A 144,179-nucleotide genomic window follows, 5' to 3' on the forward strand; every position below is an offset into this window, starting at 1 on the left:
TATTTATTTAATACATGTTTATTCAGCACCTACTGTATGCCAGACATTTTTCTAGGCACTGCAGATAGATTAGGAGATAAGATCCGAGAAATGACAAGGTGCTGGATGGTGCAGACCCTTGTAGACCTTTTCAGAGAACTTTGGCTTTTTCTCTACATAAAATAGAAAGCCCCTGCAGAAGATTGAGCAGATTATTGCATTATCTGCTTGGATACAGAGCCTGATCAATCTAGCTGCCGCGTGAAAAACAGACTATATAGATTGGCCAATGTTGAAGCCGACAGACCAGTCTAGAAAAGCAATACAGGTGGGACTGATGCTTTAAATGTAGCTGCGGGGATGGTGAGAAGATTGCATTCTGGATTTCTGATAGATTAGATCTGAGGTGTGGGAGAAAGGGAGAAGTTAAGGATGATTTCAACTTTAATGTCCTGAACAACTGGGGTGATAAAACTATACAATGCATACATACACATGTTCCTGTCTTCTATTTTTTTTTTTCTTTTTAAAGCTTCAGTGCATAGTCCTGTATCCTAGTTGTTAGTTTAGTTCTCTATGTGAGTTGCCGCCAGAGTATGACAACTGACAGACGGACGGTGTATTTCCATGACCTGGAAACGAACCCGGGGCATGGTTGTGAGACCACTCAATCTTAACCACTAGACCACCAGGGCCAGCTCACTCTTCCGTGTTTTTTTAAATATTAAATAGGGAGTGTGATAGTGGCCTAAAGTATTAAAATGATAACTGAACAATGTGTAAGTGAATCTCCAGTGCATAATTTGTAGTCAAAACTAAAAATAAAGAATATATTATTTTATTTAATTATGAAAGGAAAGATTAGCCTCATATAGATACATAGACATCCCCCTTTACAATTTTAGCCATTTTTCTTTTTATGTTTTCATTGAAAATAACATCCCAGAATATTTTCCTGTAATATCTCTTTGAATCAGTGGCAATATACTTTGTATTATTTTTAGTTGTTTCTTGACCAGATTTATAGTTCTCAGAGTACTTGGAGTCTTTTTCACTAACCTCTCTTTTCAGATTGTTTATAATTTTACATTGCTCATGCTAAGATTATTTGAATTTGCCATAATTTAGTGTTGTGGTAAATGTGATGTGTAGTACTGATTTTCTACATAATTTCAATGATTTCCCAATGACATAAAAGGTGTCAAAATGTTAAAATAAGGTTTACTTCCTTTTCTGTATGCTATAAAATCACTCTCTATCTTTTCCAATCTCATAGACAACTTGCTATCTATTCCCTATATGCAGTGAAAAATATCTGATATATATATACATATATTTAAAATATGACACAAATCTTTATCATAGGCAGCACTTATAAAAACTTTGGTTATGTAATAGCTAATTTTAAATACATCTTGTATATCATAATATGTAGGTTTGAAGATTAGTGCATCCAGAATTCAGAGATAATGAAAATTCTATCAATTCTTTTCTTTCCTTGGAATTTCTGATACTAGTGGTCATATTAACAAGCAGAGAAAAAAGGAGAAAGCAAGAAATAATTCGAGCGCTGGTAAAATAATCTTCATTGCAGCAATTCACAATAGCATGTTATATATAGAAATAAGATCAGTCATTGTTTTCAAGCCTGCTAAATAAAACCGAACTCTTGGAATGGCATGCCACTTGACCTTTCTGGGTTTCACCAGCAGTATTTAACTGGTGCAAAGGGAACACACTTGCAAGTGTCTCCTGTTGACATGAGAGATTCTCCTGGTAGTTCACACAATGTTCAAAAGGCACAAGTCCCTTGCTTCAGAACGCAAGAAAGAATTATCTTCCCATGGAGCCACACGGTCCACACTGAAGAATGATATGAGAAATTTTCACTTTTTGTCGCAACTTATACTCTCAGCAGGGCCTCTCAAATCAATTCCAGCAGTTAAACATTCAAAGACTGCTCACTTTGAGGTTGAAATACTTGATGCTCACACAAGAAAGCAGATATGTATTGTGGATAAGGTGAGTTTCATTTATTTCTTTCAATTTCTCTTATCTGACCCAAAGATCATTGATCACTTCATTAAATGTTGGCAAACCTTTACTAAAAGATCTTCCAGTGTTTATTGCTAATTTTACGATGAGTAGAATAAATACTTTATACTTCATTTCAGTAGTAAATATTCACTGCATCTTTCATACTCAATTTAAATGGTAGCTAATAATTATTAGCTTCTGGATATCCTGCTGACATTTACCATGGTCAGGAGGTAAAATTTCCGGGGCTCAGCTTCTCAGCCTACATGACAAAAGGTCTCTAGGTTTTTCTCTTCATGCACTTCATTGCATGTTCAAATTATCATAAAGTTTTAATAGTGTTTGTAGAAAATAGTAAGCAAAAGCCACTGTTATGAAAAATGATACTTAGTGTATATGATAAAACTTAGTCATTTACAAATTATTTAGAATTGATTAAATTATCTTAAAAAATGCACATCTCACTTTCTATGAAAAGTTTACTTATTTCAAAACCACGGTGTTCAAGGTCCTAAAAAGAGTGTCTTGCTTAATATGTTACCCATGTGTATTCATATCACAGATGTTTCACTAAGAAAAGATAAAATATATACTTCCTAGGCTAGAAAATTAACACACAAATATATGTGTACACTGTAGATATACATATGTATGTACAACATTCCAAACATTTTCAGTTTCTCAAAAGTTTAAAAATACACCAGTGGTTAATTTGTTATCAGAAAGATTGATATTTTTAATAAAAATAAACCTTGATTTATTTTACTTTACAGACTAGTTAAATAAGTTTTTTGCTGTTGTTCTAAAACTAAAATTTAACCACCGATTTTATTTAACTATACTTTCACTGTGATTCTAGATAAGAAGGAAAGAGAAGAAATTGTTTCCTGCTTTTAATTGCCAAGGTCATATATACTTTCTTATTTAGTAATTATAATGCTATGACCAGCCTATTGGTTGGGTGATATTAACTTTTATTTACAGATGAAAAATGAAAGATAGAAAAACTTTAAGAAGTTTGTACAGGTCAAGGTGAAGTATAAGAGATTCAAAATCATTTCCATGCGACTCTAAATCATATTCTTTTTCTATAGCATCACTTGGGCCATATATAAATGATGAATATTTATTACATATAATAGAATTTTAGCTTATGAATTTCATGCGTATTATAACTTACCTCTATTTTAGTGTCTCAATAAAGTTTTTCTATTTTTTATATCAGACAAGAATAAGACAAATCTAAAAAAAAAGATAAAGTTATTCAGAAGTTACTGATGTTTGCAGTATCTCAATATCAAAAACTCAAAACTTATAAGAAAAATATAATTAAATCAAGGGGAGAAAGGCAATGGAGGGAATGGATATTAAATTGGTCAAGGACTTCTAAAGACCAAGATACCAAAATGAGACTGGTTATTGTGTTCTTTTTTATATGTGTCTAAACCTTGACACAAAATCCACCTTAAAGTAATGAGGAACTGGTGGGCTCCTAATTATTTTCCTCATACATTTAAATTTTCTGTTATTAAGATTTTATGTGAAGCTAAGACATGGAGCTTTATATTTCCATGTTTACATTTCTAGCTAAATGGTGAAAAGTTTAAGCATGCAGAAAGCCAACATTATTTAGAGATAAGAATTTTGTTTAGGAATCTCATATTTGAACTCTAAGAGTCCTGGTGTTTGCATCTCCAGTGGCAAACCCTTAGGGAAACTCAAAGGCTCAGTAGGGGATTAAGTCGGATTCCTCGCCAGCCTTCATTGCACAATCCACACCCTGTGGTGTGCAGCTTACTACATCCAAATGTTTGACTTGTCATTGAAACTGAATTTTGTTTTGTCTTGTTTCAGTTTTGTAATTTGAGAAATTGTCTCATAATGATGGCAAGATTTCTAAAAGAACAAAACACCAATTACTTTACATTTTTTTTGTTTCACGATTCCTAGCTGTGCAAATTTGTAAACATGAAAAAATTGCTTTTGTTTCTTGTTGAAGATATTGTTTTTCTTAGACAAATTAACAGCTATATTAGCAGTAAGGTCATGTTAAGTGCCTTTCACTGCACTTGGCTACACCTGGTCTACAAAAGCAGTGTTGCTTATGACTTCGTCCCTGTCTTTCAGTAAGTACTGTGTTGTTAAGTAGTAAAAGTTAAAGGGCATGTACTTTGGAACCAAGCATATCTGGATCAAACCCCTGCCACATCAATCATATCTATCAAGGCACAGGAAAGTCACTGAGCTGCTGATCCCCAGGACCTTTATTTAGAATTTAGGTTACTAAAATCTATTTTGTGAGCTTGTGGTAGAAGTAGAAATAATATGTGTAACATGCTTTGTAGAGTATCTTAAACATAATAGGGACAAAATAATCTTTTTAGTTTTAATAATCTTTCAGAGAGATAAATTTAATGTGCATAAACATTCAAAAAAAAATGTGACGAACTTTGTGATATCCACACAGAATTTAAATTTGACTTCTTGATAACTATCCATTGACATGATTTGTTATAATGCTTAAGTTAGATGTAAATTTTCAAATACCTAGAGTGGGATGTACGTATTTTAGTAATATATGCTAAGCTCTGGTAGAAATTGAGTTTGCGTCTAGATATATCTAATTTAGTTCATATAGTTTAAATATAAATTACAATTACATTTAATTTAAAATTAAATTTAAAAATAATTTAAATTCACAGTGGACAAAGTACGTACTCAAGAGATTCATGAGACCAAAACATTGAGAAAATTCCTCGGATTAAAGAAAATATACTGAATCATGTTCTCCAGCTTCTGTCCCATTTCTCTCATTACTTTCATCATGTTCATATCATCTGTCCACGCTTCTCTTTTCTCATTCTATCCTAAACCCTCTCCATCCAGGCATTTGCCTCCATCACTTCTCAGAATACGAACTTGCCGAGGTCACCAGTGAGGCAGTGGTAAATACCCTGCTAAATCCAAAGGTCAATTCTCATGCTTTATCATACTCAGTGTATCAGCAATATTTGCACTGTTAAGCACATCCTCTTCCTTAAAATACTTTCGTTATTTGAGCTCCAGGATTATACACACATTTTTTTTTAAACCTTCTTTATTGGCTTCCCCCTTTTCTCTTACTTCTTCTTTATCATCTGACTTATTATGTGTGGATTGTCAACAACTCTGTCATCAGAACTTCTCCCCACCTTTACTCATTTACCTTACTGAGTCTTGTAGCCTTAAGTATCATATGCCTATCGATGACTCATAAACATGTAACTGCAGCTTATCGTTTTCCTCTGAAATTGCAAATCCCTTTATCTATTTATCTATATATGTATCTATCTACATCTATGTATGTATGTATGTATCTATCTATCTAACTAACTAACTGTCTAGCTATCTCTCTGGCTATCTATCTATGTATGTATCTATCCATCTACCTATCTATTTGGATGTTTACTAGACATCTCAAACTTAGTATATCTAAAACTGAGCACTTGGTCTTCCCTCCAAATTTTTTCACAGAGTTTTCCAAGTCACTAAGTGGCAAATATATCTTTCCAATAGCTCAAGCCAAACAGCCGCATCATGACTCATCTTTTAATCTCACACGCCACATACAATCCATCTTCACAGTGATGTCTTCAAATATATCCATACTTTGACACTTTTTCAACACCTCTACTGCTAGCACTCCTCAATCTTTCCTGCTCTTGTCCTTAGCACCTTCAATATGTTCCCTAGATAGCAACCAGAACTCACCTCTTAAATCATGTCAGATAATATCATTCCCCACTCACAACCAGTCAACATTTTCCTTTAGGTCTTTACTTAACTGTCATGTTTTCCTTGGGACTTTTCCTGACTACCTATTTAAAATTGCCAAGTCTGTCAATTTTCTCTAATAACCTTCCTTGTGCTATTTCTTCACTAGTACTTATTACCTTTTTCATTTTGTTTATTATTTGGCCTACCCCTAGAATACCAGTTTCACAAAATCAGGGATTTGGGACTTTTTTCACTCCCATATTTTCAACATTTAGAATAGTGCCTGGCCCAAAGAAAGTGCTTACTAATATGTATTGAATAATTTGATGCTTGTTTAAGAGGTATCTGGATTTGACAATGCACTCATGTTTAGGAGTGCTAGTTTTGGGGTGGAGGAGTATGATATTTGAAAATACTTTTTATTTTTTTCTAAATCAAATTATCATTGGAATAAATGTAAATGTGTTTACAGAAAAAGACATTTAATTAAACCATTTCACCGAATGCCCAAATTCCTCCTGGCTTGCTCCCAGCAACGATGTACAGAATTTAACTTCATATTCATGTATAATTTATTAACAGATAGTGATATTCTGATTACAAAAGCTAACAAACTTTTCATAAAGAAGACAATGAAAATGGAAGAGTATTTATTTAACTAATTTACTTATTTCCTATGAATGATTGAAATAATGCTACTAAAAGAATGATAAGATGGAGAGCAGATTTAAAATATATTGTTAAATATCATTCTTAAGTATTTATTGGAACATCAAAAATATATAGGAAAAATAAATTTAAAAATTTAACAATGAATTATTTCTAGTTGCTAACTGTCCTTGTCTCACTTCTATTTTACAAAATGTCAGAAGCTTATCTTGTGATAAGTAGATGATTCAAGAGCATGGCCAGAACTCTTAAAGCTAGAGTTGATAAATGTTTCCAATATCATCCCATTCTTTTTTCTTTAGACTTTTCTCCAAGGAGCTTGACCTCAAGAGCCCTCTTTCTCCTATTGTTTTACTTACTCTACGTCAAAACTCTCAAAAGCTTTCAAAAGACTTCCTACAAATAAAAGAAAGCACTCAATAATTCTCCAATCCTTCTAGTGGTAAAAATACCAGTTTTCACCAGAAAGCAGTAGAGAGAATTATACAGGATTATATAACTGCATAAAAATTGTACTTTTAATACTTCAGTGAGAAATTTTGAGAACTGTTAATTTCTGACGTTGCTACTTTTAATATTTTATCTTGAGGATGCTACTTAGCATATTTATGCCTCAGTCTCTTCATCTGTAAAATGAGAATGGTTCTGCTTTAAAATGGCTTCCTGGTAGTTTTCAGAATTTCATGCATATGCAAATGGAAATATCTTCCTTTCGTTCCATTACTCTTCTTCTTCCTCCTCTTTCTTTTCTTTTTTTTATTTTATCTTTTCCTCCTATGTCCCTCACCTCTTTCTCCCATCCCTGTCCCTTTTTTCTTTCCCTCCTCCTGAGCCCTCTTCTTCCTATTTCTTATTATGTAACATGATATAATAGAAAACTTAGAACTTTGGATTCAGAAAGCCCAGAATTTCAGTATAAATCTGACTGATTTTCTTCTCCATAGACAAAGTCCAAGAGCTCTCCTCCTTATTGTCCTTTTCTGTAAAAGGATTTAGCAGTCATTATCCTTCCCCTTTACAGAGGAAGAAATGGTGGCACAGAGTTGAAATAAAGAACTTAGTGGATGTTAGAACCAAGGTTTGAATCTAGCCAATATACGTTCTGTGTCTTGCTCTTAACTATTATACACTACCACTTGACGGATATTAATGACTTCTATTAGCCAAAATTCTCATGTTCTGTTTAATTTCATGGTTGGGATGTCTGATTTCCCATACAGACAATGTATTTCAGAACAGAAGTGCTATTTTTGTGCATGTGTGTGTAAGGAAGATTGGCCTTGAGCTAACATCTGTTGGCAATCTTCCTCTTTTGGCTTGAGGAAGATTGTCACTGAGTAAACATCTGTGCCAATCTACCTCTACTTTATATGCAGGATGCTGTCACAGCATGGCCTTATGAGTGGTGTGTAGATCTGCACCTGGTATCCGAACTCGTGAAACTTGGGCTGCCTAAGCGAAGTGCACGAACTTGATCACTACACCACTGGGCTGGCCCAGAGAAGTGCTGTTTTTGAAGGATGTCTACATGCCCTTCCATTTGAGACAAAGGAAAGCTCTTTAACACTCTTTCCATGTTGTATATCTAGACATACAATATCGTTAGTTAACACTCAAACGTAGAAATTAAAAATATTTTTAAAGTCCCTTTAACAAATTAAGAACAAAATGTGTTCAAAATGTTTACATCATTAAAAACTACAAAATTGAGATGAAAGGTTCCTTCCAAAAGAGGTAATTAATATGATCATTTTTAGTGAACACAGAGGAGCCCCAAAGCCCACCCCTATTCTTTGGATGTACTTGGGAATTCCTTAGCACAGCATGCAGTTATAATTCCGAAACAATCAGTGTACTTTGTTTAATATTATCTCCCCTGACTTAGATTTCTTTCAGAAAAGGTATACCTATTGTCTTAAACCAATATACAATGTCATGAGAGGCAAAGTGGTGCAATGGTTTATGCTCTGAAGTCTGACATATTTGTGTATGCAGTTGAGATTTGCGAATTATTAATGCTTTGTCATCTTAATATGTTACTTAACTACTCCGATTCTTGGTTTCCCAAGAAGGATAAATACAAATCAAAGTAGAGTAAATATCTACCTCTAAGGAGTATCTAAAGATTTTATATTTTTTCTATGTAGAAGGTAGCACCACATTTGCGACATGGCTAGTTTTCTGTAAATGAATGTTATATTTTAGGTAGTGGCAAAACATTAAAAATATTATTCTGCTGAAGTGGGAAAATAATTGAATTAATACTTTTCTACTATGATTGCAAAAATTTAGGCATTTTTGGTGATAGTCATTATTATCCTTTTCTAAAATGATTAGGAAGAATTAGAATTAGAAAGCATAGTCACAGGAATCATCTTTGTAGCATCAGTTTCTAGCATTCTATATTCAACTCATACTCCAAATAATATACACTGGTTACTCATACCACGATATACCATAAAAGATGCCAGTGGATATATAAGCATTGCATTAGTGTAATAGTAGAGAAAAAATTATACTCTAGAAAACTATTCACGAATACCATTTACAAAACAAATATAGAACTTTTGTCTATATTTTTCCATTTTCCAAATATATCACCATGTAAGAAAACTGTTTTTGTTTATGGTTAAGCTATAAAGAAGTTATTCTATCTCCTAATATATGAGAAGCAATTATACTCCATTTAGAAGGTCAACATAGATGAATAAGTTTTAAAGGATGCGTCTAGAAAGAGAAGAGTTTAAATTTACCAGATTCAGTGGTTCTCCAACTCTCTATTTTGACATTTTATAGTGTCACAATCAAGTATTTATTAATTCAATAGATATTTGTCCAGTGCCCCATTAGGTGTTTGAGATAATGCATGAACTCAAACAGATGCAATTTTGATCTTCATAGATTTTATCCTCTCCTGTGGAAGACGGTGTAGAAGTAATTTTAGGTGCAAAGATATCTACATAGTGAGAGGTAAAAGAGGGTAATTTGGAGTGGCAAACAAAGGGAGATATCTTAATCTGTGGAAAAAGAAAGCTTCCTAGAGAAATGATCTTTATATGTGGCCTGGATAGTGAGTAGGATGAAGTTAAGTAGAGGGATATGATAGACAATTAGGAGACAGAAACAACAAGACATGTTTGGTTGTCAGAGTTGAGGGAAAGGGAGAACACAAGCATGATGTCAAATTGTTGAAACAACTCCAGATCTTGAGGATGGTACAATTTACTGAATCATTTTTGTGGCGTTTTTGTTTGCCTTCTTATTTTTGGTGAAGACAAGGAGAGAGGCAGGTTGGAAGAAGCACTTTTCATTCATTTTAAATTAGATATATTTGTGAGATATCCAAATAGAGATAACCAGTAGGCATCTGGGTGTGAAGACATAGAGCTGAGGAGAGTCACCATGGCTGAGTATTTTGATATGGGAATTGAAAACATATAGGAGTTCCTTGAACTCTCAGAGTAGGAAAGATAAAATTTGGAAATAATAATATGATGCATAAGAAGAAAAAAGAACCAACTACAGAAGGCTGAGAAATTCCAACATGTAAAGGTCTTACAGAAAGGGAGATAGAAAAGGAAAATAAGGAGAAGTTTCCAGAGAGCTAGAAGAAATATGAGAAATGTTACACCACAGAAGTCAAAGAAAGAACATTGAGGAAGAGATCAGTAGCAAGGTTTCTGGGCTAGTGTGATCAAGTCTAGGGAGTGACATTGCGCAATGGAGCAAACAGAATAGGTGGTATGGTTGGGACCCATGATAGAGGGCCTAGGTGCCTTGCTAAGGCATCTGGACCTTTTCTTTTCTTTCAAATTAGGGGGGTAATATTTCCTGATCTGCCTTTCCAAAAATTAAATTTGCATCCATGTGGAAGATGGAATGGATAGTAGAAAGACTGAAGACAGAGAATTCAGTAAAACTGAGAAGTGAATCTTTTGTCAGCCCGTTCAAGACCGCCATATTTGGGAGGCAACCTGATATCATGGATCTGCTCAGGCTTTGAAGATACTCAGCTACCTCTCACACTTAACCAGCTTGTGACACTGGGCAATGTCCTTGTGTTCTTTTCCCTTATATTTTATTGGTACAAGTTATCTCATTGTAGGCACCTGAATAAATGTGATGTTCCATAAGGAATTTCTGTAAGGAAATGACTATGGCCCAGAGCCTTGATTAAGCAAGATAGAGCTAACAAATTAAAATTTACAAATTATTAATAGCATGGAAATTCTCAAATCAATTAAATATATTAAAGAACTATAAAACGAAGGCACCTGGGGCACATGTCTCTGTCAGGGTCCATGGATAGAGTGTGGTGGGTTTCCCAGTCTAAGGCCTGATTCGTCAGTTTAAACCAAAAGAGAGGGGTTTGGTAAGCCCCACGTGGTTCTTACTGAAGGTGCACATAAGGAGAAGGCACTGGGAGGCAAGGGAGACTGTTGATCACAAGGGCTGTTGGGGAAGTCATATCAGGAACGTGCATTTACTTGTGACTGTTGATGCTATTTACGGCATGTGCTGCATGAGGGGCTAGTGTCAGTTTAGGGTTACTGCAGGCCACCTGGTCAAACAAAACTGATGTTTGATTCCAGGCAAAAAGCAATACCATGGTGTAACTTAGCCAAACTCTTGACAAAACCTACAGATGTGCATGCTGTACTAATGGTTTTAAAAAGTTCACGATGTAGGAATTCTTAGTTCTTTCATGATCTAACAGTTCAAACAAAAAAGATAGAGTGTGCTTACATAATATATTTCTGGGAAAAAGTTTCCATTCACCCTTTTCGTGCTTTTGTTTGATTCTTTTTTCTAGAAATTAAAGGAGAATTGTATTATTGGCTTATATTTTGTCGTTATCAACATTTTATTGCTGTTTTTTGGTAATCTGACAAAGAACTGTCAAAATCATTACCTGACTTGCTGCTGTGATCTTAGCGTGTACTTACATATAATGCAAGTTTTTTGTCATTGTTCCTTTTACTGACCTGAGTGCTCAAAGTTTTCTAGTGACAACTTTCTTTCCTGAGCCTATTCCTCATAAAATTAGGATTTAACACGAGCGGTAATTTAAGTCAATGTTAAGAAATAAACATTCTGTTATTTTATATTTTGAATTATGTAAAAGCTTCAGGGAAAGAGGTCTGAAGGAGCAATACTGCAGCAAGTGGAAACTGATATTTATATCTACATTAAGGCTCTTAATATCCTCATACCATATGTTTGTGGGTACAAATTTGTGCTCCCTGAGGTCTTAAGTTAGCATTATTAGAAGTAGAGTAGTGGTAAAATTTATACTTTTGCTAGAATTTGTGCAATGATATGGCATCTAAGCTCCATACAGTCCTAAATTATGCATGGATTTACATATATTTATATTACATCTTACTTTCTGCTGTGAAAACTATGCTTTTTTCTTGGCTACCTGAGAAGAGCTCAAAGGCTTAGCAGCAATCATCGTTTGAAGGTGATATTTCCCTTAAAAAGCTTTGCAGTGATTCTTATCAAGTACCTATGAGAATATCTTGCAGGGGCACAATCCTAGAAGATCAGCTGCCTTCCTTTTCCCTCCCTCCTTCCTTCCTTCTTTCCTTCTCTCCAGCTTGTTTTTTCATTGAAGAATACCAATCTTCCAGTTGTTGGCACGGTTATAGACAATGGGAACACCAGCATGAAAACCAGACAAAACCAAACAAAATATGCTCCCTCCTCTTCAAATGTTCACAGCATTGTGATGAATAATCACATATAAATAGCCCAACGCAGATAATATAATACAAGCTTGAAGAAGTCATGAACGAGGTGCCAACTGAGCCCAAGTGGATTATTTTCTTTTCTGCTGAAGAAATTGAGAGCAGCTTTAGAAATCTCTTCCAGTTACAAACAGTCCCAGCACACTGAAGGATCATCAAGGGGGATCTCTAACAGGAAAGGGCAATCTCCTAAAGTAGAAATTATTTCCTCTGAATGTCTTACATCCTCGGCCTTCCAGGTTTTGAGTGAAGGCATTTTGCTCTGGAAGCCCCTCTGGAGAATTTAGGAAGGAAGGTAAAGATGAATTCCCTTCCCACTTAAGAGTTTCAAATGTGCAAACTTTTCAGGCTCTGTACCATTCGTATATTATATTTTATTAGTTGATTTTTAAACTGCCAGTCATCAAGTAATTTTCAATCCCTGTTGATCTGCTGGGATTCAACTGAGTAACCTGAGCCCACGAGTCTGTCACCATATAAAGCCTGTGAATGCCGCCCTCATGTATTTTCCTATGAGAAGTGAGTTCTCTTTTAGATAGATTTATTAGGAACTACCTACTACGTCTAGATAACAGATATTTTATTTGAGAATTGATCTTACTCTTTTTGTTTTTTTTTTTTAAAGATTGGCACCTGGGCTAACAACTGTTGCCAATCTTCCTTTTTTTTTTTTTCTGCTTTATTTCCCAAACCCCGCCCCAGTACATAGCTGTATATCTTAGTTGCAGGTCCTTCTAGTTGTGGGATGTTTGATGCTGCCTCAACGTGGTCCATGTCCGCGCCCAGGATCCGAACCCTGGGCCGCTGCAGCGGAGCACGCGAACTTAACCACTTGGCCATGGAGCCAGCCCCCGATCTTACTCTTAAATCAAAGAATGCTGTACCTCTGCCTTCTTATAAACTCAACATTCTTAGAAAATTTTGGGAAAAGAATGAATAATTACCTGTCCTTTTTCTTATAGAGTTTAAGTTTTCTCGTTACACATTTTTACTGTCTCCAAAATAAACATTTAATATTACTTCATGTTTGAATGTTTCTAACTTTGTAATTACTGTTATATGATTTTTTAAAAATCAAACTGTAATCAGCGATTTCTTTTGGCAAACATTTGGTGAATTACTGGCTGTCTGAGTCCTTTATTTGTCAATAGTGGTCTGTGCGCCACTGAAAATTGATGTATTATCTTCTTTTCATAAATTTCATTCAATAAAATTCTGTTATAATCTGAATTTAATTTAATCAGGACTTTAACACAGAATCCTGAGGCAATCTTTCAGAGGATATGCTACTCTTTTTTTACAGATGGGAAAATTTCAAAAATCTGTCATTCTAAAATTTCTGAGAAATCACCTGTATGTTAAGAGCTATTTTATGTAGAGTTCTTTTAACTCTTGATATGGTAAGAAAAACATAAACAGCAGAAACAGCTACAACCCTGAGCAGCTGATTGCTAAAATCAAATCTGCTTCATTTCAAAGTGGGAAGAAAAAATGAAATAGGTTTTTTTATAATTATAAAAAATAGATCCAGAAATTTTCTTATTCACTTTTACTTTTCAATCAGCATTTCTGGCATTGTATACACATGATCTTTTCTTAGGCCTTTGTTGGTAATAGAATCCTTCTAATGTAAGTTATTGGTCCATGTATGTCATAGCTTAAGTATGTAAGTACAATTTGGCTAGAATAACTCATTTTCAAACTAACTGTTCTTGACACTATCCTGTGCTATACTAGAGAAAAATCTGGAGTCCAAGTTTAGCTTTGTTTCCCTACACAAAGACACCCATTTCCCTTCTGTCTGATTAGATGTCTTCTAATTTCTTGCACCACTCGCCATCTCGTCGGTCCTAAAAGGAGGGGCCAATGTGTGGAGTTCTATAACACATAATGTATCTGTGATAGAATGTGCAAGTTTTTTCAGGTCTGCCCATGCTATTGCCTCACAGTTACTCATTTGGGAGGTTGAAAAGGCCAAGACTCAGTAGGTGATTGCAAGAGGTCAAAGTGTCCCATCAGTAGAGAATTCACCTGTGGAGCTAATTCTTTAGTCAGTCACCTTAGATAGTTCATCAAGCTGCTGGCTTTCCAGAATCTCGTTCTTTTTGTACTACATCCAATCAATCAATAAATCATTTTATTCTAGACTCAGTATATCTCTGCACTGAACTATTACCATCCTCGTTTAAAGCACCATCACTTCTAACATACCGACTGATCTACGAGCCTTCCCTGAACACCCACAGTATATGTAGCAAAACAGAATAAACATACTATAGTTCCTCTCAGATGTAGGTACAAGCACATATAAGTTCCACAATATCACCAGGTGAAATAGAATTCAAAATTTGTTATTACAGGTGAAATGGTTTTGTTATGGCATTATCATTTTAATTGTTACCTGCAGTCTGTTCAATTTACAGAAGCCAGATTGATTCTTTTAAAACCTGAACTATATCATGTCACTCCTCTGATCAAAACCCTCCAAAAGCTATACACCTTACTCAGGAGAAAATCCTAGCTTCTCTTCCACATTCTAAAAGTTTATGTGTTATTTCCACACCCTCATCGCTCTGGTCATGTCTTTAACCCCTCTGTCTCCAACTCACTCTGCTCCAAGCACACTGGCCTGCTTGCTGTTTCCCAGACACTCTTGATGTGGTGATCCCTCAGGGTCTCCATCCCTGATGGTACTTCTGTCTAGAAGAATCTTCTTCAAGATATCTGCATAGTTAGGTCCCTAGCTGAGGCCTGTGCTCATATATCTTTACCTTCCTATCAGAATCATACTTCTCTCCATCATTCTGATCTCTTCCTTCCTTTATATTTTCTTCTTTGAACTTACCCTCAGATATAGAATATATATATTTCTTTATTGTCTGTCTCATTTCTTCTAGAATATCAATTCAGTGTGTGCTTTAGTATTTTAGAAAGTGGGATTCAGGTAGAAGACTGCTCGTATTTAACTCAGCTCTGCTGCCTATTGTCTGTGTGACAGAGCACAGATCCCAACAGCTAAGCGCATCAGTTTCCACGTTGTCAGCTGGGGATGATAACAATACTTAACTCTGGGTTGTTGGGAGTATTAAACGAATTAACCGTTTAGAAGAGCACTTGGTACATAGAAGACATTATATAAGTGCTGGCTATTATTTTAAAACAGAGTAAAATTTTGTGCATGCGCGTGTGTGTGTGTGTTCCCACTCCTTTATGCATGGTACATAGAACAGTTACTGGTGCATAGTTGGAGCTCACTTAATATTTTTGAATCAAACAACAAACTCTCATACTTATTTATCATATCATATTTGTTTAGCTTGGATCCTTTACGTAATGATTGATTTGTATTTTATTACAATGATCAAGTTTGTGTTAAGATCTAAGATATAATGCTTGGAATAGATATTATGAGCCGCAAGACATATCCAGACAGTGAAGACTTTGTAAACATTTTTTATCCATTTAGTTAACACCAGTTGTGTACCTTTAGAGAGACATTTGTATTTCATGGATGCAATTTCCTCTTTTAAAGAGGCTCACTGATACGTACTTCATAAGATTGTTTATAATGGTCAAGTGACTCTTTGTATAGATTCTAAAGTATTTCCTGCTATATGGTAAATACTCAACAAATTTTCCTCTACCTCCCATCTCCCCTTTTTTCTCCCTCCCACTATATGATGTAGCTTGGCTGTTGTATAAGGTTTGAACCAGGCTATTTGCGTTCAAAGTCCATCCTTGTAGCTTATTAGCTGTGTGACTTGGGTAAATTACTTAAGCAGGCTGAGTCAGAGTTTTCTCTTCCATAAAATGAAGATAATAATATATCTTCAGTATGGTGTGTGAATTAAATTATTTAGTAAAGGTAAAGCTCTTGGAATAGTGCTGGACTCTTAAGCACTCAGTGATGTTAGTTATGACTGCTAGCATTATTCTTAATGGTATCCAATGCTATTTCTATATCATGTATTAACTTAAAATAAAAATGAGACAAATAACTTAATTAAAACGTAAAACCAGCTAGCAAACTCATTTTAGTGATGAAAAATTCTAGTCCATATCAAAGTAATAGATGATAGTATATAGTATATATCAAGCATTGAAACTGATCGAATTTACAGGATATAGTAACATTTAATTTCTTTAGAGGTCCATAGTAGTTATATTAGCACACTTTATGTTCAGAAGAGCAGAGGAGGAACTCCTTATCTGTGTCATGTTTTTATCTCTGTTTCCTGTCACATTTATTGATAACACTTTTTTTCCATTTAAAACTGTCTTAATTGGGACTATCAACTCTATGGTTACCTTTTCTGCATTTAAGGCTGTGAGATGAATGCACTCTGGACACTTATGACCTGCACAACTACTAGAGATTAATTTTTCTACTTTTGAAAGAGATCAATAAAAGTTATTTAAAAATGTTACTAGCATAACAATGAGGAGAATGATGCTGTTATCATGCCTGTTTGTTACCATTTCTAAACCACGAGGAACAGAGGCTAGGCTACCTGCCACATGCGGTGGGGAAGGAGGTTTGATTATTATTTGCATTCATTTTATGGAGACTGTACTTAGCAAGTGACATTGCTGTTGGAGGTAACTTTATAATTCATGCAACAAAATAGTTGATCTTACATTTATTTAACATCTGATGAGCTGTCCATTTTTATTTCTCTCATGTGCCCAGGAAACTAATGTCCTTATCAAGGGTGGAAAGCCTATATCTTGTGTGAAGGAGAGAAACTGAATTATATTTTATATCCTATCCCCTCACCCTCAAGGAACCTAAATTTTCCAATTGCTATATATATATGTAATAATGTTTGAAATATATAGTATATGCAACATTATATCTATATATTTATATCTATGTCTATATATGTCAAGAAAGCAAAATAACATGCATGGTATATTCTTACTAAAGATGCAGAGAAAAGATGGGACTAGTGCCTGGCTTTATGGTCTTCTAGAATATTCTAGATAATAAAATAAAATTTTAAACGTTTTGGAGACTCTGAATTTATGAGCCTTAAAATCATTGTTGGTTCCCCAAACATCCATGGGCTGGAGGTGGGCTCTAGGAGAGCAGATAGCTTGTCTTTTAGCTCATAGACCTCTGGGTTAAATAGATACAAAATACCTCACGTCATTCAGTGAACTTGGATTTTGAGACTGATATCATGACTGTTAGGAATTTTGCTTCCATGAAGACACAATGTGTGTATTTTGAAAATGTAAAAGGCAAAGGACCAAATATTTGATGATCAGAAAGGTAGACTCTGGTAAATATTAGTGTTGTTTATTAAGGGGTTTTTGCTGGCTCTCACACAGGAACAGGGTTGTATTAAACTTGCCTACTTGTCTGAAGTAACTAGTTTTGTGCTGTGAAATATGGGTGAAAGGCATGAATTTATTTCCTGAGGGGAGCTGTAAGAACCGAATCTAATTTCACCACATTTTTTTTTTTAACTTCTGCCTTGGAAACAAGAAATGTTCCAAATGATGTCTGCTTTGTGAATATGGGTCCTAGAGTGAGGAAAATGCAAAGCAGGTCCTCCAGCCAATCTGATATATGTGTAATATGTGTGAAAAATAAGCTTGTATTGTTTTAAACTACTGAATTCTGCAGCAAAGCCTAGACTATTCTGACAGGTGCATTCAATGAAACTTGAATTAAAGATGAGTTTCATGATTTGGCAATTCATTATTAAAGATCCTTTCATCATTAGAAAAATTTATAACAGAGAGAGAGGGAGAACAGTTTTCTATATCATTGTCAAATTTTTCCTCTTAAATCTTCACATACATATCAACGTCATATGTCTTTCATTTAAAACTGTAAGGCAGGGCTAAATCAAACTAAAAAGCTTCTGTACAGCAAAGGAAACCATCAACACAATGAAAAGGCAATTTTTGGAATGGGAGAAAATACTTGCAAGCCACATATCCGATAAGGGGTTAATATCCAAAATATACCAGGAACACATACAACTCAATAGCAAAAAAATAAATAGCTCACTTAAAAATGGGCAAAGGACCTGCAGCTGGCCTGGTTGCATAGCAGTGAAGTTTGTGCACTCTGCTTCGGTGGCCCAGAGTTTGCAGGTTCAGATCCTGGCCTCAAACCTACATGCTCCTTATCAAGCCATGCTGTATATGTAGGCATCCTACATATAAAGTGGAGGAAGATGGGCACAGATGTTAGCTCAGGACCTATATTCCTCAAAAAAAAAAAAAGTGGGCAAAGGACCTAAATAGACACTTTTTCAAAGACACAAAAATGGCTGATAGGCATATGAAAGCATTCTCAATGTCACTAATCATCAGGTAAATGCAAATCAAAACCACAATGAGATACAACCTCACACTTTCTGGATGGTTATTATCAAAAAGACAAGAGATGATAAATGCTGGCAAGGACGTGGAGAAAATGGAACCTTTACAAACTGCTGGTGGGAATGTAAATTGGTACAGCCACTATGGAAAACAGTATAGAAATTCTCCAAGAAAATCAAAACAAGAACTGCAAAGAATAGATCCAGCAATCCCACTTCTGGGTATGTATCCAAATGAAGCAAAGTCATTGTCTCAAACAGATGTCTGACTCCCATGTTCACAGCAGCATTATTCACAGGAAACAAGATATGGAAACAACTGAAGTGTCTGTTGAATGGATAAAAAAATGTGGTATATATACAACAGAATATTATTCAGCCTTGAAAATGAATGAAATCTTGTCATTTGCAACAATATTGATGAACATGGAGGGCATTATGCTAAGTGAAATAAGTCAGACAGAGACAAATACTTCATGGCGTCACTTATATAGAGAACCAAAAAAAAGTTGGACTCTTAGAGAGTAGAAAAGTGGTTCCCAGGGACTGGGGATTAGGGAAAATGAGAGGTTGGTAAAAGAGTAAAAACTTTCAGTTATAAGATGAGTAGGGTCAAAGGATCTTTTGCATAACATGTTAACTATAGCTTATAGCACTGCATTATATAATTGAAATGTACTGAAAGAGTAGATCTTAAATGTTCTCACCAAAAACAAAAAAAAGCAAATATGTGAGATAATGAATATGTTAATTAACTCCATAAGGGGAATTCTTTCACAACGTATGTGTATATCAAGTCATCACATTGTACACTTTAAATGTCTTACCAATTTATTTGACAATTATACTTCAACAAAGCAGAAAAAAGAATAAAAATAATTTTAAAATAATTTAACAAACACAGACAAAAAACTGTAAGACAGATTTATAAAGTATTTCATTATTCATATAAGGTAATTCAATAAATTGACTATATTGGGTACTCAATCTATCCACTGGATGTTAATCTCTTCCATGAATTTTTTTTTTTTTGAGGAAGATTAGCCCTGAGCTAACATCTGCCACCAATCCTCCTCTTTTTTGCTGAGGAAGATTGGCCCTGATCTAACATCTGTGCTCATCTTCCTCTACTTTATATGTGGGAAACCTCCCACAGCATGCCTTGACAAGTGGTGTGTAGGTCTGCACCCAGGATCTGAACCGGCAAACCTCAGGCCACCGAAGCAGAATGTGAGAATTTAACCACTGCATCACTGGGCCTGTCCCTTTCAATGAATGTTTAATGATTCTATATACCAGAATTTCTAGTAGATGATATTTAATAAAATAGGCAGCAGAAGTAGGCTGATTCTAAATATACAAGGTTGAATCAATAGGACTCTGAGATTTCTCAGATAATGAAGTTGGGTTATCATGGTTGATATAAAGATTCTGGGTTAAAAAGCTGACTGAATATTGGTGTCATTAATGGAGTACAAGCAGTTCTTGGCTTAACACATACAGCATTCAGTTCTGATCATTTAAATTTGTGATCGCTGGGAGATATATGCAGACATGTTAAACATCCAGTTGTATATGTAAGTTTGCAGCTGTGAAAACAAGTTGGTACTGGAGATATACATTTGAGAGTATGAAAAAAATATGGCATTCAAAAGCATGGGACTGAATGAGATTAGCTCTCTAGATAAATGATGACTTATTTTTACACAAGATCACCAAAGTGTTGTAATGTAGGTGTTGATGCTTCATGGCTCATTTAATCATCAAACATTTTTCAGAATTTCAGACACATTAAATAATAAAATTTTCATTGTCCTAAGATGAAAAATACTCAGAATTGGTTTAATTGTTGAGGATGAATTCTTCCGTGAACACGCAATACACACAGTGACATTTGGAAAGTAATGCAATCACTTTCAGTGGCTGGCACTGTGTAGCAACACTTAAGAGGGCAGTGAGCCAATGGTGCAGAAATAATTGTAGCATCTATTTCTGTGGTTTGTTATCAAACAATTCATTAATAATATAAACTTTCTAAAGTTGATCTTCCTCTCTAATTCTTTTTGCTTGAAACTCATTTCACATTCCTCATATTCTAAAAACTGTAAATTAAATCTTGAAGTAGGTAAAAAGAGACATATGACCATCACTTCAAAACTGAAGTGATTGCTGGTGTTTGGGATGCCATTTGAAATCTTTATCCATCAAGAGATTACAATATGAAGTCTGTTCAGGTCAATAGATTTAATTCAGTTATCTAAAATACACTCCTACTGTTTTTTCAACACAGATAATATACAATAAATAACAGTGCCTTTCAGGCTAGACTAAGTAATGGCTACAAATAATCAAGGATGTACAGTAAAAAAGGCCTAATTCCCGCTTATATGGCATGCCCAATATGGATGAGCTGTGACTTTGCTTTGAGCTCTCCTTATTCTGGAACCAGGTTGATGAAACAGCTCTTGTCATTGTCATTGTCATTGTCCGTTTCCAAATCAAGTGAACAGAGATGTGGTATCCCAGTCAGTTTGGGCTGCTGTAACAAAGTACCATGGACTGGGTAGCTTTCAAACAACAGAAATTTATTTCACACAGTTTTGGAGGCTGGATGTCCAAGATCAGAATGCCAGCATGGTCAAGTTCTGGTTAGGATCCACTTCTGAGTTGCAGACTGCCATCTTCTCATTGTATCTAGAGGGCTAAAGAGCTCTCTGGAGTCTCTTTCATAAGGATGTGAATTGCATCATGAGAGCTTCACCCTCATGACTTAATTACTTCTCAAAGACCTCTACCTCCTAGTATCATCACATTGAGGGTTAGGATTTCAACATATGAATTTTGAGAGACAAAAACATTCAGTCCATGACAGTTGGTGGAGCACACCCTGGCTCTTAAAGCTCCCTCTTGGAAATTAAACATGCTGTTTCCTCTCATATTTCACTGGTCAGTCAAGCAGTGTCATGCCTGAGTCCAACACGGTAGAGATATTCCCTCTGGGGTGCCTGCCAAGGGATGGACAACAAATATTTTGAACAATTATAAATCTACCAGAGTAAGCAAAGACTCTTTGAAACAAACTTATTTACTCCAAAATTTATGTGCTAAAGTTCATTCACTTTAATTGTATACAGAGCCCCAATTTCTCATTCAAATTCTATTAACTGATTTGCTTGGCTAGGACAATCTTAGCTACCTGGTTTCTAAGTCAGAAGGACAAGTGAGACCTATAGCAAGCAAAAGCAGGGACAAGTCCAAGAAATAAGAGCCAGCAGCTTCCGGTACATATACTCATCATGGTAGAAGTCAGTAACTCCCAGACGGATGTGTGAAAACTCAGAATGCTTTTTAAGACCTAAGGCTTGAAAAGGACACACTGCCATTTCTGTCCAAATTCCATTGTCCAAAGTCAGTTAAAGACCCGAAGTTCAACATAACCAGCATCAACTCCTAGAGAAATGGAAATGAGGAATAGAGCAAATATTTGCTAAAATAATCTAATTTGCTCCAGATCTTCAGTTTCTAAGAACAATTTAATTCATCCTTCTCTTAGTATGACAATAAATATATTTTAGGGACAAGAGTATTCAGATTGGATGGATTAAAATATTTGATACCTAATGAGGAAGATAAAATCCTACTTTTTCAGAAAACTGGTTACCCATAATAACTCCTTTCCCAAGAGATACTGTGTATCTCAGAATGGGGATTTCCTGAGTCACCAGTGGAATAAACCTCAGTTTCTAAGATTTAATGCATAGTAAGTTTATGCGGGTTTTTTTTGAAATTCACTGTAACTACATTGTGCATCTTTCAAAAGCAAATATTAAGTATATTGGATATTAACGTGAAATATCTATGTGAGTCATGAATAGTTTCAGATTTATCATAAAACCAAATATATGAAACGTTTTTCATGATATCATGTTAATTTTATTTTTGTATATAGAATTTGAAATTTGAGTGTATTTTTTAAAGTTAGAGTTAATCCATATATCTCTTTAATATCATCAGTAGAAAAAAAGGTAAACACATTAATTATACAACAGACTTAACATCTCAAGTGATTTACAATCTTGATGTAAATTTTTAAAAAGTAAACATCACCATCTGAATTTGTTTGTAATCTGTACAATGAAATGACTGAGCTATATGTTTCTTTTCCTTTCTAAATGATTGCTATTTTTAATACTTCTTTGCTACTTGATAACCAGCTACCCAAATACTTAGTTTCAAACCAAGGCTATTTATTTATCTAATTATTCTGTTATTTGGTGATTTAGCTTACCACTGCTCAGCAGATCTTCTGCTGGGCTCACTCAAGTAATTGCGACCAGCTGCCAGGTAGCTGAGTGACTCTGAGCCAAGAGTGAGCTGGACGAAAGGGGGCAACAAGGCCATGTGTCTGTCATCACTTGGGAAGTTAACTCTGGCTCCTTTACTTGGGGCTGATCAAGGGTATTATCAGAAATAGTAGACATACATGGCCTCCTGAGTCTTAGATTTGCAACTTACCCAGCCTCACTTTCAACACATACTTTTGATTAAAGCAAATCACCATAAATTTAAGGTCTGGGGAAATAAGCTCTACCTCTTTATGGGAGCATCTGCAAAATATTGTGGCTATTTTTGCAATCTCCACAATAGTATAGGATAAAGTACAGTTTTATTACTAATATATAATATACATACCTACATATACATAGATTGATAGATAACACTGTCAAATCAAAGTTACTTTACTATTCCTCCCAAGCCTGCTAATACTGAGCCCATGATTACTCATCACTTTCATTATTATTTTCACCGTATTTGAGCCTTTTTTCAAAATGTATGTTACGGTAATACTAATTAAAGGTATATATAAATGCTATCTTTCCCTTTTACAAGTGAAGACAAAGTGACTTTGGTAATATCCCTGTCATTGTCATTGCAAATCAATGAGTGGAAATCACTTGTGTTTTAATCAACAATTTTTTAACAGACTGTAAATCCATAGTTATTCTAAGAAAGACTTTTTATTCTGATCATCGCTAAGAAATTATATCACCTAAAATGGACCCTGAAATATTTTACACTTTGTAATTAAGAAAACTCAAACTAGATTTAAAACATACTACATGGACATCTTTTTCCCTCCATTTTTATCTGTATTTACATTTTAATGAACTGCATTATTGATGAAGAGTTTTTGTATTTATGGAAAAATCACCTTTTCCAAAGAAGTGAATATAAATTAACTTGGATTATGCATACATACTTAAGTCTTTTCCCTATGATCCTAAAGCTGAATGATTAATCAGTGGGTAATAGAATATCATTCATTTATCAACCGCTTTCTTCACATAGCAGTTAATTTTCATGTTATAATACTTGGGACTATTTGGAAAGGAAAATGACTGCCATTTAATCACTGGTGTTTTTAACAAATTTTTTTAAATGATTATTTATTAGTTTGCTCATAGGTAATATTCTTTTATTTAAAATGGTCCTTCAGTATTTATAGAGAAACCATTTCATTTAAATATGGCTTGGGCTTCCTTATTTAGGTAATATCATATTAAATGAAAACTTTCCTGAGTGTAAGGATTATTTTCTTGGCTTCACAAACTTGCAATAAGAAAGCAAGTAATCATAAATGTTAAGAAGTCTAAGAAGTAATCATAAATGTTAATTTCACCAGGCTCTATTTTATTCTTAAAAATATGCTTTTGGGGCTGGCCCCATGGCCAAGTGATTTAAGTTCCACATGCTCCACTTGAGTGGCCCAGGTTCACAGGTTCAGATCCTGGGTGCAGACCTGCAGCCATGCTGTGGAGGCATCCCACATGCAAAGTGGAGGAAGATGGCACACATGTTAGCTCAGGGCAAAGGTGTTTCCTGGGCAGCCATTGCAGAAATGAGGGCTCCAGATAAGTATATAATCTCCTTTCTGGCAAGTCTCATCAATCTGTAGTGAGGCCACGGTGGGTGTGCAAGAATGGTGTGCCCCTGCTTATGTTCCCTGGGAGCTCCTCCTTAGCTTCCAGGTGTGAGGGAAACCCGAAGCCTCTCTCTCAGGCTGAAGCTCCAGGCTAAGTGAATAGGAAGACTGGGGTTCTGTGTCAGTCTGCTGTCTTTGAAGTGCCCTGGCACTTCAAAGTGCCAGGGAAGTGGAGGTAGGGGTCCTGCCAAGAACTGTCTTTCCTATTGTTACAGACCTGTGGAGCTCATGTATGGCCAGTCAACCTTGGCCACCAGGGTCAGGCGATCAAGGAGCATCCCCTCTGTGGATTATGCACACCCACTCGCTTTAGCAAGGCATCTGGAGAGTATAGGGTATGCAGTAAACTCACTGGCTTCAGGAAGGCAGCAAGAAAATGTCCTGACTGCACCCACCCATGGGCTTCAGCAATGCAGTGCCTTCTTTGTGCAGTGGCTGTAGACTGGGAGTGGGAGAATGCCATGACTACTTGCACTTGCCAACCCCAGTTGGGGATTGGGGGAGTTTCACTACTGACAGGCTTGCAGTCTTTAGCTAGGGAATCGGAGAAAGCCTAACCATTCATGCTTCAGGCCCTCACCAGGAAGTGGAGGAGTACTGCAACCACAGGCACTCTCTGGTTTCAGAAAGACAATGGGATAGTGAGATAGCGGTGGGACTGCTCACCCCTATCTGTCTTAGCTGGGAGGCAAGAAGGAGCCTGTCTGAGCCTGCCCATCTGTGCCAGTAGGCTAGACGGATAGTGCAACAATGGCATCCATCAGTGCCTTGGTTCCTGGGGAGCACCTCAGCAGTCCCCTGGCCCTCCAGCTGAGGCTCCTAGGTCAGTAAACACATCCCCTTGACATACAGTCTCGGCACTTTTCAAACTGCTGCTTTTTCGCGGGGTCTTGGGTGAGCAAGACCACATATGAATGCCCTTTGAGTGAGGTATCTCAGTTTCTTAAAGCACTTGGAGTCCCTTGGATGTGAGCTTTGTTGTTTCTCTAAGCCAGATGTTTCGTGGGCTCATTTCTCTGGTGCGGATCCCAGAAGTCAGGGTGCCTGATGGGGGCCACAAACTCCTTGCTCCTTTGGGAGAAGCACCTGTCTGTGAGATTCCTCCTTATTGTATGTTGCAGTGCTGGTGGTGGGTTTTTTGTGAGGCCCTGTCTCTGCTTCTCCTACCCATCTCAATGTGGTCCTTTTATCTTATGTTGTGGAGAGCAGTTCGTCTAGTTTTCAGATCTTTTTCAGAGAAAAATGATCAATTCCTAGGGAGCAGGTGAGTTCAGGATCTTCCTATGCCACTTTCTTGGAGCCTCTCCCACTTATCTATATTTTAGTTACAATCTAGAATAAACATATTCAACTCCATGTTCTATTTGCTAATGTAAAACCTTATAATAGAACTTCTGAGAGGTATTTTTTACACTTTCCTGAAGTAGTCAATTTTAAAATATGATTCTCTAGGCTAGTGCTCTTCCTTGTATCTCAGAAAACAGGAAGAAAAAGCTCTTGGCAGTTAGGAACCCTGCACTGAATATTTTGTATTTGTTCATGTGAGTGTGTGAATGTGTATTTTCGCACCTCTATATCTAATCATTTCTATCCAATTTGTCTTTTATTCTGTTTCTCTATCTTTACTGGTAAACAAAGTTTACTGAAAATTTTGGTTTGCACATTGTAATTACTCTGTCAAAGAAATTTCAAGTCTTGGTTGTTTTCTTTACCACTTAATTTTTATTTCTCTAAGTAGGATAAACAGTATTCTAGAGACATCTGTTCATTTCAAGGAATTCCTAAAAAAGTGACTTAAATGCAGTGTATAAAAGTAGCAATAGTACAAATTTTTTTTTGTGAAATACTGAAGTATTGTTGGATGCGGCAAATTGAAACAAATCCTAGATTTCACTCGAATGTAAAAAGCTTCTTCTAAGTCCATCAACTTAAATGTTGGATAAAATAGTAATAGTAAAACTATGATCAGTTGAAATTTAGAAGTAAATTTTTGGTTCAACCAATCAACACCATTTACCTTGCTTACTTAACATTTTAAAATTAATTTCCTCTGATGAGAAAGAAAGATTAATGAAGAGAATTTCAGGATTTCAGATGTAGGAATACTTATCTCTCCCATCTGCACAGTTAATTGTGATCCATAAAAGTGAATAAATTATAGTGATGACAATTTGTCCTTTTTAAGAGGTTGTAAAACTGGCTAAAAAGTAGAAGTTATTATGAATAAAATTCCTGATGAAGCTACAGAGACATCGATTTAGTAATCAGAAAGTCTTATATGCTCTGTTAATTATCATCTTTTCTTCTTTTTCTGCTCCGAGTACAACTAAAGGACCGGAAGAGTTGATCGAGCACAGTCTTGTGGCTAATTGAGCAACGCTGTTTGAATCATTTAATGGTTAATTATTTTTTTTCTGTTGTATTTGACTAAAATTGCTCCAGAAAGGGCAGTTCTCAAAGATTTATTCAAAATAAGCACTTTTCTAACATTTGAAAGTCAAATGTAATTTTAAAAAGTAAAAAATAAGTTAAAAACCTTGCTAGAAGCTTGTAATAACAACCGACTTCCGCAAGTAGGTTTGTTTCGGGAGAATATAATCTTAGTCTTGAAAGTTTGCAAATTCAGAGAGAAAAATACATATAGAAGATTGTCATTTAAACTATTCTAGTTTAAAGAAAAGCATACAGCTTTTCCACAGAAGTCAACTTGTGAAAGATTTTTCATATCAGATTAAGGAACTTCATTTGTTGTCACGTGACTTTGTACTCACAACTTTATTTTTGGCTTCAACAAAAGTGACTTCAAACTTTCTAATATGCTATATTGTATGCATGTTGAAATAGGAATTGCAGTAACACTGGGTGATTGCCCTCAAGGACCTCATAGATTGTTGGAACAACCAGCATGTAGACGCAAGATAATATGCCTTCATAAATTGATAGCTGAGCACATAGCAAACCCTAACTGAGCAGTTATTGATCATGAAAATTATTTGTTTTTCCAAATTAGATGGTCCTTGAAATGACTAACTGACAGATATTTCTTACTCTAGAGACTAGCATGTGGATTTTAGGCACCCCGATTAGAGAAACCAACATATGAAACTGTTTTGTGATTAAGTAACAGTGAGATAAAACAATGAACACTGTTAAAACAAACCACTACATTTTAAAAATGGAATTCAAATATCAGAGTTCAATAACCAAAATTAAAATGAAATATATGTTCAAGTTTATATACAGTACTTTCTCTAAAAACTGTTTTTAAAATATTTCTTAACATCTTTCAGAGAAGAGCGATGCTATGAAATAGTTGAAAATTTGATACTCACAGAACACTTTAGGATCCTTTTCTTATTTACAGCACTAATTCTCAATACAAATGGGAATTAGTATCATTCTTCAGTGCTTAAATCTGAGAACTTTCTTATTTAGTAAATCATATGTATATAGAAGAAACAAAAAAAATGTTTGCTTAATGGCATAGCACACTTTTGGTTATAGTTCTATTAAGCAGGGAGTACCATATGGTAAAAAAAAGTATTCATTGTTATATTTTTAATATATAATAAAATTTTAAATATAATGTAATGGTAAGAACCCTCCCGGATATTACCATATGTCATCCCTTTATGCACTTTTTTTTCCATTTCACCCTCTCAAAATAGCTATAAGAAGATTTTAGTGCAGCAATAAAATAAAATAAAACATGTACACAATATTCTATACATGTTTAGAAAAAGGAAATACATTTTTCTTGAGAGACCATGAAAATGTCTTTGGATGTAGACTTCGAAGGATTATCGAGTTTTTCATAAGCCAATGAAAGGGATCAGAAGTGGAGGGGAAATTCAGTTTGCAACTTTGATATGAACAAAGTCAAAAGGTCCAAATGTGTTGTGATGGCTTGAGGTGTTTGAGTAGAACTCTTACCATCATGAATTTTCCAATTTCGATGAAGAGATATTTCTTTTATTCATTTTTCTAACATTAGAAGGGTTAATTTTAGCTGATCAGGAACAAATAATTTGTCTAACCATTATACACTTAGAAAATCCAAATTATATATCTAACATGCATTTTGAGGGAGCTGTAGTTTTTTTGGTTGGGAGTTTTAATAACGTAACTAACTAGAGGGCTTAGATAGGGACCGGCCAGGTGGCACAGCTGTTGAGTGCACACGTTCTGCTTGGGTGGCCTGAGGTTTGCTGGTTCGGATCCCGGGTGCGGACATGGGACTGTTTGGCGAGCCATGCCATGGTAGGTGTCCCACATATAAGGTGGAGGAAGATGGGTACAGATGTTAACTCAGGGCCAGTCTTCCTCAGCAAAAGAAAAAAAAAAAAAAGAGGATTGACAGCAGTAAGCTCAGGGCTAATCTTCCTCTAAAAAAAAATGATAGAGGGCTTAGATAGAATATTTTTTCTCATGATACTCTGAAGTAACATTTTCCTCTTTTGTCCACATAAATCAACCTCACTTACTCAGGCTCCTCTGCTATCCATTGTTTTACCTTCTATCTATCTTGTGAATTTACTCAAACTTTTAATTGATAGTCTCACCGGTTTGAAAACCAGAAATTGAATATTATGGGCAAAGAAAATTCAAAAATATATTTTAGAGATAAAAGGTTGGGCAGACTCACATAATAACACCATTATTGCTACCTATAAATATAAGATTTTAGAAAAAGATATATTGATGTAATGTTTCAATGTTGTTAAAGCAGTAGTGACTGAAAATTAAACTTTAAAGTTTATACTTTAAACATTAAATTACATTTTCTTCTGAAACAAACATATAGCAAACAACTAAACACCTTTTCCTCATAATTTTCTCTATTTTCTTTTCCTTTTCAGGTGACACAAACATCTACTATTCATGATGTTAAACAAAAATTTCACAAAGCATGTAAGTTTTATATGTAATTTAGAATTTATATTATAGTCTTTTTGTTCTTAAATTGGTTCACATTTATCTCTAAGAATAAGTCCAATATTATGATGGAAAGTGTGTATGGAACCGTATTTTTACATGGAATTGAGAAATAATATTATGCTAAATACTTCTTGTCCAGTATTTATACTGGTCAAATCTCTTCCACAAAGGAATTGTTTAAAACACATTGAAATTATGCTACTGAATTTTATCGATAGCTAGATTTACCTCATTGAGAGATCTATTATCATTTTCTTGGAAATAGTTATATAAGGTTTGTTTAAAATAGATTTTTATTTCTACAACTTTTCAGTAAAGTTTACCCACAACTTAAACATAGTGAAAATATCTATAATTACGAGAGATCATTTTTTATAGACTTTAATCTTATAGTAGTTTTAGACTCATAGTAACACTGAACAGAAAATACACAAAGTTTGTGTCCACCTCCATACCCCCACACATGCACAGCCTCCCCAAAAACATTCCAAATCAGAGTGGTACGTTTATTACAACCCATTCACCTACAGTGGCACATTATTATTTCCCAAAGTCCACAGTTTACATAGAGTTCATCTTTGGCATTGTTACATTCTATGGGTGTTCATAGGGAGCATTTTCAATCATTTGGATTCGGTTGAACAATATTTCTTTTCTGAACATATTTTTAAATCTCACAATTTAATACATTAAACTGTTTAATAATATCCAAGAGTAAGATAAGTAGAACTGTCATAATTTTCATCATTTTTTTAGGGAAAAAATAGAATATTGACTGAATACTTTCTGTACATATGAAGTCAAGTGAGGCATAATGACTAATTAAATGAAGGTGGAAGACGTCGTGTCAGTTTTCAAAAAATAGTCTCATGAGGAAGACACAAATGTATATCCAAAGAATATAAAAAGTAAAACCCAAATAGTCAATATACCTAAAATTTATAAATATTTATGGGAAAAGATCCTTTTCAAATTTTTAATAGGAACAGATAGCATAAAGAGGATGGGATAGAATTATCTGAAATATGCTTAACCAGTTAAACATTCTTGAGGAAGGTGAGTTCAAATATTTTACCATAAAGACATGTAGGATGTGGATATGCAGACAGGAATCAGAAAAGGATGACCGTAAGGAAAAAAGAACAAAACAAGAGAAGTGCTGAGATCTGTCATGGATTAATTCTCCAACTTTTAGCATGATAATCTAGTTCTCTGTATATTTATGCCAATATTTTCTAAATTATTGAAATTTTTCAATCTCCAAATTTGTATCATCGCATAGTCTATGTGAATCCTGTTACTCTGGTTATTTACGCAAGTATTTCCAGTTTATTTTCATTCTGCAGGCATTTGTTTTGAGTTAATTCGCATTTTCATATGAAATATGGACCTCGGTAAACTAGTAATTGAATTGCCTTCTTTGGGAAGACTTAGACCAATTTTATCCTATACAGTAGTTTCAGAAAGTTTGGATTGTAGTAATAAGTGAGAAGACATTTGAAAATGACTTTTTTTTTTACTATAAAGTAGAAAGATGAAAGAAAATGATTGCATTTAAATTAATAATGACAATATAATAAATATAGTATTTCTATTATTGTCTGGAAATGTGGAAATGAATCAAAGGCTACGTATGGGTAGAAAGAATGTGCAGTCACCTAGATGTGTGCTTCTATGATTGCTTTTATGATAGTTTGTGTTATATATAGACATACATAACGATTCCTCAGAATCTTAAAATTATAGAGCCCAAAGTTCTATGTTAATGTGGTCCAGAGCCTATTTTTAGGAATTTTGAAAGTGAAATTAAGTAGCTTGTGGAAAATCTTAGAAATGTCCAGTTTCAGAACTGGACAATTGAAAATATGACAATAATAGGTTAGTTTTAATAGCTATATCAAGACTCAAGAATTTCTTGACAACTATTATTTTATTGACTTCCTAAGCACGGTTCTAATTTTTAACAACTTTACATAAATTTGAATCTTTTCTACTTCTTAAAAATTACCTTTACTTTGAAAGTATATTCATCACTTAAAGAAAAATATTTAGGCAGTTTTGCACTTACTATACTATTTTTGAAAAACTAACTGGTCTTCAAGTTTTACAGAGTATAGAAACACAAAAACATTTTTTGCTGCATTACATTACAAAGCAGTACCTAGAAGTCAATTAAATTGGACATTGTTTAACATATTTGCCAAATAGTAAAAGGCAACCAAAAAAACATTGCTAACATTAACAATATGTGACTGTATGTACAATGGTAAAAACTAAAAGTTATGTGTTGATTGCCTCAACATTTTATGTGTTTACCATACTTTAAAACCAGATAACATTGAATACTTTAATCAATTTCATAAACCTATTCAAACAATAATAATCATACGCATATAACTACAATTAGATTTTTCTACAAACTTACTTCTTTATTTTCTGACACTATATCATGTTTTTATTATGACATTTCTAATGCTGTTTGTTTTCAGGCCCTGGAGTTAAAATAGGAATTGTTAATCTTGTAAAGGAAAAAAAACCTCTTATCAGAAGACCAGTTTTCCTGAGGGGACAATTCTCCTTACAAATCTTTTATCTCTATGCTTTGTTCTCTTAGGTGTTCGGACTGATCTTGATTTCTTGTCTCCCTACTATTTCTCTGACTTGTGTCAGCTTTACATTTTTCTTAGTTCTATTTTAGAACTCTCTTTACTGTGATTTTTCTTGTCCTGTACACTGACTATCTTGTGTCCTCCCAAGGTTCATAATTTTTTGGTTCTGCTCTGTCTTAAGAGTTATCTGATAGATTGCCCTGGTAACACCACAGCATCAGACTGGTGAAGAGGCAGAAGGAGGAGGAAACTACAATTACAGTGTTAGTTGTTTAGGTAAAGGGGAAAGAAAGAGCAATGGTTTTCATGAAAAGAGATATCTATAAAACTATAAATTATATATACACACCCACACACACAAATACTTCTGCCTATTTCTCCTCTTCTCATTTAATGTACCAAAATGCATGGCATGGCCTCAGCTACAATATCTCCATCCATTTATTCATTAACATTTGTTATTACTTTTCTTGCTCGTTATCTTAAAGTCTTTCTTGGAGAGCTTCTGATGTCTTCACACTCATGTCTCTATATATCACTCTCATCTTCTCACAAAGCTGGCACAGAGGAATTCAACCTTCTTGTCAAAACCAAGCTGAAAAATTAAGCATTATACAAGTCCAGGAAACATCTGACTAAAACTGTGAGAATATTTTCTAAGATTTCAAGAGACTTTTTTTAAAAAACTTCACGTATGTATACTACTACATATTCCAGCAGAGGAGCATTATCCCTTTCATGTTATTCAATTTAACAACTATTCTTTATTTTAAAGGTAATTTATCCCTCTGTTGGGATACAATAATTTATTAGAATAATAATTGTTATATTTTTGGAAAATAAGAGAACTTACAAAGAGTGACAGCTAACTGTGTATATACTAATTTAAATCTGTAATGATATATTCTATTTTGTGGATTTAATTAATCTATAATCAAAATGTTTGCCAGAACAAATGTTAGTTCAAGGCCAATCTTCCTCACCAAAAAACAAAGAAGAAGCTTGCCAGAATAACAGATAAATTCCAGCGAAAAAATTTTGCCTGAATGTTAAAAGTTTCATTATGCTTTATTATACTCAAAATTCTTTAAATTCCTATAGTCTGGTCCTCCATAGAAGAGGGATGGATGCAATAGTTGGCACTGATGAAATAGAAGATAAATTAATTTAAAAAATTCTCAAAGCAAAAGTCCAATGAATATACTCTTTAGAAACTGTGTCATTACTTGTCACAAGTCAAGGAATCTCTAACCAAAATTAAAAACTACCATTGTTGTCGAGTTGTATAAGGGTAGTATTTCTTCTAAGTAGTTAAAAAAAAAAACACCTTTTTTCTATTTTTTTAAAACTTCTTTTGGTTTTGTAGTTAAAGGTGGTTTGCAATCACGAGATAAGGTGCCCTGAACAGCATTTTAACATCATACATAAACTCTAAAAAGAAACTAGCCACCAACCAGTAATTATGAATGATGACTTCTATGAATATCGAATGGAGGTAAATATTATAATTATAATTATAATCAGGTATAAAATTAACCTTGATATAAAATCCAACCCAGAAGCTCTCTGAAGCCATCCTTTTGAGTTTTTATGGAGGCTTCATTACATAGGCATGATTGATTAAATCATTGGCTGTTGGCAATGGACCCGACCTCTAGCCTCTCTCTCCACCCCTGAGGCCAGAGACTGCTGGTGGGACTGAAAGTTCCAACCCTCTAACTGTATGGTTGGTTCTCCTGGCACCCAGGCCTCATCCTTAGGTAGGGTCCAAAAGTCTCCTCATTAACATCACAAAAGACACCTTTATAGCTCTTATCACTTGGGAAATTCCAAGGGTTTTAGGAGCTGTGTCCAAGTAGTACAAAAGGTGTGAGCAAATACAGAGGAATGGGTAGGAATGTTCTGCCTAAGCGAATTTAAACTTAATGCACAATTTTTTTAAAGTGATTCAAATGTCCAAGAAAAAAAGAATAAAAATAATGCTATAATCATTGGCAGAAAATATGAAATTTCACAAAGAAAGACTCACTTGAAGGAGGAAGATAGATGTTAAGTATCAAGGGACAATTATGTGGAGATAAATCTTCTAAGTTTTGGAAATGGATTCTCCAATAAAATGAATTTCTTGGGGCTGGCTCCGTGGTGCAGCAGTTAAGTGCACACTTTCCACTTTGGTGGCCTGGGGTTCCCTGGTCCAGATCCCAGGGACAGGCATGGCACTGCTTGGCAAGCCATGCTGTGGCAGGTGTCCCACATATAAAGTAGAGGAAGGTGGGCACGGATATTAGCCCAGGGCCAGTCTTCCTCAGCAAAAAGAGGTTTGGAAGCAGATGTTAGCTCAGGGGTAATCTTCCTCAAAATAAAAAAATAAAAAATAAATAAATAAGTTTCTCCAGCCCAATAATACCACCATGAAATTAGAATGATATTCTACGGAATTTTTCTACTCACAGATTTTGTATGGACTAGTAACATATTTCTCAAAATTGGTAAAGTAGGGGCCTGAAATTGGCCACCCCAAGATATGTCTCTTTGGCATGATGATTATTTGGGGCTGGTTACTTTGCAGACAGGAAAGCAACTGAAAAGTAGAATTTACTTACCCTTTGTAAGAGGCATTTACATTGTAAAGGAAATCTCCATCTGTAAAGATATCTCCCTCTCTACCAGGAAGAAGGGGGGATGACATTATCTCTAGAAACTCTTACTCAATGGGGAAGGCAAGGACTTAAATCTGCATTTGTTTATTGTGCTTGTCTGGTAACCTCCTGTAACTGACTCCCCCCCCTCCCCCCCCCCACCCCCAACATCCTTCTTTGTCTTTAGCTGGATATGATATTTAAGGTGGGGGCTTCAGCCATTTTGGCGAGTTGCTCAGCTTGCCTGAGCCTCTCCCATGTATACATGTTATAAAGCTTTGTTTAATTTTCTCTTGCTATTCTGTCTCACGTGAATTCAACTCATTCTCTGGCCAGACGAACCCAGAGAGGGTAGAGGAAATGTCTTCCTCCCCTACAGTAAACATTTCTGTTTAAGAAAATTTGAGAAGGAAGGAAAAATAAAAGAAAATCTCTTTGCTTATGACATTTGTCTTGTTATTATTCTCTCTCTTCTTTCCTTAAATCTAGGTGTGCTTGTGCTCCTTAAACATTATCCCTCAGAAACATAACTCTATTAGGTTTAATTAGCTGTGTCATGAATCTCCTAAGATATTTTCATGTAGCCAATTTTTAAAAATACTCACAAAAACTCTATGATCATCTAGTAGTATTATAATTTTCATTTTACAGGTGAAAGTCTTTAAAAAAATGATTAGACAACTTGCCCAAGGTCACATAGGTAATAAGTGGCAGAGCTGGGAATTTTAATCTCAGGGATTATGACTCTGTACCCTGTACTCTAACCACTAACCTCCATTGCCTCTACTTTACTGAGTCATATTTTTCATTAATTTCTTCAGGCAGAAATCCAAACAATACCTGTTTATTTTACGTGGGAAAGGCTATTATTAGTCCCCATTTGCAAATAGGGAACTAACTCAAAAGTTAATTTTAGAACTTATGTAGTGAATAATAGTGCTATCAGTCTAAGCATAGTTCACAATTGGTTGTAATAACTTAGCACCATAAGGTAAACTATTAAATTAAAAACACCAGTTAATATGAATAGAAGGAAAGAATGCAAATATGGCTTGAAAGAGCTAATGGAATTTTCTTCTGTGAGACTGATCTCAGAATTAGTAGTATATGAACTGCAGTAAAAAATGAATGACAATCACTTGAAGTGTAATTTGTGCACAGACTCTATGTAATAAAAGAAGTTTCTGAAAGAAAAAGCAAAATCGTTTTGCCCCTGACCTGTGTGCTATTAGTTGACAAATACCATAAAAAGTTTCCATGATGTTTCTAATCTCCTGGAGGAGTTGTCTCCGCAGTTCCCAGAAAAGCCCCTGGGAAAAATGCAAGAGAAGGAACAATAGAATTAACACACCAATTGTAGTTTCAGCCACATGAAGGCCCATATAATTGATTGTGACAGTTGAAATGCTTATAAATCTTTGCCAAAAGGCTAGGAGGATATAAACAATGCTAAACTTTGAAAGGTTCAAGGAGAGCAACTCAAAGCAAAGATAACCCAGTGGAAGGATTTATCACATATAGTATAGAATAATGAGTATTCTCTAGACAATCTGAAAAAAGACTCTTGGACAAGACTGTAGAATTCCCTGATCTCTCAACAAAAGAAGCTAAAAAAATGATAAATGCAACCTAGGAAAGAGGTGGCAGAATGCCTTTCTTAAAAAAGCCCTCTGCTGCTAACTCAAGAAGTAGCTAACATTTTTTCTGTAATGGTTTCCTTCACAAAAAGAATTATAAGCCTTGTCAATGATTTAGATGGAGAAATGGAATAATTTGGCAGGTTATTTATTCTTTGGTAACAGTCAAGGTTACATTTTGTGAAATCTATGGGAATTAAGTGACTATTCACCTTCTAGGAATTTAATCATTGAGGTTCAATAAGACCCTTTTACTTGTGGGAAGCAATATCATCATTTTCTTCATATTACATGTAGATTTCAAGATGGAGACAATAAAACCTGTTGGTGTTAATGTTCTAGTTATCGAAGACATTCTAACAAATATGCCCACAAGACACAAAGAAACTAGACTATATGAACCCCTCTCAGCTGGAAATAACAAAAGCGGTCCATCAGTTAGCCGCATCCTTGATAGACTTCAGACAAAATATTTCAGGAAAAGAGTGAAATTTCAGGAATCATATGTCAACCATTTAAAATTTAATAGGATTTTCAAAATATCTGTTCTTCAGCATGCTATTTACATCATTTAACAATTTCATACCACATATTGTTAATTTTTCTTCAGCTTTAGAGAAAGGGTTATTATAATTTTGAAGCCCAATAATATTTGGTAAATTACAAAATTTTATTTCACGGAAAATATTTTATAGGTTTTCACATGATTATCTCACAGCGTGATAGTTTAAATTCTTTGTATTTTCAATTTTATCTTTAAAAAATCTTTTTCTGTTGTTACTTAAGTAGCAAAAATCAATTATTTAATTCAACTTAATTCAACAGATACTTGATCAAGTTTAATGATCAGGTACTATGCTATACTATTAAAAGATGAATATTCTTAGTCTAGCCATCAAGATTTCCTGGCATACAGAAATATGTATACACACACACACACAAATTGAATGATATTTTAGAATTGATTAATGTTGACTCTACTAGTTAAAAATTATGCAAATTTTATTTTACGTTAATGTTAATCAATTTACTCTCTGTGGTCACAGATGCTCTCTTGATTCCTAAAAATAGTTGACAGGATATTTCCAACTTCCTTCTTCTTAAGCATATTTCAAAATAGTTCAACAACTTATATATGTTAGTGGAGAGAAATGTCAAATCTTAAAAAAAATTAATGCTGGAAGAAGATGGCTTCCCTAACCTTGAAATTTCAGGGAAATTGCTGATTCATTTGCTCTTAAAGTGGAAGTTTGAGATAAAAAAATAACCTAAATAATGTATCATCCCTCAACATGATATTAAGAGATGCAAACATATTGAGATAATATTTTGAGAAAAAATTACAATTCGAATCTATCCCATTATGTTATGTATATGTGTACTGTAAGTCACAAATTGTAATAATATATTGCCCATAATATATATATGGTTTCTTGCTATAAATAAAATCTCTGAAATTTCTTTCTTACGCCAGTGTCTTCAGTGAGGTCTCAGTCTAAACCACAATATAAACCACTGGCCCATATTAATGTCACATGTATTGGAAATGGACCTCTTCTCACTGTGACCACTTTAAAATACTTGTCAAATTTACTTTGCTGTATATATTAAATGTCATTGGACACTCACGGAAGTGTTGAGAATTCTATTTACCTATGTGATATATGATTGTTTGCAGAATCTTAGGAGATCCAACTGTTAGGAAGAGATGACCATTTTGCCAGTCAAGGTTCATGTAAGAAGACTGTCATAACTAATAACAATTCCTAAAGTGCATGAGATGTGATCCCGTCTGTAAATTGTTCTGCCTTTCATTACGGTACAGCATTTAAACCTGCGTCTTGCTATGCAATGTCAGGGTTATTTTGATTCATCTTTCACGACCTTCCGATGTTTCCCAAACCTGATATTATAAAATAATTTTGTTTTACAATCTCTAAGCATCAAGATGGTTGGGTTAGCAATATTTAAACCTGAGCAAGTACCTATATTATAGATGCACCAAATACTAGAAATGATTATCTATAGCAAATGACAGATTTCTAATTTATATTTGAATATGAGACTATGTGAGGACCTTTAAATTTCTAAAGGAGATTCATGTCTTGGAAACTGGTTACACTCTTAAAAAGGAATGCTCTCAATAATACAAATCCAGGAAGCAGTAAAGCAATAAAATCACTGGTACAGGTGAAAGATAAGTCTCTCTCAAATTTTAATGAACATGCAATTTTCTTTTTCTTTTTATTTTCTCTGTGTTTTTGTCTTTTTTTAACTTTTTTTGCTTTTTGGCAGCCACTGTTTCTGATTACATTGCCTTCATTAATAGGATTATGAAATAAAGTATGATGAGTAATATAAAAGAGCAAGAGAGCCCATTAAGACATAGCTTGAAGCAGCGTTAGTCTTCTCTCTTCCCTGGGATTGTCTTCCTTAAGGAGCTTCTCAGAAAAACATGAAACGCACCACAGTTGAATTCTATGTAAACAATCTAAAAACAAGCACATGGAATCTTTAAATGCTTTATTAATGATACTTCCTTATTACAAGAAAACGTCATAAAGTGGGTAATTTTTTCTTATACGTTTTCTCTTGTTGGTTAAAAATATCTTTCTTTTTCACATTTCATAAAACAGATCATATTCAAATAGTTGCTCAGATCCTTTTATGAATCTCTTGAAAATGTAAATAATCTCTTTGTTAAATCTAGATGGCCAAATTGTATCATAATGTTTTCTAAAATCCCGTGAGATAATAGTGTGCCAATGTATTATTTTTATGTATGATTTTTTTTTGTTTGATGAGTATATACTTTGTGGGCGAAACATCAGATTTAATACATAAGATTATTTTTGCAAGATCATAATAGCTTCCTTTTTTATTACAATAAAATGATGAGTATACAAGATAAATTTCTAAAACTATAAAAATTTACAAAGAATAAAGCATTATCCAGCTATTATTAACTTTTTCCTTAATGGCTATTGATACCTCTCTATGTCTATATAACAATTTCACATATTTTACACTTTATTCTCTTAGCTTTTCTTAACGTACTTTCTAGATATATTTTTGTGTAAATATATATTGATATATGTGATCAGTATTATGAGAGATATACTTTTGATTGCATGTATAACACATATTCTCTGGATACACATTCTAACTACTTCCATAATGAAACAATATTATGCTTATATATTAACAAAATTTGTTGAATGTTGAACAATATTTACTGAACATTTACCATGTACCATGCATTGAGATAGTCACCAGAATAACTCATGTTCGTGAGCTTCTTTAGTCATATATACATATATATGTTTTTGTTTTTGTTTTTTTGCTTGAGGAAGATTGTTCCTGAGCTAACATCTGTGCCAATCTTCCCCTATTTTGTATGTGGGACACTGGCACAGTATGGCTTGATAAGAGGTGCGTAGGTCCGAGCCTGGGATCTGAACCTGTAAACCCTGGGCCGTCAAAGCAGAGCATGCAAACTTAACCACTACACTACCAGGCCCACCCTCTTTTGCCATATTTTTAAGAATAATGGCAAAAAGAAAATGTTGTTATAGAGAATAAGCTCGTTTGAAAAGGGGCCAGTCCAGTGGTGTAGTGGTTAAGTTCGCGCATTCTGATTCAGCAGCCCAGGGTTCGCCAATTCGGATCCCGGGCGTGGACCTATGCACTACTTATCAAGCCATGCTGTGGCAGGTGTCCCACATATAAAATAGAGGAAGATGGGCATGGATGTTAGCTCAGGGCCAAGCTTCCTCAGCAAAAAGAGGAGGATTGGCGGTGGATGTTAGCTCAGGGCTGATCTTCCTCAAAAAAAAAAAAACAAGAAGAAGAAACTCATTTGAAAATCTAACGTGTATTGCCAAAGTTTCTCTCCTAATTTACAGACTCAAAACAGTACAGTACTTACGAATGTCTTTTTTCTCTTCCTTCAGTAACTGGATATTAACAACTTATTAATTTTTGATAATTGATGAGTGGAAAAATTTTATTTAGTATTAGATTCCATTTATTTGATCACTAGTGAATGAATTTTTCACACTCTTAGTTGCAATTTATATGTACTTTTCTGAAAATTATCTGTTCATGGTCTTTACCCACATCTTTGGCTATGTGGATGTTCTCATTGTATTAATAAAACATAAGGTCTTTAAAAATTAGCATAAAAGTCACAGACACTATTTTTCCGTTTTTGCTGGAGAAAAGAAATTTTATAGATCCAAATTAATCAGTTATTTATTTTATATTTTCTGTTTTGTGTGGCCTATTTAGAAGTATTATTTTCAACCTTTAATCTTTAAAAATTTTGACATTTTATCCTTACACTTGTAAGATATAGTTCTGTTTTTTACATAAAATTTTTTAATATCTCCAATTTATCCCGGCATCAGGATGGAGTATAGGGTTCTCACCATTTAATTGTTACCTTCATTTTTACAATTTTAAATTCTAATCATATGATTATTAATAAATTTATACAGCCATTTTCTTTCTTAGCTATATTTATATTAGTTTGTTTTTTTAAACAATATCTAAATCTTAGAGAATTAATTCTGCTTTTAAAATGTTTTCCTGGTCGTTTATTTTGTATCATGATTTCTCTGTTCTTTTGCTGATTAGGATCAGATAACTTCTTAACATCTCTTCCATTCATTATTTAGGGTTCCATAAATTTGAATTCCAAACATTTTCAGGGATATTATGTTTTTCAAATATTATAATCCAAATATTTTTTAATACCGTCATATTTCATTTTCCAATAGTTACCAAATATGACCCTGTATAGCATTATCTTTGCATCATTTATTTTAATAAGCACTAGTTCTCTCTTAAAATAGATTAGAGTAAAATATTCATAGAATAAATCCACAGTGACAAAACTTTTAGTTATAGAATCATCTAGATTATATAAAGTAGTATTATGTGGACTTATATATGTAATTATGTGCATTTTAATATCCAGACCTCACATCTATGTCTGTGTGTGTGTGTGTGTATGTGTGCAAGTGTGTGTGAGTATATGCTAGGGCATTGTCATAAAATGAATATTTGCTAAACAGTAAAATACTTATCTTTTCTACTATAGAGCCAAGATAGTACAGAGATGATCTAACGTCTGTTTTCAGAAAATTGTCAAATGCATCTATATGAATTAAGAAATTGTCCTTGCTAACTTTCTTTAGTGCAAACAAAACATATTCAGAGACTCCAAACAATGTATATATTAAAAATATTTTATGATTAACAGGTTGAAACTTGTTAAAACTATATGTGCTTAAAAGTAGAATATCTTAATTCCTTCTTACAGCATCTTTTGAGTCTAAAAGCTTATGTCAGTCATTTCCAAGGTGTACCTAGATACTACGAAAAATCAAAAGTAAAAGATTTAACCTAGGAAGAATATTTTAGATAGGCATTTCTGTAGTATCATTTTCAGGTTGACTAAATGTTTATCAAGTGAAATCTATATATTTTGTCACAATCCACAAGAAATCATTTGTCCAGTTTATTTTTAAAATTTAAGGTAAGTTTTCTCTCACGTCGCAACTCCACTGTCTATAAGATTCATGTCATTCTAGTATATTATCTTTCGTTCTTCTTTTTTTTGTACTTATCTATCCAACTTTTCTCTATTTTCTTTGAGGGCTCTAGAATCTGGATTATAGATTTCTCCATTCTATGACCTGGCACTACATTGAAAATTACATCTAAAATGAGCACCATCCAATATGGTAACATCAAAACTGCCTGCTTTTCTGGAATTTTCACCTCCACTTCACTTTAGCTATTTACCCACTTATCCACACCATGAGTTTTTCCATGAGTTATAATTGAATTTTAATATTTGAAACTCTGAACAAAGCCAGTTGAACATCTTTTGTTCTAAATGCCTCACTCTTTTGCTCCAGGACTCCCAGTTTCTGGAACTCACAGAGATGTATAATCTCTAGAACATCACCTTTCTTCTGATCTATCATCTAGGTTAAAACTCTGTTTTGTAATTTATCTAAACTGTTCTTTCACTGGTTGATCCATATCAGCGTCTTAGTTCCACTATGCAATCTTCTCTCCATACCCTTAGAAGATTTACTCACTTGTCTCATTTTTTTCCCTATATCTTCAAATGCTTCCTCGCTAATTATTCTTTTTTTCAAGATTTTCCCAACTTACAAACTACTATAACAATGTCATAATTCCTTCCTCTATCCCTCACTTAGCATACACTTCAGAACACTTTCCTTTGTCAGAATGTCAGAGAACTTTCTAAGGTCCCTGGCAGTTTCTTTTTGGATAAAGCAGTGGACCATTTTTGGTCATATGTAATTTGAACTCTCCAATGCATGTGACGTGGTGCACCTCCCTTCTCTTTGTTTGACTCCTTTTGTTTGTTTGATTTTTGACTCTCTGCCCACTTGATTCTAAGATGTTAAACTTTATCTTCTCTCATCTTTCATTCTCAGACTCTGAGAACTTCTTATCTTATTTTTCGGTCTCTTAAATGTTGGTTCTTCTCAGATTTTATCCTCAACATTCTTCCCTTTTAATTCTACATTTTTTCTCTCTTTTTATGTGCCCTCAACTATTCCCATGGTTTAGAAAATATCACTAATGAATGAATGAAACAAAACTCTGTCCTTCTCAGAACTTTTGGCTCTATACTAAACAGCCGAAGTGGCATTGCAATAGCTTGTATATTTTGCAGATACCTCAGCTTCCACACGATCAAAATTAAACACATCATATGCCTCCTCAGACTTGTTCTTATTTTCCCTAATTCAGTGAATGATAATTCGGTTCAGCTACTCATTCTTGAAATCTGCAGATCATTATAAACACCACTGTCTCCCTTATATTTTGTATCCAATTGTCCACTTGGTTTACGAACTGTATGCCATTGCTATGAAATCTGCACATTACCTTAATTCGTACAATCACAGTTCAGGTCTTTGTAATTTTTAATATAGACACCTATAATAGTCTTCTGTTGGATACATTTTCTCATATATTGACCCGCACAAGTATCTTACTCTTTACTCATGGCAGCATCAAGTTCAAGCTCATTCTGATGTATAAGGCCCTCATAATGTCCTCATTCTTTGTGTGTGTGCATGCGTGTTTACCTTGGTTGCAGCAAAGGAAAATAAATTTAATACATAATTTGAAGGGTGTGGTGAGGAATGTTTCCTTGGTTTGTTCTTGTTGAACAGCAACTATATTTTGACTGTGAGATTATTCCTACTTGATTATGTATTTATTTGCTCTATTTGTTTCTATAACACTAATTAGTTCATATATGGTTGATAAATAGAGGAATGATGTTAGCACAATGTGGAATTTACAACTGTTCATGCGCCTTTTTTTCTGAGCGTGGCATCATTTTGCATTCTCAAGGAATGGTAGCTGAATGTGAAGGACATAACATGAACACATGAATGGGTAGAGAAATAGACACTAGACCACAGTATCTATTTCTAACCTGGGTCAATTTGCCCAAATGCTTTGCCTTAGAAAGATTTATTGTCTATTTTCCCCTTATTTTTGTTAATTTCAGCAGTCACAAATCTTTCTTATGCACATTTCCATCAATTTTTCTTTTACTTTTTTTAAAGAAGGTCAAGCCCTATATTTTCTGTCATATTCATTTATTAAGAATACCTTTTTACGTGTACCAGTATTTTTATTATGGTTATTGCTGTTTCTGTTAGTGATCACAATATACGGTTGTACAAATTTTAAACAAGCTTCTCCAACTCTGTTTTTTTCAGAACTTCTGTAATTTTCAGAGTGTGATTTTGCAGATGAAGTGTTTCAAGAAGGCACATATAGTGTTTTAGCAGAAATTCTTGTGTCTAAACAAAGGACTAAAAGGTTTCATATTGTTTTGTTTTAAAACTAACGTTAATAATACGTATTTAATTAGGTCTTAGTAGCTTTTGGTAGTTTGCATGCATTATCTCATTTAAGTCTTACAACATCCCTAAGGGTTAGATACCTTTGTTATATATCCTTTTTTTAATTAACTATTTTGCTTAACAGATGAGGAAAATAAGATTCAAATAGGTAACTTGCCCAAAATAAATAAGGCAACTAGTAGATTATGGTCCCAGGATTTAAGCTCAGACAGTCAATGTCCACAAACTTTGCAGTTAACTAGCAATAAAACACTGATTCTTTATATAGGGAAAGAATTTATTATAAATAACATCTCACATTTGATTAAAACCATGGTGTATGTATGACTTCTACCAACTCTTCTTCAATAAGAGGCTATTTGTTTATTCAAATCTTAGAAAACCACACATTCCTCTGTGCCATTCCTATCACTGCATATATAGTGATAATAAATATGATCATGACTACCTCTTCTCATGGAGGTTGCTCAACAGTAAGGATGTATGTATACTAAACATCTTAATAGGTGCATAAAATAATTTCAGATAGGAAGATCAAAAACAGGGTAATGGGTTAAAAGCAACTGGAAAGTAATACTGAGATCTGGTGCATCTGATAGTATCAGGGAAATTCTCCCTGTACAGAAGTCGTTCAGAAACAGATTCAGACACAGAGAATGAAATAGTTGAGTATAACAAGGTTTAATATTTGCCAAGTAGTGAGGCAGAGGGAAAATTTTACAAAGTAGTGAAGATCATTGATTAAGGTGTGATAACTGCTTTGGATCCTAGAATTGAGCTTAGAGAAGAATGAAAATGTTGGAGAAATAAGAAACTTAACATTGTGAAAATAGTGGGATAATTGTTGGAAAATCCTTGAAGAATCAAAGAATATTTGAGCCAGAAATACTAGTTTAAGTTAATAGGGAGAAAAGATGTTAGTGATGAGAAAGTAGGATGTTTGAAATTGGTATTTTCAAGGTGGTGCATTTATTGGTGAGCATAAGACTCTGGGAAAAAGTGAGAGAGTAGCTAGAAAATATTTGGATTTGGCTAGATCGTGGAACGAAAGGACACGAAATTAAAATGATATTAAAATCACCAACAATGATAGATGAGTAGTGGTGGAGAGGATTTCTTAGCTAAAATTATCACTGATTTAGGTGGAAAGACCAGTCCACCATAGATGGCAACAAGAACAAATAATATTAGATAGTATAGTCTGGTGATATGCACTCCACAAGGAGAATGGAGAAAAAATGTTTTGGAAGCAGCATCTAATAGCAAGGAGGATTCTTATCACACTTTCATGACCACAGTTGGGTCAATTTGGTGTAAAGAATGAACACCAGTTGAAAAATATGTAGAGAAGTTTTATATTAAAGCAAGAAGCTTGAGGGATTTTTGGTGTGGGAGTTGATGATTTAGAAGTTTTTGCTGATGACAAATTATGAGTGTCCTAAAGTACACTGGGGGAACCTGAGAAGGCATGGAGAGGTAGGCAATCAGGTCTGATTAGAAGTTGTACACAGCAAAACTGGGAGAAGTGACATTGTGATGGTGGACACTCTGGGAGACTTGAACAGCTAAAAGTGTCTAGTGTAAATGGAAATATAGGCATGATCATCAAGCCTGGTAGTTTCTTAGAAGTTCAGTGGGTGATTGGGTGAACAAATTGCTTATAAACTTGAACCAGTGAGGATAAAGGAATTTGATTGTACCTGTGTGCTCTTCTTCCTGGCCCACATTATTCTTGCATTATGCCTTGTATTCAACTGTGAAATTTGCTTGTTGCTTCATGCTTCTTGCTTTCATTCTCATTTTATAATTCTGAAGATTTATTTATGTAACTTTTGAATTTTTTATTTTTGGAACCATGCCTGTTTTCCTACAGAAGCCTTGCTTTGCGATTGCAGATTACACAGTGTTACAGCACTCTGTCTTTCTTACTTGAGCTCTTTGTAACATCGAACTCTCTAACATGCATTTTCTTTTCAAGGTCAGCAAAATTACACACATTGATGGTTGCTGGTTTGCGTGTTAAGACTTTCTGTTGTTGTTGGAGATAAGATTGGAAACGGTTCTCTTATTTTTCAGATGCATAAGGACTATCACGCATGTCATTTCTTACTGGCTTCCTTGATTCCATTTCAGCTTGATCACTTAATTATGTAGGTGGCATTTATAAGACTGCAAAGAAATGTTTTACAGGGAATAAAATGGCTCATTTAGTTCTAGTGAGGTAAAACACTGAATGAGTCATTTAACAATATTAAATCAGCAGCCAGTATTTTTCCATCAAGGAAGATCCTTCATTCTTCCATCAAGGAAGAGTTTTGGATAATAATACTTGATGTTTATTTCTTAGGAAAAAGGAGATAGAATTCATGTGCCTGCTCTTTTTGTTCACATTTGTAGGCTTCTACTGTTTGGAAAGAATATAATGGTACTAACTAATAAAGCAGTATAACCAAAGTGATGATGCAATGTGCACACGAAGGAAACATGTCATCATATGTTCCATTTAGCATTCCATTCCCTGGTTGACATTTCCTATAGTTTTTAGACCCATGGTGTTCAAGCTTTTTTGACTATGATTCAGAATAAGAAATGCATAATAGTCTTATAAAAACACAAGTGTTTTTATACAATTTAAACTATTGAAGCAAAAGTTCAAAGAACAATATCTAGAATTTATTCCAATATATTGTATCCAATCATGACAATCCATTTCTACTCTATTCTATTCAATTTATTTCTATTCTAATCTATCTATTCTAATCTATTCTATCGTATTCCTCTATATATTGCTGAGAATAACACACTAATTCCATTCTTCAACTTACTGATGGGTTACAACCAGCAGTTTGGAAAACACTACCTTATTAAAATAAATCTGATTGAATTACATAAAGACATTAGCTATTTAGAATGTTATTACATAATCATATGAACACTTCCAATTATCAAGGAAAGAATTCTAAGGCATGGTTAGAATATGATAGGAGTTATCCTAATCAAGTTCAACTTCTTAGATAATTTAAGATACTGGCAGATGCCTTAGATCTACTACATAGTCATAATTCAGCTGTGAGCCAGTTGTCCAAATTCAATGTACTCAGCATTATAAATAATCTTCTGGACTACTCATACATGCTAAAAATCCGTATGCAACATATGTTCTTTATCCTTTATTAACTCTTTTTATGTCATTCTTCCAGCCTAATCCACCTCACTCCAACAAGCACAGAGCATTTCAGCAAATGTATGTTTTGTTCTTTGAAGAGATGACTAAAACAAATCTAAAGCCTTATATAGGCAGTAAATAACTCTCTTTCACTAGTACAGTATTCAAAGGTCACAATCTATAGATGCCAAGTTTACTTCATACGTAGATTAATAGTTTATCCATGTGGAGAGAGTTAGAAGGCCATGGATTTCCCTGAAGGTGTTTAGAGCTTCTACCTTCTCTGATTCATCATTGTGAATTCCGCCAGTGTTCACTCATCTAGTTCACAGACACATCTATTTGCTTAAAATGCTAGAGTTAGTTTTATATTGGCATTTCCACCATCAGAGGTACCATAAAGTGCTATTGGAAGTGATGTCTTACATGAATATTATTAAATTTGACCGAATTTGACAGCTTATGCACACTCATTATAGGTCCTCAATAACAATTTGTCAAATACAGATGGATTCTCATAAGGTTTGTATTTCCTCCAATACCCATAATTGGAAATTCAATTAAAACTGTAGAAATCTCTATTGCCTTCATTTGCATCATGTCTTCTTTGGCAACAGATTTTCACTATGAGTAATAAGTGCAGCTATTTTTAAATATTTTTCAACAAATAATGTCAGAATACGTTCCAGACCAACAAATGGCTATGTAAATATAACAATTGTATAAGTAAATACAAAAACAAAACAAAATTAATTGTCTTTACCTGCATATTTCCTAGTTAAAAAAAATAAAATGTCAGAATTAAATATTTGTGCCTTCATCATTTGCCATGCTATTACTAAATTTTGTTTAGAGATAATCTTAAATAGCTTTTAACTTCTGATTACACTTTTTGACTTCTGAGTTATTTGTCCATGAGAACTTGCATGTATAAGTTGTCTTTTTGCAGTAAATTTAGAGACAATTTGTTGCAATAGTCATTATGTCACATTATCATCACTCTTAGTGACACTTTAAAAAGCAATGTTTTGAAAACAAAATAACAATTGTGGAATATTCCTTTGACAATACTCTTCTTTTAATATATTATTTATTAAGTCAATTTGCTTAAAATTGGAACTCAAAGTTAAGAATTAAATTTTCAACAGACTTTAAAGTAAGAACATACGATTCACTTTAAGAGAAAAGAATTATATTCAGGTAATTGTGAACCAACTTTTTTATTATGGCAGTATTTAATAAAGCTGTTTTTCTTTTCCTATTTAGATAGAATTCTTTAGTAACTTTTTATTCTTAACATTAGTATAAGTAGAAGATACTAGTGATGTTTCTGCTATGATCAATACCCCCACAATATTAAAAGTCAATAATACATATTATTCTGAGTGCCTTACTCCTGATACAGAATAACCCACTTTCACATGCCAATATTATAAATTTTAAATGAGATCAAAGTCCTCCAGTTTTAAATGAAGAAGTTTAAGCTTTTTATTGAAGTATAATTACATAAAGTGCACAAGTCATAGGTCACATACCATGGTGTATATCCACAAATTGAACACGTCTGTGTAACCAGTCCCCAGATCAAAAAGCAGAGAATCACGACTCCTAAAGCTCTAGTCACGCTTTCTTTTAAAACTATCCACCATTGCTCATCAGCACTCTGCAGAGGATAACAACTATCTCCTTTTCTGACACGGAATAACCATTTTATCCAGTTCTTAAGGTATAATCTGTCTTACAATAGAAACTACTAGATTTTAAAATGTGTTTATACTTGCGCCGACAATTAAATTTTATTATTTTTCATTGAATAGGTCCAAAGTGGTACCCTTCCCGAATTGGCCTGCAGCTAGAACGTGGTAAGAACCAACTTTCATTGATCCATTTATTTAATTCAGAATCTCTTTTATGTCATCAATAGCTAGTATTCGTTTCTCACTTACTAAATGGCAGGCACTGTAATAAGTGATCTAAGTGTATTATCTCATTTGATTGTCTCCGCAAGCCTGGGCTCCACTCTTATGGATGAGGAATTTTAGTCTTAAAGAGATAAGTTTTACACATTCACTGTCAGTGAGTATTGGAAGCAAGATGTGAACTAACATTTTACTGTCTCTAAAGATTTTACTGCTGTGTTCCTTCTTTCTACTGCCTCCTAATATATTCTCGGGGATACAAGTTAGCTCTTTCTTCCTTTTTTCTTTTTTTGCTGTTCTAAAGCAGAGTAAGTCAGGTAAGGAGAAGCAGAAATGAGTGAATTTTAAGGAGAAGTATTATATTCACTATTAAGCCTCAAGTTTCTCAAAATTTCAAACTATTCTCCATTCAGAAAATTTATAAATAAATACACTTAAAGATGAGTCCTGCTGAGAATCATTGTTTTTGACATTGCATCAACTTCAACTTCAATTTGGACTTGTTAAATAAAAGCTGTGGGTAGAATGTAAACTTTAGAGGAATACTTAGTCAAAGTCCGTAACAGTAAATCTCTAAGAGGCATCTATTAAGGAATTTCAATCTCTGCATTTTTTCTTACAATGGTGAACTGAATTTTTTTTCCTGGTGCTTTTGCTAATGCTTAGGCTGTCATCTCTCAGATATCACATTCACGTAAGGATAAATGATGATTTCCTTGGATCTCTCTAAGATGTTGTGTTTGTTCTCATTGCTATCTTAAACCATCTTTCTTTCTGTCTTTCTTTGAGACTTCTGTGTTGAAACCATAGGCATCCATGGCATTCACAGAAGTCACTCTTTCTTGATGGGCTCAAGTTCTTTCAAGTTCAAATGTTCAAGAAAAATCCCCATGTGGCTAGAGTTTGAAAGAGAAGAATCATGATCTTGTTTATTTTAGCCTCCACAGGGCCTAGTATGTACCAGTACATAAATGCCTTTTCAACACATGGATGCTGAAATAACATAAAATGAAATTGCGGTATTATTTTTGAAGTTGATTCATATAAAGAAAACTCTGAGAATGTCACATGCCTCGATGCCAAATGTAATTTCAATTTGAAAGACACGATAAAGGACTAGGGAATTTCTCTTATTTCCACCTTTCTGGTGAATGTAAATTTTACTTTCCTCTCAAATTTATTTACCTGGTTGAGTGTGCCTGGGTGTGGTCTGAATAAAGTGTAGCCCTGTTGTTGTCCTTGGATAGGCATGTGATGATGTACTTGAAAAAAAGTCAATTAATTTAGTGAGATAAGCAGGGCATGGTGCAAAGAGAGGGTTATTTGGAGTAACTCAGAAGTTTAGACTTGACTCTTCTACTTACCTATCTATAGTGTCTTCTTTTGGAAAGTGGAGTTAATAAAGAACCTAACTCATGGTTTGTTTTTGGGTTTTTGACTTTTTATAAGTGTTAAGATTGTGTTTACAAAGCACTATAATGACTGGTACATGGTAGATGCTTCATCAGTCATAGTTACAACTATTAATATTAAGGAAAAAAGACAATACCAAAAAAATCAAGGCCTGAATATTTACATAGATTTGCTGCCAGAATATATTTGCCAGAATGATTATACTATGAGTAATGACATCATGTGAATTTAGAGTCTTTTATAGTTTCCTCACACAAAAAGACATCACTAAAATGTAAACAAAATAGCGAAAATTGATTTTTACAGGTTAAAAACCATTCATTTAGCTCAGTGATTCTGCTGAGCTGGGCTGGACTTGGGCTTGCTTGGCTAGGCTCACTCACGCAGCTGCAGTCAGCTGGTGGATTGCTGGGGACCAGCTGGTGTAGGATGGCCATAGCTACAGCCACTCCTCTCTGCTCTGTGTGGTCTCCCATGCTGTGGCAGAATATTCTGAGCTTGTTCTTATGGCAGAATCAGGGGTAAACAAATAAGCACAAGGACTCAAAAACTCTTGAGGCCCAGGTTTCGAATTGGCATATGATCCCTTGCTCCACATTCTGTTTGCCAAAGTAGGTCACTAGGCTAGCCCATGTTCAAGGGGTGGGGAAATAGACACCAACTCTTAATGGGAGGAATGAAAATTCATATTGTAAATGGTGTGATATGGGAATGGTGAAGAACTGAAGCCATTACTGCAATAAATCTGCCATACAACCCGGTAACTAAAATGTGTTCTCTCATTCTACCTTGATTAGCATATTTCATAATGTCCTGGAAGTACAGGGTTGAAGTTCTAACTCAGAATCATCGGATTTCTATAATAGAAAGGTGAAGATTGGGCAGTTGGCCCTTCTCTTCCCATCACTGATTCCAACCATCCATTCCTTTTATACAACAGCCTTGACAAACCCCTAGATTTAGAGGTTGCATCCTACTGCCTGGCTCATCCTTGGAAGGAAATAATCAAGGAAGATGTTTTGCATAAGTTAATTTGGGCTAGAAATTCAGGCTCCTTAAATGGCTAGAACAAGATATGAGAAAGAGATGGCATGGGCTCCTGTTAGGCACGTTCTCTTGGCCCTACATATTTCTTTCCCTTTGAAAAAGGCAAGAAGCATGCAAGGCCAACAACAGGGTCCCTGAACTGAGTCTAAAAGTGGTATGATTAATGATATGTCTGGATTCTGTCAGGGTGTTTTATCCAATGTCATATTGATGGGACCACATTTTAAAAGCATAATTGTAATGCTCTCTTCCTTGAAGTCAGCATGGGTGATATAGGAGTAGAAACTAATTCCCTCCCCAAATGTGTCAATAGCTGTATATCGGAAAGATGTTTTCATCACACTTTTAAGTGGTGCAAAGCTATCAGAAATTTTGGTCCTTATTAACATTTCTTGTTGTTATACATGATTGTCACAACGACATTACTGACCATTCAGATATCAAAGTCTTTCCCTTGATCCAGGGTGCATTAGCTTCCATGTTACATTTGCATTAGCTGTGTAACACGTTATCACAGACTTAGTAGGTTAATCCAACACTCATTTGTTAGCTTGAAGACTCAGTATGGCTGGATTCTCTGCTCAGAGTATCACAAGGCTGGAATCATGGTGTGGACCAAGTTGGATTTCTCATCTGAAGAGTCTTGAGAAGATCTCACTTCCATCTTCATTCCTGTTGTTGGCAGAATTCCTCTTGTTGGTTTTCTATGACAGAGCTCCCTATTTCCTTGCTGGATCTCAGTTCCTAGAGGCCACCTGCATTACTACTTGCCATGTGGCCCTCTTCATCTTCAAGCCAGCAATGGTACAGTGAAGCTTTCTAGTACATTGAATCTCTGAATTCCTGTCTGCCTCTCCATGCAGGTTTAAAGAACTCATGATTAGGTCAGACCCACCTGCATAATCTCTCTTTTGAAGCCATATAACACAACCTAATCAAGGAAGTGATAGCCTGTAATATTCATATTGGATTTGTCAAATTACTATCTTCACTATTAATATAAAGCAATTGTTTATTTTCGTCTTATTTTAAAATATCTATAATTATAAAATGATGTATTGGACTCTGAAAATCATCTAATAATCATCACAAATTAACACTTTACTGATTTTTTCAAACAGAGAATGGAATGACACTTTTTCATCATTGGAGATAATATAAATCACAAATAGATTAGCATAAAGTATAATATAAATATAACAACAACAATGACAACAACAATAATAGCATTATACTTGTGAGATTTATCTATGTTGGTACATGTAGCTCTAGTCCACTCATTTTTCTTTCTGTTTGGCATTTGGTATTTGGAATAAAACAAAATATATTTATCCATTATCTGATTTATGCACATTTAAGATTTTTATACAATTTTTGCTATTACAAATAATGCAAAAAGCACATCCTTATACATATCTTCCAGTATGCTTATGCCAGACTTATGTACAGTTCATTTTTTCATTTTTTTATTAAGATTATGATACATTACAACCTTGTGAGATTTCAGTTGTACATTATTGTTAGTAATGTTGTGGACACACCACTTCACCCTTTGTGCCCTCCCCCCACCCCCCCTTTTCCCTGGTAATCACCGATCGGTTCTCCATGTCTATATGTTAACTTCCACCTATAAGTGGGGTCATATAGAGTTCATCTTTCTCTGTCTGGCTTATTTTGCTTAATATAATATCCTCAAGGTCCATCCATGTTGATGCGAATGGAACAATTTGGTCCTTTTTTATGGCTGAGTAGTATTCCATTGTGTATATATACCATATCTTCTTTATCCAGTTGTCAGGTTCTGGGCATTTAGGTTGGTTCCACGTCTTGGCTATTGTAAATAGTGCTGCGATGAACATAGGGGTGCATGGGACTCTTGGGATTGCTGATTTCAGATTCATAGGGTAGATACCCAGTAGTGGGATGGCTGGGTCATAGGGTATTTCTATTTTTAACTTTTTGAGAAATCTCCATACTGTTTTCCATAGTGGCTGCACTAGTTTGCATTCCCACCAACAGTGTATGAGGGTTCCTTTTTCTCCACAACCTCTCCAACATTTGTCACTTTTGGTTTTGGATGTTTTTGCCAATCTAACAGGTGTAAGGTGATATCTTAGTGTAGTTTTGATTTGCATTTCCCTGATGATTAGGGATGATGAACATCTTTTCATGTGTCTCTTGGCCATATCTTCTTTGGAGAAATGTCTGTTCATGTCCTCTGCCCATTTTTTGATCAGGTTGTTTGTTTTTTTGTTGTTAAGCTGTGTGAGTTCTTTGTATATTATGGATATTAATCCTTTGTTGGATAAGTAGCTTGTAAATATTTTTTCCCAATTAGTGGGCTGTTTTTTTGTTTCAATCCTGTTTTCCCTTGCTTTGAAGAAAGTCTTTAGTCTGATGAAGTCTCATTTGTTTATTCTTTCTATTGTTTCCCCCATCTGAGGAGTTATAGTGTCCAAAAAGATTCTTTTGAAACTGATGTCAAAGAGTGTACTGCCTATATTCTCTTCTAGAAGGCTTATTGTGTCAGGCCTAACCTTTAAGTCTTTGATCCATTTTGAGTTTATTTTTGTGAATGGTGAAAAAGAATGATCGATCTTCATTCTTTTACATGTGGCTGTCCAGTTTTCCCAACACCATTTGTTGAAGAGACTTTCTTTTCTCCGTTGTAGGCCCTCAGCTCCTTTGTTGAAGATTAGCTGTCCATAGATGTGTGGTTTTATCTCTGGGCGTTCAATTCTGTTCCATTGATCTGTGCACCTGTTTTTGTACCAGTACCATGCTGTTTTGATCACTGTAGCTTTGTAGTATGTTTTGAAATCTGGGATTGTGATGCCTCCGGCTTTGTTTTTCTTACTCAGGATTGTTTTAGCAATTCGCGGTCTTTTGCTGCCCCATATGAATTTTAGGATTCTTTGTTCAATTTCTGTAAAGAATGCCCTTGGGATTCTGATTGGGATAGCATTGAATCTGTAGATTGCTTTAGGTAGTATGGACATTTTTAACTATGTTTACTCTTCCAATCCATGTGCATGGAATGTCTTTCCATCTCTTTATGTCGTCGTCCATTTCTTTCAAGAAAGTCTTATAGTTTTCATTGTATAAATCTTTCACTTCCTTGGTTAAATTTATCCCAAGGTATTTTATTCTTTTCGTTGCGATTGTGAATGGGATTGAGTTCTTGAGTTCTTTTTCTGGTGGTTCATTGTTTGTGTATAGAAATGCTAATGAATTATGTATGTTGATTTTATACCCTGCAACTTTGCTGTAGATGTTGATTATTTCTAATAGTTTTCCTATGGATTCTTTGGGGTTTTCTACATATAAGATCATGTCGTCTGCAAACAGCGAGAGTTTTACTTCTTCATTGCCTATTTGGATTGCTTTTATTTCTTTCTCCTGCCTAATTGCTCTGGCTAACACCTCCAGTACTATGTTGAATAGGATTGGTGAAAGCGGGCACCCTTGTCTTGTTCCTGTCCTCGGAGGGATGGCTTTCAGTTTTTGTCCATTGAGTATAATGTTGGCTGTGGGTTTGTCATATATGGCCTTTATTATGTTGAGGTACTTTCCTTCTATACCCATTTTATTGAGGGTTTTTATCATAAATGGATGTTGGATCTTGTCTAATGCTTTCTCTGCGTCTATTGAGATGATCCTGTGGTTTTTGTTTCTCATTTTGTTAATGTAGTGTATCACGTTGATTGACTTGCAGATGTTGAACCATCCCTGTGTCCCTGGTATAAATCCCACTTGATCATGGTGTATAATTTTTTTTACATATTGCTGTATTCAGTTTGCCAGAATTTTGTTGAGGATTTTTGCATCTATGTTCATCAGTGATATCGGCCTGTAGTTCTCCTTCTTTGTGTTGTCCTTGTCAGGTTTGGGGATCAGAGTGATGTTGGCTTCATAGCATGTGTTGGGGAGTACTCCATCTTCCTCAATTTTCTGGAATAGTTTGAGAAGGATAGGTATTAAATCTTCTTTGAATGTTTGATAGAATTCTCCAGAGAAGCCGTCTGGTCCTGGACTCTTATTTTTGGGGAGGTTTTCGATTACTGTTTCTATTTCTTTACTTGTGATTGGCCTATTCAGGTTCTCCATTTCTTCCTGGTTCAGTTTGGGTAGGTTGTAAGAGTCCAGGAATTTGTCCATTTCTTCTAGGTTGTTCAATTTGTTGGCATATAGTTTTTCATAGTATTCTCTTATGATCCCTTGTATTTCTTTGGTATCTGTTGTGATTTCTCCTCTCTCATTCCTAATTTTATTTATTTGAAATTTCTCTCTTCTTTTCTTGGTGAGTCTGGCCAAGGGTTTGTCAATTTTGTTAATTTTTTCGAAGAACCAACTCTTTGTTTCATTGATCCTTTTTATTGTCTTTTTAGTTTCAATATCTGTACGGCTCATTTTTAAGAATGGAACATTTCCTTTACATGTCTTCTAAGACATCTATTCTGTTTATTTTCCTGCTATTTCATGAGAAACTCCTTCTCAGTATTTGCTATATGTTTCTCTTATTTCTTGGAAAGGTTGGAGTGGTAGAAAACTGTCTCAGTTTCCATTCTCTTCTCAAACTAAGTACATAAATAATCTCATCAAGCCCCATGGCTTTATCTGTTACTGAGTTTCAAATATCTACAGACATCTACCCAACTGCTTACTTGATAGCTCTTCACTTGAATGTCTAACAGATATCACACACTTAACATACCCTAGCAGAAATCTTAATTTTCACCCCCAAATCCTTCCCCTTCCTCAGTTTTCTTCATGTTGGTAAATGATATTACAACACCCTTAAGTGCTCAGGCCAAAACTCTAAGAGCTATTTTATCTCACTGAATCCTCTCCTCTCAAGTTGAATCTTTTCTATGTTCAAAAACATCTGGAATTGATGCATTTTTAACATTTCCTTCAGTGCCACCTTAATCCAAACATCATATCTTGCTTGACAAATTTTGAGTTTCTCCTAAGTAATGTCCTTGCTTCCCATTTTCCACACAGCATCCATAGTGATCTTTTAAAAAGGTAAGTCATGGTGCTTTGCAGTGACCATTGAAATTCATCTACTCCAACTAATATCTCCTATAATAAAATCACTTAGAAAACAGTTCTTTGTCTACTGACACTTAAATTATACTTTTAAAATACTTTGTATCATATTTGATTATGGTAATATCTAATATTATATTTTCTCAGAATAAAATATGATACTAACTACTGGTAGTCTGTACTTTGTTTAGATAGCTCTGGGAAACTACTATGCATTTGAAAATTTGCTAGATATATTTTATAAAATGTATTTTATAAAATGTGTTTATTCACATTTTATTTTACATGAAAGATTTATTGTACATTGAGATTCCCATGTAAATTTCATCCTTAGCTCTCACATTAAAAATTATTATCATTATGACTTGAAATTGTGTTAAAATAATATTTCCTTATTATTGAAGGTGGGCCTTTTTTGAAGGACTACGTAACCATTCAAAGTGTTGCAGCCTCCTCCATTGTCACACTCTATTTTACAGACCTAGGTCAACAGGTCAGTTGGACTACAGTAAGTATCAATTTGAAATGCAATACACATGTCACATATTTTGATGTGAATAATTTGTTGACCAGAAGGACAATTTCTATCAAATAAATTCATAGTGAAACAAAATATTGTACTGAATGATATTTTAAATTTTCCATTCATACTATGATCAGTGTCCAAAATTCCGTTCAAGAATTGGAGCAGTGTAAATAGACAGTTGAAAGAAGGAAGACAAATTTCCTTTTAAATATCAATCTACCCTATGACTGATGGCCCCATTTCTGCTTGCCCTATGCCTTGTCAGTTCAATGGTATTTCTTCAGATTTTCCTTCTAGGGTCCTGGGGATAATGAAGACTCTTCTAACATCAGACAGAGGGAAATTATTCAATAAAAAATGTTCCAAGGCTGAGGGAGAACATTTTGGAAACTGAGAATGAAGTAATAAGACTTCTTTGAGTTTGGGGAGGCAGGTGTTCTTTTGGTTCATCTGGGAGGAGGAGCTTTCAAAGTGATAGCAGCTGAATCCAATGGCATTAGAAGAAAGAAGACTAAGACACAGAGTACTAAGAAACAGAAAATACTTAACACTATTTCACAAACATTGGACTATTCATGAATAAAGAAATAGGTAGATAGGGGCTGGCTCTGTTGCATGCTAGTTAAGTTAGGTGCCCTCTGCTTCAGTGCCTGGCTTTGTGGGTTCCAATTCCAGGTGCAGACCTACACCATTCATCAGCCATGCTGTGGCAGTGACCCACATACAAAATAGAGGAAGATTTGCATAGATGTTAGGTCAGTGCTAATCTTCCTCAAGCGAAAAGAGGAAGGTTGGCAATAGATGTTAGCTCAGGGCCCATCTTCCTGACCAAAAAAGAAAAAAGAAAGAAGTAGATAGATGGAATAGCTTCAGTAGCAAGAGGAAATACTATGTGATATTTAGTGACAGAGGCAGTGAAGGAGTTAATTTGATAAATAATTTTGACACTGATATACAGAGAATAGTGCAAGTATTCTATTTTTCAATTAAACTTATTTTATATTTCTTGTTTACACTTTTAAAGGTTTTTTTCTGATTATGTCCTATTCCATATTTGTGATATGATTACACTTTTAATATTTTCTATTCAAAATGGCTTTCCTTTTTGCCAGCATTAACAATTAACATTATCATCCACAGTGCTTTGAGTTTTCCTTTTATACTTAAACAATCAATTTTTAAAATTATTACAAACACAGGATAACTTTTACATTCTTATTTAATTCTCAAAAAGAGAAATTCAAGTTTACATTCATTAATTAAAATATTGTCACATCTTTTATTTTTCTAGCAGTCTGTCCTTTAACATATATTGTCTTCCTGTATTTAGAGAATTACTTATATTTTAGTGTTTTTGGTTAAATAGTTGCTTTAATTTCCAAAGTTTGCTGAGCTTTTGAGTACTAATTTGTTGCCCTAAAAACTGAGTTTAGAATATTATGAATCCTGTTGCAGTGTTTCATAATGTTTACAAAACAATCTATTGATGCGTGTATTGTTTAAGTCAAGGGTTTAATACTTAAATGTGATATCTATAAACCTTTGCTAAAAGAGATTTTAGACAAGCAGATTTTGATCTTCAAAGGTTAAACTATTCAGAGTCTTTGTTCACATTTATGATGAAAAGGGAATTCTGTCTACGGAAGTTGTGTCAGCGTGAGTGACATTAACAGCGTGTTCATTAGAAATTCCAGCTGCATCATTTGGATAAGCACTGAGGAGAGAAAGTGCTAAGGTGGAATTCTATGACAATTGTACTAGAAAATTATAGCTTATTTGAGAGGAAAGTCATTTAGTTGACAAAAGGAGCTCTGGAAATAGGCTGGATATTTTTAAATCAACTCTATGGTTCATACGACCTTTTGCTCCAAATGAGTCAGTTCCATTAAATGCTAAAAATATACACATTATATTCCAATCATGCCTACTTTATATCAACTAAATTATACAATAAAAGCAGTATTTTACCACACATAACATTCTTGTACATTTATAAAATATTAAATGTGCTCCTATAATAAAAGTATTATTATAGTTTTTTTAAAAAAACAATCTCTTTAACTTAGCAAGGTCAAAATTAATATTTTAATAATATTTTTCATCAAGTAAGAGTATATTATCACCGAATATTGAAAAAACTCTTACCTCATTGAATTTATTGAAAGAGTTAGGAGAAAGTGTTAATATAGCAATGTAATAATCCTCATTATATAAATCCTATTAACTAAACTAAAGATCTTATTCAGTCTTCACCACTTATACATTCATCCATGTGTGTGTCTATAGTTCTGTGCAGTTTATCTCTTGCTTAGATTCATGTATCTACCACCAAAATCAGATACAGAATTGGTCCATTCCCACAAAGGAACTCCCTCAATTACCCTTCTATATTCACACATTCTTTTCCCTACACTGGGACAACCACCAATCTATTCATCTCTATATTTTTGTCATGTGGGTAACGCGATGCAAACAGAATCAAACAGTATTTTGTGATTGATATTTACTTTTCCCTAAGCGTTGTGCCTTTGGGATCCATCCTGCTTGTTGCATGTAACAAACTCAGTTCTCATTTATTGGTGAGTAATATTCTGTAGTATGGATGTAACAGAGTTTGTTTACCCATTCAGCCATTGACAGACATTTGGGTCGTTTTCAGAATTTTACTATTACAAATAAAGCTGTTATCTGTTCGTGTATTTGCATGAACATAACTCTTTTCTGATACACATAGTTGAGTTTTACAAGTACCTTTTATATTCTAGATAAGTACTTTAATACATGGTTTGCAAATATTTTCTTTCAGTTTTTAACTTGTCTTTTCATCTTTTCAACAGGGTTATTTTTTTGCTGTGCAACAAGTTTTAAATTTTTTTTTTGAGGAAGATTAGCCCTGAGCTAACTATTGCCAGTCCTCCTCTTTTTGCTGAGGAAGACTGGCCCTGAGCTAACATCCATGCTCATCTTCCGCCACTTTATACGTGGGAGGCCTGCCACAGCATAGCTTGCCAAGCGTTGCTATGTCCGCACGCGGGATCCGAAGTGGTGAACCCCTGGCCGCCAAAGCGGAACTTGTGCACTTAACTGCTGCGCCATCAGGCTGGCCCCCGAGTTTCCAATATTAATGCAGTCTGATTTATCAATATTTTCTCTTAAGGATCTTGCCTTCACTGTCATATGACCTATGTAAGAACTCTCTGCTGGGCCCTAAGTCCAGGAGTATTTCTCCCAGGATTTTTTCTAACAGTTTAATAGTTTACATTTAATCATAGTCTATTTATATTGTAGAGAATTACCTATTTTTTTTAATCACCAAACAATCAGTATTTTCTTCCAATTTGCCTCTTGTGTTTTATAATCCATTTTCTGTTTTTTTTTTCTTGCCGCATTTGGATTAATTGTCATACTTTCTTTTCTATTAGCCTCTCTGCTATTTTGGTGGTTATATCTTCTTTTTTTTTACTAACTCTAGTGTACTCAAGAGATTACACTGTAGGTTTTTAAAATATTAGACACTAATATAAAGTGTTTAATTTAAGTTTACTAATGTGATACCTCATAGATAGTTAAATGACTTTAAGATATTTGAGTTCCTCCTGACATACCTTCTATCGTGGTATATTTTAATTTTCTACATATTTTAAAGCCAAAATCCAGTCCTATAATTTTATATAGTCAATATTTATTTAGATTTATCCTCTTTACTGCAATTTAGTTCTTCCTTCTCATGTTGAACTAATCTGGTATCATTATTCTTCTTCCTGAAAAACACTTTCAGTGCTTTACTCTACTTTTATCATTAACGAATTCTCTCAATTCTTGTTCATGTTAAAGCATGTTTATTTAACTTTTATTCTTGAAGAATATTTTTGCAGAAAAAAATAATTCAATCTTGGTGGTTATTTTTGTTTTCACTTCACAACATTTCATTATTTTTATTTCTGGCTCCCACTGTTTCTGTTGAAAAGTCAGCTATACTTCTTTGAAAGTAGTGTGTCTTTCTCTGGCTTATTTAAAATTTTTCTTTCTTTGGTTAGCAGCAGTTTGACTTTGGCACTCACAGTTATGATTATGTTTCTGTTTCCTCTGCCTCAGGTTTATAGTGTTATCTGAGTCTATGGTTTGATATATATATTTAATTTGAAAAATTAGCATAATCTCTTCACCTTTCGCTTTTCCGTTATTCTCTTTGTATTCTCCTTTTGGGTTTCATATTGCATTTCCATGTTTTTCTTTTCAGAGTTTTCAGATATCTACCGACAGTCTCAATCATGTCTTTTATTTCTTCGAATATTAAAAGATAGTTTTTTTTAAAAAGATTTTATTTTTTCCTTTTTATCCCCAAAGCCCCCCAGTACATAGTTGTATACACTCTTCATTGTGGGTCCTTCATAGTTGTGGCATGTGGGACGCGGCCTCAGCGTGGTTTGATGAGCAGTGCCATGTCCTCGCCCAGGATTCAAACCAACGAAACACTGGGCCGCCTGCAGCGGAGCATGCGAACTTAACCACTGGGCCACGGGGCCAGCCCCTAAAAGATAGTTTTGTAAAAGTATATGTCTGATAATTTTGTTATGTGAATCCTCAGTTTATGTGTTTTCAATGTCTGCTGTTTCTTTTGGTTTCGGTCACAATATCTTCACTCCTTGTATACTCGTATATTTATAACTTAGTGCAGGAAAATTTATGTGAAAAACTTTAAAGATAACTTGAGCCTAGGATGATGTTACCTTCTTTCAAAGATGATCTATCATTCTACAGATGTACTACGGGCACTAATGGGTCCAGGTCGTTTTAACCCAATCAATGATTGAAATGATTCCAGGCGGAGCCTCAGTACCTGTGTAGACAGATCTATTTCTGCCTCATCTTCACTCCTATGGTGTAATTCACTAACCCAAATCCTGGAGGTTTTATAAAGCCACCTCCATCCTTGCAAGACACCAAGCAACAATTTTTGTCCTTTTCTTCTCAAGCACCCCCAAAAGATTTGATCTTCTTACCAGGCTTCATATCTCATGTTCAATCATTACTCTGGAACCCTGTTTAAAAATCTTGACCTTCTAATTCTTCCATGACTCAGTAGCTCTTTGAAGCCTGAAAAACATTTTAATCAATCTTTCTCACTGATCTCATTAGAATGATTTGTTTGAATAATCTAAAACAGAATTCCCCATTATATGTTATTCCTATAGTGGTTAAATTAAAAAAAATAATTTCTAGTATCATATTAGCTTCGATAGTACTCATTGAGTACAAAGTGATATTACTATTGGGAAATGCTCTCATAATTATATTTAGTAGCTCTCCTATCTTTAAAAGGTTAAAGTTGGCACTACTTTATTTTTGTTCATAATTTTCAACAACTGTGAAATGCGCAATTTATTTTGCTTTCGACTGTCAATTGCAATTTTAAAAAACAAGTAAAGCCATCACCTCAATAACAACAGGAATAAAAAGTCATGCTTTTTCTTTTCAAGAGAGGATGAAATGCATTAAGCACAATCTAAGCACAAGAGTCCTAATCAATTCACTATTGCAGCCACATGTTTCAATTATATTTTCTAAACCAGCTTATTGCCTTCTACCTCTTTCAATTTAGACAAACACTAAATTGAATACTCCACAGAAGTTCAAAAAAATCCCAATTACCTGGCTTGCCTAGTAGAAGTAGTGAATTTTGCATTTAAAGCAACACATTCGTTTAATACAGAGAACTTTCTATAAAAGGGAAGCATGAAAAGAATTTGATTTTGGAATTTAAGGTAGCATGTATCTGCAAAGTAAAAAGAGTATATCTACTTACTTTGAAGATAGAATCTCTGCTAAACTTGTGGATTACAATGGAGTTCCTAGTCTTTGCAAATTAATCTGATTTGCTTAGGCTGTATACCCAACCATATTTGTTTGTTTGTTTATTTTGGTTTTGGTTTTGTTTTTACTCTCTCTTTTTTAGTAGACGAAGAACAATTCCTGTTTCAGAGGCTGTCATCTTAGTATTTGTCTTTCTGGCTTGTAGTTTTATTTATTCTGAAACTATTTTCTGATTACCTTCTAAGTTTAATAAAACATATCTCTTCTTTTCTTCTATTTGCACCCAAATAGACTGTTTTTTTTGAAAGATACATTGTACAAAGGTTATTTCTTATCATTCTCTACTGCTGTCAGGTCAGGATCTATCTTCATACAATGTACTGTTTTAACCCCCAAGTTTCAGTATGAATAATATTTGTGATAAAATGTTGGGCCTCCTAGAACATATTACTGTAAGCCAGCAGGTTCTCCGAATTTATTTTTAGGAGATGATGGAGATGAGATTGTAGTTTAATTTCCTCTGATCCAAGGAAACTTCCTATTTGTGATAGCATTTTTATTAACTTAATAAAGAGTGACATTTGGTCCACGTTAACTATTATTCACGACAGTTTTCATTCCTGATATATTACTAGCGAATTTGCTCAAATTTGACCTGACTAGATCAGATGGCATTGAAACAAATATTTTAAACGTTTTGCTGTAATAAAACAATCACTTTCCTTGTTCTAGAGTATAAACTAGACTCTATTATCAGGCATTCAAAAGTGGTAAATATTTTTTCTTTATATCTGAATAATCAGGCATGTTGTATGCCATAAATCAATATAGTCTCTCGGTAAAAAGGTTGCTTATATATTGAATTTATCAGATGTTGCATTGTTTTTACCTTCACATAAAAGTCTTTTGGGGCTCATGAGATGATAAATATTGCTAAAAAGAAAAATTATAACTGAAGAAACCTATGTATATAAATAGCTATAATATGCATTATTATTGTATGTATTATTATTATACATGTATTACATGTATGTATATATGTGCATGTATATATTTTTCTATGTGTATATGTATTTATTATTTATGCATATATACATAAAACATGCATATCGTGTATTGTAACCATCTAACTATATAAAATTCTCACCAAAGATAAGAACATAATTTTTACTCATTGAGCACACCTGCATATTCAGTAAAACAAGTGCAGCTTTAAGTTTTCCTCCTTAGAAAATGATGAAAATTGGCAAAGACAAAGCAAAGTAGTAATGGCAGTTGAATTTATCATTGTCATGTTTGTATCAATTCTCTTCTCTTTGAACACTCAGAGGTCAATTATTTTCCCTCTTCTGTCTGAAAATTCCAGAGTGTGACTTTAACTTGGTTGCAGTATCAAAACAAAGTCAAATAATGGACAGTCACCAGATTCAGAAAACCACTCAGCCAGTTAATCTTTCTGCAATCACAAGTTCTTGCTTCCAGCTATCTTTCCAAGTCTTAAACTGTCTCTCTGTAGGATGGATATTTCTTTCCACATATGTGGTTGCCCCTCAGCTCCAGAAGTCAGAAGGCAATCCTTTTAAATACCCACTCAGACTCATTAGAATCGAGGTCTAAAATTTCCAAAAGAGACAACTAAATTATTTCAATTTTAATCAGGGTCAAATCAATTGAGTTCAAGACGACATGGCCATGTAAAGATAAGGAAAAAACCAAAAACAGTCACTAAAGCCCATTCCATTTAGTGACAAGCACAGTTGACACAGAAGATGGAATGTGTATGGGGCTAGGGAGACATGAAGAAATATTTGGTTATTGGTTAGTTAAATAAAAATTCCTTTGTACTGTTTATGAAAAAAACATTAGGTTCAATATTAATTTTTATTTTAAATTAATTATTTATAATTGTCATTCTCCTAACTCTTGGGTAATTCTTCCAAGGAAGACTTTTTGTTATTTGCATTAGCACTTAGTCTAATTCTTTTTAAAAAATAGATGCTCATAGTCATAAGTGAAACTTAACATCTATAAAAATATGTTTAATCTAAATCAGCTTCTTATTTTCAGGTATTTTTGGCTGAATACACAGGACCTCTGCTAATATATCTCCTCTTTTATTTGAGGATCCCATATATATATGACATGAAAGAGTGTTCTAGAAGATTACGCCACCCAGTGGTACAGTAAGTAATACGTATAGTATATATAGATTAAGGAGGAGGTGAACCAGTACACAGATATTATCTTAATAAAGGTTATTTGTAAACCCAATTAAAGTGGATTCAATTTTGGGGAAATATATTTTAGGTAACCATAAATAATGTATCCACACCAACTTGCAAATTTATAAACAATAAACTATTAAATATACTTTAAAGTAGAGGGAATTTAAGTTGATAATAATCACACAACAAGAGAAATCTAGAAATTTAGAAATATCAAAAAAGATCTTCAATTATAAAGTTGAGCAGCCATATTTAGGCTCAAAATATAGATACTTCTTTAAAAACATGGGCAACATTACATAGGAAAGAAATAATGACCTAACTAATGAAAAAGTTTTTACGAGTTATCTTTAGTAAGTCAAAATACAAAATTAAATTTTATGTTGAAGACAGAAAAAAGACCAAGACAGTTATCAAAGCAGAATATACAACCGGAGTAGTTAGCATATTGTGGAAATAATTGGTTGGTCTGTCTGTCTGTCTCTTTCGGCATACCGAATTAAAGAGAAAGAAAATCATTATTCAAGATGCTACACTGAGATGTAGGATTAGCAATTTGTTCAAAAACAAAAAAAAAGAACCTGATTATATGACTAAAGTCCAAGAGAATTATGAAGAAAAATTCAGGTCACGGGGATACTAGAAGCTAGAGAATGATTTGACTAGTAATTCTCCCATCTCAAATCAAGCTTTCCCTTACCCTTAATTTCTGTACTCCAGTCACTCTGGTCTTCCTTCTTATCCTGATACCTGCCGTGTTCCCTTTCACATGGGGCATTTACACATGCCATCCCTCTGCCTCAATCTTCTTTACCTACCTCTTCCTTATCTATTATTCAAGCTTCAGATAGAAGCTTAATATTTCTTACTTAAGGTAGCCATTACTATTCCTTCCATGACCAATATGCTACTAAAATATTTTTCTTTTATACAATTTATTGTATACAACTTTAAAATTATATATTCACGTAAACATTTGTTTGTGTTTTTCCCTCTATAGAGTAAAAGTTCTATAATGAATGTATTTTGATATCCAGGATATTTTCGCTGCTTAACACACGACTTGATTTCTAGGAAATACTCAAGAAAAATATTTTGAATGAAATATGTAGATGAATCAATATCATACTATGTATTTATTTTACATTGGGCACTTTTAGAGGATGAAAGAGAGGAACCTGACCTGGATGGGAGTTCTAAGATGGCTTCTCTAAGAAAGTTGCATTTGAACTTTTTTCTTTGTTCTCTGAAGAGATTAGTCAGATTTTAGTAAATTTGAGGAATCTTAATATGGAAATTATTTGTGGTACAAAGCCAATTGATGCTTTGTAGGGGCAGAAAGAAAGTTAGTGGAGCAGAGCACAGAGAAGATAGGGAGATCAGCTCTCGGGGATGATGGTCAGGTTTTATAGGACAAGCTGTTCGGGGCCTTTTGGAAAATTAACATCTGTCCTTTTTCTTAAGTGAAGGGAAGGCCCAATTCATTTAGAAAGAGTCTGGGGTGGAGAGTTCATAAGGAGAATGCAATTGCACTTAGTTTTTACACCAAATATATAATATGAACCAGATATATAGCATAGAATGAAAAAAGAACACTTTTCCCCAGTGGCATTCTCAAAGGAATTGACTCAGGGTTGGTTACCATTCTTAAACACAAACACAGCGTGTTTTATAACATTTCAGTGATAAATGTATTTGTGCTACATTGTTCCAAAATAGCAAATATATTGTTTTTATGAAATTATTTCAGAGCAGATATACACAAACACACAAACTGCTTTTGAAATTTGTGTCACAGTAGAGATTATAAAGTAATCAAAGGCTTCTAAGGCAAGTGAATTTCAGGATGGACGATGTCATTTCCCAAGGTTAAGAAGATCAAATTTCAAATGTCATCTCCATTTGCCACACACTCCAATGTTAATTCTCCAAAATTGCTTTGAATCACATCACAGAGTCAAAAGTATTTTTCTGCTGGATTCAGATCTATATGTGACTGAACTGCCACAAAATTCTTTGAATTGCTTAGAAACCTCTGCACACTAAGGCTGAATCTCCTGCAGGATCTCTGTCCCCATCAAGTAGTGAAAAGGTGGTCCACAGCTTGGTGTAACACAGATGTTCTTTATTTAATCAACGGTATTTAAGATAGAGAAACATACTCAAAAGTAGCATAGTCTCTCCCACTAGAGGGATCAGGTGAACTAGCTGCACTGTGGCTAAGGCCACACCTTCTTAGGGCTTCTAACTGCATCATCAGTGATGGAAAAGCAGCCAGAGAAACCTTTCCTGCAGTCAGTGTTCACAGTGTGACTATCTGCTTTAAACGCAAAAGAATACTTTAGATATTTGGATACTATATCCCTGTTTAGGGATGTATCCACCTCATTAACCCCACACTGTCAGGTCATCCTCCCTCATTTCACACATTCCATCTCAATAAACTCTACAATCGTCTAATGTTGCCTTCCATGAGTCTTCCCCAACTCCTGGAATCCTTCCACTGTGTCCTCTGCAATTCAAAGTCCATTATTAGAAAAATCTCTTATATCTTCAACATTTTATCTGAACACTAACTTCAAATTCTTCATCAACAGAAACCTGATACATTGCCTACCTTGAAGCTCTGAAGTTTAGACTGTCTTCTCCCACAGCCCTCAGACTTTGAAACTTATTTGATACAGGATAAGATATTTTCAAATATTATAACTAGAAGAAGAATTGGGCCCCAGCCTATTTATGGATGTGCACTTAGTTTAGCACAGGAGAGAGCAAGAGTTGATGTTTGAAGAGAAGTCAATCAAAATGAAAAAAGAATAGGAATATTGTTGAATGAAATGAAACTTGGTAGGTGAGTTATCAATAGTGTGCAAAGTGGCATATATCCAAATAGCAAGGCATAGCAGTAAATTCTATACTGGTCTCTGTGCTCTCTTATGTATAGCATAAAATAAATAAGTGAACTAATTTAGAGGTATCATAGCTTGAACTAAAATTTCTCATTTAGAGCTCTGCTACATTGCTGGGTGTAACCTAATTTTTCTGCTTTATTACAAAATGGAAAATTTTATTAATCAGGTATTTATATAAACACTTCTACAAAAGAACGAACAAGTTAGGAGGGATATCAATGCCCTCACCAGTTCTTTGACCCCACAAGGCAACTTCCTAGATCAGGATCTTTGCTTGTGCTTGTCTTACTGTCTAGAAAGTGCTATCCCCAGATCACCACACTGTTTGGTCTCTCACATCTTTCAGAAATTGTCTATTGTTCACAGATATACACATCACATAAAACATCTCTCCCATAAGAGATGCAAAATTATATATTTATGAATTGATTAATAATGATAAATTCCCTGATGACTTAGCCAGGTTGATTAGTGTTTGTTTATTTGTTTGTCTTACCTAAAGTCACTATTATTAAAATCAGAAATCGTTGGTTCATTTTTGTTAAAATGAACTCCCAGTGGAGACTCGATGTTTTATTTTATGTAGACTAAATGGCATGCTGATTTTTATGCTCAACCTTTATTGGTTTAATTATGCAATCTTTGATTCATGTTGATTTTCTTGAATAGCAGCCAAAGGATTTGAAATTTTACATTTTATTTATAACAACATAGGTACAGATTTTAATGCAAAATATTTTTTTCTTAAATATACTTCTGTAAATTACATTTGGCATTTAGTTTTAAAATAGGGTTATACAAATGACAAGAAGAGGTGGTAACTTAGAAAAATAGCAACAAAAACAAATGCACAAAGGGACAAACAAAATATTGCAATATGTTAGGTGGGCAAAAACCAAACATAAACTAAACAAAACAAAAGCAGCATTGAACCCATAGGATATGAAATTCAAACTTTTTCAATCTATGGGACTTGCTAAAGGACAAGTAGACAATGAAAAAGTTATTCTGAATATTATAAAATGTCAAATGCATTCTAAGTAGGTTTTGGATATTTTTGAATTGTCTGCTTTAATCTGGAGGCATTTTGATATAAGCACATTTGCAATTATTATACGTATATATATTCCTGGAGCAGGTGTGAGCATACAATTTATGAAATATTTCTAGTGTCATCAGAAGTAAATTTATAGAGACTGTTGTAACAGTACTTTTGTTATTAAATAAGTTTAGAACATTTCTAGAATAAAAATATTAACACAAACACTTGTGGTTTGGTTACTGAAAACAATATTTCCTAATAAGTAGAATCATGTATTAAATAAAAAAATTAAAATATCTTATGCATAAGGCAATTCAGATTTTTAGGAGAGAATTTAATGTATTCATATTTCATTTTCTTTCTAGCTTGGCCTGCTTCTGCCATTGTATGCACTATATCAGATATCTTTTGGAAACCTTATTTGTACACAAAGTTTCTGCAGGACATACACCTTTGAAAAATTTGATAAAGGTAGGGATCGATATGTTTTGTAATTTTAATTATTATTGAGATAATTTATGTATCGAATCACCTGTAAAATAATTCAATCATGTTTATTTCCCTCAAGCCTAGATTTGTCTGTTCAGCAGTATCAGCCTGTCTTAAACATTCTGTTCCTGAAACGTTATTTCCTGGGTGACCTGTTTCATTGGAGCTGCCCTCAACCAATAACCCTGCATAGAAAAGTTTGCCAAGATCTTATGTTGCAAGCTAGATAAGTTCAGGCAACTTTTAATTTTGAAAATACTTAACATTGAATTCAGATTATTTAAGTGCCACTTGGAGGGGAAGAATGTCATTTATGAACCTTCCTATAAACAAACATCTGTGTGATTAAAATAATGATACTACACCCCATCTTTACGATACTTGACAGTGTGATGATAGTGGCTTTACTCTTCAAAAAAATGGTGAATGCAACAGTTATTAACCATCAAATAATGATCAAGAAAACGAGAAATTTTCTGGAACATTGAATTGGAAATGTAGGTTAGGTAATATGCTGCAATTCAACTTTCTAATTCAAATTGAAATTTACTTTTCAATTTAAAATTTATTTTCAATACACATTATGCTCCTACTAAAATCTTCCTTTCTTTGGCAAATATCTGTTTTCTAAAAGTTTCAACAAAGCAGCCATTCTATTGCCATTGTGATGAAACAGTAAACTCTAAAACTCTTAGAAACCTCAGAAATTGTTTCACTAGCTTCTCTTTTGACAGAAGGTATTAAAATTTATCATATCAGTATAGGATCAGCATTATAGCCTAGGACTTCTAAAACCAGGCCTTGTTCTTTCTAATCAATCAAGACATTACTTGATGAGCAAATAATTCATCTTCTTATTCATTTACTGTTGGAAAATGAGTATTAGTACATTTTATGCAATAGAAAATTTATTTTTATGACAATTCATATTTATTATCTGATAGACAAAAACCATTCTTCAGAAATTTTCTAAAGCAGTGTCACAATTGTCCTCTATCCTGAATACCCATTTATATTAATAAGGACTGAGTAAAGCAATGCATTTCTTTAGTGATATCAAAAAGGTACTTTTAAAATGCTATTGGATGAAGAAACATTCCATTTAGCCAGTTTAGAAAATTTATATCATTTTTTTATACAAAACTACTGCAGTGTGGCATATAGACGTGTAGGGTGGTTTAGAGTGATGTGATCTATATGCTGTACATTACTTACTTTTATTCTGTGTTATTTGTAGGGCTGTGTCTTTTACTGGGGATTCACTTCTTGGATGGCCTACTACATTAATCACCCACGGTATACACCACCATGTATGTAGGATTTCTTCTTACTAACCCCATACTAAATTGCCAACATCAAAACTCTTTCTAAACTACATAGAAATGATGAACAACATGGCACACTTAAAGGAATAAGCAAATAATGAAAAAAAAGTCAATTTTAAATTGTTTCCATACCATATTCCATTACATTTTTATGTAGACATAAAAGACCAGATTTGACTGTCATTCTTTGATTTATTTTCTCTCTATAAGAACTCTAGCAAAAATATGAGTTGATTGCAAACCTCCAAAATGACAGATAGTAAAATGAAAGAGTAAAGCTTAAAAAGAAAAATTCTATAAAATCACATAATCACGTACAATCAGCTATCAGATACTTTAAAAATAAACAATAAATAATTATTCTTCCAGGTGTGATTCAATGAAAATAAAATAGAGGCATCCTTTTTCTGTGACATACTGTTTCTTATTTATAACTTTCTTAAATCGCTTTGGTCCTTGACTCGGATGAAGCAATTTGGTGGAAAGTTAACTGGACCAAAGCTAAACCTTCAGTTCCTAATTTGGGGGAAAAAATACCTGTCCTGGAGAAGAATTTCATTTCTTTTACTCATCGTGGACTGCTCTCGCCAGCTTTTACTGCAGCTCACAAGGCACACACATTTAATTGACAATTATTTTTTGTGGTCTATTTCTGCTCTTTATAAAGTTTGAAATAAATGGAAATGAATGACGTAGTCAAGCTTTATTTTAGATTTTATAAAATAATGTAATCTGACAATTTTTTGCTTGAAGTCTCAATACAGAGAATTACATTATTTGGGGTCTTTGCTAAGATCAGCAAATCTAGTTCAGCGTGCTAAGTTAAGAGTAACTGAAATGTTCAAAACATTAACTCTTCTAAATACTAACCATTAACTCAGAATATTGAAGGAAAAAATCTTTTGATCTCATATAACTCTAACTGATTTTTAAAATATTTACCAGAAGATGCACTTTTTAACTTCAGAACATAAACAGATAAATATTTTTGCTCCATAGTATGTTTAAGAAGAGCCTCTGAAAAATGCTACCTTCACATATCCGATGCAAAATAATAAAGGCTGATTGTGTTAATACAGGCAAAACATTTATTGAAAACAATATTTGTCGAGAACTGTAAAATTGCTATTTCTTTTGTAATTATAAACAACATTATTATGTAGGTGTTCATGTTCCCCATTATAGATTAGGAAAATGAGGTCCTGAGGCCTCATTTAAGACTTTTAAATGCATAAGATATAAGTAGGACTCAATTTTTTGATGTAAGCAGGAGACGCATCTGTTTCTTAAATTGATAGTCATCTTAGTCAGCTTTGGTGGCTGTAACAAAATACCACAGACAGGAGGACTTACACAAGAGGAATTTCTTCCTCACAGTTGTGGAGATAGGGAAGTCCAAGATCAGGATGCTGGCGGATTCTCTTCCCTGGTGAGGACTCTCCACCTGACTTGCAGAGGGCTGCCTTCTCACCACGTCCTCACATGGTGGAGAGAGAGAGGAAGCAAGCTCCTTGATGCCTCTTCTTATAAAGGCACTAATCCCATCATGAGGGCCCCAACCTCATGACCTCATCTAAAGCTAATTACCTCCCAAAGGTCCCATCTCCAAATACCATCATATTGGGGGTTAGGTCTTCAGCACATAGATTTTGTGGGACACTATTCAGTGTGTAGTAATAGTGATGTGGACCTAGGATAATTAGCCCACGTTACAGGCGAGTAGTAGGATTCAACAGATCTCTCTAATTTGTCATATGCTTATGACATTTGTTAGGTATTATTTTTTCTAAGAATTTCACTTTTCTTTTTGGCAGCTATGATACAAAAAGATCTTCCCTTGCGTTTTTCTCTTCCTAAGATTTTTAAAGATTACTCCTTCCCCTTTATAATATTTTAGTTAAAATTCATAGATTTAATATTTTTATTTTAAAATATAGGTCATATATTAGATCATAACAATTCAATGCAGTCCCTCCAAAGTAGAAGTAATACAAACTACATTATCTTTAGATGAGATGATATAAACATTAAGCATAGTTAAGTAAAAAAAATTTGAACATAAAATTTTTAAACTAGACGCTTAAAAACATATTCCTAAATAAGTATTGAATCTAAAAGTAAAAATAGTAATATTACAGAAAAGACTATGACAAAGTGACAAAAGAGGAAACAAGTACATATTAAAGCTGTTTCTAGCAAAGTAGTTATAATCTTATTAGATAATCATATATAAGGAAAATGAATCAAACATACTAATTCAACAAGTTAGAAATTCCTTTGTTTTAAAACATTTTACTCCAATTGTGCACTGCTTAAATTCGTGTGCTTAGAGTTGCAGAATAGACGATTGAGCCAATTTTTACATTGTTTCCTTTGAAAATTTTCTTTAGAATCTGCATGCTTACAACATATTTTTCCTTCATTTTACCCTCAAAATTAGAAAAAGAAAGAAAAGAACAGGGGTAGGATTTTATGTATGTTTACTTTTTTCATCATATTTTTCTGGGGTTTCACTTTAGGTATGTTCTTTCTACTTACATACTCAAGTCTTTCATTCTGGATATTTCTTCTTACATTATAGCTATGATTCTTATTTTTCTGTTCTTTTTATGTTGTCGTAATTTACACTGTTGCTCTTTGTCTTTTACATCAACTGGTTTTTTTTTCACCACTTTCTACATTCTCTATGCCAACGCTTTCATCTTTTTCATAGTCCTATTCTCAGCAGATCTGACTGCACAAAATTAACAGCATTTGTACATTTACACACTTAAACCAACTTAAATGAAAGATAATATGTTGGTATTCATTTCCAACACTTATACCAGTAAGGGTGTCCTTTTCCATACTTCTTGAACAATATTTAAAGGTAAATAAGAAAAACATATTATCATAGTTAAAAACTGCCCAGTGGCAGGAATATTCCATTAACCACAAACCAGGATGCATATGTTCAGAAAACTTAATACATAATGTTTGATGCCAAAAATAGTCAAGGAAAAATGACCTACCTTTTTTTGCCTACTTAAATGTGAAATATAATACAAATTGTAAAAATATTATAGCAAGTTTTAATGATAACATTTTTTCTAGAAAGTTTGTTTTAAATTATATTATCTGTAACTTTGTTTTCTGGGAATAAATAGTAACAATATTTCAAAATTATACTCTTTGACCCAGTACCTGTTTTATCCCATCATTGTTTATTCTCATTAAAAAATGAAAACAAAGCACATCTTCACTGTCCTGCTGCAGGAAATGTTCTGAACCTCTCTCTTCTCTGTGTTAATAGTTTTTCCTTTTTTTTAGATGAAAACTCAGTCATGTACTCGGAGTGTCCTCCCTGATTAGAACAAATCCTTTTTAGCTCTTAACATTGAATACTACATAGATCCTTCTTAGTAACACTTATCCAAGTTGCAAACTTCCATTTGTTATTATGTGCTTAGTATTCGTTTCCTTGTCAGAAAGTAAGTTCCATTCAGACAGGGTTGCATTTGCCTTTGTTTATAATTAATTTATCAAAAGAATACAGTGTAGTGCTGCCATGTAAATTCCTAATAACTATCATTGAATGAGTAAAGTTTTGTCCAGATGTGGGCACAAATAAAAAAAATTATGGTTGATAGGGATGGATATCACCTAATTATTATGATTTAGGCAGAGAAGAATGTTTATATCGCAAAATGTGTATAACATAATATTAAGGGAAAAGGTGATTATAAACTTGTTCTATTAAATATTATAAAACGTGTATAACAAATGATGTATATTTCCAAAAGGGAAAATCTGAATTTTAACTAGGTTCCATGGATGACAGGATTTTTAATGGATTTTATTTTCCCTTTACACTTTTATATATCTCAAATTTTCTCCATTAATATATTTTATTTTATACTTAGATAAATGTACTATATAAAGAAAAACTTCCAATACAAGTACATGTTTTATATATGTACTTTATACATATAGCCAAATATACTTATGTAACTTTTAACTAAATTATACTTTTAAATTTCTAGCCCGTAGAAATAGGACTTCAGTAAAAGACTTATACAGAAAGATATTTGAAGCAGTATTATTTATCATACACAAAATTAAGTGATCCTAATTGCAGCAAGTGCATAATATTTACTGTTTCAAGAGCTGGCCACATCACACCTTATGATGCAGATTCCATGATAGTTTTGACAAGGAATGTTTAACAATATTGGAAAAGTCTTTAATATATTCTTACATAAAAATACAAGATTCAAAATGGGGCATTATATTAATTTTTATTTATATAGGTGTTTATATAATAAATACAATTTACATGTGCACACATAAAACTAGAAGAAAGAAATGGAACTATTAATACAGAAGATAAGCTTATCAGGTAATTCTATTTTCCAGTACTTTTGTATATTCCAACTTCTCCAACAGGAATAAGGTGACTTTAGGACATTGTTTTTAATTCCACTTTGTCTATTACTCTTTATAAGATTTGGGAAATTAAATAACCTATATTTTTCTTTATTTTAAGATAAAACAATAATACTTGCCTCATATTTTTTATGATGAAAAAATAAAAAACATTTAAAATATTGCCTGTTACAAAACATCAATGCAGAGATAAAAATTATTATTAGCATTTTTCTTTTTGTTTTTAAAGATTTTATTTTTTTTCCTTTTTCTCCCCAAATCCCCCCGGTACATAGTTGTATATTCTTCATTGTCTTTTTGTTTTTAAACATTAAAAAATAAGTTTTTATTGGGTGCCATTATATGTTAGGCTGTATTAATGTGCTTTTAAAGTGACAAACAAAATAGATTACATCTGCTTTCAAAGAGTTTAATAATACAAATTAAAAAAAGATTTCATTTGTATTCTAAATATCATGATGTTACTAAAAGAAAAGTACGTGTGGAAAGTAAAAATATTTTCATGTCTTTAGACTGCAGAAGTATCATCCCAAAAGGTCAATTACATACCACATAGGACTTTTGATCCGAGGATAGTGATATCCAATAAACCTTGCCCAAATTCTTTCTACAGTGTGGCAATCCAGAATATAAGTGTTTGCATAACATCTTCCTTTCCTACTTTCTAGCATTTGGAAACAGGCAAATCACAGTATCTGCTATCAATTTTCTGGTACGTATTCTTTATATTACTCATACTGTAATTGTGGTATTATTAAGAATGCAAATTAGATGGCACTTGAGGATTTGCCATGTAGAAAATATGATCTATTTTATATCATATACATAATGGTGTTAAATGAAGTAAATCAGATAACTTCCCGTAATCAAGTCATTAGCTCTCTCAATCTTTTAATCAAAATGTTGTACTCATCTGTAAAGGATGATTAGAGTTATTTAAAATACAGTAAAATTTGAAAAAATTATACTCAGTAATTCTTCCAATTGTCAGCATATTTACCAACTTATAAAACTCTAAGAGCAAAAAGTTTTACAAATCTGATAGATGAACATCCAAAAAACACTTTGGCATAATTGTTAATTTAAGTGATTCTGGATGAAAACAAAGTGATTTTTTGAGTGAAACACAGCTCTTTCTTAATTGTTCTCAGTCCAGTTCCTTAGATCATTCTATTTAACTTCACATACCCGTTGTTTGAGTTGGGTCCAAATCAATCTGTGTACCACAGATTCTTTATTATTTCTGAAATACATGAATTATTTCATTAGACATATTTAGCCTCATACCATGCTTTCATTCTTTGTTCATGTTCTTCCCTCACTCCTGTCCCTGAGAGATTAACTCCCATGATTCCTGTCCTCGATATGTTGATATCCTCCCACGAACAAGACCATATTCCTTGTGACGTTTGTACTGAACAACTTAGACCCCACCACTTCATACAAGGCATAAATTGCACTCCATAACTCTGCAAAAGCTCTCACACAAACCTCTGTGTGTGTATATATATATTTGTTTTAATTAATAGCTTGGTTAATAACATCCTCTACGGTGATGGCGGTGAGGGGGGCAGGTCATTTTAAATTTTTTTAGCAACTAGTTTTGTGCACAGTAGAAGCTCACCACTCACTTGAATAAATAACAAAAAATCACTTCTTTATTTAGAAATTTTTAAGCAAATATACTGTAAATATGTCACCACCTTTTAGTTTTTGATATGTATATATTGTTCATGGACAGAAAGTCTGCAGTTATTTATTTTGATGTGTTTATTGCTAACTTACGTTGCACCAAGTCTAATGTTCTCTTTATATTAACCACTTAGTTAATTTGAGCAAATGGAAGAATGAATTTATGGATTAACAAAATAATAATCACATACTTGGTCTTTATTTAGATATATTTTTAGATTAATATCTGATTGTTTCTCTCATTTTTCTCTTCCTTATGAAATCATCCACTACTTTTTTGGCAAGTTGTTTACTCTTATTTATTTTTGTGTAACTATTTACACAGCTCCCATTTTATATAATATATTTTATTTCTTTCCTTTTCTCAAATGTGGTGTGGATATGAATCCATGGCTCTAGAACAAAAGAAAAATTTTAAGAAAAGTTGTAGCTTTTACAAAATTATGTATTATAATAGTTGTAATATTTTTCTTGAAAAGTGAAAAGAATCATAATTGGAAACAAGCAAAATTCTAATAGTTTGCAATATATATTTTTCCTCCAAAGACTTTTGAAAACTCTGCTTCCTTATTAAGCTACTATTTCTTCTCCGTCATTCATGCCTTTATTAATTAATGCTATTTTATATAGTCCCCAGGGCGAAACTTAATATTAAGAAGAAGAATTAAGCAACTAGTAAAATCTTATCACGCAGTTGCTGTCTTGTAAGGACCAAGATGCCAAACTATGCAAATACTGATAAATAGTGGCGTAGACTATGTCCAATACAGACGTAGCACGTAAATGTGATAACTTTAATTCCACATCTCTGAGCATAGAACAAGCATTGTCTGTTTCAGTTATAGACTTAAATTAAGATAAAAAGACTAACTTGTGCTTCTAAGTATAAACAGTATTGAATATATGGAAAAAGCTTATTTTAAAGTCAGAATTTTGAGTGTAATTGTATTCCATTGCAAATAGAAATTTAGAAATTAGACAGAAGGGCCACAGTGGCTCTTAAAATTGTAAGTTGTGATAATAAATTAAAAAAGCCTGCTAGCTCTGTAATTTCTTAATAGTGATCAATGTAGGCAGAACACACAATTTTTACAAATAATAATGATATTAATATATAAGTTTTTCAGAATTGATTCTAATACAGAAAGTAACAACTAATGAGTTGATCAAGTTTGTGTATAATCACCTAAATTGAAGATGCCTGCCATATCATTGTGAGTGTAACATTCTATATTTCAAGGTTAATGTTTTCATTCATAATAGCTGAATGTATAAGTGTTTACCTTAAGGATTTATTACAAATAATACATATACAAATGATTTTGAAACAATAAGCAACCTGCTTTTAAGTCCAATGCATTTCAAATTATTTTATATCAAAATTACTAGCATAAGGCGGGCGTGGTGGTGAGTGATTAAGTTCCAGCACTCTGTTTTGGCAGCCCGGGGTTCACTGGTTCCTATCCTAGTAATGAACCTACGCACCGCTTATCAAAGCATGCTGTGGCAGGCATCCCATATATTAAAAGTAGACGAAGATGGGCACAGATGTTAGCTCAGGGCCAATCTTCCTTAGAAAAAACAGGAGAATTGGCGACGATGTTAGCTCAGGGCTAATCTTCCTCAAGCAAAAACAAAAAAAATTAGGGGCTGGCCTGGTGGCACTGCAGTTAAGTGCATACTTTCTGCTTCTGCGGCCTGGGGTTCACCTATTTGAATCCTGGGTGCTGACATGGCACCGCTTGGCAAGCCATGCTGTGGTAGGTGTCCCACGTATAAAATAGAAGAAGATGGGCACAGATGTTAGCTCAGGGCCAGTCTTTGTCAGCAAAAAGAGGAGGATTGCCAGATGTTAGCTCAGGGCTAGTCTTCCTCAAAAAAAAAAAAAATTACCAGTGTATAATAGAATCAATTATTATAAAGAAGAAACAAAGGGGAAATTCATGAGTCAATCATACAATATAAAATTCAAGGAGAAACTGTCATAATTGCAACTGCTAATTATTCTGCTAATAAAATGTTATGTTTGTAAACTACTTGCTTTTCATTTATTGATCTATGTACTCTCAGCATAAGAAAAAAAAGCTTGATTTATTTAAAGTTGGTTTTGCTCAGTAATTACTGAGCAACAAAGGAAAAGAAAAAAGAAAGAAAAAAAAGACCAGAAGTTTAAGAGGGTGAGGAAGGCCATGTGACGCCAAGAGTATAAAGCAGGCAGGGCTCCCATTCGAGTCTGAGGGTAGAATGGACAGTGGATCGAAGAAAGCTTTCTGGAGAATGTACGCGTAAAGTAGGCCTCAAAGGATACCCTGAGCTGTTTTCTCATAATGAAATAGCTTTATTTAATTTTTTAATTATAAAAATAATACATACAAATTCCAAGCAACATAAAATGGCATACAGATTTTAAATAATACAAAATTCCATCACTAGAAGCAACGATAATTAACCATTCAATCAGTATCCTTCCCCTACAAATACAATTTTATTTAAATGTGGACCATAAAAAAAATCAAAGTAAAAACTTTAGAGGCCCTTGTTAAATGAAAAATTGTAGAGAATTATATAATACAAGTATCCCCGTGCTTTCCCGTCACTTCTAAGTGATAGGCAGTTCCACTAAAAATCCTTGGAGGAGCAGTGTGGGGTGATCTGATGCACATGTGTTGTATGGGGACATCTCATTTACTTCAAGCAGAAGAAATGAACTCAGAGAGACACCTCTCGATGTTGCAGAGGAGCAAACTGCGTTTTGTTGTATCTGGCATTTAATCCAACCAGCAAACCAATGGGTGTGAGTTTCTCTAAATTGAGTGAAGTTGTAACTAAACATTTCGACCTCAGACTTCTGTGTTTTGGTGTAACATAAAATGCCCTCAGCCAAGACACTAATCTACAGCATTGTTTCTTTTACGCCCTTGATTTATGTTTGGTACTTTGTTAGAAGGTTCTCTTTTCATAAAATAACAAAGAAAACTACATAGAAAACCACACTTCTGAAGCACCTCATTAAGGGACACAGAAAGTTGGAAGGCATATCACTCTCACCGTTACCATTGAAATGAACTGGCCTTACTTCAGAAAAATAGTTGCTACGTAGAGCCAGATTATTACCTGGTAAGAAGATAATATATTAGAACCATGTTAAATATGGTTATACTTCTTAGTTATTCATGTGTGAATCATCCATTTTCTGCACTAACCATTAATAATTATAATTTTCTGGGGCCAGCCCAGTGGCGCAGCGGTTAAGTTCGCACATTCTGCTTCTCAGTGGCCCGGGGTTCGCCAGTTTGGAACCCGGGTGCGGACATGGCACCACTTGGCCAAAGCCATGCTGTAGTAGGCGTCCCATGTATAAAGTAGAGGAAGATGGTCATGGATGTTAGCTCAGGGCCAATCTTCCTCAGCAAAAAGAGGAGGATTGGCAGTAGTTAGCTCAGGGCTAATCTTCCTCAAAATAAACAAATAAATAAATAATCATAATTTTCTTTTCTGCTCCCTGTGTTTTCATTCTACTGCTATTCTGAGCTTCCTACTACACTAAAAATATATTGTAGGCAAAACACCACACTTCACAATACATACTTAGTATGTTCTAAAGTTACGTAAAAATTCCTTGTGGAAAATCTTTGATTTTGGTGAGTTTTGACACATTTATACTATATTCTGAAAAGTATTGTATCACCTCTTCCTTTGGTACATTTTTTCTGTCTTTCAACACCACTTCGTTCCCTCAGATATGTTCTGGCATCACAAAATCTACAAGGGAAAAATCAAACAAGTAGAATCAAATACAGGCAAATTTAGAAAGGCATCAGAATATTTTTCCCTATAACTTTTAGATATAACTTTGTTTTTCTGCTGTAAATATTGTGGAGACACACTATAATCCAGCCTGTTCATATTTCTATGACTCCTCTTCATCTTCTGAAACCAACCCCACCCACAAAGCAACAAATCAAAACACCAAAATCACAACTGCAAAACAAATGGATTTTATAATTTTTAGTAATTGATTTTATTAATAACAATCCTGTTTTCTTTATCCACTCTTCCTCTCAACCTTATTTTTACTCTCCAGAGGCAATTATAGTTTGTCAGTTCTCTGTACAAGGAGCATTTCACCCGTAAAGGATTTTTCTTGCCTTTCTTACTGTCTTCAATGAGGGGGAAAATGAGAGGAATAGATAATAACATCTAAGGCATAGTTTGCAAAGTACTGAAAATAACTCTTCTCCCTGGTTTTGTCTCTCTGGCTCTAGTCTCACCATTGGTTATCCACTCATTTAGGTTAAGATTTTTTATTAAAAGCAAATATTCTTGGAAAGGAATAAATTATGCTCTTGTCAAGTAGTCACACCTTGTCTTGTAACGTTTAACTGAGAAGGAGCTTGAGCATAGAAGTGTAGTTTTTGATTAGGGGAGATGCTGGGGACAATATATTATAATATTTAATAACGGTAGAGGTGAGTTGGCTGCAGTTGTGGAAACCACAGAAAGGCTAGGAAAATGCTTGTGAATGTTTGGTATTTGTGGATGAGATGAAGGAGGGAAGAAAAGGGTGCCAAATGTGAGTGCTTTCCTTCTCAGCAGTCTGCTCAGGTTTAGCTGGGACAATTTTTTCTCTGATCTTTTGCCTACTATTGATAACCACCGATAACAAGATTTACATTTACTTTTCATTGAAGATTTAAAATAAAATTTAGGCCTCTATGTTTTCTCATCATTTGCCATTCTACTTTCCTCTCAAATCCATGGACTATCTTTTAATTATATACATAGGACTCAAGCTTTATACTTAAATTTGATTGGAGTCACTGCTTCTTAAATAATTTATTTGGAAAACACGTTTAAAAAAATGATGTAAAATTAATGCAAATATTATATTTTATTATTTTACTATAATTACCATGGGTTCTTCAGTTAAAACTGAGTTACTCCTGACTATAGTAATGGTTTCAATTAAAACCAGCAGCTATTATAACCAAAAAAATTGTTATTGTTAAAATGTATAATATAAAAATGATATAAAAATAATGGCTGAAAAGACAGTCACTAAAAGTGTGTTTTTAATAATAATTAACTACAGAGTTAGTATATGTAAAATATCCTTATTTTTAAAATTTTATTGTTTGGGCCATTCTTATACTATATTTTTGTACTGTATATGCACATTCTTGTGTTATATAATATTTCATGAAAGCTCTATGGATTAAAAAAATAATTCAGGTATTTCCAAAATTGTAGTAATGAGGTAGACCACAGATATAAAATAAATTATTTTAAACATTAAATAAATTCCAAAATCAAATAGTTTGAGTTACAACTTATTGAGTGAAAATATCATCTCTTATAGCTGTTTATACAATAAAATATTAGTTTCATGCCACAAATAAATTCATAAAATAACTATTAAAATTTCTTTTTCACATCATGCAATAATATAAATGCAATATTTGAACTTTTTCTTAAAATCCTACAATTACTTATTTTCAAAAGTCAAATGTATTGGTTAGAGCAAAGACAATAAAATGGAGTTAAGATAGTCATAACAAAGGGTGCTGTAATGACTAGACATCCACATTCAAAAAAATGAATCTAGACACAAACCTTACATCCTTCACAAAAGTTAACTCAAAATGGATCACAGGCCTAAATGTAAAACTCAACACTATAAAACTCTTAGAAGATAACACAGGAGAAATCCTAGATGACTTTATGTATGGTGACGACTTTTTATATACAACTCTGAAGACACAATCCATGAAATCAATAATTGATGAGCTACTTCATTAACTTAAAAACGGCCTTGTGAAAGACAGTTTCAAGAGAATGAGAAGACAGGCACAGACAAGGAAAACAATATTTGCAAAAGATGCATTTGATAAAGGACTATTACCCAAAATATACAAAGAACTCTTAAACTCAACAATAAGAAGACAAACAACTCAATTAAAAAATAGGCCAAGACTTTATCAGATATTTTACCAAGAAGAAATACAGATGGCAAATAAACATATGGAAAGATGTTCTGCATCATATGTCACCAGGTAAATGCAAATTAAAACAACTAGATACCACTGTACATCAATTGGAATGGACAAAATCTAGAGCACTGAAAACACCAAATGCTGGAAAGGATGTGGAGAAATAGGAACTCTCATTCATTGCTGGTTGGAATGCAAAATGGTGTAGCCAGTTTGAAAGAAGTTTGGTGGTTTCTTGCAAAACTAAACATACTCTTATAATACAATCCAGCAACCATGCTCCTGGGTATTTACCCAAGGGACTTAAAAACATATGCCTACAGAAAATCCTGCACATGGATATTTATATCAACTTCATTCATAATTGCCCAAACTGGAAGCAACCAAGATGTCCTTTAGTAGGTGAATGGATAAATAAACCATGGCACATCCAGCCAATGCAATATTATTCAGTGCTAAAGTAAAATGAGCTATCAAGCCATGAAAAGATATGGAGGAACATTAAATGTATATTAATAAGCATAATAAGCCAATCTGACTAGGCAACATACTGTATGATTCCAACTATATCACATTCTAGAAAAGGCAAAACTATGGAGACCACGAAAAATATCAATGATCACCATGGGTTGAAGGAAGAGGGATGAACAGGAGGAACACAGGATTTTTAGGGCAGTGAAAATACTATGATACCATAATGATAGAAATATGTCATACATTTCTCTAAGCCAGTAGAATGTACAATATCAAGAGTGAACCATAATGTAAATTATGGACTTTGGGTGGTTATGATGTGTCAACATAGGTTCATGCAGCAAATGGACCACTCTGGTGGAGATCTTGATAATGGGAGAGGCTATGTGTTTGTTGGCAGAGGATATATGGGAAATCTCTGTACCTTCCTCTCAATTTTCCTGTGAACTTCAAACTGATATAAAAAAATAAAGTCTTTGTGAAAAATAAAGTATTAGTTAATATATATATATTTTCTGTTAAACCCTTAGTTAACATATTGAATATATTTCTTCTGAAACAGAATGCATGTTATCCTTATTATTATTATTATTATTTGTGAGGAAGCTTGGTTCTGAGCTAACATCTGTTGACAATCTTTCTCTTTTTGCTTGAGGAAGATTGTCACTGAGCTAACATCTATGCCATTCTTCCTCTGTTTTATATGGGATACTGCCAGTGTGGCTTGACGAGCAGTGCTAGGTCTGCACCCAGGATCTGAACCCATGAACCCTTGGGCCTCTGAAGCAGAGAGCATGAACTTAACCACTGTGCCACTGGCCAGGCTCCTCCTTATTAATTTTTTGATAGAAATGTATATAAGTGAGTTTCATAATAAATGAGTAGAGATTAGGAATTAGAATAAAGTTCTATAATTTATGAGCATAGTAATATAAATTATCATAAGGATTATGAATACTAAGACAGTGTAATATTGGCTTATATTATCAAATATTATATCAGTCTAGGGAATATGCCTTATCCCTTAAAATAGAAACTAACTTCCCAAGATCAGAATAGTTGATACATTTCACAGGTGAAACTTTCTGTATTCATGTAGTTAGCCAGGATTTTCATTATTTTTGAAATATTGATTAAGGTAAAGTAAATAAAAGATATAATTATTGTTGTCATTATTATCATTATAAATAGAGAAAATAAAAATAGCTTGAACTCAAAACAAACCAGATTATGAGTGTTAGAAATATTTTAGCAGATTCTATATTTCAAAGAAATTAATAAAATGATTACCATATTGCTCAAACGATAAAATTATAAGATATTGGATCTGTCAATAATTAATAATAATAGTGCATATAAAACTGGGGGAACAGAAATATACAGAAATTACATACATCATTTTCATTCCTATAAAAATATTATGAGATCACAGAATAAAGATTCCTTATTTTTGCTGTAGAAACCAAAAGGATTTCACTAAGACAAATGACAGAGCCTGACTACTTGATGGCTACAAAGTCTATATTAGGGTGTTTGGATTTTGTTCTATGGAAACATCACTTTCACTTATTTAAAGGAGAGAAAGCTTGACTTAATGAAGTTTGTAAGGAAGAACAACACAGTAATTCTGTAAAAGTGGGTCTCTGCCAGTTGGCCTCCCTCTGTCTCATTTTCGTCATTAGTCATTAGCATCTTTGACACATGACAAATGTTACTGACCAAGGTACAGTAAGTAGCAGTTAACAGAAAGCATCTTTACTACTGAAATTCCATGTGTTCTGATCCAGTTGTATCTTTCAATCTGGATACAGTGGGATTTAATGGGGGATATTTTCAGAAAAAATTGTAGAGCACAATGTGAGGAAAGATACATCACTTCTAATACGTTAACTAAAGTCCTTTGCAGACTATTAATCTGACACCTCCTACCCTGTACATTGTTAAATATTTAGTAGTACTGATTAAAAATAAAATTGAAATGTCAGAGAACTGAGAGTACTAAGGATACTGAGAAAAAGTATTTCCATTTACTTTCTAAATCAAAGCATTTAAGAAAAGATGATATTCACATGTAAACACTGATTCTTTCAATTATATTAGCTGACAATTTCGTATTATTTATTCATATAATGATTACTCTCAAGAATGTAGAACAGACTACTGAATCATTGACATCCTGCTATTGCTCAAATGAATGCCATTGTGAAGCAACAAGTAATCAAATTATTCACTAAAGATTGTTTAAAATAAGTATAAATGAACATTTAAAAAGTTTTACTTTAAGCCACACCTATGCATCCAAATGTAAAGTCCATTTGAATTTTCATTATTTACCATGTTAAAGTTCATTCTCATTTAAAACATTTATACCTAAAGACTTTATTGTAAAAATAACAAATATAAAATTTACCATCTTAATCATTTTTCGTGTATGGATCAGTAATGTTAAGTTCATTTACATTGTGCAACAGGCATTTAGTGACTTTTTAAATCTAAGCCATGTTGTTCTTTACAACTAAGGCTGTTCTGGCAATGTCATGTGGTTGCTTCTCTCTCTTTTGTGAGTGTGTTTGGAAAATATAGGCTCTTTTATTAATTAGATTAAACGTTTTGGGAAAAAAAGTGAAATTGTGGGAAATTGCCAATTTGTATTTGAGCAAACCAAATGAAATAATTTCAAATTCATTTGTTCTACTACTGCAATGCAGAAAAATGGTTCTTCTTACATATAATGTTTAAATATTATTTCTTTCTTAATATATCTGGACAATGTTTTCTTAGTATTTCTTTTTGTATGTTTCTGTGTACTTATTGCCTACAATGCCTTTACCATCTTTGTTACATAGGGACTAGACGTGGTTCATAGTAGATAGCACCTACATGTTTTATTATTTAAGATAATTTAAAATTTAAATAATGTAAATCAAACCTAATGATAGTAACTGCCCCAAATTTTATTTATTAAATTATTTTGTTAACATATAATATGACAAATGGAGACATCTAATTTAGGTAAGAGTTAACCCAGAAGAAATGTATACATTTCTGACAAATGTGCTAGTGTTTTGCATTTAATGTGCTGCTGAAATTTAATCAATGATAGAACCATATATTGAGTTTTATAGCACTGACTAAATTTTCTAATCTTACTCAGCCTTGACCCAAGAGGAGATTATATCAACCACTTTTGTCTAGGTCTATTAGTTTTGCAAACTGTCTTGGACTCACTTATTCCTCAGAGTTTTAAAGCTAAGGCTTAAGGTGATAATTACAAAGAGTCACAATTGCTCTTTAAAATCCATTAGGGAGCTGTTTAGTTTATGATAAACTAAACATCTCTAAGCATATAGATATAGTTGGTGATTTTTTCTCTCTACACCCAGAATGTATATAGATAAACTTTTCATCAGTTTCACTACTGATTGGGTTGGGCAAGGGGCACCTAATAATCAATTATGGCATTAGTGTAAGGTTACTCTCCTGCTCTAACTGAAACCAAAATGCTATTTTATTCATATCACGTACTATGGGTAGATGATTAATGTTTTTAGATTTAGTTTTGTTGTGATATGTAGGAAAAAGAAAGTATTTTGATGGTTGAATGAGTGTAAAAAATATTGATAATCACAAATTAAACATGTTTCACCAGAAGAAAAACCATAATTTCTAAAATATGCTTTGTTAACAAAAGATTTGGTAAGCTAATTTGCTTATTAATAAATACTTTTTTCATATATCCCATTTTGTGTTTGGCACTGTGAGTGATGAAAATTAAGTATGACATAGTGTCTGGACTGAAAGATGAACAAAAAATATGAAGATCAAATGGACATATAATAACTCATTAATTTGGTAATTATGTGTTTTATGGTGTTGATAATGTGTGAGATAGAAATTTAGAGCAGTGAGATCAATGCAGGACAATTCTCTGGAGAAGTTTTTATTGATGACATTGGTAACTAAAATTATAATAACTTTATTGAGCAATTCATGTCAGATACTTGATTCCATTTAATCATCATATAACATACTTATGAGATAGGAATTACTATTCACATTTAGGTGAAGAAATGAAATTTCAAATATCTAAATCACCTAATCTCTAACAAAGAGTAAGTGAAAGATGCAGGATTCGAACACAAGTCCATCCAACCAGAAGCCCACACTCTTAACCACATTCACACGTGAATAATTTCAACTGTAAAATCATTATCTGAAAATGCAAAACTCATATTCGCATTCCTAATTAAAACTTGAGAAACTAGGAGCCTCCTGTACAGTTATAGGAATATTGTTCCATGCATACGCTATTTGTTGAAAAGAACAAAACCAGATAAACTTTAAGAGATTAACAGCATTAAAGGCACTGAGTTAGAAGCATGTTCAATTTATGGGATGGGTGTTCAATTGAATTAAGGGTGTTCAATTTATGATATTATAGTGAAAAATTGAGTCTCGACAGTAGAGATTTTGGATAACATAATCTGTTATTAATAACATAGAATTTATATGTTGAATACATACTTTGTGTTAAATCAGATAAGGTATATATGGCAGACAAAAGATCTTACCTTCTGAGGATACTTGTTGCAAATTGGGAGCATTAATAGCCCCAGGAGATGTTGGTAAGGCTTGAGATTCTTAGAAGTTCATAGTGGCCTATTAACAGGGATGATGAGTGAAGTGTACATGATCAACGGGTCAGATGACAGACAGGCAGCAATTGTCTCTGTGGGACAGTATTACTTACAATGCATTTTCTAAATTGAGCTGAAATAAGCTGGAAACCAAACTACCAACCTTGCAGTAGAAGGGCTGCTACTGTGTTAATAAACCTACGATATGTAAACCTACGTTCAATCTATCCACAGCAACATGACGTGTCTCTTCATGGCATGAAAATCTCCCCACTATAACAAGTACAGAGCAGATAATCAGCACAACCTGATTAACCAGGCAATTTGAATCCGGTTATCAAATGGGCTCAAGAGTATCTTGAGGATTTCTAACTCAGTATGACTCATTATTTTGATTCTATATATGCCTACAAACGGCTTCTTTCATTGTTATAACACAAAATTTCCTCTCCTTGCAATTGGAGTACTAATCTATCTATTAAACCTTTGAGATTAATATATTATGTGGATATTTATATACAGAATACATTTTTTAAGAGGCATAGGTATATCACACTGAAAAGGCTAAAATGTTTTGCAGATTTGTGAAGCTGGAAATCATTTCATCAACGTTGTATTGGCTCATCCCAATCACACAGGTTAGTCTGTTTTCCTTTTAATCTTCTCTAGAGTGAATTATGTTAATTATCATTTTTAAAAGCCTTAAATCAACAATTTTTAAAAGGGAAATAGTGATAGTTGAGAAGATTTAAGATAGTATATCCCAATCCTTACCTTTTCATGTCTAAATTTTCCAAATATTTGAACCAAATCATATGCTCTAATAATAACTTCTCTAAAATGAAGTGTGCATACACACACCCACCACACCACACTCCCCCCCAACACACCCAAAACAACAATCTCACAAATATGTGAAAAAATAAACACATGATTAGGAAGTGAAGCGATATGAAATCTGTTGATAAATATCCAAATTGCTTAGCTTAGCTCTCAATTTTGATCTAATTTGCCCAATAATTGATACAAGCAATGCCTGGGAAGGCATTTGTAATTTGATCATTAGTTAAAAGCATTCAAAAGAATTTAGTATCCAAATCATTTAAAGATATCTTGGATAAATCAATCCTTTCATTCTGGCTCAATTATGGGTAGGGATTCACAGCTGATTATTGTAAATGATACATATTTTAATTATACATTTCAGATAACAATGGCCAACATTTGGACTTCATGTTGTTATCAATTGAGCTGAAAATATAAAGGCACATTTGTCTTTTCAAGTGTGTTTTAATCTCTACCTGAATTTCTTAACATTTTCTTGCCTCTCACATTTCTGGCAGGCTGATAAAGCATATGAAACACTTTCCAGAATAATTTTTTCATATAATAAAATACATAGAATTACAAAGGAAATTTATTATATTGGAATACTTTTGAACATATGAAAAATGTTGTAATATAATAATATATTTCTTACTACAACATTAAATAACACTGTGATAACTACTTCAGTTTTTGAGTACTGGTGACCATAAATTATATATATGGATATCCAAACAACAGAAATAAGATTTGAAAATATATGTACTTTCTCTTGATGGAAAAAAGTTAACAGATTAATCAAATGCTATTTGGGTTTGTTTTCTGCATTTGTGTTGAAGTAAAGCATGCATTTCATTAAGAAGTTGGAAGCCATTTTTATCTGATCTAAACTCATAGAGGCACTGAATTCTCTTTGGGGGTATGTGAAGCCCAGATGAAAAACTTCTCATAATCTGATTTATTTTCAGTGTAGAAGCAAAACACAATACAATCCCATAAAAATGCTAATATTATCAACGTTATGAATATCACAAATTTTAGTCTTGACTCTGACTCTCTAACAATGTGACCTCGCTCAGGGTTCTTTATCTATCTGGAATATGGTGTCATTATTTGAAAATGAAAATTTTAAGTCAAATATGACTTTGAAATTATTCATGTGAGAAGTACTGTGTGTATGTGTTTATTTCACCTTTTATCTTGCTTTATATGTTGCTCTTGAGAAATTAGATGCCAATCTACTCTTCTCTCCTTTGTTAATTGGGATTCTTTTTTTGTCTGGCGACTCACAAGACTTTTTCTTTATCACTAAAGTCTATTAATTTTGTAGAGTGTCTTAGAGTTGATTATCTCAGATCAATTTTCCCAGGGACATGATGTAATCTTTAAGCAGGTTGATTCATGTCTTTTTTAGTTCTAGAAAGTTTTACTACAGTTTTAAAATTCACTTCATTACATTGCAGACTGTAGGGGAGTGGTGGGGTTAAATTATACATATGTTACATCTGTCTCTATCTTCTATATAGCTATCACTTTCTATTTTTACAGATCCACATTTTTGTATACATTCTGGGAAAAGCCCACCAGGATGCTACTGGGCCTTTCTTTTTGGGGAAATTTTAAAAGACTTGCTGGTGGGAAATTACCATTGCAGAGTGTCTTGGTATAACAATTGATTTGCACTAGTTTCCTCTTCAACAAACTCCTAGATTTCCTTCACCCTCAACTGGCACATTTAACATCTCAGGGATTATCTGTTGGCATGATATAGACCTTCATCTTGAGAGTCTGAGATTCCATTCCTGTGTACTTATCAGAACACGGATGTGGTCCTTGTCCATGGGTCAAGGGAGTACCAAGAGGTATCCAAGTACTAGAGGCAAAATCTATTCTCCTTACCTCAATGGATAACAGCAGGCATACTTCCTCTTCAAGATCACAGTCAATTACCCTGTCAACAGTAGCGCTTCCACCTCCACAACTCTAGGTCTTCAGATTTTAAGATCTTTATCCCCAAATGAAGACTGTTCTGTAATGGGATGCAGGAAGATCCCCGTTCAACTATAAGTTACAGTTTGTAGTTGATTTAAAGATGTACCTTGCCCCTACGTCAGCACCTTAGCTATGCTTTCAATAGACCAGTTCGTCAATCCATTAGTTTGACAACTTCTTGATCATGTTGTATTTGATATGATATGGTTATGGACCCTCTCCTGTACCTCCTTTTTGAAAAGTGGATTCCTTAAGCTAATAGTATGTTTTGGAAGATATGTTAATTGATCAAATATTACGTAAGACCTTGGATAACAGGATTGACTCAGGAGCTGAAGGAAAGAAAGGAAAAACCATTCACAGAATGTCTCTTTTCCTGCAAGTGTGAATTGCTGCCCCCCTTCAGAATAGATGGTGTCTAATAAATCACCTTGCCATCAGGTTACTTGTTAGTCTCCATGAGCAATGATGCCTTTTTACGGTCTCCCTGTTGTTCTTTCTTGCTAGCAGTTTGGACATTTGTCAACAGTAGTAGGTAGATCTGCCCTGGTAAGTGGGAGCCCATGCTAAGAACAGCTTCCATTCCTGCCACTATACTCTCCTAAATCAGCCATTTTCCAGCAATGGAACAGTCTATTACAGAGGCTTGCCTGACATTGAGTCATCTTTTCTATGTGTTGTTTACTGTCTCTTCCATTATTGATACTCCCTGTTGGACATTAATGTATGATACAAAGATCTTTACACTTCATGCCTACTCTTATATTCATGGAAATTTCTGACTTGTGTGTCCATTTGACACTGCCTGTGATTCCACGCATATCATAGCCTTGGGTATATCTCTTTCAACGCTTGAAACTCTGCCCGTTAGGAGAATTAGCCCCCTGCCCACTATTGTCTTTTAAGGGGACCCCTGGACGTGACCATAATGCAGCTGCCAGGCATTTTTGGCTTATACCCACATACCAGCCAGCTCATCCCTAAACGATGCTCAGGCTCCTCCTCATTTTTCAGCTGACCTTAAGGGATCCCTGGACTGGGGATGTAGGTGAATCAAATGAGACACATTTGTTCAACAGTGGTGGATAACATGGTTTTCTAGACTACCTGCTAGTGCATCTTGCTTGTACCTTATTGTCCTACTTATGTTTCACTATGAATATACCACTTCCATGTTGTAATCGATTATTGCTAGTCTTACTCAACCTATGACTTGCTATGTCTAACAGAACTCAGCTTATAACGAAGTTAGGGCCACATGGTCATTGTTCCTAGAATAGGCTCTTAATCTTTACCAGGATTCAAGAGCATGCCAGGACTGTTTTCTCAAAGAACTATGATTCTCCATTACATATGGCAGGGCCTTGCTTCAGAATACCACAGTTCAGCATTATGATTATCCCATTGGGCTTGCCATAAATTCCACACAGTTTTTTCCCACCACTGACAAGTTTAATCTAGAGCATCTACCTAATTTCAAGGCCCAAATGTAGGAGTGCTTTCACTAAAACTTGAGCCTGCTGGAAGTTTCTGCCTTGAGCCCTAACAAACTATTGTAGCTTTTTGTGCTACATGGTGTATGGTTCAAAGTAGATTTTCCTGGTGTGTAATATGATACCTCCCTAACTAGAAGAGGCTACAAGGCATTTTGCTTTCTTCTTACTGGTGGGAGGTAGAGATTGCAATATATTTCCTCTGTTTTGGAGGCCATGCTCACAATCCTTTGGCCTCAAAACATTTTACTGATGCCCCTAAAACTTTGTTGTGTTTGTTAGCCCTCCCACCTCCTGTGGCCCATGCATGTCTTACCAAAGCCACCAACATGCAAGCCACTCCTTACTCATGGAGTATGAAGAGCATAATGTTGATGGTATAGTGTAAGAGTGTGATTTTCAGTGAGATGTCCAACCAGTCAGGGTCTCCTTGAGCTATTTTATGAGAGAGGGCAGGAGTATTAAAACAGTCCTAGAAAAAAATTGAAAATGTATACTCTTGTCCATTTTAAGGAAAAGTAAATTATTCTTTTCTAATAGAGACAGAAAAAAACACATCTGTCAATTCAGTGGCTATATCCATATACCCAAGCCTGGGTTAATCTGCTTTAGCAAAGATACCATATCTGGTAATCACTTGCAATGGTGGATAATGTTTGATCAAGCTTGCAGGTCTCACTGTCATCTTCCAAAATAGAGTCTTGCTCTTGCAGGGCCTAGAGAAGTTAATTAAATGGTGATATAACTCAAGCATACTTTAGACTTTAAGTGTGGCACTAAGCTCTCCCTGGGATACACTATTGCTTTATATTTACTGAAGAAGGAGTGCGATTTCAGAGGCTTCCACTTGCCTTTCCTCACTTTATTAACTCTTACTCCAAAGGCCAAGAAATCAATATGGAGGTTGTGCAATCTACAAAGTATGTATAGTCCAATTATCCATTCAGTTTCTGGGGGAATGACAACTTTGGACCTGGTGGACTCACTGTGTCTAACAGTCCTTGAAATGTAGGGATATTCTACTTCCACTGGTATACAATTTGCCAAACAAATGTCTATAGATCATTTAGTGACGTTCTCTAGTGAGGGAATGTGAGAATCGTTATCATGTTACTTGTTTTCCTTTTTCAAACTGTTTCTTCCTGGGCTTCTAGACTGTTCTTCCATCAATGAGTTTAGCGTCTTACAACTGATTCAAGTCAAAAAACTTGGAAAAAAATAGAGAATTTTATAGTGGGCCAGGTGCCTGAAGTCTCTGAACTATTCATTTCCAAATTATTTTGCTTGTCTAAATTCAGAAATAGCATTGTGGAGCATCCATCAATCTAGCCTCCAGGAACACTGTGTTCTTTTAATGAGCTTTTCTGTGGATCCAACTTTCTGTGGCTCAAGCCTCTTCTGAACTTACCACTCATTCTGACTTATGACAATTAAGTGCAACCAGAATTGGCTTTGATTTGGGGGAGGAGGGATCCTTTAATCCCAATCACTGCTAGAAATCCCAGTTCTAGGTGACATCACTTACAGTCCCCCTGGAACTGCAGAGAGCCAACACGAATCTTAATGATGGTGGTGCCCTTTCATTAACACATTCCTTAAAGCTTTGGAAAATGGTGTATCCTCTAGATGCTGCAACAGAATATGGGAAAGAACATGGGAATATGGCGCATGGAAAAAAATTTCCTCTGATAGAATAGCAGCTTCCATTTTCAGCCTTATATAGACTATCTACTCCAGATCCCCACTTTTCTGAACCATTTAACACCTTCTTTCTCTGCCTGCCATAGGTATTCTGACATTTCTGCCTCAGTTACTGTGGGCCATTGCCTTATTCATGCTTCCAGATGTGTGTTAGCGTGCTTGTGCTATCTTAAATTCTACATCCAGGACGGTGCTCCAACAACATAACCCTACCCTTATCCAATTTTATATTTTGCCCCTCTTATCGAGCACCCTCAGAACCCAATCATCACATATGTATTCTCCTTTAATTTGCTTTTCATGTTGGCTGGGTCCTATAGCTTCTTTGGGGCATAATTCCTTTTTCCTTATTAAGACCAGAACAACCTCAGATAGGTTATATTGTGATACAATTCTAATTATAGCATAAGTGTTAAGAGGGGACATGGAGAAGATCCTAGATGAGATTTTCCTGCAACATAATGACTTCTGTATTACCTTTAAGCAAGGAGGTGTGCTAAGCTTTAATAAGGAGGATGGGACCCTTCTGTAGACTCAGGGAGTTCACGAAAATCTATGTACTCCAAGATTTTGTGGACAATGACCTTGGCTTCGCAGACCTGCTTTAGACTGGAGTTGTATATTCTTCGGAGCTTGACTACTCTTGCAATTAAGTCCTGGACCTGGTTTTCAGCTTTCTTTGCCTTTCTCTCATTGTATGCCACCAAGGAGATACTCTAGTTTTCACCTTTGATTTTTAATTGTGAATTATTAGTTCCAGTTTTGGCATCTTTGTTGAGAACACTGATAGTAATTACCACTTAATTCCATTGGACCAAATAAAGCATTCACTTCCACCAGTAAAACATCCTAGTCTACCACTGGTAAAGGTTTCACACTTGCACAGCTACCTTGACCAGCAACCATCGGTTCTGCACCTACCATAAATGATGGGGTACTCATTGCAGGTACTTCAGCAGGTCATTCAACTCTAAAATGTCACTCCAGCCTCTGCTTTTTGGGCCATTCCTGGCGTCAACTACTATAGGTTCAGTTTTATGGGATGCAGATGCTGAGACAGAGATTAGCATTTAGGAGGTTTGTTAGGGAGTGATTTTTTGAATGGGAAGAAAGAAATCGTGTTTGAATTGAGTGGGAAGTTGAGAGCAATACAGTCTCAAGTAGAGTTTCAGATGAACCTATGGGGCATTCTAAACCTGGGATGAATAATCAGTGGTGTTCTGAGTTGAGTCATCAATTTGCCATATGAATCACATATTGGACAAAGGCTAAACTAAAAAGTGAGTGTGACCTTGGACAACATTGTGCCCTCCAGCCAGTCAGTCTTCATAGAGGGTGCTGAGGGTTGAGGGTTCTCTGCCAGCAGCACTCCTGAAGCTCTGGAATGAACCCTTTATGCCTTAAGCAGAATTTGGATGGTGCAGTACTGTAATGTAAAAAATCCTCAGACTTTTTTTTAATAGAAGCTCTATTATAAATAGTAACTATAGATTGAGAAAACATATCATGGGAATATAAATGTTAAATTAGTAACACAAACTTACGTATTATTACAATTAACAGCAACTATGTACACTTGAGATGATATCTATCTACAAACGTTTTGTGTGTCACAAGACACTGTTTATTTAATCTATGAACGACATCTGGAAGAAATTTGCATTTGTGGGCCCTGATAATTCCACTATCTCCAGAGGCTGAAGAGTCATAAACTAGAGGCTTGAACCCAGATAGATTATCTTGTGTGCGTCTTCCACTTCCGAAATTCATTTACTGTAACGTGGGTAGGTTCTTCCATTATCTTTCTTTTGATGAATATATGAAAATTATACAAAGGCATTTACATAAGTGTTACCAAGAGAATTAGTAGTATTAAATGGCTTACGTATTTATCCTTATCTTGAAATGAGCAGTGCACAGTATCTAGTATATTTTTTACTTTGATATTTCAACAATAGTCGCAGTCTTGGAGTCAACATACTGACATTTCATTATGACTTTAGAATCATAACTAAAAGAGATTAGTTGATGTGTTATCTGATTAAATCTTGCTGTGGAGAATAAACAATAATTTCACAATTCATATTTACTTTTACAAATGTCACAGCTCAAAGTGCAACTTGAAGTCATTACAAATTTGTTATCTAAAAGGTTTCTTGAAAAAGTTGGGAAGGCGAAAAATAACTAACAAAAATCAAGTGACAATATGCTAAATATAATGAGAGCTGTAAATAACTATCCTGATTGCTGAGCAGAAATAATTTATGCGTTATTTCTGAATATTAACTCTACTGATATTCACCGCAATCCTTTTATGAGAGATTTTCACACTTTTTGATATAAATGACATTGTTATAAGATTTCCTTTGGATTTTCACTAATTTAACAAAAAGAGAGGTGTGAGGTATTTAATAATCTCACCCAAAAATATCTTCGTTGACATTAAAGGGGAATAGGAAAAGGCATACATTGTGAAAATTCATTTGTTAATCTTAGTATGCAATACTATTGCAACTATTATGATATGCAAAATAACATTTATATATTGTGGCATTTAAAATCTTAAAGAGATGATTATCATGGTGTGTTCTGTAATTTTACAGCAACATAGCTGTAGACATGGTCAGAAAATGACAGGTATTTTATTTGAGTCAAAAGGTCATAACATTTGGAATTAGGTCTCTTCTGCGAAATTCATGAAATAGGTTTCTATAAATATATGATGACATGTCACATAGTATATACTTGTTCTAGGGCATTTAGAATTGTGTAATAAGTATATGATCAAATTTTCAATATGTAGCATCATTGACATTTTGCACTTCTTTCTAAAAGGAAACAATGCCTGTTTTCCAAGTCCAAATTATAACCCGTTCACATGGATGTTTTTCCTGGTTTCGTGTCCTAACTACACCTATGAGGTACACTATTTATGTATGTAGATAATTGAACTTTGATGATATATTAAATGCATGTGTTTGTGTTTTTATATGTATTATAGATTAATATATATATGTTTTATCTCTAGATATAGGTAGAGATATAGATTATGATATAGATTTCAACTCAAGTTATAGGCATAGGAAATTGGAACTTGTCAACCACAATTTTCCCTACAGAAAAAGGAATATTTGTAAATATATGTATCTGTATTTAAAAACATTTTTGTAATCTTCATATAAAATGTCTTGAGATGTTTCAGAGTTTTAATTTTTATCAAAGTTTTTGGAATAATGTTCTCCATTTTCTCATCAATATGATAATGTTTCATGGAATCATTTATGACTTTATCATATTTAACAGAGAAATTAACATTTTGGGGAAATTTATTTCTACCTATAATTTTTTCCACTGTGTTTTGAGCTTTCACGTTACCTGTTTAATGCCACCAGTGAACAGATTACTAGATTAACCATCGATATTTGTTAATTTATGTTTTAATCTGACAGATTGGATCATGGATTAGTTTCACAGTCATGACACAAACACTGCCAGGTAAGATCTAGGTTTGTTGACAATTAATTGAAGTAAATGCACCTTTAGGAGAAGTGGTTTCTGGTGGCAAGTTGCTATAGTACTAAAGTTTTGCATATTTGCAAAAGGATTTTATGCTTTCATTTTTATTTTTATTTTGCATATTGTAGCAGTATTAAAATATATTGGAACATCTTTTACTATGTATCTCTATGTAATAGCAACTTAATTCAAGCTAGGAAATGTCATCCAAATATATACATTAAATAACTAGATTTTGTTAAAAAGCAGTAGCGGTAATAATTCACTTCACTTGAAACTGTCTCTCATGCCTGTGTACAGACATATGTATGTGCTATGTCTTCAAGTGTCCCTGAGTGTCTGTAATGGGAGGTCTGGGAGCAGACGTGTACCATCTTGAATGCTGGGCATTTTAACACACATGAAGAAGTTGAGTTGCAATGAACTCAATGTATTAGAAGGGATATGCATAATATCCATTTCACCCCATCTTTGTTTCACCATACAAAATTCTGAATCATAATTAATAAGGTTTGTTGTGTGTGTGTGTATGTACAGGTATATTATGTGCATATGGGAAACTATTATTGAAAAATTCAAAGAGATTAAAAAATTCCTTATTCGTGAGTATTTTGTGGCAGTGAGATAAAAAAATGTTTATTTATTTTGATCTCTGCTTTGTCCTTTCTGTGTTTATTCATCTAGCAGCAAATATTGATTAAATATATATTATGTTAGGTAATGAATATGAGTAAAGAAAATTGATAGAGAAATATGCAACATTTGAAAAATATTTTAAGAGCTGTATATGATAGTGTTTTTTCTTCGAATAACTCACTATAACCATCATAGAAATAAGAAAAGATAATTATTTCTTTTTTCTTCCAGTTGGGATTTTTACACTTCTGATGACTATCCAGATGTCTTTGTGGGCACAAAAGAAACATAAGGTTTATCTGAAGAAATTTAACTCTTACATGCGTAGGAAATCAGCAATGATACCATTCATATTGTAAGAAAAAATAAGTGATCTTATTTCATATACAGAAAAGCAATATATAAACTCACTAAATTAGACTTAGTCTAAGATGATTATTATGTTCCAGAAATTAACAAACAACAGTATTTCTACTGAGTAAAAATATGAAATAGTAGAATTTAGCTAAATTTAGAGTAATAAATTTGAGGCAGATTAAAAGTAGAAATTAAAGATATAACTAATGAAAAATAGAATTAAGCATAGAAAATAGAAAAATAACATTCAGTATATTTCTAAGGGATTGATTCTTCAACAAGATTTTCTTACTTCATTAAATATCTCATAACACTATTTGTCTAAGACAATGAAAATATCTGAATTCTAAAGTAAATATTTTTAAAAGTTTTGGCATTTGAATCACTTGAATTTTACACATTTTGATAGTAATTAAATTTCTTCTCTATTGTTCAATTTGTTATTGAGAAGTTTCAAATGTCCTATGTTATTAGTTTAATTTCTTGTGAAAATTCTACTTATATTGAAAATGAAATACTTGTAAATAGCCATGTATCTTATTTATTCATAATATATGTAATGTATGCTACCATTCTGAAATTAGAACAATTAAAATGTTAAAATACTTTCTAGACATTATTTGTTAAGTCTTTTAAAATATGTATTATAGTTTGAAATATATTATTTATTCATTTATATAGAAATATATATATTTTGGAATATATTTCAAATAGATTATAAGTGATGATAAAGAGAGAATGCATTGGAGATTCTTTAAGATTCAGAGTTGGAAGACTTTTTGCTTTATTTTTACATTTTTAATTCTTACATCCTTTCAAAGACTGTGTGCATGTGTATATACATATATATTTTGACAAAGAAGTGACTAATATTGTAAAAATCAAAGTATACATTAGTTAAAATATTTGAAAGCAATTCTCAGTTTCTTCATTTTAAATTGGGATTCTTAAGATTGGTTGATTTCTAGAGCCGTTCAAATTCATGTGTGGATATATATATATAAGTATCCTCATTCATTAAAGCTCTTAGATTATAGACATACGGCCAAAATATTTTTGATAAAGCTTGGTCTATATGCATTCTGTGGGTGTTTATTATTAATATATGTGGTCAATCATTCAAGAAATAACAAAAGCATCCCCTTTAAAAGTTTTGTTATCGTTCTCAAATGTGCAGTGTTAAAATATCTCAGGGGAAGACAGCAATAAACTTTAACTTCCTAATATCCCTTCAGTAAAATAGCCTTGAATCATGAAATGTTTTTAAAAGAAAGTGCTAATGCATTAAACCACATATACCTATTCCGTCTATGTAGTCAACAACCTGTGATAAATATCCATTTTGTGAAAGAGAAAGAGTAGTTTCTATTTTCTTAACTGGATCCTGACTGACATCAACTCAGGAAGTTTGCACATTTTTGCAGGACTAGAAGGAGATCTTTGATGCAGCAGAAAAGATGGGATACATAGAGGACAAGCATTTCCAGGCATTTCTCTTCCCATTGTGCTACATTTCTTTATCCCAGTTGCTCCAACCATATCAGTCTCAGATCAATCATTTCCTTACGGTTAGTAGAAGCACCTTAGTTAATAGGTACCTCAATTATGAACTGTTTATTATTATTATTTCTCATTTTTATTTTCTGAGGGTCTTATTTCCTAAGACATCAAAAGAGAGAACCTGACAAACAATGTTTTATTATCAATATTAATGTTGCAAGTATGATCTGCAGCAGCCATATATACATTTCGGCCTTTAAAACCTAATCCTGATGTATAGATTTTAGGAGTCACTATACGTAAGTATGTATATGTGAATACATACAACACACACACACACACACACACACACACACACACACACACACACAATTTCTGTGATTTCTTACAGATTTCCTCTTCCTCTTGTTCATCTGTGTAGCCAAGGCTGCTGCCTCCAATTTACTCCAATTGTCTTCAAATTCTCGGCTTTAATACATGTCCAGGGTCAGTCTTTAAAAACTATAATGGAACTCTCTAACTGAATCCATACTATAAACATTACATAAATAATGAATTTGTGTTGCTATTTAAGAAATGGTATATCTCTTCTAGTGCAAAACAAATCTAAATGAGAATCTCATAGTGTCATTTCCATGTTCCTTTGGCACACATCCAGGTAATTTAGTTTCGGGTAACAGTTTCAACTTATGGGGTCTTTTTCAGAAACAGCATTCAACAGTGCATAGACTAGTTATAGGTGTCTTGATTTTCTTTACAAATCTGTGTGTTTAAGAGGGGGCATTGCTGGAGATGGTTCAGAAAATTGAGATTTAAATATAAAGGTGAAGTCAAACATAAAATATGACACCTTTTGTATAAGGTAGATGTCATAATTTGATCATATTCACAGAAAACAAAGAAAAACGTTAGTGAAAAATTTGTCTGTATAGACAAATATATATATATATATTTATACACACACACGTACATACAATAGACATATTGACTATAAAATTGCTCACAGAAGTGTCTCTTAAGCAATAAAATGTTTACCAAAAAAATATGATTTACCTTCTTGGTAAAATGCATCCCTGCTTTTATTTTGAGACCCTTCCAGTACTGGCAAATGCCCAATGTATAAAAGTAACAAGCCCAAGAACTCTTCTTTCACATCAGCTTTTTTGGTACTCTTTGTTCTTTTGACCAAATTCTGTGAGTAAAGATGCTTAAAATAGCCACTGTGCTTTCAATAGGATGATGTTGTTCCACTTATCATTATCATAGCATCAAGTACATAATCTCTTTGTACTATTATAAGAATAGAGCTGTGAGCACGCAGTGTGGACTTCAGACATCTAATGCTTGGGCTTCCCTTTTTGGTATCTTAGGATTTCAAAGCAGCTATAGGATTTGTCCTTAAAGGACAAGAATAATAGTCGTTCCACGTGAGTTGGTAGCTTAGCAGTCACAGTTTTGTAGCTAAAGTCTACTCAGTGGTGAGCGGATTTGATGGCCCAGCAAATGGGATACTGCACAAATGGAATGTTCCAGTAGCTAAAACTTTACTTGAAGAAAAGCTGAAAAGAAAAACACCTCCTGTGGGTACACAATGTCTGTGTTTTTTATTTCTATACGTGACAAATAAAAACATGTAAAATCTATATTTACTCTCTATTAATTGATATAGCAATATAAAGTTATCTATCAGCCCTTCATGATTAATAAAAACAACATAAATATAGCATCTTTGGTTATATTTTTGTGAAAATTTCAAAGTGATATATAATTTTGCCAAATAACTATAGTCCACTTTCTGTTTAAGGCATCTAAAGCAAAATTATCGACCACCTTAAACAAAATCATAATTACTTGTTGACATAATTTGCTATCCTAAATATGCTGCATTATATAACATTCCCACAAGCTGTCAATACTCTCATCTTCCAGATAAGATACACTTATTTCCTCAAATGTTAGGATTCTTGTGTGTGTATTTTCAACAATTGTGATTTTAAGGCAAGGTAAAGATTATGATGATATTAGCAACTCATATATTCCATGCTTTCAATAAAGAAAGGCAAATAGACCTTATTTCTAATTTGATTCAGGTATGTGTATACATGATATATTCATAAAAGTGGTATGAGAGTTGTCAAGAAGAGATTTTTTTTAGTTTGAGGAAGGAACAAGGTTAATTATCATCAACCTTATCAACTAGGAAACAGTCCTAAAATGCTGCCACTTCACATCCAAATTTTTGTACTTCATTTATTGATAGATTTGTTAAAAGTACTGAATGTCAGCTGTGTGTGGGCAATCAGTAGTTGAGAGGAGAAAAGGGAATAATGCAGCCTCTGCTTTCTAGATAATTTACTTATTTAGGAGACAACATAATTTATAAAAATGAGTCTTTAGAATTAACTGAAATTAATTAAAATCCATGTATTAAAGGCAATATTAAGTTTTCTTTGTTTTCATTCTTTTATTCTTTGGGCTACATGGGATATAAAGGAATGGATATTACCTCAACCTGTAAATGTCTGTTAAAAATTATGAAATTATGAATCTGATTCACACAATCAGTCTTTCTCAAGCCATTTCTTTACTATAATACTTATAACAAAGAATAAAGAATACATTTGCCCTCCATTTCTTTCAAGTTTGCATAACATACCATTTGTAAAGCATACCATTTATAAAAACTCTAAAAACTAAAAACATATCATTACTGGTTACGAATCTTTCTTGTGAGAAATTCATAGATCTGTGAATTCATGTCCAATGATATCTTCATAGATTGAGTTATCCATTGGTTTGCTTCATGTTTAGTAACTCTTTTCTTCACATTTGGAAATGAATCAGTTTTAGGAGGATGAAATTACTCAGAGTAGACTGACCAGGTTGGGGAATGAGTCCCACATAAACCTGTCCCCCTCAAATAGAACTTACTATGTCTTCACTAATAAATGCCCCATTGTAAACAAAGGCTGGAAATAATCTTCAGCAGAGTGGAAAAATATGATCGCAGATCTCAGGTTCTACCACCAAATCCTTTAATGCGACAATTATGATGATTCCTGACAAGCTATGACTTTGCAACTTCCATTTGAAGTTTGCTAAAAACGATAGCCAATAATGTAGATATTTAAATTTTATGAACATAATTAAGCATATGAGAGTCAATAAATTAATATCAAAAGTTCCTGACTGATACTAGATTTATGATTACATATATTAAAAATAAACATCATAGTTCATTTAATCTAATCATTACTCTAATAGCTACTTTTTGAATAAGTGTCTGGAATAACACTTTTTCTATTCTAAAATAAAAATTTGCAAAGAGTGTTTCTGAAATACCACATCTTCATCTCTCACACATTTCTATAGAAAGTAGCTGGAGAGGGAAAAAATCATAAGAAAAAAACAAAAATTACATCAGCTGCTGCCACCACCCCATATTATCACAGCATACTGCCTCTCTTCCTCACCCCTTCATCATTTCTACCTTAAGCTGCAATTTTAAAGGTGTTTTGATTTGTTTGCATGAGACTTAAAAGTTTTTTTGTGGTACATTTGAATAAAATAGACCTGTGGTTCATTTGGTCTTTTAGCAAAAGTTTGTGGAAACAAAAGTTATTCTCTGACTCATACACAGACACACACACACACACACAGCAATTCTAAGCAATATCTTTTCTTAAAAGAGACAATAAAACTATGGAAGTGTCTTAAAAAATGTGAATATTCAATCTTAATTTTCTTTAAAAATGTTATGCCCAACATTCAAGCCTAATCAAATCATAAAATTCAACATTATGGTTGAATATCTTGTATATTGACCTTTAATCTTCTTCTAGTAATTAAACATCTTCTCAAAGTATTTTAAGTTCAATTTTGAATAACTAGCATTCAGTACATGTTAAATTTTAGCAGTTGATGTATTTCCATAACCTTTTTGCTCATAAAATAAAATAAAATGACCTGTGAATCAATAATGAAGTTTCCTTCTATTTTTATTTTAATAATAAAAAAAGAAAACTCTTGTGGTTGCTCCTGGATATTAGAGGTGATTATAGCAAATGTTACTTTATAAGTACAATTAAAGGCATTTATGCAGCTTTTGCATAATGATAATAATTAAAAACCGTTTATTTTAAAGGCTGCTTAAAAGTTAATTTTCACCCAGGTGCATATCGAAGCCTATAATTAGTCTCCCTTCAGAGGAGGTTGGTTGTGGAGATGTACAAAGCATTTCCAGAGGCAGAAGTTCCCCACTAAAATGGGATTTTGGCTTTTAACTGTAGTTTGATAATGGTGCTTAAAATATGTGAGAAAAAATATGCTCAGAAATATTTTTAAAAATGAATCTATAATCATCCCAGATTTTTTTCTTGTGAATATGGAAGACATATTTTCATACTCTTTGACTTCTTGATAAATGATCTCCTATAGGACTAGTCCCTGGAGAATTTTATTATTTACATCAAATATAAGAAATATTCACAACAATTACCCAGCATAATTTCCTGTCTATCCTGTTGTTCTACTGGCCTGGAAATCAATGTTGTTTCGTTAATAAATTCTTCCTTACAATTCATTCTTCCTCTATTAACGATATCCTACTTGCCAGCCATTTGCCAGATGGCTTATTTTCCATAAAGCTTTCTCATACTTTCTAGCAGAATCCCCAAAGAGAGAGATTTAATCACATTTTGGCTAATTCAACACAGAACGCAAAAGGATATGTAACCCCCATAAGAACTTTTTTTAAGAATCCAAGTCCTGTTACTTTAAGAAGAGTTTGCAAAGTTTAAAAATAAGTCATTTATGAATTATTATTTTATAATATCTGACATTGGTTAAGTTTGCTTACCTGCTTAGATATGAGTTTTCTTATCTGTAAAATGAGATGTTTGAGGTAAGTAACCTGTAATATTTTTTCATATGTAGTCTATAAAAATTGCTCTTGATTTAGATAATTGTCAATTCTCATTGCTTGTAAAAGTAAATATTACACAATCCATGTTTGAATTATACAACCTGTATTTAGTTTTCATATAACATAATCTCTACTAATTTACCAAAAATATTAATTAGTGTTTGGTATCTGAAAAACAGGTCTGAACTTTCCTGAATAAAGTAAACAGGGTTTCTTTTTTCTTGGAGCTTTCCATCTGAGATAGAAAATGAGAACATAGCAATTAATTAAATGAGTGGCAAATATTTGTACACATTGCAAAATAATCACCACAATGTCTAGTTAACATCTGTCACCTTATATCGTTACAAAAATATTTTTGTCTTTTGATGGGAACTTTTAAGAACGATTCTCCTGGTAAATTTCAAATATACAATACTATATTACTAACTATAGTCACCATGCTGTACATTATGTCTCCATGACTTATTTTACAACTTAAAATTTGTACATTTTGAATCCCTTCACCCATTTCTCCCACCCTCACCCCCCTGCCTCTAGCAACCACCAATCTGTTCTCTGTATCTATGAGCTTGGTTTTTTATATGTCAACAATTCTCATTCTGGGTATTTATCTGAAGAAAACTAAAACACTAACTCAAAAAGATATCTGCGCCCCTATGTTCATTGCAGCATTATTTGCAATAACCAAGATATAGAAACAACCTAAGTGACTGTTGATGGATGAATGGATAAAGAAAAATAGGATATTATTTAGCCATAAAACAGAATGAAATCTTGCCATCTGCGACAACATGGATGGACCTCAAGGGCATTATGCTAAGTGAAATAAGTCAGACAAAGAAAGACAAATACTGTATGATGTCACCTATATGTGAGAATCTAAAAAAATCTATAAAACAAAAACAAAAAACCAAGCTGATATATTTTTAAAAATATATTATTACATCCCCTTTCTGGAAATATTGTTATGGGAAAAGACATGAACATTTAGAATACAGTAATATCCGAGGGGAGAAACATTTAGTTGCTATAAGATGCTCTGGGTTTTTCTTTTGTTATAAAGAGAAGAAAACTTAATAGGATCCCCCCCACCATTTATGGGACGTTCTGGATTCCAGGGGAAAGGTTGAGCGAGAGCAGGTAGGCCTAGATTTCAAGTCTTAAAAGTCCTTTTATTGGCCTGAATAAACAGATGGAAACCACTTCAATGTCAGTAAATCTTAAGCGCCAGTAAGAGTCAATAAGAGCGTTGCACATCCATTCACACACCTGCATTTGCCAAACATGCCCCAGAACGACATTTCCTGTTAGAATATGTGAGACTTTATCCGAGCCTAGGAGCCTGCACAAATGTACCTTTCCGAAAAGACCAAAAGTAAACAAAAACTGATTTTTCCAGATATATAAACTGGGCCTGAGGAAGATACCATTCCAGAAAATTCTGATGGGTCTCCCATACAAACAATTTCATATGTACTGACCACTCTGAACAGTGCCACCAGCAAGGCTGCTACACAAAAAGCTGGACACACTGAAGACATAAAGTGCTATAGCATCTTCAGAGAGGGAATAAATTCAGCAATCTTCATGAAATCTTAATTACTGATTTTAGGTCCAAAGAAACCTCCAGTCATTTTCCAGTAAAATCAATCAGACTTATTACATCCTAAAATTATGATACATATTAAAATTTAGCACTGTGCATCAAACATTATTTCAATATCAACAATTTTATATAGAAAGTATTGAGATATAGGCACTGTGATATATATGTATATGCATGATAACAATGCTTAGGCAGATGTTAAATGTGGACTAAATGAATAATGGCTCTAATAAATCATTCATGCTGTAACTAAATCATAGGGTAGAATGCAGCCTTTAAAATATATCTTCTATGAATTTTAATTGGCATAATTAAATCCTCATATCAGAGATTACATAAATAAAATAGAATGTAAAAATGGATAGATGCTTTATCTAAGTCTGTAGGTATTTCACAATAATAAAGTAATAATACAAAACAAAAACTACCAAAGAAGACAGAAGCAAACTTATTCCTATATTAAATCATAGTATAAAGCAAGAATACCACATATGATGACATCAAAATATTCACAATTGTTTTGGGCTAGGAGGATTAAAATACCTTTTTTCTTTCTACTGACTATGCTTTCCAGACTGTTTTCCATGTACAAATATAATCTATTTCATTATAAATTTAAAAAAACTTCCTTCACCACATCAGACTCTTTATGCACTCGTTCCTGTGTTTTTTCTCGTGTCACCTCTAGACATATTTTCTCATACTCCTTATGTTCAAATAACTGATCAAATTAACATGTATTAAGCTTTTCACGTGATTTTCTATGGCCAAGTTTCTCCACATATTCTTCATTTTATAATAGGAACTCCCTTAAAGTGGATTTGTTTTACTTTATACTGAAATTCACCTTTATATATAAAATATACACCAAAAAGTATAGATTATTCTACGTACAAATGAATTTTGTAAATTGAGTATACTCAGATTATTTCAGAAAGAGTATCACCAGCATCCCAGAAGCCCCTTTCCTGCACCCATCTCATGCTACCTTGCAGTTACTAACTTCCTCAAAAGTAAAACTTATGTGACTTCTAATAGCATGGATTAATTTTGCAATTTTTGTGATTTGTTCGTGTCTATTTTTTGTCTTTTTTAACCAAGCATAAAAGATTAGTGAATATTGTCACGTGTAGTTTTGCATATTTTTTTTCTAATTGTGTATGTAATACCTTCATCACCTTTGATATTTTCGTCAGTTCTAATTTTCATGGGCATTTTGGTAGATTCCAGCTTTAGGATATCACGAATAATGCAGTGGTGAACATATGTACACTTGTTTGTTGAGTATGTACTTAAAAACTGAATAGCTGCATCATGGGTATGATTATTTTTCAGATTTAGTAGATACTACCACACAGTTACTCCAAAACATGGTATTTTTCATTTTGTATTTGGTTTGATATGGACTGATATATCACTGTGTGCTTAATTTGCATATTCCTAACAATTAAAGAAGTTGAGCATCTTTTCATATGTTTAATATTTGTGCTGGACTCCTCTTTCGTGAATTTCTGTTTGCTTTTACCCAAAAAGCTGTTGATCTTTTCTTTCTCATTGAGATGTAGGAAATCTTCATGTATTCAAGTTGTGAGTTCCTCATTTTACGTCCATAGATCTTCTTTCTTTCTCTCTCTCATCTCTTTCATCTATTTCTCTATGGGTCTAGAAAACATATTATTTTATCCTGTTGCTTTCCTATTTCCTCATGGCATATTTTGACTAATAGTAATTATTTACATTAATATAGTTTAATTAATCATTTTTCTTTTATGACTTTATTTTGTGTCTTTCTAAAATGTTCTTTGTCTACTCTAAGCTCACAAATATGCTCACCTGTTTTCTCCTAAAAACTTTAATATTTTATCTTATACATTTAGATTGGCATGCTATCTAGAACTGACGTTTTTGTGTTCGGAGTAAGATAGAGGCCAAGATACATTTTTGTTGTATAGATAGCCAATGTCCTAGAACTATTTATCAAGACTAATTACCCATTGCACTGTAGCATCATAAATCAGGACTGAATATGTGAGTGTCTATTTTAGGGATTCACAATTCTATTCCATTGCTTAGGCTTTTGTTGTTTTGGGTTTTTTTGCTTGCTTTGGGTTTAACCTTGCACTGAGTCCGCTGTGTTCTAATTTAGTCGTGTTTCCTGGTAGTATTCATCTTCCCACTTCACTTTTCTTCATCTTCTTTAAGATTGCTTTGGTTATATTTGGGCCATTGTATTTTTATTTGAATTTTAGAATCACTTTGTTAATTAAAAAAGAACTCTAGGGACTTAAATGGGAATTATATTGAATCTATACATTAATTCAAGGAGAATTAATCTTTGCAATATTAGGTCTTATAGTCCAAAAGTTCTCCATTTATTTAGATGGTCTGTACTTCCCATCAATAAAATTGCTTAGATTTCCACATAGAGGTCTTCATATAATTTATTTGATTTTTTAACATATTTGATTTTATCACTATTTTAAATATCTTTTAATTTGTTTCATTTAATATTCTACTTGTCAAAAGTTAAGAGACTCATTAACTATAAAAATTTGCTGTATATATTTATTATTTCTAAAGGCTTTCTGGGAATTATTTTTTAGGCACATAATCATGCAATATGCAAATATTTGTAATATTTTCCAATGATTATATATATGTAATATGTGTATATATACATATATCTGTGTGTACATATATATATACACATATTACATATATACATTCTCAGTACAAAATTATATAAAATGAGAATGCATTCTTTCTCATTCTTACTTCAGAGAAATATTTTTAGTATCTTATCATTGATTATAAGGTTTTCCTTAGGTTTTTGTAGATATTCCTTATCAGATTATGAAATATTCTTTCTACACTTAGTTTGCTAAGTTTTTACAATAAAGGAACATTGAATTTTCTCCAATGATTTCTCCATCTATTGTAATGATCACATTTTTTTCTCTTCCTCTGTTTTCTTTAGGTTTTATTTGCTGTTCTTTTCTCTAGCTTCCTCAGAAGGGAGCTCAAATAATTGATTTTAAACATTTTAAATTTTTTAATAAGTATTCCACCAAACACAACTTTTGACGTATCCTAGAAGCTTTGATATGTGATGCATTTATTATTTTACATTTTAGTAAAAATATATTCCAATTTCTATTTTTATTTCTTGTTTAGCCCGTAGATTAGTTAAAAGGGAGTTTTTAGTTTCCAAGAATTTGGGCTTGTTTTCTAGATATGTTTTATTTAATCTAGTTTAGTTCTATGTGGTCAGAAAATATATTTTAAATGATTTCTTTTTCTTTATTTTGTTTTGTTTTTGAAATGTGTTGAGACTTCATGACATAGCATATGGTCTAATTTGGTAAATTCTGTGCACTTGAAAAAATATGAATTTTTTAATATGTGCACATTTTATATAAGCTTAGTAGACTTTCATGAATTTTAGTTCTATGTATATTTTAAAATGCACAATGCATTGTTGATGTTTATCATCATAAGCAATTAACATTGGCTTATTTGCATATGGTAGAGAAAATTTGCACTACTGAAAAAAATTCAAATTTCAGTATGAAATACTATTACTCTTATAATGCACCCAAATATCTGTAAAACCATCTCCTACAAGTTCTACATTTGCGTATTTCAAAACATGGATTTATTTTGATAATATCTATGAGGCTCACTTTCCTTATCTATAGAATAACATAATTATTTATGCTTTACCCAATTATGGGGATGAAATAAGATAACATTTTAATTTTCTGGTGTATAACTAAAATTATAATACTAATCTCTGTTGGTTTTCCCAATAGAAATGAAAAGAAACACAAAGGTCATTTGAAATGTGGTGCTTGTTTGGGATATGAAGAAAAGTTACAGAATGAGCAGGACAATTTGATTAGCAAAAAACAGTTGATGAAGTGGAGGAATTTTTCAAGTATGCGTAGAATGAAAAATGATTTTTAGATGGGGAAATTTATTAAAGACTTGTATTGGCTATTCAAAGTGATATCACAGTAGAACAGAAAACCCTTTCCTAAATCACAATATGAACTTCAAAGGACTGGATAAAAATCAACACTAGTCAAGAGAAAATTTAACTAAATACAATTGATGGCTTTGTTTTTGTCTTCATTGATTGATAACAAAGCAGGCTTTCTAGTTGAAGTTTGTCATTTAAATGCGGGAAGTGCTTGATCTTGAGTTGAGTTTTTACTTTTAATGAGAGAATGGATAAATTTGCGATTCTTACAGGCAAGAGGATTAAAAATCCTAATCCGTTCCGAAAGTCTCAGACTTGGTAGCCTTGAGCTACACAAAGGAGCATAAACTTATTTGAATATTAATTCACATGTAAGAATTTGATTATCAAATTTAGAGAAATATATTCATAATATTTTAGTTTGTGTTATTCTTTTATTCCAACGAGTCTAGGACATAAGGCAGAAACAGTGCCAAATTCTACAACATAGTTTGCAACTGAAAATTAAAGTTTAGCTTTTTGATGTCATTTTTGAGCTCTATCAGGAATTCACTCCTTCCCTAATCTCTAGACCATACAGCATATATGCAAAGGCCCTTACAGCAACATTCTCTCTCCTGAGCCAGGGACTTCCTGAAACATTCTTTGCATGAGAAAAGAGCAATTTGTCTCCCCTGTGAAGACTCACTGATTACAACCAAAAATTAACTAAGATTTCAGCATATAAACATAAAAGTTTCCATGTGTGAGTGTGTGTAAACTGGTGTGTGTAATGGGTGCATATCCTTTTCATGTTTATAGCTGTTTTAGAGCTCCACATTCAGAAAGTGTTAGTATTTTACCATGCAGAACTAAGAATTTCTTCTTTATCTCTGTAGTTTGTGGCTAGAGATCAATTTTATTCTTTTAAATTTGGAATTAGCATCTTTAAAAAATATTTCTAACTATATACACATACATAATACTTGGAATTTAAGTAAATTATATAAAATAAGATGTAATCATCTATGAATTTTATTAATAAAGACCATTCATGTTACAGGTAAAATCTTTACAAAATTGAGAATATTTACAATATCAAGGATATACTAAATATATAAAGCAGGAAATTTTCAAAACATACCTGATTTTAATAATTTTAATCCAGACTGAATGTGACGCACTGAATGTTTGTGTCTGCCCCAAATTCACATGTGGAAATCCTAACCCCAATGTGATGTATTAGGAGGCTAGGCCTTTGAGAAGTGATTAGATCATAGAGTGGAGTCCCCGTAAATAGGATTAGTGTCCTTATAAAAGAGACCTCAGAGAACTCTCTTACCTCTTTCTACCATTTGAGGATACAAGAAGAAACTGGCAGTCTGAAAGAGGGTCCTCACCAGAACCTGACCATTCTGGCACCCTGATCTTGGCCTTCAAGCCTCCAAAACTGTGAGAAATAAATTTGGGTTTTTTTTTCTAAGGCGCCCAGCCTATGGTGTTTTGTTTTAGCAGCCTGAACTAAATAATACACCGAAATTCTACCAGAGGGATTATTTCCCAGTCATCATCCGTCTAGTTATCCCGTCCAATAACAAATGAGAATAGACATAACCCGAGTTTCTTTTAGTATATTTCCATTTGAGGCTCCATTTCTTTGACAGTGGGTCATAATCAGCTACAGTTTAGCTGAGATGCAAAATGACAATGTGGAGGATCACTTATATTAAATAGAGAACTACAGCACCCCCTCTTTTCCTGGCTTCTGTTTTCCTGCTCCAACAGCTACCCTCTTACTTCCCTGATTATTTATTCAATGTGGTTATAATAAATACCCCTACACTTACTACTTATTTGCATTCCTCTAATTAGCATCTCTTTAAATAGGATCATTCAGAGGCTTCAAATTTCACGTGAAAAACTCTACACACAATACAGAATTATCCATTTAAAAATAGCAGTAGTCCCAACACTGAGAATCCTTGTTATATAGGATAGATAATTTGTCCACAATCACATTGCCAATAATTAGCAGCACTAGAATCAACTTTTTCATAGAAAAAGTATATATTATAAAGTATAGTATATATACTATATGGTATAAAGTATAGTATATATTATTGGTTCAAGATGTATCTCAAGACTTATTCTTAAAAGTATGTCATAAATTTCTCTCTTCTCTATATAACCTTTTGCATTTATTAACTTTCACATTCTATGAAATTATTAAAACCACTCCTAGTCGACATAGACATTTTTGAAGCAAAATGGATAGAGTGACATATATCAAACGTTAATCTGGACATATCTCTCCCCTATTTAAAGCCATTAAGTGGTTCTCTATCTATACTAGAATTAACCAAGCTGGTTACTTTGTGGAGTTTTTCTTTCTTTGTTCTTTTGGATTTTTCCCCCCAACTTTATTAAGCTAAAATTGACATATAACATTGTGTAAGTTTAAGGTGTACGACATAGTGAGTTAATACACATATATTTTGTGAAATGCTTACCATATAAGGTGGGTTGATACATCCATTATCTCACATAATAACCCTTTTTTCTATGGTGATAACATTTAAGATGTACTCTCTTAGCAACTTTTAAGTATATAAGTGAGCTGATTATTTTGGTATGCAGGTCTCTCCATAATCAGATCACAACTATCTCTATTTCACGCCAAGCTAGAATAATCACTTATATTTCCTCGATCATAATATGCTATTTCTAATATGTCTGCTTTCGTTCATGTGTTGTCCCTGTCGGAATACACTTGATCTCATCCCAACTTTTCCCAACTCACACTCAAGACCCAGCTTAATGTTTATCATCTACAGAAATTCTTTTCCAAACCTCTCCTCCTCCAGTAGGTTTTATGTTTTCCTTCTCTCTTCAACTAATATCGTGTGCATATCTCTTTATCTGCTTTGAGGTTAAAGTCATGGAACTAGAGTTAGGCAGACAAGGCTTCAAATCGTGTTCTCAAATTTATTAAATTTGTGATATTTGATAAGACCATAGTATTTTAGGTCTCAGTGAAATGAGGACAGTAATGATCAAATCACAGTAAGCTAATGAGTTAAGCTCAATTCTTGGTCTGTAATAAATAAATGGTGGTTTTACGAGTTTTATTATTATTGGAAAATATATTATTAATCTCATTAAAGTATTTCTCTCAGGGACTAGTTTTCACATCTTTTAGACCAGGGACTGTGTGATTTTCATCTAGCTATCTCTAAACCCTAGCACAACATACAGAATAGTTACTCAAGAAATGTTTACAGAATTAATGAGTTTTGCCCTCTGTTATGTTCTCACATGTGAATTTCAACATTCTGCTTCTTTGTTTCCAAATATTAGAGGCAAATATCCTCTGTAAAAAATAATTACAGTACAGCTTGGCTATGGCTATTTAAAAATATGGACTCTTTAAATAATTTTGTAAGAAGGGAAAAAGTTACAGGCTTGAAAAGAAAGTGATATAAGGACTATATATTTAAGGACAAAAATAAATTAACTAAGATATATTTCTCATATGCAACAAAGGAGTAACAATACTTACCCGACTGGATTAATGTGGCAAATAAGAATGTACGTTTTAGTTACTTTTCCAATATGCTTGCTTCATGTGTCTTTCTTATATATTAGAAGTCACTTGTTAAATGTCATTAACAATTCAATTTTAACTCAGGATGACTTTTACACTCCCACTGATACTTTTTTTTTTTAATGTTATGATAGATTACAACCTTGTGAGATTTCAGTTGTACATTTTTGTTAGTCATGTTGTGGGTACACCACTTCCCCCTTTGTGCCCTTCCCCCACCCCCCCTTTTCCCTGGTAACCACCGATCAGATCTCCTTATCAATATACTAACTTCCATCTATGAGTGGAGTCATAATAGAGTTCGTCTTTCTCTGACTGGCTTATTTTGCTTAACATAATACCCTCGAGGAGGTCCATCCACGTTGTTGTGAATGGGCCAATTTTGTCTTTTTTATGGCTGAGTAGTATTCCATTGTGTATATATACCACATCTTCTTTATCCAATCATCAGTTTCTGGGCATGTGGGTTGGTTCCACGTCTTGGCTATTGTAAATAATGCTGCGATGATCATAGGGGTGCAACGGACTCTTGAGATTTCTGATTTCAGGTTCTTAGGATAGATACCCAGTAATGGGATGGCTGGGTCATAGGGTATTTCTATTTTTAACTTTTTGAGAAATCTCCATACTGTTTTCCATAGTGGCTGTACCAGTTTGCATTCCCACCAACAGTGTATGAGGGTTCCTTTTTCTCCACAACCTCTCCAACATTTGTCGCTCTTGGTTTTGGATGTTTTTGCCAATCTAACGGGTGTAAGGTGATATCTTAGTGTAGTTTTGATTTGCATTTCCCTGATGATTAGCGATGATGAACATCTTTTCATGTGTCTATTGGCCATATTCATATCTTCTTTTGAGAAATGTCTGTTCATGTCCTCTGCCCATTTTTTGATTGGGTTGTTTGTTTTTTTGTTGTTAACCACTGATACTTTTATTTAGCAACATTATGTAACTAACACCATTTTTGAATTATTATATTGTTAAATATTCTTTGGAATTAGGTGGATTAAAAATAATTAAACAGGGTCTGGCCCCGTTTGCATAGTGGTTAAGTTCACAGGTTCCATTTTGGCAGCCTGGGGTTTGCGGGTTTGGATCCTGGGCGCTGGACCTCAAACAGCGTTCATCAAGCCATACTGTGATGACATCCCACACACAAAATAGAGGAAGATTGGCATAGATGTTAGCTCAGGGCCAATCTTCCTCACCAAAAGAAAAGAAAAACATTAAACACATACATAAGTAATTATACAAACAGATGTGTGTGTATATGTGTTTATGTATAAATTTTTTTTAACATTTTTAACATTTTTTTAACATTCTCTTACTGCTCAAGGACTAAAACTAGTTGCAGGCTTTAGTTCCCTCTGTCTGCACATCATAGGTAATTGCCACAGAAGGACAAACAAATAATAGACTAAATAACTTTGGCAAAGACACACTTAAGTAAAGTTCAAATAAGAAATAAACAGAGAACAGAAGTCAGTGATATAAACAATTTTCTGGAATCAAAATAATAGCTTACTTTTTCTCACTCTGGATCTGTCTAAATGTAGGTTAATTTGCTTGTGCATGACTTAGTTTCTTTTTGTGAAAGACACAGACATACTAATTTATACCAATAAATTTATCTTGTAAGTATCTTATAGACCTCATAAGGGTGTGGTTTTGATATAAATCTACTATAAAATATTAAGTACTATAGGAATTGGGATTTGGAAATTTAGACATATATACTAAATTAGCGTTTAATTTAATATTAAATACTAAATTAGTTTTTAAAACTATATTTAGCATTTAGTAAATTTAGACTTTAAGTACTATAAGGATAACAACTTGAAAATTATAAACCAGCAAACTAGTTCCAACTGTCTGAAATTAATTACGAGGCATATAAGAAAAAAAAGAATGCAATCATCATAGATGTAAGAATATTTCTCTATCTGTATTTAATAGTCATGCAAAACTATGTCAAGAATTGTGTTCAGAATTTCAAGGGGGAAAAAGATATACGTATCCTTGAGGTTTTCATTTGAAAAAACTCCCCTAACTACATAATTCATAAGCTCCATTAATAGGTATATGATGAGTATACAGCGAAAATGACATTCTATGTTGGTACCAATTTCATTTTGGCTTTTTACTCCATGAATAAAAAGTTCTTTTACATACCTATAAGCTATGCCTTTCTAAGGCTACTTTCCAGATTTTTATGGACTATCCTGCTAAATTACTTTCTACTTCTGTGCTGGAGATCGAGAACCCAGTATCTGAGGTCATCCCACAACTGTAACAGATCTTGATTGGGATTGACTTTGTCCTTCCTGCACACTCTAGGCTCTTGTAGCTACTGGAACATTTCCATATTTCTCACCACTGTGTCCTCTGTTGGTCCAGAAAATCTTGTTTATTGATTCACTTGTGCATTTTTAGCATTTAGCTACATATAATCTCTCTAAATAAAGTAACTTTATTACTATCCCACAAAGATTCACCAAAGGAAAGAATAAAAGCAAATTATTCTTTTAGCTATTTTGCATACTTCATTTTAAGTAGTCATTTCTTCCTGCCAACAGATTCTCCACACCAGTGATTAATTGGAGGTGAATAGGTACCTATATACTTTTAAATGTTAAGACTCTGATTATGATTACCCGTCACTATTTATTACACACTTACAATTCAATTAACATGTGGATTTAAGGTTAATTGAAACATAAGTAAAAATAATGCTCTTCTTTCTGGTAGTACCAGCCTCTGAGCCAACTGAACAGAACAATATGAGGCCAAATTTTAACATTAAAAATGTCACTTGAAGGTGTTTGTCTTTTCCAACTTTCAGCAGCCTTCATCTTCATTACAATGAACTCTGTGTATGTGTGTGTCTTTGTATGTGCGTATATACATATACATACACATATGTGTTTATCCTAAAAGGGGCAAAACCATAAAGCTACGAAATCATATTTAAAGATAAACTGAACTGACAACTTCCTTATGAAATTTTCCATTTCCTGCCCTTTCTTTTTCTCTTCTCTACGGGCAGGTTCTTGTTGTTTCTTATGGGCTCCCAAATATACTTACACTTTATTAAACTCAAATATACTCTACTATAGCTGTTTATATACCATATATCATATTATATGTACTGCTTATCTTCCTGCCTTAATAAATAATATATTCTGTGTATTTCTTGAAGGCGAGAATCAAGTCTTAATCATCCTTGTACCTGCAGTGACGAGCGATGGTTTAAGAACTCAACAGGGGTTCCAATCTATAGATGACACACCTGGAAGAGATCCATTTTAAAGTTCTTTCTTTTTTTCTTTCTCTCTTTCTTTCGATTGGAAATGTTGAATGTAGAATAGCTAATGAAAAATCAGTTTATGTTCTACAATAGTATAATTCAGATGAATTATTTTTTCTGGCAACTGCTACATGGGAGAAAAGTCCAATTTTTAAATACTGACAACTGGACTGTCATTAAGTATTTGGGGAAAATCGTCACTTCCATCTACGTGAACTCAATTCATGTAAGAGCAATAAATCTGGACACGTGCAACAAGCTACTGGAAATGCTGAGCAAAGCAAGCAGTTTTATGTTTTGATGACTATAAGAACATATCATGTGAGGAAAAAAATCTTAAAATTTTGGCATTGCTAGAGTGAGTATAGTGGATGATCACGTTGCTTCCACATGACTATTTGTGAATAATACATTATAAAACATGATGACAAGAATTTTGCTCCTGAGATGCACTGAAAACATTATATTCTAGAAATATTTTGAAAATGGAAATACAATTTTATTTCCCAGAGCATTCAAATATCTTGTTGATATATACAATCTACAGACAATTTATAACAGGAAAAAATTACAGCATCAAGAGAGAAGAATGAATAAAAAGGAGGGCTATCCCGGTGGCTCAGCAGTTAAGTGTGCACATTCCGCTTCGGTGCCTCGGGGTTCGCCAGTTTGAATCCCAGGTGCGGACATGGCACCACTTGGCATACCATGTTGTGGCAGGTGTCCCACATATAAAGTAGAGGAAGATGGGCATGGATGTTAGCTCAGGGCCAGTCTTCCTCGGCAAAAAGAGGAGGATTGGTAGATATTAGCTCAGAGCTAGTCTTCCTCAACAAAAAAGAAGGGAAAACAATCTTTTATAGGGTTCTTCGATGGATTAAACTAATGGGCTGGGGATATACTAGGCAGATTGCTAAAACTTGCCAAAATACTAGCAAATGTTTGTGGTATTGAACGAAAAGTCTAGGCAGCACGAAACAAAAACTAAATTTCAATTCAATTGCCAATTCAACATTTAACTTCAGAAACCAGTGATATGGAATTGAAAGGTTGAGTGAATCTGTGGATCTTTCTAATCTACCAGTGATTAAAATAACATTCCACTTTTGGAGCATTATTTGCATTGTGAATTTCTCTGAGTCGTTTTGAGTCTTCCATTTCATGGAAGTGTTGGTTGATTAATTTTTTCTCCCAAAAGGTGATGATGGAAACGTAAATGCAGAATTCACACAGAGCTTTATTGGCAAAACATTTGCATTGGAAACCATATAGTCCCAGATTGATTAGATCTCCCTTTAGTTCTCTGAATTACCTGGCTTCTCTGAAGTAGAGGAAGACTATTTTAAAAATAAGAGAACACTTATAAGAGATAAATGAAAATGTATTTAGTCTTTCGAATCATGAGAGGAATTCAATTGAAAGAGCAGCACCATTTAATATAAATTTAATTCAAAAATATGATGAAAGACCTGAATAAGAACATACAAGAAGCTCAATGAACTCCACATAGACGACCTCAAAAAGATACATTATAAACAAAGTATGGAAAGACCAAGACAAAGAGAGAATCTTGAAAGCAGAAAGAGAAAAGTAACTCATCACATACAAAAGATCCTCAATAATATTATAAGTAGTTCTCTCACCTGGAATTTTGGAAGCCAGAAGGCAGTGAGTTGATATTCAAAGTGCTACAAGATACAATCTTCCAACCAAGAATGTTATGTCTGGTAAAACTGTCCTTCAAAACTGAGTGAGAAATTAAGACATTCCTAGGTGAACAAAAGGTGAGAGACTTTGTTACCAGCAGGTCTGTAGTGAAAAACGTTTTAAAGGGATTCCTGCAGGTTGTAATGAAAGAACACCAGACAGCAGCTCAAAGCCATATGAAGAAATAAAAATCCCAGTAAAGGTGAATACATGGGCAGTTATAAAAGCTGGCATTATTTTAACACTGGTTTATAACTCCATCTTTTGTTTTCTACATGATTTAAGAGACTAATACACTACAAAAGTTATTAGTCTAAAAGTTAGTATTATGATAACTTTGATTTGTAACTCCTGATTTTGTTTTCTAAATAATTTAAGAGACTCATGCATTAAAATTATTACTTTATGATTTTGAACCCCCAGTGTGCGAAGATGTAATTTTCTGACATCAATAACTGAAATGAGTGGGGCTGGAGCTATAAATGAGCAGAAATTTTGTATGTTATTTAAATTAAGCTGATATAAATTCATATCAGAGCGTTACAGTGTTAAGACGTTATTACAGTGTTAAGACGTTATTACAGTGTTAAGATGTTAAGTGTAATCCCTATAGTAACCAGAAAGAAAATAGTTATGGAATATACACAGAAGGGAATGAGAAGGGAATTAAAATCTTTCACTAGAAAAATCAGCTAACCACAAAAGAGAAAGTAATGAAGGAAGTTAGGGACAAAAAAAGCTTTGAGGCACATAGAAAACAAATAGCAAAATGACAAAAACAAGTTCCTCCTTATCAGTAATTAATTCAAACATATGTGGATTAAACTTTCAAACCAAAATACAGAGATTGGCATGATGGATTAAAAACCACGATCCAACTGTATGCTGTCACAAGAAATTCACTTTAGACCCAAAGGCACAAATAGGTTGAAAGTGAGAGGTTAGAAAAGATACTCCATGCAAATAATAACCAAAAGAGAACAACGGTGTCTATACTAATATAAGACAAAACAGATATTAAATCAAAAAAGTTTACATGAGATATGAAAATACATTATATGTTAATAGAAGATTCAATATGAAGATTTGGAATTATAAACACTTATGTCCCTAATAACAAACCATCAAAACGTATGAAGCAAAAATTTGCAGAATTGAAGGAGAAATAGATATTTCTATAATAATAGAGATTTCAATGTCTTATTTTTAATAATGAATACAGCAACCAGACGCAAGATAAGTAAGGAAATAGAGGACTGCAACAATGCAAAAGATCGACTAGATCTCACAGACATACACAGGACACTCTATCTATTGGGCAGGAAGATCCACTACCAATCCCGAGTGAGGATTCCTATTATGTGGGAGATGGCAAAAATCATCACAAGGCCAATGCCCAGAAGTAGGTGCTCACAGACATCCATCCACTGCACATTGTATAGGTTCGGGGTCTCAACCCACATGTCACTGGTAGATCAATGCTTTGCTCACAGAAAGAAGAGACACCATATTAGTGTCTGTAGTGTGCGTAGGTCTCCCATAGCCCGCAGGCCCCACCCAATAGCTGGCGCAGGGTGCTGGACTGCGAACACCCCTCTAGCGATGCAGGTGAAGATCCTGTGTCCTTCCTGCAGGGGGCAGATACACTGGTGGGCCTGGCCAAGTGCCATGTAATGCACACTCTTAAGCAATACAAAAAAGTTCACTGTGTACCCAGAACAGAGAAAAGCTTCCTCCTAGTAAGGAAGAGTCATCTGTGGCCAATCATCAGATCAGCACCCAGCCTTCATATAGGAGAATGTTCCAGGTTTTGTTTTATTTCCTTTTACATATACTATAGGGATTAAAATATGTACAGCTAAACTTTTACAGTCTATTTAGAGTTGTTTTATTGTTTCAGGTGAAATATAAAATCCTTACAAACTATGTAAATCCCTTTAATTTTCCCCTTTATGGTATAGGTGTCATATGTATAGCATCTATATACAGTTAAAACCCTACCAATGTTCTAATTTTGTGTTAAACGGTGACATATATTTAAAAAAAAAATTTAAGGAAGAACATTAGTCCTTTATATATACTCAGATATTCACCATTTCTTTTGTTTTCATTTGGGTGTGTAGAATGTCATATGTGCGTGTGTATATGTAATTTTTTAAAGTATTTTAAAGTTGTTCCATTTTTTTCTGCCTTCCATGTTTTGATGATAAATCTAGAGTCATTCACACTGTTGCCTACCATATGTAATATTTTATTTTTCTCTCCCTGATTTCAGGAGTTTTCTTATTTTGGTTTTGAGAGCTTGGTATCATATCTTTGTATGAATTTTTTTTACATTTGGCTATTTGTTGTTAATTGAGCTTGTTGAATCTGTACATTCATCTTTTACCAATTTTGGGAATTGGTTGGTGTCAAATGTCTTACTTTTCTGGGAAGTCTCTTTTGAGGGCTACTGTGACATGAATGTCAGACCATTTGACGTTGTCCCACAGGTCCTTGAGTCTCAGTTGATTTGTAAAATATCTTGATTCTGCCCTCTTCAGATTGGGTGATGTTTATTGATCTGCCTTTCCAATTACTTGCTCTCTCTTCAGTTCTCCATTTTGCCACTTAACCCATCCAGTAAATTATTTATTAAGTTTGAAGTATTTGTTTTTCAAATCTTAAAATTTCCATTTAGTGTTTTTTTTTGTTTCTATATCTCTGATGAGAATTTAATGTTTTTTCATCATTTCAAGTCTGTAGACATTTTACTACTATTGGATCCAAAGTCGTATTTAAAGTAAAATAATAAAAAGACAATGGTTATGGCAATATATATACTTTTATTTTGCCATCCATCAATTTTACTAACGTAAAAGTTGGGCCCAATCAATCTTCTAAATAGAGCTATGCAGAAAAGTAAACACATTAATTGTAGCTTTCATAATTAATGATTTCGCACACACACAAATAAATCTTTGAAAATGAGATTCTGTATGTTCTAAGCTTACATTTATGAGTAGTTTCTGCTCCTCTTAAATTTTTAAATAATTTTACCAGAGGAATATTTTTTACATATTTCCAGTTTTCTCATTAAAAAAAACCTTTAAATCAAATATCTAAAAAGTACTGTACGATAATTAAAATATTCTCCAGTTCCTCTGAAAAGGCACAAAAGACAGAAAGGCATTTCACAGTGGAAAGTAAAATAAAATGGTAGTGGTAGGCCCCCACATCTCAATAATCACTCTAAATGTAAATGGATTGAACTCCCCAATCAAAAGACACAGAGTGGCAGGATGGATCAAAGAACAAGACCTAACAATATGCTGCCTCCAGGAAACACACCTCAGCCCCAAAGACAAACACAGACTCAGAGTGAAGGGATGGAGAACAATACTTCAAGCTAATAATGAACAAAAGAAAGCAGGTGTCGCTATACTAATATCAGACAAGGTAGACTTCAAAGCGAAACAGATAAAGAAAGACAAAGAGGGACAGTATATAATGATAAAAGGGAGTCTCCACCAAGAAGACATAACACTTATAAATATATACGCACCCAACACAGGAGCACCAAAATTTGTAAAGCAACTCTTAATAGGACTAAAAGAAGACATCAACAACAATACAATAATAGTAGGGGACCTCAACACACCATTAACACCAATGGACAGAACATCCAGACAGAAAATCAACAAGGAAATAATAGAATTAAATGAAAAATTAGACCAGATGGACTTAATAGATATATATAGAACACTTCATCCAAAAACAGCAGGTTACACATTCTTCTCAAGTGCACATGGAACATTCTCAAGGATTGACCATATTTTGGGAAACAAAGCAAACATCAATAAATACAAGAGAGTTGAAATAATAATAAGCATCTTTTCTGATCATAACGCTATGAAACTAGAAATCAACTACAAGAAAAAAGCAGAGAAGGGTGCAAAAATGTGGAGACTAAACAACACGCTTCTGAACAAACAATGGATCATTGAAGAAATTAAAGAAGAAATCAAATATTATCTGGAGACAAATGAAAATGAGAACACGACATACCAAATCATTTGGGATGCAGCAAAAGCAGTCCTAAGAGGGAAATTCATTGCAATACAGGCTCACCTCACTAAACAAGAAAAAGCTCACATAAGCAACCTCAAACGACACCTAACAGAACTAGAAAAAGAAGAACAAACAAAGCCCAGAGTCAGTAGAAGGAGGGAAATAATAAAAATAAGAGCAGAAATAAACGATATTGAAACAAAAAACACAATACAAAGGATCAATGAAACAAAGAGTTGGTTCTTCGAAAAAATTAACAAAATCAACAAACCTTTAGCCAGACTCACCAAGAAAAGAAGAGAGAAATCGTAAATAAATAAAATTAGGAATGAGAGAGGAGAAATCACAACAGATACCAATGAAATACAAGGCATCATAAGAGAATACTATGAAAAACTATATGCCAACAAATTGAACAACCTGGAAGAAATGGACAAATTCCTAGACTCCTACAATCTCCCCAAACTGAATCAGGAAGAAATGGAGAATCTGAATAGGCCAATCACAAGTAAGGAAATATAAACGGTAATCAAAAACCTCCCCAAAAATAAGAGTCCAGGACCAGACGGCTTCTCTGGAGAATTCTACCAAATATTCAAAGAAGACTTAATACCTATTCTTCTCAAACTGTTCCAGAAATTGAGAAGATGGAGTACTCCCTAACACATTCTATGAAGCCAACATCACTTTGATCCCCAAACCTGAAAAGGACAACACAAAGAAGGAGAACTACAGGCCGATATCACTGATGAACATAGATGCAAAAATCCTCAACAAAATTTTGGCAAACTGAATACAGCAATACATCAAAAAGATTGTACACCATGATCAAGTGGCATTTATCCCAGGGACACAGGGATGGTTCAACATCTGCAAGTCAATCAACGTGATACACTACATCAACAAAATGAAAAACAAAAACCACATGATCATCTCAATAGATGCTGAGAAAGCATTCGACAAGATCCAACACCCATTTATGATAAAAACCCTCAATAAAATGGGTATAGAAGGAAAGTACCTCAACATAATAAAGGCCGTATATGACAGACCCACAGCCAACATCATACTCAATGGACAAAAATTGGACATTGAATGGACAAAAATCCCTGTGAGGACAGGGACAAGACAAGGGTGCCCACTTTCACCACTCCTATTCAACATAGTACTGGAGGTGTTGGCCAGAGCAATTCGGCAGGAAAAAGAAATAAAAGGAATCCAAATAGGTAATGAAGAAGTAAAACTCTCGCTGTTTGCAGACGACATGATCTTATATATAGAAAACCCCAAAGAATCCATAGAAAAACTATTAGAAATAATCAACAACTACAGCAAAGTAGCAGGGTATAAAATCAACATACATAAATCAGTAGCACTTCTATACACTAACAATGAACTAACAGAAAAAGAACTCAAGAACTCAATCCCATTCACAACCGCAACAGAAAGAATAAAATACCTTGGGATAAACTTAACCAAGGAAGTGAAGGATCTATACAATGAAAACTACAAGACTTTCTTGAAAGAAATAGATGACGACATAAAGAGATGGAAAGACATTCCATGCACATGGATTGGAAGAATAAACATAGTTAAAATGCCCATACTACCTAAAGCAATCTACAGATTCAATGCTATCCCAATCAGAACCCCAAGAACATTCTTCACAGAAATTGATCAAAGAATCCTAAAATTCATATGGGGCAACAAAAGACCGCGAATTGCTAAAGCAATCCTGAGCAAGAAAAAACAAAGCTGGCGGAATCACAATCCCCGATTTCAAAACATACTACAAAGCTACAGTGATCAAAACAGCATGGTACTGGTACAAAAACAGGTGCACAGATCAATGGAACAGAATTGAAAGCCCAGAGATAAAACCACACATCTATGGACAGCTAATCTTCGACAAAGGAGCAGAGGGCCCACAATGGAGAAAAGAAAGTCTCTTTAACAAATGGTGCTGGGAAAACTGGACAGCCACATGTAAAAGATTGAAAATTGACCATTCTTTTTCACCACACACCAAAATAAACTCAAAATGGATCAAAGACCTAAAGATTAGGCCTGAAACAATAAGTCTTCTGGAAGAGAATATAGGCAGTGCACTCTTTGACATCAGTTTCAAAAGAATCTTTTCAGACACTATAACTCCTCAGTTGAGGGAAACAATAGAAAGAATAAACAAATGGGACTTCATCAGACTAAAGAGCTTCTTCAAGGCAAGGGAAAACAGGATTGAAACAAGAAAACAGCCCACTAATTGGGAAAAAATATTTACAAGCCACTTATCTGACAAAGGGTTAATCTCCATAATAAACAAAGAACTCACACGGCTCAACAACAACAAAAAAACAACCCGATCAAAAAATGGGCAGAGGACATGAACAGACATTTCTCAAAAGAAGATATGAATATGGCCAATAGACACATGAAAAGATGTTCATCATCACTAATCATCAGGGAAATGCAAATCAAAACTACACTAAGATATCACCTTACACCCGTTAGATTGGCAAAAACATCCAAAACCAAGAGCGACAAATGTTGGAGAGGTTGTGGAGAAAAAGGAACCCTCATACACTGTTGGTGGGAATGCAAACTGGTACAGCCACTATGGAAAACAGTATGGAGATTTCTCAAAAAGTTAAAAATAGAAATACCCTATGACCCAGCCATCCCATTACTGGGTATCTATCCTAAGAACCTGAAATCAGAAATCTCAAGAGTCCGTTGCACCCCTATGATCATCGCAGCATTATTTACAATAGCCAAGACGTGGAACCAACCCACATGCCCAGAAACTGATGATTGGATAAAGAAGATGTGGTATATATACACAATGGAATACTACTCAGCCATAAAAAAGACAAAATTGGCCCATTCACAGCAATGTGGATGGACCTCGCAAGTATTATGTTAAGCGAAATAAGCCAGTCAGAGAAAGATGAACTCTATATGACTCCACTCATAGGTGGAAGTTAGTATATTGACAAGGAGATCTGATCGGTGGTTATCAGGGAAAAGGGGGGGTGGAGGGAGGGCACAAAGGGGGAAGTGGTGTACCCACAACATGACTAACAAAAATGTACAACTGAAATCTCACAAGGTTGTAATCTATCATAACATTAGTAAAAAAAAAAAAAAAAAACCTTTAAATCAAATATCTAAAAAGTAGTGTACGATAATTAAAATATTCTCCAGTTCCTCTGAAAAGGCACAAAAGACAGAAATGCATTTCACAGTGGAAAGTAAAAGCAACTTAATATACTTTTCATGCATTTTTTTCAAAGGCTTATTTATAATGTTAGCTGATCTCACAAAAATATCAATTTTATCTTCTCTTTTTCCCATATTCTAGATCTGCCATTTTCTTCAGTAGATATATGATTTAAAATGCAAATCAGTTTAGATGTTCCATTTATATATTCATTTATACAATCAACGCTCATAACTTCTCCCTCACAAAATAAAACCATAATGCTCAAAGGTCTTAAATAAAAGACTAATATTAAGACAAAAAAATCTTAAATATAGTTATTTCAGTAAAGGTGATCTAAAAGTTCATTCTAACTGACCTTAAATGATGGCAAAGAGAACCTATGTCGTAGTTATTTTTCTCTCTTACATTTGTAATTGTTTTCCCCAGGTGCTTCAGATTATATTTGTATTTCTTAATCTTAATTGCTCATGTTTATTTTTAAATATATTTTGATGGAGACAACTTTCTCATTAGCTTCCTTAAGTCTATTTTAAAAATGTTGACAGTTTTAGTTGAATATTATGTTTCTAAATATGAGCAATTATTTGTGCGATCTCACTGAAATAGGAGGGGTCAGTTTTTCCAGTGTAATCATGTAAACGAAAGTAAAGAGAACTTCCATAACTAAAATTTCTACACATTTCTCTACTGAATACATAGCCAAGTGTGTCAATATGGTTAAAAGACATGAGAAATTGTGTTATTCTTTTTTCAGCGGGCTGTCTCAGTTTGGAAGCACTCACGTATTTATTTCACTTCAAAAGATTCATGTCTCTGATAGACTTCTACTGCAGTCTATTTTTTCTTTTGCTCTATGGCACTGAAGAGTGGATCATTCCGCCAACTGTAATTTTTAACAAGTATTGTCCTTATGTCACTCCAATAAGCCTGGAGGAAAGGATGGGTCGTCTGCCTCATTAGTATGAGACACTGTAGCTAAGTGTGTTCTTTGGACAACGTTATTGATTCAAGTACACAGGCCCAGAGTCTGCTCAAGTAAATTTACCTGGGAGCTGAAGTGAAAATATCTGAGTAGCTGATGGCTGAAATTGACCTTAGGTGTTTAATAGCTTGATTTCTCTTACAGGGAATCACCAATACTCATTATATTCCATTCAATCCATTATCCTGATCACTGGAGTATTGTTTTTATGGTTCATTTGCTAGACTTTTCTTGAAACTGAAATCATAGCATTTTTAAGCTAGAAGAGATTTTACAAATGATAAAACTAAAGTTACAGGAAGGTTAAGTGTCTTTTCTTTTATTCACTCTTCTGAAACTGGATTCTATTTTAACTGGAATGCTATGTAAGGATAATTAGCAAAATGCCTTATTAACTCTCTTCTAGCCTGGCCCAGACCTATTTGCTAGATGAACATGCTCCAAAGGCTTGATTTTTTGGTTTAAAAATACTTTGAAGGAGAAAGCCATCTAAACAACAAAATCAATCAGGCAGCCAACAAAAACTTGTTTGGGCTTTTAGGAATGTCATATAGTAAAGAACAGTCAGTGCCCTGGCACAGACCTGTGAAAAGCTTGATTACATTGCAACCCTGAAAAGAAGTTCCTGAAGCTGTCCTATATCACAGGGTCCTGTCATTATTAGAAGCATAATGAAATATTCTGGTTTACAATATATTCATTTGTCACCTAATGCTATTTATTGATTGATTTCAGCAAAAGGCATGATTCTGCTGTTACTTCTTTTAAATTTTATTCGATGCTTTTCTGCATGTAATGTGAAAAATGTCTATCTTTAAATGTTAAGTTAAAGTCTCTCAACCCAGAAACAGAATAATTTTAAGAGTGTAAGTTACCAAACATATGTTGTTGTTTTGTTATTGTATGAAGTAAGAAAATGGAAAAAAGTTATATTTTCAATCCTAATGTAATAGCAATCATTTTTCTATGAATGATCATTTTGGCTCATAGCTCCATTTTATAATCTACTGAAATCTATAGATCTCTTTTCCACCAGAAAAAAAATCAAATGTACAGTTGTGCATATAATTTCAGAGGATTTAATTATGCTAAAATATATTCATGTATCTCAGATTAAAAATACTTCCTGAATTAAATTCAAAGATGAAAATATCATTATTTACTTAAGAAGAAGGACGACATTCACTTTAAAAGCCTAAAATTTAAGCTCAATACAATTGAACAATCAACAGCTGTAGTTGACTGATAGTGCTTTAAAATTTTGAATAATGTCACGTAGACCAAAAATCCATATCCTTTTAACCACTGTTCAAAGTCCAAACATAGTGATATAAATATGCAGTAGCATTTTTAACTCTGCTGTATAATTAAGAATGGATTTTGCAACTTGAAAAGTAATTCTCTTAGAGAAATATGTCATATTACTCAAAATTCACATTAAGAATATTTGCAGATGAATGCTTTTATTGTTTGAGTGGCATAAATAATGTATTTGGATTGAAGCCAACTAATGATCTACTTTGAGCAGTTTTGTTACGGTATAAGAAAGGAACAGCTGGTGTCAGCAGTGTTTACTGTGACTTTAACAGACAGCAGCAGCTACAGAATGCAGAGTCTTAATGAAGGAGAGGCTCTAAAGCTGCCTGTGGATAGAATTACAGATGTTTCGGGAATGTCACAGTAATTTGTTTTCTTCTAAAGGTACCCAAATAAATCTGAGATTTCATTGCCTTAAAAGAGGTGAAGACCACAAGATGTGAATGTTAACAAATTCTTCAGGCACTTTGAACACTAGTTTCATTTATTCTTTCTATTTTTCACTCCTTAAGTGCTATAATATTAGCATGGAGCAAAGGGAATAATTCCTCACATTTGTTTGACACGCTAAAGTTCAGTACTGTGGGGCTCCATCAATTTGAATTTCATGTACCACTATTTCCCTTGACATTTTACCATAGGGGGATCCCATACGTTTACCAGGTTTCCATAACAAACATGGGAGGATATCTGGAGCATATAATGAGCTGCTACACAAGAGATTGTGAGAATTTAAGTCAATGAAATTTGTCAACTGATATATGGAATTAGACTTTAATTGGAAAAGGGCTGAGTATTTCAAAAGCAGAGAGAGAGTATCTAACTTATTTAGTGTCAGAAGGATGATGCATGTGTGATAGAAATGAGGAAGTAATGAATGATTAAGGCTGGGAAGTGTAATGAAACATGTTTTTTACGTAGTTTTGTAAATTGAAATTAAGTAGAATAGATTCTTGGATGTTTTCTCTTTTCAGTTGTTTCAGCATGATTTTGTAAACCATGGTTCAGCAAACTATGGTCCATGGACCAATTCTGTACTACTAACAGTTTTTTTGTAAATAAAGTTTTCTTGGAAGACCGAAACAATCATTTATTTATGTATTGTCTATGGCCGATTTAGTTCTGTACCTGCAGAGTTGAGTAGCTGCAACAGAGACTATAAGGTCTATAAACTCTGAAAAATTCATTATCTGACCCTGTACACGAAAAGTTTGCCAGCCCCACTCTAGGTGTATGAAAATCATTGAAGGTTAAATTTATGTTGTTTTCTTTGCAGATTTCTTATCTTCAAGATCTCTTATCCAATGATGTAGCCTCTCAAATAAGCTAGAGAGTGAAAAACAGGTTTATATATATCATAGATATTTTAATATAATAAATGATAAACTCATAGTTGTATTAGTCAAATTTTAATTAAGGCAGTATAAGTACTAAACATTTATAGGGTTAAAAAGTTTACTATAGGAATTAGGATTTGCACAAATATTAAAGGCACTGGCTAAGTCAAAGTTGGAAGGATGAGAATTGGAAAATAAGATACAATCACTGTCAATAACAGCCAGAGTCACTCAAGTAGTTGGGCGGATTTGAGCTTCAAGTAAAATCCTAGAAGTTGTTCATGTTGACTGTCAAAGTGAAACCAGGAAGGGAAAACTGGTGGAGAAATCTGTAGAATTTGCCCTCTTTGAAGCGACTTCAGTGAAGGGCTTGACTATTGACTTGGGTACACTTTTGGCTGCTGGGGCCAGTAGCCTGAAAGACCCCTGGATTCTGGAATCCACTGAACACCTCCATGTCTCTCTCTCAACCTAATCATCTCCTGAGATCTTTGAAAAGGAACAGCTGCTTCTTTATTTCTGACTTTAACTCTTATCCACTTTCTTGTTTTGGTCAACTCTAACTTAGAAATATATAAATGAAAGAGTAATATGGGAAATATAGGTTCCGCTTTTAGCTAAGTTGAAAACTGTTTATTATGCTCACAGATTCTGTGAGTCAGAAATTTGGGCAAGGTAGAGAAGGAAAGATTTGTCTCTCCTTCACTTGGCATCTTCTGCTGTGGTTTGAAGGCCTGGAGTTGGAATCAACTCAAAATATACTCAGTTATAAGTCTGGTGGTTTGTGGTTGAAAAACTCAAAGACCCAAAAGCTAGGACAGCTGAAGCTGTTTAGGCAACTTTATTTTATGTGGCCTCTACGTGTAGTCTTTTCAGCATAGAGGCTTCGCAATATTTGGACTTTTTACATGTCAGCTCAGGTTTCCCATGGCATCTTTCATAAGAGAATGAGAAGTCAGGTGGAAGGTCTATGTCTTTTATAACCAAGCTTCAGAACGGACTTAGCATCATTCTGCCATTTTCCACTAAAATGAATAGTCACAAGCTTCTGCTGAGATTCAAGGGGGACGGAGGAAGACCACACCTCTTGTTGGGAGAACAGTCAGACACATTGTTGAAAAAGCATATATTTCTTCAATCAGATATGGAAAATAAAATCTGTCACACTTTTTGAATTTTCTCATTCTTTTTGTAACTTCCTAACAAGTAAATTTGAAAATAGATTTTTAGTCTTTCTAAATTTTTGATACTAGCATTCAAAACTCTAAACTTCCTCATAGAAGAGCTCAAATTATTTTAAAACTTGATTATTGTTTCTTCTTTGAATCATGAGATATTTACAAATATAAGTATGCAGCACTGTAAAGTTCCCTCATAGCACAACTTACAACATTTTACAGTTTGATTGCTGTTCTTTTTTTAACTCCTGGATTATTTACAATTGCATTTATACGTTTCCAAAGGTACAATTCTCTTGTTAATTGTGGACATATCATCTATTTTTAGCAACTGTTTAGACTGTATAGAAAAACCTCATGTCCTAAGTGAATATTACATGATGTCAATAAAACAGGCTATACTCCATCATAACTCAAGATACTAGCATTTTTCATACTGATGAAAACAGTGTGTTTACTTTTATTACATAAATGTAAGATTCTCACAGTTGCTTTTTTCCCCCGATAATTATTTTAGATGATGCAAATAGAAAATTAAAAGATATATTGTGGACAGGTTATTTAGCTTATCAATATGTGAACATTGATTTCATATATTTTCCTCTTACAAATATACCTCAATGCCTTATTTGCTATTTATAGATTAAATTGAGGAAATGCAGTTAAAATATATGAAAAAAATAATGGATATAGATCCAGTTTGTATATAAAAAAATTTAATGAAAACAATGCACATTTAAAATTCAATTAGATTTTCTTCAAACTAAAGTCTTACCTGAGTGGATAATTAATGACACTTTTTTAGAAAAACACATCTTTTAAAAGCAAAATCTAGGTGGGAATGTTAGTAAGAATGGCGTCATCTTTGTATTGTAAGCCAGAAAACATTGCATTTTATTTTTAGAGCTTGGAACATATTGATGGCTTCAAGTCTGCTTGTTAAGGAGAAGAGTGCAGAGTGAAGAGTGAAAAAAGGAAGGCCAGGATGAAGAGCAAATGAGCCTGTCATTGCTAAGTTGCGTCAATGAGAAAATGCCATGGAACATCATTCAACTAATCAGGGAAAGCATGAACGTCCTCATTCTGTCAGAAAATATGTACAAAAATGACCTCTCCTTTTATCAGGAACAGTGAGATACAACAGCTTGGCCATTATTTACGTCTGGATAAGGAGGCTTTTGGTTGTGTTCCTTCTTTCTCAGTGATGCATTCTTACCACTTTTTCTTATCATCTAGTATTCTTCATGCCTGAAACATTTGAATAAAATATTAGTAGAAATTTAAAAAGGATCTGTTTTATTGTAGTCTTTTTCACTAGTAGGCTTTGATATTAGATTTTAAGGCAATAGAAAGGCATAAAACTTACTATTTCAGAGAGTTTTTAAAGCAAGCATAAGTATATAATTGCAAAATTGGAAAAATTACCCAGACTTAGCATGGATTCAAAACCATGTCCTGGGAGAACATGTGAATCCAACATGTTATAGTTTATGATAAAATTATCATTATTTTGCACAGATCATGTATAATATTAAAAAAATAAAGGGGCAGGCCTGGTGGTGTAGTGGTTAAGGTCATGCACTCTGCTTTGGGGACCTGGGGCTCACAGGTTTGGACCCTGGGTGCAGACTCAGCACCACTCATCAAGCCACCCTGTGGCGGCAACCCACATAAAATAGAGGCACATTGGCATGGATGTTAGCTCAGCAACAATCTTCCTCAAGCAAAAAGAGGAAGATTGGGAAAAGATGTTAGCTTAGGGCTAATCTTCCTCACCAAAAAAAAAGGGGGGGGGCTCCCTTCATTTACATCAAATTATGCAAAATATAAAATTATGAAGTACTCTTTCTCTATAGTGTAGGCTAAAAAAGTTCTGTCATATTATTAAGATTTTTTAAACTTAAAAACAAAAGAAGTAGCTTTAGAGGGGATTTCTTTAAATTTTCTGTTACTTTTTTCATTGTGAAAGATAAAAAAAATGTGAAGTAGGTGCCACTCTCTGCATGAAAATTTCTTTACTGAATATTGTTATGATACTTTCTTTGCATATATTAAATGTGTCTTTTAAAATAAGTAGTAAGATAATGTGAACTAATCATCAGACTCTGGTCAAGAAATATTTTATCTTTGTTTACTTGTACTAAATTTTCTTTCAAGTAACAAAAAGATAATGAATATTTCTCTATTTTTCCCTGGGTCTTAGGAAGGAAAAAAACAAATGAGAGATAAATTATTTATTTAATTCTAACAGCCTTGGCCCAAGGCTGTCAGAGAAAATTGATGTTCAAAAGTAGGATTCCTGGGGCTGGCCCCGTGGCCGAGTGGTTTAGTTCGCGCACTCCACAGCAGGCGGCCCAGTGTTTCGTTGGTTCGAATCCTGGGCGTGGACATGGCACTGCTCATCAGACCACGCTGAGGCAGCGTCCCACATGCCACAACTAGAAGAACCCACAACGAAGAATACACAACTATGTACCGGGGGGCTTTGGGGAGAAAAAGGAAAAAATAAAAAAAATCTAAAAAAAAAAAAAAAGTAGGATTCCTTCTTTCAGAAGAATAGGAAAAGCAGAACCTCAGTCAAGGGTGTGGCTGCTATCTTGCAAAGTTTGTGTGTTCTAATGTTTTGTGACTAAACCTTACATCGCCAAATAATCAGAGAAGTGTTCAAAAGATGGAGGCCCAGCACAACCAAGTATTGTTTTAAGGGCAGCCATTAATTGTATATCATATTTATTGTTATGCATAATCTTCCTGAAGGAGATTGCAAAGATAATGGCAGTAGTTTATATTAATGCCTTGATGGTAAAGAGGCGTTGGAGACTGACAAAACTGCTGCCGTTTCTTTGTTCTCACTTAACCATCAGTGGCCTAAATCTTCCAGACTCTTTTTGTGGTTGGATAAAGGAAACACATGTCTCCCAACCGTAACACGCATGCAACATTATAGTCGATGCTGTGTATGGTCTTCCTCAGTGTTCAGAGGATGGGTGCTAGAGTACAAATAGAATTTTTTTTTCAGTTATCTCCAATGTAGTATCAAAAATCATTAATAGACAAAGGAAAACACAGTGAAATGGGAGAATTTTTTTTATGATGTGTTGATTGAAATTGTTGCTGAATGAAAGAATTTTTACATTCAATGCAATACACAGACATAAAACTTGGTTGGATAAAAATATAAATAAGAAAAAAAATCATATATGTGCCCAATATGACCATCCATTTTTTTCTTAATTTCTACTACTCTTATCTTAATGTTGCTCTTTATGGTGATAACATTAGCTATATTATATATTATTTAATCATTCTTTATTTATTTTAAAATGGTTATATTTCAGTATGCTAATCTATATCTCACGTATAATATTGCACACAATATTTGTTTTAATTTTTTGTTTCTTGAATAACATTTTTTGACTTGAGATAAAGTCTGATTATTTTATTTTTTTAATTTCAAAATCTTATTGCCATTATTTCAAACACAAAATCATACAACTTTAACAGCCTGTTTACTTTTTTATTGAAACGTAGGATTAGGGTTTTATTTTATCTACATATTTTGCAATTATAACCCCAGTGAAGTCGGAAGCATGTACACAAGTTAGGAATAATTTAAAACTGAAACAGGAAAGCCACAATTGGAAAATAATTGTGATTTCTTTGATATTAATTATATGTCTATCAACTTAATATAAAAATCTTCACTTATTGGCATTTACCAACAAAAAAATAGCAATACATACTTTTCCTATAATTTATACCCTTTATTTCATTATCCAAATGTCAATAATTAAGTTAAAATTCTTTGAAAACTTAACATGATCTTTGTAATTCCATAATATTAGTGTCTTCCATTTTTTTCTTGCATAACTTTCTATCTTTATAATACAATGTTGCTTGTTTATCTTCTGCTTGGCATCTATTTGAAACAGTAGTCCTAAAAAGCAATATTATATGTATTTAACATGTTTGTTTTTTGTTTTTGTTTTTTGAGGAAGATTAGCCTTGAGCTAACTGCTGCCAATCCACTTCTTTTTGCTGAGGAAGACTGGCCCTGAGCTCACATCCTTGCCCATCTTCTTCTATTTTATATGTTGATGCCTACCACAGGATGGCATGCCAAGCGGTGCCATGTCCGCACCAGGGATCCAAACTGGTGAACCCCGGGCCACCAAATCAGAACGTGTGCACTTAACTGCTGTGCCACTGGGCCAGCCCCGTATTTAACATTGTTTATTGCACAGAAATTTACTCACTGTTAAGGCTTTAACCAGTATCTTACTGAAAATTTCTAATTCAAGTTATTATCACATGTTCTCTTAAATATTATTCTCTCTTCTTAGCCAGTTTCCAAACTTCCAGTTCCTTCATCTTCCAAACAATTCAACACATAAGATATAAAACGTTCTTTGTCCTGAACCACAGGGTAGTGTTTAGTGCTCTTACTTTGGAAAAGCCAGACCAGAGGGTAAGCCCTGGCCACTAGCTTTTTCACTCTGGGTCAGTTACATAAATGCTCTAAACCTCAGATTTCCAGTCTGCAACGTGAACCAATTCCCCCTGCTTCGTAAGAGTTTATTACATATTATGTAAGATAATATATGTAAAATAGTAAATAAAATGCTTGACACATGAATCATTAATGTAGTAGCAGTTATTGCTGTCAGAATATTTCCGCAGGACTGCAGTTTCTTTGGCTCTCAAGTATTAAACTAACATCAAATTCTAAGGGCTTCCATTATTTTAACTAAACCTATATATTTAAATTTTAAATACTAACCATTTTGTTCAAGCACCTATCCTCTAGAAAACTTAAACCATGTGTCAATTTGGGCGGAATCTCAAGCACTGGGGCTTCAGTGCATCCATCATCGAAGGTGATTGAAATATTGGCTTATCTTCAGAAAGTGGAAAATAAAACATTTTGCTTTAAACTTCAGTGACTATGCCAATCCAATTTAATCACTTCTTCATCTGTGTTCTGCAGTATTTTGTCTATGCCTCTTAAATTTATCTGGAAGAGCTATATTAAGGAACATGCCATTGGACAGAGAAAATTTTTTTCACATGCATGTTTATATTATGGAATTAGATTTTCTGCTTCAGGAGAGATATTTAGAGAATAATAAGGAGCCACATGGTGTGAAGCTACTCAGCTCAATTAAACTAATTGTTCAATGGAGCAACTCTGGCCTAAATCCATCACATTCAAAATCAAACAATTTTATATTAGGAATGCCACTATCTGAATATGTCTTATTTCTTATATTATTATAAGCTGTTTAAGAGCAGAGACATCTTTTCATTTTGCACATTTTATACCCCCTTCCAGACTGGAGTCTAAAAAATGACATATTTGCTAATTAAAGAGTAAATAAGAAAAATAAAACTGGTTCAAATTAAAAATACAATAAAAGTCCTATTTAATGCTTTAAAAGGATAAGCTGTTGACAAATGTAAATTTTTTTTACAACATAAAAGAGAAAACTTCCAAAGGTATACAAATTAGACTTGAACAAATTTTAAAAAGTACTAGATTTTTGGAAAGGAGGACTCAGTTATCAGAAAAACATGTCAATTCTCCCAATATCAATGTGTGTACTTATAACTTATTTTCTGCTCTCTCTGGAAAAAGACTGTTACATCCCACCCATTGCCAGGTGACTTACAATGCCTCACTGAGTGAGGAGTATACGTCCACACCCTACTGAGCGAGGCATGACTATCTTTGGTCACTTGCTTTAGCCAAAAAAGTGAGGAAAATTGAGCTGTGCATTTTGCAGCAGAAACCTTAAGAGACTTCTCGTGGTTTCGCTATGCACTTTTTCCTCTGCTTCACAAATGAGATAGAAATTCTATTCCCTTAATATGGTTCCAGAATAAATAACACAGCCAAAGCATAGATTGACAGGTGGGTGAGATTTGGGGATTGCTGTGATCTAAATGTTTGTGTCCTCTCCAAATTCATATTTTAAAATCTAATCCCCAATATGATGGTATTTGGAGGTGGGCATTTGGGAGTAACTAGGTCGTGAGAGGAGAGCTCATATGAATGGGATTAGTGGCCATAGAAGAAGAAGGCTGGGAGCTAGCCTCTCTCTGAGGAGACATAGAGAAGGCTGTAGGCTTTCAGCAGGAGCCAGGCCCTCACTAGACACCAGATCTGCCAGCACCTTGTTCTTGGACTTCCCAGGCTCCAGAACTGTGAGAAATAAATGTTTGTTGTGTAACCCATTCTATGATAATTTGTTATAGGAGCCTGAATGGCTAAGACAGAAATTGGTACCCAGAAGTGGGGTGCTGTTGTAACAAATACCCCAAAACCTGGAAGCAGCTTTGGAACTGGGTAATGGATAGAGGCTGGGAGAGCGATAAAGTGTATGCTAGAAAAAGCAAATATTGCTGTGAAGGGAATTTGAAATGTGATTCTGGTTAGGACTCAGGAAAAAAAAATGAGGAAAGCTCTAGAGAACACTTCTATCTTTCTAGAGAATACATAAATAATCATGGACAGAATGTTGGAAGAAATATGGATGTTAGGGGAGATTCTGCTGAGGTTTCAGAAAGAAATGAGGAGCATTTTACTGAAAACTAGAGGAAAGGTGGTGCTTGTTATAAAGTGGCAAAGAACTTGGCTGAATTGTGTCTGTTTTCTAGTGTTTTGTGGAAGGTGGAGTTTGTGAACAATGACATTAGATATTTAGCTAAAGAGATTTCTAAGTAGTGTTGAAGGAACGGCTTGGTTCCTGACTGCTTACAGTAAACTGTGAGAAGAGAGAAGGAACTTGAAGACAGGATTTTTAAGCAGAAAAGAATTAGAACTTAAATTTGGAAATTCTCAGCCTGTCCATATTGTAAAAAATGAGAAAGCATGTTTAAAAGATAACATTAGGAGTATTGCCAAGCAACCCTTTGATAAGGAGATCAGGGTGGATGCGAAGTAGGGACTTAATCAGCACCCAAGCAGGAAAACTGCCAATTTGACCTGAATGGGAGGGAGATAGGAAGGAATGAAGGAAGACTGTCAGACTGTTTGGATTTTACAGGACAGGACCACAGCGCTGTTGGGCTGTAAATGTGCTCTATTCTTCCAGACAGGAAGAATGACCCCGAAAGGCAGTTCAGAGATCTTCAGGGCTTCCTCCTTGGTTCACAAGGGGGAGCCCTTGCCTTACTTTCAGCAGCCAACCGCCCTTTGCCCAAAACTGTGGGGGCAGAGCTGCCCAAGCCACTGGGCGCTCTATCCTTGTCTTGCAGAACCCTGGGGACAGGACTTCTGCCCAGCAGAGTTGCAGTGGCAAAACTACAGCCCTAGTGGGCCTGGAGGGCAGAGTGTGGAACCAAAGAGGAGTTTTAAGTACTAAATATGTTCCAAGCCACACAAATAAGATGTCTTATTAGTCCTTAAAATTCTGTCAGTTATAATATACATAGTTTTCTTTATTTTTCTAAGGATTCAGATTCTTGTATAGAATAGGGCTATCTTTAAAAATAGATATGCCTGACTATTTTTGTTTGGAGAGAAATGCTTACTATTATTCAGGAACTATCCAGAAATGCAAGTGATTTTATTGGACTTTTTTTCATTTTTTTCTCTCCATTTTTAACGTGGTGCACAATCCTGTCAATTTCTTTCAAAAGTTGTCATCTTAGGGGCTGGCCCCGTGGCCGAGTGGTTAAGTTCGCGCGCTCCGCTGCAGGCGGCCCAGTGTTTCGTCAGTTCGAATCCTGGCGCGGACATGGCACTGCTCATTAGACCACGCTGAGGCAGCGTCCCACATGCCACAACTAGAAAAACCCACAACGAAGAATACACAACTATGTACCGGGGGGCTTTGGGGAGAAAAAAGGAAAAAATAAAAATCTTTAAAAAAAAAAAAAAAAGTTGTCATCTTATTTTATTTTTTAAAAAAAGGGTTTTCAAAATAAAAATAATAATTGATAATAGCTGTAAAGTTTTTTTAAATAAAATAATGAAATATTGTATTTTTTGATAAGCGTTGCACCAAGAACACATTTGTTTCAAAATGAAAAAACAAGCTTTATAGAGGCGCATATTTCAGAGTCAACATTTTCCATAATTGCTTTTCATGTTTTATATTTCATGCAAATGCATGTTACTGGATTAGTTGCTCAATAGATTAAATTTACTCTCTTGCAAACCAGAACTTAAACAAAAGCAGGTGTTGCTTCTTAATGGAACACTCTGAGACTATTTCTGTAATGAGCTTTACAGACACATAAATCTTATCTGCTTTTTCAAATGACATTCTGCATTTTATTAAACTAGCCTGCTACTGAAGCCTTAAGAGAACCTCAAATTTTAAAATGGTTCTTAATTTGAGGGTCTTTGAATATTTAGATTACAAAAAGACAGTTTTAAATTCTACGGCATTTCTGTTGCAGTATCAAAGTCAATTTAAATATTTTTATTACAATGGAAAAAGCTATATCACATAATGATTAATTTCAATAGCTCCTTGAAGGCATTGAAGGATCTGCATGGAGTGCCTGGAAATTTCTCACTCAGCCGACTTTGTGGACAGGCACAGACATTGCAAAGAACTCTCATAGACAATCTTAAAGCTCTGTTTATTTATTTGTATGTTTAAGACCTCTTGCTAAGGGCAAATTAACATTTGATAATATTTGAATTGTTACACCATTAGTTTTGTACAATACTAATTAAGAGAATTATTAATTTCAACATTATGGTAACATTCTAAATCTAGACAACTTAACCATAACCTTAGCTCTTATCTCTTCACCTCTGATAAGGGCTGTGAAAGTAGCAATGAGGAGTGAGGAGGGCTCACACCCAACCTGTAGGACATGGTGGCAGTGAGTCAGGAGAAAATAGCCAATACTTGGTAGCGCCAAAGGGGAAGCAGGGTCCTTCTAGGAGAGACACAAAGGGTAAAGGGAGCAGGTAGAGAAGAGGTTTAGAGTATGAGGGGGTGCTTGGATGAATTTGAGTGACAAAGTGGGCATGTTTAGCAGGGATGTAGGTTTGTCAGAAATGGTCGAGAAAAGGATTTGGGCGAGGACACAGGGGAAGAAATTCTAGGGCCTCATAAACCAACTTGATGGATTAGCTATGGAAATGTCACTTATCTGAGGGGTATATGTAGTATTACTTAGAGATCTTAGAACTGGTGAGTCTCCCTTAAATCCTGGGAAAAATTATTCAGTTTATAAAATTCAATGTTTCTATTTTGAAACAGGTCTCCTTAATAGGAGTGTTCATAGCATAGCAAGTTCTTGTCCTTCTTGTGTATGCATTACTCCATGGCTTTCACTATCCTGCTCTGTCATGACAGAATAAATTATAGAAGACTGCTGGCCTGTACCTTAGCATTATGATGCTAGAGGGTTGCTTAAAGGTAATGCCAAGTAAGGGCAAGCCATGTGGCCTAGTGGTTAAGTCTATGTGCTCCACTTCAGCAGCCTGGATTCGGATCCCAGGCCTGAACCTATACCACTTGTCAGCCATGCTGTGGCAGTGACTCACACATAAAATAGAGGAAGACTGGCACAAATGTTAGCTTCGGGCTAATCTTCCTGAGCAAGAAGAAGAAAAAGAGGAAGATTGGGAACAGATGTTAGCTCAAGGCTAATCTTCCGCAGCAAAAAAAAAAATCCAAAAAACAAAGTAGTAGGTAAAACAGTGAAGGTTAAAAAAAAGGCTGGTGTATGTTGCACATATGTAGAGCAAGTATTGTAAGCTATCCTAGGTGATAGATGAGTGGGAGTGTCTATTAAAGTTCCCACTAGTGGTGAATTTCACAATATATAAGACAAGGTGGGAATTTTCAAGGAAATGGTCATAACAAGGGAGATGTAGTGAGCAGGAAGACTAACAAATGGGCAGTGTCTGTATATGGTGAATGAACAGTTGGGATGAGAAAGGAATTCTTACAGGATGGAGAATTACATATTGCTATACAAAAGAGGCAGAGAAAAATCGAAACTATCTGTATGGGGAAATTTTATATTACATTTATATTTTATAATTTCATATTTATATATTTTATATAATTTATATAATTTTATAATTTATATTTATATTTATAATTTTAGTTAAAAGATTGAGAAATCAGAATGGGATAAACAGTAGAATCATAATATGAAGAAACTTAAATAGGAAAATAAGAAGTTTGAGTTTTCTTATTGGAGATTTTGAAGGAGAGGGAGACAATAAAACTATTAGTATGAAGATCAGCATGATTGTGGTAATTACCGAATTTCAGAACTGACAAAATAGGAGACATAGAGACCAGGTAGGAGACAGGTAAAATGCCAAGACAATGGATTCAGTACACTGAAAATGAGAAGCATTGCAGGATAAAGGATGAGCCTACTAGTATTAGTGACCGACATTTAGCGAGCAATGTTTAGTAATAGTATTCAGTGACCAAATTATTCTGGGGAATAAATGAGGATTTAATTTTTGGCCTGACTACAAAGAAAAATGTCAATAAATTAAGAAAAATAAAATAGGAAAACGCAAAAGAAAGCTGATTCTAGAAGTAAGATGTTCATATTCACATGCTTATGTGGAGATGTCAAAAGTGTACAGGGAAAACATAAAGGGAAAGCTGGGTGAAAAAAATTATACGAAAAGATCAAACATAAGAATATGCATTTGAGAATCATCTTCTCGGAGTGATAGGAGATGGGGAAAATGCAGAACTACAATACTGAGCTGAACTTTGGAGGAAACTGATCTTTATAATTAGATTTTTAGAAAAAAGTCAATTAGATAATGTCATAAAAGTGATTCGATGTCAATGTTCTTAGAGGTAGTAGGTAAAATAGAAACACTTTGTACAAAAACTGATAATATTTTTTGTTTTCTGACAAAAATTCTGAAAATTCAGATGCTGGGTATTTTGAAAAAAAAATTTTTCTTTAGCATTTAAAAATACATCTGGAAGTATCTGTTATATATTCAACCTATACATAATCTCTTTGGAGCTATGTATTTATAAAACAGATGTGACAACAGATGGTAGTAAACAGTGCATTTTTTTTTATAACTGATTAACAACTTTTACCAAATGCCAGTGGTAATAAAGAAATGTACTTTATCTTGGACTACAAGGAATTAAATATTCAGTGATAATAAAGGCAACTATTTTGGTTACCTGAATATCACTCCTCTCTCTGAGTGTGTTAAATAGTAGCAACTTGGTCTAAATTTAGCTCTGCTTTTACATTGTCTTTTTTTAACTAAGGCAGTTATCCTATTTCACGAAGGCAAGATAAATCCTCAATTAATTTTATTATGCCTTAATTATTTGCAAAACAAGATGACAGAGAGAAAAGAAGTCAAATTTGTCCAGCTTAAGGTGAAATTTACTGCTGCAATTTTACAGAAGAGTCCCTTTGACGTCATAAACTGCTAGAAAAAGGCATAAGCAGTTGATTGAAAAAACATAAGAAGAGTGAGATGAGATTGCAGCCTTCATAGGGTTTCACACTTTATACCGGATAATTCATTCTTGCCCCATTGTAGAAAATAGTAAATTGTTTTCATATGTAGCTGTCCCATTAATTTTCAAAGCATAACTTTATGAAGAGCAAAGTAGTGGAGTTTGCTGACCGCAGCCTTACAGGTAAGGGCTTATCCTTCCCTCTGGCGAAAAACGTAGCGTTATCAAGAAACACATCTGCAAATCCAGCTTTTGTGAAAGAATCGTGACGTATAAATTATCTACGTGGCACTGTGGATGTAGCCATTTCACTAAAACTGTTAAAATAGTTTAAACTCAGGAAATGAGAGCCATGCCTATAAAGATATTGTGGACTTTATCATTTTTCTAATTGAAGGGAGGTTTTATATTTTTCCATCATAACATTAGCACACTTTCACTAGTTCTGTGCCAGAAATGTCTAATGCCAAAAGCTTATTTGGAGGAATTATCTGAGATTCAAATGATTAAGTCAGTTATTTAGAATAAAATGATTTTCTGTTTGTTTTTGATGATTCGTTTGGGTCAGAAAATAACTTGCATCTATGAAATACAGTATTTAAGACATTTTGCTCTTAAAATAGATCAACACATGAAACTAAGAAAAAAAATAGCATTCAGCTAATTTATTAAATCTGTAGCAAGGGGCGCGTGTCCTTTTTAGTGGAGGGAAGTGTTAGTTTTATCTCCCCCTCAGGTTTTCTTCATCTAACCTTTAGTTGAGGGAATGTAGCACGCATTTGACATTTCAGTCACTTATTATTATCTCATATAAAGTCCAGAAGGAATACTCCGACTCTCTAGGACTCATTAAAAAATTTTTGTATCCCATTTGAATTTATTAATTTTTATCTAAAATTTTCAAGCATTGAAACCATGTATGAATATTTGGATGGCAAAACAATTAAAAAATATGCTAACTACCTCAATAGTGGAAAGTAGTGTTGAAAAGTTACTTATCGTTTGAGTATGTGTTCATGACAGAGGTAAATCTAGTGTAAGCGCACCACAAAACCAAAGACCTTGGCCAAGTACATTAATCTGCTGTTTGGCTTAACTTGACTAACGTTAA

General features: G+C 33.8%; 1 protein-coding gene across 4 annotated transcripts; it reads left to right on the forward strand.

The window, feature by feature from the left end:
- The first annotated feature begins 1,662 nt into the window (after window positions 1–1,662).
- Window positions 1,663–99,548, forward strand: TECRL (trans-2,3-enoyl-CoA reductase like). 4 transcript variants are annotated; one of them, XM_070612818.1, is made up of 12 exons: window positions 1,663–2,001; window positions 29,372–29,423; window positions 49,250–49,294; window positions 57,268–57,371; window positions 65,271–65,386; window positions 69,748–69,853; window positions 71,109–71,181; window positions 76,290–76,333; window positions 88,995–89,052; window positions 97,261–97,346; window positions 97,875–97,920; window positions 98,809–99,548. In XM_070612818.1, exons 1-12 carry the CDS (start codon window positions 1,768–1,770, stop codon window positions 98,934–98,936), a joined length of 1,092 nt encoding a protein of 363 aa, XP_070468919.1. In that variant the 5' UTR covers window positions 1,663–1,767; the 3' UTR covers window positions 98,937–99,548. The 4 variants fall into 4 exon arrangements, with proteins under 4 accessions (XP_070468919.1, XP_070468922.1, XP_070468920.1 ...); XM_070612819.1 differs by having other exon boundaries at window positions 1,711–2,001; window positions 57,268–57,356; XM_070612821.1 differs by lacking the exon at window positions 88,995–89,052 and having other exon boundaries at window positions 1,710–2,001; window positions 57,268–57,356.
- The last annotated feature ends 44,631 nt before the right edge of the window (window positions 99,549–144,179 follow it).

The sequence above is a fragment of the Equus przewalskii genome, chromosome 3 (genome assembly GCF_037783145.1).
Source record: "Equus przewalskii isolate Varuska chromosome 3, EquPr2, whole genome shotgun sequence".
Classification (NCBI taxonomy): Eukaryota; Metazoa; Chordata; class Mammalia; order Perissodactyla; family Equidae; genus Equus; species Equus przewalskii.

Bases quoted from the DNA above. Each gene is read 5' to 3' on its own strand.
- TECRL (XM_070612818.1), top strand. From the start codon at position 1,768: ATGTTCAAAAGGCACAAGTCCCTTGCTTCAGAACGCAAGAAAGAATTA. The intron at 69,854-71,108 runs GTAGGGATCGAT...TGTTATTTGTAG, and splicing joins CTTTGAAAAATTTGATAAAG to GGCTGTGTCTTTTACTGGGG. The intron at 76,334-88,994 runs GTACGTATTCTT...AATGTTTTGCAG, and splicing joins TATCTGCTATCAATTTTCTG to ATTTGTGAAGCTGGAAATCA.